Source organism: Helicoverpa armigera, chromosome 4, assembly GCF_030705265.1.
Source record: "Helicoverpa armigera isolate CAAS_96S chromosome 4, ASM3070526v1, whole genome shotgun sequence".
NCBI lineage: Eukaryota > Metazoa > Arthropoda > Insecta > Lepidoptera > Noctuidae > Helicoverpa > Helicoverpa armigera.
Genome location: NC_087123.1, coordinates 13,224,195 through 13,361,342, shown reverse-complemented (window position 1 = coordinate 13,361,342; position 137,148 = coordinate 13,224,195). Strand labels below are relative to the sequence as shown.

The 137,148-nt window shown below is 35.1% G+C and overlaps 12 protein-coding genes across 17 annotated transcripts; 5 read left to right on the top strand and 7 right to left on the bottom strand.

The window, feature by feature from the left end:
• Positions 1-36,648: 36,648 nt before the first annotated feature.
• LOC110374821 (cuticle protein 7) lies at positions 36,649-40,728 on the bottom strand. Its single transcript, XM_064034455.1, has 4 exons — positions 40,451-40,728; positions 39,676-39,772; positions 38,333-38,575; positions 36,649-37,111 (listed from the first exon to the last, which is right to left on the bottom strand). The coding sequence occupies exons 1-4, from the start codon at positions 40,559-40,561 to the stop codon at positions 37,023-37,025; spliced, it is 540 nt and encodes a 179-aa protein (XP_063890525.1). The 5' UTR covers positions 40,562-40,728; the 3' UTR covers positions 36,649-37,022.
• Positions 40,729-44,290: 3,562 nt separating this feature from the next.
• On the bottom strand, positions 44,291-51,651 carry LOC135116861 (cuticle protein 19-like). Its single transcript, XM_064034467.1, has 4 exons — positions 51,526-51,651; positions 49,795-49,971; positions 45,451-45,547; positions 44,291-45,178 (listed from the first exon to the last, which is right to left on the bottom strand). Exons 1-4 carry the CDS (start codon positions 51,535-51,537, stop codon positions 45,042-45,044), a joined length of 423 nt encoding a protein of 140 aa, XP_063890537.1. The 5' UTR covers positions 51,538-51,651; the 3' UTR covers positions 44,291-45,041.
• A 5,247-nt stretch (positions 51,652-56,898) lies between these two features.
• On the top strand, positions 56,899-57,944 carry LOC135116859 (uncharacterized). The gene is made up of 4 exons (XM_064034464.1): positions 56,899-57,087; positions 57,166-57,367; positions 57,476-57,604; positions 57,732-57,944. The coding sequence occupies exons 1-4, from the start codon at positions 56,927-56,929 to the stop codon at positions 57,918-57,920; spliced, it is 681 nt and encodes a 226-aa protein (XP_063890534.1). The 5' UTR covers positions 56,899-56,926; the 3' UTR covers positions 57,921-57,944.
• Positions 57,943-59,242, bottom strand: LOC135116858 (uncharacterized). The gene is made up of 3 exons (XM_064034463.1): positions 59,103-59,242; positions 58,734-58,887; positions 57,943-58,445 (listed from the first exon to the last, which is right to left on the bottom strand). The coding sequence occupies exons 1-3, from the start codon at positions 59,179-59,181 to the stop codon at positions 57,986-57,988; spliced, it is 693 nt and encodes a 230-aa protein (XP_063890533.1). The 5' UTR covers positions 59,182-59,242; the 3' UTR covers positions 57,943-57,985.
• A 464-nt stretch (positions 59,243-59,706) lies between these two features.
• Positions 59,707-65,984, bottom strand: LOC135116860 (larval cuticle protein 16/17-like). 2 transcript variants are annotated; one of them, XM_064034466.1, is made up of 4 exons: positions 65,867-65,984; positions 64,450-64,558; positions 60,398-60,572; positions 59,707-59,902 (listed from the first exon to the last, which is right to left on the bottom strand). In XM_064034466.1, exons 2-4 carry the CDS (start codon positions 64,547-64,549, stop codon positions 59,731-59,733), a joined length of 447 nt encoding a protein of 148 aa, XP_063890536.1. In that variant the 5' UTR covers positions 64,550-64,558; positions 65,867-65,984; the 3' UTR covers positions 59,707-59,730. The 2 variants fall into 2 exon arrangements, with proteins under 2 accessions (XP_063890536.1, XP_063890535.1); XM_064034465.1 differs by having other exon boundaries at positions 65,748-65,885.
• Positions 65,985-68,840: 2,856 nt separating this feature from the next.
• Positions 68,841-72,420, bottom strand: LOC110374848 (cuticle protein 8). Its single transcript, XM_021332741.3, has 5 exons — positions 72,381-72,420; positions 71,373-71,561; positions 70,811-70,907; positions 70,358-70,470; positions 68,841-68,930 (listed from the first exon to the last, which is right to left on the bottom strand). Exons 1-5 carry the CDS (start codon positions 72,384-72,386, stop codon positions 68,841-68,843), a joined length of 495 nt encoding a protein of 164 aa, XP_021188416.1. The 5' UTR covers positions 72,387-72,420.
• A 10,479-nt stretch (positions 72,421-82,899) lies between these two features.
• On the top strand, positions 82,900-91,308 carry LOC135116568 (band 7 protein AGAP004871-like). Of its 5 annotated transcripts, XM_064034500.1 has the most exons (9): positions 82,900-83,183; positions 83,430-83,503; positions 83,585-83,626; positions 83,840-83,940; positions 84,307-84,462; positions 89,961-90,058; positions 90,201-90,362; positions 90,858-91,023; positions 91,119-91,308. In XM_064034500.1, the coding sequence occupies exons 2-9, from the start codon at positions 83,452-83,454 to the stop codon at positions 91,251-91,253; spliced, it is 912 nt and encodes a 303-aa protein (XP_063890570.1). In that variant the 5' UTR covers positions 82,900-83,183; positions 83,430-83,451; the 3' UTR covers positions 91,254-91,308. The 5 variants fall into 5 exon arrangements, with proteins under 5 accessions (XP_063890570.1, XP_063890569.1, XP_063890571.1 ...); XM_064034499.1 differs by lacking the exon at positions 83,430-83,503; XM_064034502.1 differs by lacking the exon at positions 83,430-83,503 and having other exon boundaries at positions 82,926-82,976.
• Positions 91,309-91,388: 80 nt separating this feature from the next.
• Positions 91,389-95,000, top strand: LOC126053420 (stomatin). The gene is made up of 9 exons (XM_049846929.2): positions 91,389-91,489; positions 91,637-91,731; positions 92,061-92,216; positions 92,472-92,569; positions 92,654-92,815; positions 92,982-93,147; positions 93,365-93,457; positions 93,618-93,668; positions 94,866-95,000. The coding sequence occupies exons 1-8, from the start codon at positions 91,453-91,455 to the stop codon at positions 93,636-93,638; spliced, it is 828 nt and encodes a 275-aa protein (XP_049702886.1). The 5' UTR covers positions 91,389-91,452; the 3' UTR covers positions 93,639-93,668; positions 94,866-95,000.
• Positions 94,091-96,402, top strand: LOC135116850 (band 7 protein AGAP004871-like). The gene is made up of 7 exons (XM_064034446.1): positions 94,091-94,320; positions 94,467-94,558; positions 94,862-95,017; positions 95,299-95,396; positions 95,656-95,817; positions 96,000-96,165; positions 96,258-96,402. Exons 1-7 carry the CDS (start codon positions 94,182-94,184, stop codon positions 96,354-96,356), a joined length of 912 nt encoding a protein of 303 aa, XP_063890516.1. The 5' UTR covers positions 94,091-94,181; the 3' UTR covers positions 96,357-96,402.
• Positions 96,403-96,430: 28 nt separating this feature from the next.
• On the bottom strand, positions 96,431-98,435 carry LOC110374846 (cuticle protein 8). The gene is made up of 4 exons (XM_021332739.3): positions 98,195-98,435; positions 97,039-97,269; positions 96,788-96,961; positions 96,431-96,598 (listed from the first exon to the last, which is right to left on the bottom strand). Exons 1-4 carry the CDS (start codon positions 98,210-98,212, stop codon positions 96,503-96,505), a joined length of 519 nt encoding a protein of 172 aa, XP_021188414.2. The 5' UTR covers positions 98,213-98,435; the 3' UTR covers positions 96,431-96,502.
• Positions 98,436-99,333: 898 nt separating this feature from the next.
• LOC110374818 (uncharacterized) lies at positions 99,334-103,459 on the top strand. Its single transcript, XM_064034394.1, has 6 exons — positions 99,334-99,764; positions 100,132-100,290; positions 101,025-101,476; positions 101,573-101,753; positions 102,128-102,248; positions 102,455-103,459. The coding sequence occupies exons 1-6, from the start codon at positions 99,495-99,497 to the stop codon at positions 103,099-103,101; spliced, it is 1,830 nt and encodes a 609-aa protein (XP_063890464.1). The 5' UTR covers positions 99,334-99,494; the 3' UTR covers positions 103,102-103,459.
• Positions 103,460-103,525: 66 nt separating this feature from the next.
• LOC135116817 (large ribosomal subunit protein uL29m-like) lies at positions 103,526-104,375 on the bottom strand. Its single transcript, XM_064034395.1, has one exon. It carries the CDS (start codon positions 104,323-104,325, stop codon positions 103,555-103,557), a length of 771 nt encoding a protein of 256 aa, XP_063890465.1. The 5' UTR covers positions 104,326-104,375; the 3' UTR covers positions 103,526-103,554.
• Between the last annotated feature and the right edge of the window lie 32,773 nt (positions 104,376-137,148).

The following is a 137,148-nucleotide window of genomic DNA, read 5'->3' as shown; positions in this document are numbered from 1 at the left end:
TGTGGCCATAAACGTGTTGAAAGGGCTTATTGTTTTAGAAACACATAAAATCTACGTGAGAGCTTTAGGAAGGCTAGTAAAATAGTTGCATAAGTTAATGGGACATACAAATACCATTTAAATCCATCTTTCGAAATTATACGATTCATATAAATCTGAATTGCAATTTTATACAATACCGGTGATTTTTCAGGTAAATTGAAGCCAAGAACAATTTTGTTGCCTTCTTTCCATTTCAAAACTGAATGTGTCTTGAAAATAGAGCCAAATCAAGCATCTAAAATATTTTGCACAAAATGCCTAATTCTCACAATAATTTTGTCATACTAAATACACCGACTACATAATTGTCAGTTTTCTTTGCCATGAATTTCCATAATCAATTTTCCGAGTATAACCCGTTGTTTTAAGAAAAAATGAACGTTTATGTTCTCAGTGAACTTGGGCCTAAGTACAACAGCCAATATTCAATTTAAGGAAAGTCAGTAATTAAGGGAACGTACCTATACCTAATCCATACATTCATGATGATAGTAAAACCCTCAAGCTTATGACTATGACGCCGAGTGATTATAAAATCGTGTAGGTCAAACAGTGGAATGTAAGATTTTTTTTCATAATGTTTTTAGGCCTGTTGAATGAACTTTCGTAAGCATTAGATGTAAACCGATAGCGTTGTTTTAGCTTAAGTAATATATTTACTTTCACACTAATTTAGCTGTCAAACTGAGTAACTTGAGTTGTGATTTAATTTGGCCTCGTATAAAAAGCTTATAACCATTTATGTTGATAGTTTTAATTTTTATTAAAGACTCAGACTATAAAAATATTATGTGGCGCCTATTTTATGATTCGTATTATAATTCTGATTTTCCTTAATTATTTTGCATTTCTCGTTATTGCGAATGGAAAAATATGCTCTGTTTCATCATGTGTGGTGTTTTAAAAACGAAAAAAGATCTCTTCTGCTATATACATACAGTCCTTTGCAGGTAAACTTTTACTAGGTTAGAATGTGTTATCAACTATAAAATTAACATTATTACATATAATTCTAAATCTAATTACAAACTGAGGACCGAGTGTTAATTGAAAATAAAATATTAAACGGTTATAGGCCAACTTATTACAAACTACACGATTTCAGGTAGGTATAATAAAAACACTATTTCATAACAGACATCTTGATCTGTGTGGTCTATTCGATGTTCAACTGTCGCAATGTGAATCTATTTGAACACGGAATTAATGATGGTACCTTTCACTGCTTTTGCCCTATAGTTGACCTGTAACCTGCCACGTAGTGTGATGCTGTGGAGCAATAACGCACTCCTTACTAGGAGATGTTCCCGATTCTATTTTATTTACGCACTGAGGTGAGTGGCGTTTCAGTATACTGTCTCTCACGGCGGCAGTGTACTTCACAAAAGTCACTTCAGTAGTAGTAAGTCACTTTTTGAATACTGCTTAAACCTCAAACAAGTCACCTGTTTTTTTACCGATACTTAATTGAAGAGCTGCGGGATTGTTCGAAAGAGTTACCACGGCTCTCGAACATAAGGGCTTCAGAAGGAATGACGGGGTTTAATCAGTAAGAATCTGACACTTTCCAAGGAGCAGCCCATACGATGTAATAAAGAAGTATGATATACCGCTATTTGAAGTAAAAATAAATGTTTTCTTTCAATGGTACCAAATAGCTTTAAGTCTTGAATTCAATGCCGTACATATGCTCATAATAGGTAGGTGGGTAACGTTCGAACTGAATAATTTATGTTGTATTTTTTCATAAAACTGGATCCTTGTTTACGGAAATCGGTTCATTTTTATAAAAATAAGAAGATAAAGTATGCACCCAATCTTTATTTACTTTGTAGCATAAATATTACGTACTCCATAAAAAGTAAAAAACGACAACATATCAAGACCATTCGCTGCTTACGTAGGAATGTTATATTTATCAGGTATGACGTGCATTTACGCGAAATTAGTACGTACACACTCCATTTAACTAATACATATTAATCAGTATTAAAGTCACTGTAATTCAAGAGTTATAATAATGCCTGCTCTTTTTGATTCAGAGGTCATAAATGCATCTATAATTTAATACGAAAAAAAGACTAGTAATAGATATTGATTTACTTATCGAGTAATTTAAGCTCTAATTCTCTGCACAAAAAACTACTTTAAATTAGTTCAGGCAGTACGACAAAGATAATCTATCTATTTAGCCTAATCCCGTTTTCAATACGCTATTTACATTTGTAATTCAAAAGGTGACTGCACCACGAAATGGAATCAGCTTCAACAATATCAGAATGACGTCAAATTATTTCAATTATTAAATTCAATTCGAGGTTACGCCTACTCATTGTGTACTTACCTTTGTTTTGAAATCATCATCTCCTAAGAATAGGCCTAAGCCCTAAGCCTCTCCTAAGCCTTTTCCCAACTATGTTGAGGTCGGCTTCCAGTCTAACCAGATGCAGCTGAGTATCAGAGTTTTACAAGAAGCGACTGTACAACCTGACTATCTGTTCAACCCAGTTACCCGGTTCTATCAACGCAGTTTCTCGGTCAACCCAATACCCCTTAGTAAGACAGGATGTCAGATTTACTGGCTTCTGACTACCCGTAAAGGCTGCTAAAGATGAATATTACTTACATATTTATTTTCTACATGACTGACATCGGATCGAAATAATCTCTCCATTACTCCGTCTCATTGAATAAAAATTATACTCTTTGACCCAACCATTTCATTTAATCATAGGCACCAAACATTAGAAAGCATCTTTTAATTAGCTAGCAATTATTATATCATCGACCAATTAAAGACATGAAAAAAATAAACTAATTCGTGCACCAACATGTGCGTGAGTGCTTACAAGCGGCTTAATAACAGTTTACACGGGGAAACTATAAATCGTACTTAACATAGATTAAATAATGATTACGTGTAACCGCAGCCTTACCGGAAAACTAGTGCCCTATACGATGTTATGTAAATCGTTTATAATTATTGATAATGTTATCTAGGAACGAGTGGTTGATGCATGAGCTTCTGAGCACAGATTGATCGGTCCTGAACTTCCCTATACATCTCTCTTGCTTGTAGCTGATCCAATTATCTAAGAATAGTGTCCGTCATTATAGTAAATATTTGCAACTGGTGCAACTGCTTGGTAAAGGGAATATACAGGGTGCGCCACATTACATTATGCAAGCTTCATTTTGTTACTTTCTAACTTTCAACACTGACTATTTTTATTGAAATTAAACGTTTCTAGAAACAGTTATTTAAATAGGAAACCCGATGGCTGATGACTCATCTCAAGCAACCTTTTTTAATATTTTCAACCTAATATAACATGCTTAAACTAAAAAATACATTAATTTATCCACGGCCGTTGTACAGCCTTCGTTTTAATTACATAAGTGATAAAATATACAAGAGTATTCATACACATCATATACAGACTTTGAACATCGTACATAATATACTTCATATGTCTGTCATAATAATAACTATCTAGGTATGTATATTATTCTTGGAATACCTTTTTCGACTCGGTACAAAAACTAAACTGCCAATATTAGCATACAAAGCACATAAGTATGTAACAAAAATAATAATTAATAAGTTTTTGTGTGTGGACAAGCTTTGTCGATAACACATGTTCAATCTTCGGCCAAATAAAACAGCAGTAGGTATACATAGACAGGTGTATGTAAGTGTTGCTATATGCATGTATTAAATGCAAATGAAGGAAAATAATAATTAACGCCCCAGCTAAAGTGGTCCTACTGGTGGTGGAAATGTTATTCTACTGTTCTATCATCCTCCGAGCCTTTGAAGCGACTGCCTATCTGACCTCCTCAACCCAGTTACCCGGACAACCCGATATCCCTCGGTTTGACTGGTGTCAGACTTACTGGCTACCCATAACGACTGCCAAGGATGTTATTCTACTGTTCCAATTTGGACAAAATGTTATTTTTGCCGACAATATTTCCTACACGAATTATAACTCAGAGATTGTAGGAAAATTATAACTCATAGTCAGTATGGACTCCTCTGCACTTGAGAGTGTCAGGTGGTATGTATGAAAATGCTGATTAGCGACTGTTTCACATGGTTTTGTTACCAAAAAACGTATCATCCGTTGCAGCGCCCCATAACGTCTCAAATCAAGCCAGACGATGCAATTACTTCCACGTTACATAAAACTGCTTTCAGTTATTGGTTATGTACTGTAAGTACTATTTAGGAATTGGGAACTCATTATAAAGAATATAATATTATGGATAGTAAAACTATTTTGCGATAACGGTTAGGTATGTAGCTCCTGAAAGTACTATTAAGGAATTGTTACCCACTACAAGGGTATATAAGAATTAATATCAAGAAATTAAATAAGATCATTTTATAAATATGCAGTTATGGCTAGGAAAGTATAGAAATTAAGGGAGATAATTGTGGTTTCTTTAGAGCTGTGTGTTATTAGTTTTAACAGTCTTAAGGTGGACACACATTGATATTATCACACAAAATCGCGCCAAATCGAATTTGAAAATGATTAACTTACACGAATATTATGAAACCTTGCACACGTACGTCAAATCGTTCGATTTTGTACAACTGACAGTTACATTATGACAACACCTGTCACTGAAGGTAAAGAGGAACGATTCATTAGGTGCACCTATTACATTTTTTGTTTAATTATTGGTCCGTTTGTTGTATCATTACGTACATGTATATACACATGTTATGGCATTGCTGTAATGCCTTTTCAATTATGATGTGATATTAATCAATTAACCATATAAGTAAAGTCAGCTACGTATGCGACATTGAAAGATGTACTCCGGCCTTACTCTTAATACTCACCGATTATTATCTAAGAGTCTATAAATCACTTGATTTATTAATATTTATGAACTTAAATTAAATAAATCCAAACATGCTGAGAAATTAAGTGTTTAATTTTTATTGTCAATATTATGAAAGCTTGTCGTAGTAATTGCCATAATACACATATGTACATAATTTTGGATTTTAACTAGAAAGCAGAAAACTTTAATAAGTCAAGATTTTGTTCTGACTGATGTCCTTAACTGAGAATGCTCTGGCTATGACAAATTACAGCTACACCCATTTCCTATAACTCCCCAGTTTATTTAAGTTTGTTCTGAAATATACCCGAAATTAGGATTATCTACATCAAATGTAGATAATATCAAGTTGAAAAATGGTGTCAAGTCCTAATAATGATCTAACTGAAAAATAGACAGTTCCTGAAATTGCAAAAACGATGAAGGAAATGAACTTCTTTCAAACATAATATTGATGTATGATCTGTGATGTAAGATTTACTTATAGCTAAGTTAAGGGAAAGTAATTTGCAATAAACCTTACCTTCTGACAGCTTAAGATTTTGCGAAATAAATTATACAATTGCTTTCCTTCATTCGTCACTTATAATAGAAAGGAAACCTATATCTTCGATAAGCTAGTTTATACCAATACATTTTTTATCGTATAGGTATTAGTTTGACATATTTTCAAAGAGATGTATAGATTTATAATAGATAAATAAAAAAGTGATAGCCTGATTATGAAGAATACAACGAATAAATAAATTATTAACAAGAGAAAAAAGTTTTATAACAAAAGATGTTTTATTACAAACCACATTATCAGGCATCCAAAACCGAATAATATATCTGATATTATTTACATAACTTTACAGTCGATAATCGAAAACCAAAGTTATGTTGCAGCAAATGTAATTAACATTACTCAACGATTTTATCGATACGAAAAAATCGATTTTATTGTATTTAAAATGGCAATGCAATTAACATACTTGCAAACAAGCAAAATGGCAGCAGGAAATAAAAATATGTGAAGTCGTTAGATTATACTGATGATGATTATCTTTACTTCCGAATAATTTACTTTTTGCACTATTATTTATAAGTTAATAAATACTATAAATAAATAATATATTTATAAATATACCCGGCATAGATAGCTGGGTACCTATATTTATATTCCTAATGATCTTGCATTACTTTATTGGCATTTTTTTACTTCACTTACTCATATACTTTACTGTTGTGGTATCATATTGTACCAATGTAATTTTTACAGGGTTTTAGAAAAAATATGTGTAATTCTTATTAATAAAAATATAATTGGAATAAAACAAGGCTTTCGTAGTGGTAACTTTTTTTTCCTATCATAATCATGGCAATAAAAACATTTATTATGCGCTACGTTCACCCAGATACTTATTCAACTAATTTCTAAAGATTCAAATAAACTGAATAACCTGGTGACATATTACATCCATCAACACAGAAACTAATTTAACTAAATCATTAAAATACCTAAGTATGCAATTTACTTCTTATTCAGACCAAAGTATGTTCAAGTCAGTAACGCAAAGAGCAATTCATAATACACCTCTTAACTGACATAACCAATTGATTGAATGCATATTGCTGTATTGAAATCTTCGTTACCTAACGTAGGTGAAATTTTATCAAATTACCTCTGTATCCTTTCGAATTTTAATGCAATAAACAGTTATATTCAATCATAAAATTTCATGCAGGTTAGTTCCAAATCTTTCATGGATTGATAATGATTACAGTGTGCATCAGAACCGGGGATCGTCCTTGGGTACATTTCTATAGTGAATACAGGGGTAATCATCGGTTGTGTGTCACCATTTCATTATGGTTGTCTCAAAAGGGCTTCAACGTATTGGCTTCGGCTCCACGTTCGGTTCCCAAAAATCCGGGCTTTTATAATGCCATGGGTCTGGTAGAGAGAGACATATTTACAAAATAGTATGTAATATTGCTTATAGTATCACTTCATTTTAATTATTTTATTAAATCGTTATTTTCACTCAATCCATTATGGGCACAATGCATGAAATAAACAACTTTTTTTTTTAGTATGCTTATTAAGGAGGCTTGTTCATCCTTATCTGTAATTCTTAAGTAAGGTTATCCTATCCGGAACAATGTAAGGAAAATAGTTAACATTCCCATTTTTGGATTTAATTAACGCCTAGTATGGATTTGGTCTATTTCCGAGTATTACGGGGCTCACGCAAATCCGTATAGTGCATAACAAGCATGTAGTGCTTGATATCTTCTAGGAGATAATTCTGATTCAGGTAGCTAGTCGAACAGTTTACGTGAGATAACATGAAGTGGACTTGCAGTAACTGAAAAACAGTAAAAATGTATGAACATGAAATTTTGGTCATGCGAAAGGCATGGAATGGTTAACAAGTTTGACTATCGCAAAGTACTTGTTGCTATCATTAGATTACTAAAGTTATTTTATGTAACATTATACTATTTTCTACGTTCATACATTGCCAATATTCAATTCGATAAACTGAAGATAATTTTCAGACGAAAAAAATATACTAAGTACCACCTTAATAACTAACCTCTATCCTTACTTCGATAACATACGATACTTTAATAATGCTTAACTTATAATTAAGTTTGCATTTTAATCACCTCATTGGTCTAGTTGTAAGAAGCTAAAAGCCCCGTAACAGCCGGTATCAGACCTGTGAGATATCGGCGACGATAGGCCTGCTCAGTGTATGTTCGATTACATAAAGTTACAGAGAAATTGGAAGCTAATGGTGGGAAAATAAGCTTTCGGTGTTGTAGGATAATCATGAACATGTAGACGCCCAATTAACTCACAAAAGCAGGTTCTCATATAATATTTGTTACTGATTATAGAAGGCATCTGAACTTAAAAAATGACACTCCTTTATTCTCATTTGTAAATCATAATTGAAAAAGAAAACCGTCTATTTTTACCAATTTTTTTTTTATACTTACGTGTTTTAACTTCCTGGCTCCTGTAACACGGGTCTCACCTAGCACAGGAGCCATGGCTTCCAAAATAATTGTACCTTATTTTTATGCCAATAAAACATTTATTATTAACTTAAACAATTACAAAGAATGCTAACCTATTGAAATAATTTTTTATATGCCGAAATCTGTTAAATACACGGTTTTAATGTTAAACTGACAGTGATCATTATCATAAGATTTATGCCCTTGTTGGCACTTCAAAATTATGATCTGACTTGATTGATTGCATTACGTTTATGGGAAACATAAAATATTGGCCATCAGCGGATTAAACTGAATATGAACGTATATATACATTTTCACTGACAACATAAACGTACGTAAGTAAATCTTAAATTAAAAGAACTGTTTACTTTGAAAATCGAAAGTACAAATTCATCATAGTGAACTTTAAGGAAACCGACGTTTACACTGTTCTTTCATCAGAGATGTCCAGATGCCGTTCAAAATGAATATGAATCAGATTTTTTGACTTATTACGTCTATATGTTCACGATTGGGTACCCTATACAGCGAAAGCTTACTTTCCCACCATGGGTCACTTATTCCTCAGTAACTTTATGTAATCCCACTACTTGATGAACCTGGCACTAAAAAGCTAAACCTACTAACAAGTCATCAGCACTTAAAGTCTTGATCTCTTCGGTCGTGATCACCAAAGTCAACAATACAATTTATGCGTGACTTCGACCACTTACAATGTAACTGGACAGTGTGCTGTACAGTTTGACACGACTTGTAGCAGCACGTTGAAGGAATTTTTCTTAAATGTCAAATACAATTAACGGACACGCTCCACGTTCGGTCATTTCAACGACAAACTGAATATAGATATCGTAATAGTATTTTTTTATACAGAGTGTTGTTTGTAGCATTTATAGGATGTATTTTCTTTATTTTTCTATTCGTCCAAATTCAAAATATTATTTATTTCAGATCTCATATACCTGATATTCGGTTTTTGGTCACTAGTGAGTAATGGCTCAATGATATTCCATGTGCCGTATGCACCTAAATAATTTGTATGGCGTATTCTTTCTTAAACATAAATCATTATTTAGCCCCAACTCAGTTGAAAGGTTAAAATACTGAAAGTCGTATTGCTGTTTATGAAGGAAATCATTACTGCGTCTTGAGTATCTTATAATGATATCATGTCAGCAAAAGAATAAGTACATGCTTATAACAACCCCATCAATGAAGTTGTCCGCGTAAAATTTATATAAAAATCACCCCGTATTAACTGAAGGTGCAATTTTTTATAAATTTTCGTAACAAAAGCATTACAAATAAAATGTCGTCGTACTTAACATTTATGCTCGATATATCTCAAACCAGTTGATCGTGTTCGCGCTACTTCCTCGTTTATCTTTGTTAACTCGTCGTGTATATTATGTAGGTATGGCGACCACCATAAATGGATACATAGGCTGTGACTACAACTGTTTGTTAACTTGGAAACTGAGCTTGAAGCTCACCGGACAGTGCATACGTCACGTAAAGTATTCAGTTACCATCTCGAAGGACATGCGCGTTTGGGGCTAGTCCAGTGAGCAAAAGTTCAATGTAACTATTTTAGTTTGTAGTATTGAAAGGTAACTTTTATATATATAGAGTTAATATGTCCTAACCTAACTAAGAATAAGTCAAAATAAAATAGGTACCTATTTGAAGCAATTCTCTACAATCTCTACAATTTAATAGTTCATGAAATTAACAAAATTGCTTCAAATACGTCAGTTTAATAAAACCGATGATCAAAGCTCAACCACTGTACACGCGCCCCAACCGCAATCAAACCAGTTATCTCATAACACCGATGAACTAAAATCGAGCAAGAAGAACGGCAACTAATTCAAGGTGAATGTCAAACAATAAATAAATGTATGGAAGCGAATCACTTCCTACACTACCGCACATTGTCGATTTAGTACTGAGGACGATGTTCGTTTGTTCTATAAGTACTGCAACGAAAGGGTTAATGACCGTGCCTTTCCTTTGTTCTCGAGGTCTATGTTATTGCTGAACAAACAACATTAATGTCGAGATTAAGTGTACCTGTACAGTGAAATATGAACGTGTTTTATTTTCAGAATATAATGGAGCTGAATGTTCTGTTCGGCTCAGAAGCCTTTGCGGATGAAATATGCTATGAGAGGTTAATTATTATGTAGTAAATATCTAAATAAATTTTATGTTTCTGAAATCTTGGAGTCGTTTCACAAGTTTATGAACGAGACTGCAAGTCTGCGCAATAATGGGTTGGACCCACCGGAGTCCAAAATAAAGGACTTATTATTTCTTATCGAACCGATCCTTTCAGATGATTAAAGGCCTCTCAAGCTTTATGAAGTGTAATGAGAATCATTACAACATACAATGTAAGACATCAATTCATCTCCGCAACCATACCATTTATAGCTTCACCACAAGGAAATGCACATCACTTACACACTTAAATACGTTTAACAAATCACTCTTCATAAACCACACACCCACACAATGACAGCTTTATTCTTTCTCACAATTGTCACAAAGTATCTCCATCAAAGAAGCAATAAGCGTCGAAATGCTTTTGGCGCCCTCCCACAGAGCTGTCAATCAGGTTGACACCTACCGGATTTGTGCTACAACCAATCTGACTAGACCTATTGACGTCGCTTTAGTACCCCTTCTAGAGACCAATATGTAGGAACTTTGTCGGGATGAGGTAGGTCACGTTATACTGGTGGGTGAAACAATTTAGTACTGCATCCGTTCTCCGTTTCTTTATTGATAGTACTCTATGAGGAGCCAGTGATATTCATGTGAACTAGATTGTGCATTCACTGGCAGTAAAATGGTTATGGTTTTGTTTTGTACTTGGTTATTTTACTAAACATTTACTCGCTGAAGAATAATGTATAGTATGTCCCTGAGGTTTCTTGACAACAATTCGTTGTAAGAAGTAAAATATATCTTGTTGTAAGTCACTTCTTATTTTAATCCTCTTATAAATATGTACATTATTATAATCATGAATACATCATAGTAAATCATTCCGACCTTAAAATAAAAGAGTTTTAGGTAACTTAATTCTTAAGATATTTAAAACCACATGCAAAGATAAGAATCTATCTAACATTGTATACTTATTTACACGTGTTAGTGTTTAAACATTCATAATTACCAGTTGACCTGCAGCTGTTGTGATTTATCACACGAAAGAGGCCGCATTTGATAGCTTGATAATTCAATTAAGGGTAATAGGCCTACATGAATATAATGTTTTGATATGTATATTTAAATCGGTTTTTATTTATGTCATCTCGGCTAGCAACATTCATTAGCTGTGCTAAAATGTTTTGACATAATTTAGTTTTATAATCAGTTGCATTTATGTCATGGCACGAGAGATAAAGTGACATTAAAAAATACTTTGCATTATTTGTGGTTATGAATATAGACCCATAAGCGTAGTCAGGTACGATGCAACAATAATATTATCGGAGATTTCGATAAATCCAACATCCAGCAAGGGTGGTGGAAAAAAAGATAAGTAGTAACATGATGGTAAAATTGATAAACTGCTTTCCTGAATTACATAGGTGGTTCTAAATAATTTCAGAGACTAACGATACGCAATATTTATATAATTAATAAGATAGGCTCTTCACTTTTTAATACATTTGCCAAATCCATCGTAAAAATATATTTTGAAGTGACAAAAAGACAGGATTAAGCCAATACAATAAATAGCGCATGTCATTACATAGAACACAACATAGTGAGCATCAGAATCATTAATCAGAATCACGTATGGTTTTTCTGCTCATGCATCACATAAAACAATAACTGATAGTTTTTTCTATATAATACTAATAGATTAGTCATGTCATATCGTCAAGTTGAAAGATTATTGATGTCAGACGGAAGACGTTAACAGACAGTACTACAGACTGCAATATTTCATCATTGTGTCGTCCTGTGTCGGAAGGCAAGGTAGAATCATAGTTGTCATTTGATCATCCTAACAGATGTTTGTAAATGTTGTGTATATATTTATGACGCATAGGAATGGGAAACGCATTATAAAAAAAATCTTGAGCATCGTATGGGACAAAAACTAGGAGGACTGCCTAGTACCTAGAGGTATATGTTTAATGTTTCTGAGGATGACCAATTAAACGATATATGGATTGTGTGGAAAACGATATGGCAAAAAAATTATCACTGATGATATAACTCTAAAAAAGTAAAGGAAAAGAATGCGTAAAATGAGTTGAGGGCTGCAAATTACACGGGCTAAAACGGTTTACGCTGCTTAATTTGCACGTAGTATTTTTTTATCTCAATAATTAAGAATCTTTAAGCCTAAATACAGCACGAGCTTTGGACCCAGCACAAATAAAAAATATTTATAAAGTTTAATTCAAACTGTTAAGTGTATATTGTAATTGTTTTCTTGATTGTTGGCACGTGCAAAGATCTAGATAAAGTGAATGGAATTCGCTGGATGCGGGCAAAACCTGAATACTAAATTATATTGCGATGTTAGAGAGGCCTGGGTAAGAAGACGACTTTCCGATCGAATTGTAATGCTCTTTATATCTTTGTGAAAATATGTGTACCTAATGTGTAAAATTCATTTTCATAAAAACATGTAAGTAAAAAATAATACTTCTTAAATAAAAAAGATGAAATATACTATTGAATATTTAACAACAGCTGTTTTCAGCTTTAAAAATAAATCATATCTCGGTCTCGAACATTAATTTAAATTGTTCTTGATATGCACAGAACTTTTATATGCCATTAACACATCATAAATAACAGTCATACATCTGATCTTCATGATGTCGTAACTGCACTCCAAACACAGAAAAGCCATGGCCAAATGCCATCAAGATTGCTTTCAATATTATTTATCGAAGACAAAACTTTTTAATCGAATTGTTACGTGCGTGAATCACGAGATGTCGTTACAACCTTCGAGCTAACAATGTAGGTTAAGAGCCTATTTACTGCACATCTTTTAAGTCTATTTTATTGTTATTATTTAATACACTAAGTTGTCTGTCTTTAAGTCAAATTAATTCACTTCATCCATGCTTCCTCAGCTACTAATGTCTTTAGAAATTATATGCTCATAAACTTGGACCTTTTGAAACAATTTAGGTAAGAGTCCAGCCTTCCTCATCATCCTCATTAAGAGAATATAAGATTTCTTTACCATCAGTCTATGTCCTACATCATGTTAGTCTAATGCGATACTGAGTGCACCCAGTTGTTTTTATTGTGCCACAAAAAAATCCATGAAATGTCCACACAATAACACCCAAAACCTCTAACCTATCTCCTAGCCTAACCATGTATGGACCTCGTACAATTCCCCTGAACAGCGGCTCATTGTCATTGTATGATAATATAATACATGACGGCTTATAATGACAGACAAATTTGAGCCTCCCATTTCATGCTCGCCAGTTTACTTGGCACTTAGCACTGACAATGGCCTACCACCCGCCTACAAACCCAAGTATATTTAGAATTTAGATAAAGATGTTGTCATTATAATTCTCTATACCCTTTCAAGGCAAATTACTTTATTTTGATGAAGTGTGTAATTCAATTTAAGATGAATGGGCGCTTTAGAATAATCAATACAAGTTTATGATAGTTCGATTTGAGATGTTTTGATGTTTTTAATTGAACAAGTAGGTTATTAGATTGAAGCGTTAAATTGGTGTAACTGATTTAGAACGGTTTTGAGTTATTACCACATAACACCTGTCGTTGCTGAATGGATAAACCTTGAATGAATTTGCGTTGAATGACCCTTTATTCTGGACTAAATTAAAAAATCTTCTTTGCAATCTAGGAATAGTAACCTACCTCTTGTTCAAAGAAGATATTTTAATAAACATAATAACGCATCCATTACTAGTCATATCACGTGAGCCATAAAATAGTTGACCCTACCATAAACTAAGTTTACTTTATAATTCAACATAAAGTAGCAATTGTAAACAGTAGTTTCATAGCTCAAATGTCCCCTCGATAAGAACAAACTTATCTGCAAGTAATCTAAGACAGCATGAGCCACTGAAATGGCCCCATTCATCTAAAGGTTGCCTTGCGAAACATCGTTTCTTCACACCTAAATACTCTACAATGCAAGACAGAATTCAGACCAAATGTTATAGCAGTTCTTATAAGGAATAAAGAGATACATTTTGGTCAAAAAACGTGCGATAGACTGATTACAAACGTCTTTATTAAGTCGAAACACGTGTTATCTAGAATATGGATCGAATACAAATTGATTGTGTCACTCTAGTGGTTTATGGCTTAAGTTAGATGGTAAAACAAATGCACAGTGATTAAAATTTTGAAGTATTTTCCTTAAGGCGTGAAAACAACATGGCTATCGTTCTTTCCAAGTGCTCTATACCACTTTGTACACCACTTATCTTCAATGCATATGTCAGCTGTTGCTTCAGCTGTTTACAAAGAGATAGCTTTGAACTGAACTTATACGCTATTGAAATCGCATCTTTGCACATAAAACCTTCCAGCTACATCCACAGATCTATTAAACATTTACACTTGCAACACTAAGGTATGCCTCAAGCCTAGTGTTGCTTCGCGGATTCGTTTCCTAACATCAAATTCTGAAGCAGTACTACATATTTAACTCTTGAACAACAGTTGATCACGCCTCAGCCAGATACAAGGCACATTTATCTATCTATTATGAAGTAGAGCCCCCAACGTTCGTCTATCATTATTCAATCTAGAGAACGTCAAATACCAGATGTCTTGGGTCGATAAATCGCTGATTATTACTATCAAGTAAGTTGGTGCCACTAAAGATTGCTAGTTGCTATTGTGCGCAACACTAATAAACATACTTTCGGACTAACTATAGATATTAATTTACATTGATATTACGAAACTGTTTGGCATAACAAGGTTGGCATGCCAGAGGGTTACGGTGAGTTGGAAAACGAAAATATCGTACTTGAGTCTAAAACTATTTCTAAACAAATTGTTAAGTTTATGGTGAAATCTGTTTTAGTTTCTTTATGAAACTCTTCGGGCAAAGACTACCTTACTTGGAAGTTACATACTGCATCCATTGATGACTTGGCTCAATTGCGCTAAATACAAATAAGCTAACAGTTGCAAGATGATATGCAATCACATGCAGATAGAAGTAGGGTGCGAGGAGCCATACGTATCTATGGCATATCTAACTCTATTTTTCACATTTCTCTTAGAACTATAATTTAATATTATTTAGGCTGATGTTGATGATTATACACAAGATTCTAAATATTCAACCATCTTTAGCATATTATTTGGGTTATGAAAATCTACCAGCCTCTCGTTATCTGCTGTTACTAATTTGTGGATCGGTTCAACCTGCGCGAGCGCATAATCGTAGGCACATTACCTTATTACGTCATGTTGGTAATAGTTAAGTATGTGGTTGAATTTACCTTTCTATGGGTTTTATGAAATCATTAATTAAGGTCAGGTTTCAACTAAGAATTTTGGATTTAAGATTGGGCACATTCCACTTTCTGTAGGAGCTTTAGCCAATTTCGAAAAAAATCTTACTGGAAAAAGTCTGTAAGTATCTAAAGTTCTTTTGACCTTACGTCCTTTAAAATTCACGGAGATATTATGACGCAAATGCCAAATGAAATAAATAAAAAAGTACTACTGGCAATTCGAAATAAGCATATGCAACTTTTTTTTCAATTATCATTCCTCGACTTGCATAAATAGACCTTTTAAAGTTTCAAATGTCAAAGTGGTTTTTTCCTCAAGTGGTTTTGCGTTAACGTGCATAAAACTAATTGATTTTGATATCCTAATTATTTTTTTACTTAAAGAGTCGTGACTGAGAATAAATAGAGTAATATCATATTTTCTTTTTTTCAGTCAAATATAATTATTTTTGTAGTTCTTGGTACACCGTTTGTGTTTGGCAGATTAATGTTAAAGTGCGAGTAAGCTAATTTGAATTGATAGATTCGATCAATTAAAAAAAAAAGCTTTAACAATACTATATTTTCGTTTCAGTTTTTTTTTTTTTAATATGTATTTAAAGCTTCTTGGTTTGTTTTGCCCCACTTCATTTAATACTCGACCTCCCTTCAAAATTATCATTGACGTAGGTCAACGTTATCCAGTAATACTTTCCTGAACTTCAATATAGTGCAATAGTTAGGCACAAAACGGTACTCTGATACCCCTTAACAGAATTCATTCGACCTCACCAATACAAATGTAGTACTGACTTTATCTAATCGCTTGAACGCCAACGAAGGGAGAAAGGAAATAAAATATGCAAGTAAAGCTAGGAAGCAATTGTTTCATGAATGTATCGGTGTTCTGTTAGTATTTCCAGGTGAATGCTGAGCTCATATAACTAGGACAGTAGGCGAAGACTATCACGACTTCATAATAGGAAGTGCAAACGGTATAAGTTTAATAAATAAATAATACCTACAGCAAATAGATATAGGTGAGATTAGAGCTTCTGCAGTATTATTCATAAGATCCTAATCATTGAATCGCCCGGTAAAACGCATTCAATACTGTGGCTTCATAGTAATATACTGGTACTTAGCTGCATCTGGTTAGATACGAAGCCGACTCCAACATAGATGAGAGAAGGCTAGTCAGATGAAGGTGCTACAGGAACATCACGATATTGCGATAATCGAATTATGCATTTTATTCAATGAATTAACCATCTAATACATTTTAATTCAACCTTAAAAACGGCATTGTCTACCAATCAACATTTGAAAGACGTACACTTATTAAAGTATAATTGCAATTAAATGTACAAAGATTACATGTCAGTAATACACACGATTTGCATACCACATAATTACACAATTGTGCAGTGAATAATAATTATTAGAAATTATTGAAGCTACATGAAAAGGGTCATAGTATTATTTTCGCAACCGATGCATTCAAGGTAGCGTTTCGCCATAGTTAGGGCTTTGGTTCGGATGCGCTCCGTGTTGAAACTAGCGAGCAAAATCGTGACTTATTACACAAATACTGATTCTATGATGCCCATTAATAGTACACGATTTAATTATGATTATTTGTTTGTTGTTAATGTATTGCTGGTGGCACGTATGCTATATTCGCAATCAAGTAGTTTAATACAGTCTTGATTTTTGCACCGTTTAGCTAAACAGAAGTAAATTGCAAGAAAATAATGACTAACGGGATATCTTGTAGGCATATTCTTGCTATGTGTAGTTTGTGATCTTGTAGAGAACAAATCAACAAAACCAATTTCCTTATCTACATGATTTACTATTAATTTACTTATTCAATCAGAATGTTAACAAATATGTCTTCGAGATATTCAATCGCATTTGAATAGCAAAATCCACCAAAAACCCATTTAAAAAGTATTCATATCAAGTCTTAAAATCACACCTAATTGATTATCTTGCCACATTATTAGAATCCCTTATTTCTTATACCACACATTTAAGTAAAACTTCCTCGACATAATATGCAGTCGATCCTTATATAAGCTTTGCTAATTGGGCGTCACATATCTTACCCCCCATAAAGCTTATCTACAAAAACAATTTTGTAAGAATCTAATCTTTAATTAAAATGGCGTCTATGTGTTACTTTTTCCGCGTTCGATGTTACCAAAGATTTCCTTGCAGCCAGCATTAGTAATGAGTTTTTATTTCATGACTGTCTTATGCAAGTAGTTTTGCTTGCATTCCAAGATGTGCAGGACACTTTTTCGCGTCTTATTACCACTTTCAGATCTAGGTTGGCCATAAATTCTTAGAGAAACGGCTGGCGTTTACTAAGCAATAAAGTTTACTTTGTTATTATACATGCGTACAATAACCTGCATATTAAATTATAATTGCTTCAGAAATATGGATTATTTGATTTTAAAAAATGTGGTTTTTAATAAAACATTGCTGAGATGATTTCTTCGTTTATCAATCAGACTTCGAGCACCGCAATATTGAAAGTAGGTACAGCTGTTACGAAGACTGCAGATTTGTTATGATCCAAAACTAAGTACCTAATCAGAGAGTTGAACCACGACCGTACAGTACTCATCTTTCGCTCGCTAATCTTAGGTGTAAACGTGTTTCACACTCGAAACACAACTGCGATTCGTGAGGAAGCAATCTCAAACTGCACGTCCCTACATCGGCACGACACGAACGCCGTAAAAACATTGCCTACACGGAGGAATTAAAGATAACGGAGATGCCATAAGCATAGCCTACTACCTACTACTACCTACTAACTACTATTAGTATAAGTCTATGCCATAAGCAAGGTAGGTCAGGCCGTCCTGTAGGTCAAGCAACGTACGGTGGTAGTGATCAATTTCTAGAGAAAAGAGACATTTGACTTCCTTGTCAAATCAAAACCAATCTGTCAAAGATTGGACTTGATTGTAAGGTGATTTTATTTTGAAAATAATCCTTCCCCCCGAACTAATTTTAACACGCTAGTTTGTTACCAGATTTTGCGTTATGATCTCCGCTATTTATTTTGTTCTCCATGTTCGCCTAGAAATAAATTGAAAATCAATCCAATACGTTCCCATCTTGCATTGCGTCAACGATGCACACTCCCAAGAAATATTATAACTTCTATATTTTATCGGTGAAGCAACACTAGCAATTCAAACTTATTGAATATTACCTACATATCAAAGTATTTTACAAGCAGTTCTCATTTTATGGCATTCCAATTTGGACAACATTTTAGTGCTAATATGGCATTTCGCATATTTACGTCTGTGAACGGTTTTGTCTGTTAAGTTCGCGACGTTTTGATAGCATTCTTTAGATAACTGCATATCAAGTCGAGCTTTGGACAATGATAACGCCTAAAGGCATTGAAATGAGAAAATATTGAATACCTAATGGTTAATATTAAATCAAATGTTCAAATCATTTCAGTATAGTCGGTGTTGGTTAAATGATCAAATCATTGAGTGACTTTAAAGCAGTTTTTAAACTACCGAAGTAGGTACAGTGCATTTGGTAATTTTAATTTTAGATTGCCCCGTGAATAAAATGATATGGATGAAATGAGGTTGTAACATGGCACGAGTTTCAATTCACTCACTGAATTTATGGATAGAACCTTGGACGCTGTCGGACAGTCTTCTCTATCTTGTTTAAGGCTTTATCTTCACTTCTGTAGCTCAGTGAATGTATTTATTTTGAAAAGGTATTACTATCTCATAATTCACACAAAGGGAGAGAGATAAGTAACTTCTTTTAAAAATGTAGATGCTTACTAATAGTCCTTAAACGAATGAAACATAAGTAATGTAGATTTGGTCTGCTTTGTTTTCTTATTCAGTTCAAGCGAATTTGCGACCAACCAGAAGGAAAACAAATACGTACATCTGCAAACAATTTTCTGGTCTTGAAATTAATTGCAATCCATAAGTTACTAATTTCGAAGATCATAAATGAGACTTTATGTCTTACAAACACGGCTAATAGCGACACCAAATCTAGTAATTATCGATAAGGCCCCGCCCTATGTAAATTAATGGAGCAGGATAATATAAAATGCAGTTACTACTCCTAGCCTTAATGTCACGGTCCGAGAAAATACTACACTTTGAAGCGAGCCAGTAATTAATCAAGAACATTTTATTTGACGTAGTTACGTACATTCTAGTTACGCTTATTATCAATTTTATTTATAACTTTGGTCTGTTTTTGTGATTGTAACTAGTTGTTAGTGAGGTATGGTAAATGGTAGTTGTACGTGTTAGGCAGTCAACATTAAACCTATGGGCATTGCCATTATGTACTATCTTATGTTCCTACTCTCCTATTTACTCCTCTTATGTACTCTCTTACGAACTTCCCTTATGTGCTCCTCTTATATATACCTCTTATGTACTCCTCTTATGTACTCCTCTTATGTACTCCTCTTATATACTCCTCTTATGTACTCTCTTATGTACTCTCTTATGTACTCTCTTATGTACCCTCTTATGTCCACCATGAGGCGGGTTATTTCCTTTGAAGCCAAGAGCATGTAAGTACCTATGAAGACTCTCAGGGTATTTTTTCCTTAGGCATATTAAGTCCACATATCCTATCACCCAAAACTAGAAAACTCAATACTAGAAACTTATTATACCTACTGTTGTAACTTTTGATACATTTTCCACGTTTTTCTACTTTTTTGTAATGTTATTAATTTTTTTTTACCCTTCCAAATTTCGATAACTTAATTCATCGCCTAGCATAGTCATAATTTCACAAATTCGAAGAATTACTTCAACACATCATGGTTCATTCAACTTCATTTGTTTTTGATAATTGAGCTTTAATTGCTTAAAAAATCGTAGTTAATTTATCATTACCAGTGCAATCAGTCGTAATTGCTGGGCGTTGCTTGATTGAGCTACATTATAGGTCTTTGTACTTCAAACTATGGAATGTAGAATCTTCCGTTTCTTTCCTTCCTCCGTATAGCTACTTGCCAAATAAGTATGGCGAATGATTAAATGATATAATGTAAATGTTCACAAAAAGAAAGTCCAGTGCCGACTTCCAAAAAAAGGAGGAGGAAAGAATAATGTCAGGTTTCGGCCCACCCAATCAACTTTTAAAACTAAATTCTCACGGACACAAAGTTCTTTACTACAACAATTTAAATATAAAATACTAACTTCTTATAAAATATTTAATTGTTATCTAGAACATCTAGAAAAAAATATCATTTTAATAAGTCATTATTTTGTTTATCGAGTTCAGGTTTTTCGTTTGTATAATTTGGTTTTGAGAAGTTCAATGCAAAAGTGGAAAACATAGAAAAGCTTCTGACATTAAACTACACAAAAAACTGTAAGAATTTTCACTGTACATGAAATATTTTTATTGAGCCTAAGTTACTATGGATGTCTGACATTGTTCTTTTTTATCTTTTTTTTATTTTATAAATAAATACATTTAGTAGGTATACTACTATTCTAGTTCTAAGATATATATGTAGGTACCGGTAGCAGAATATTTTTTGCTTTGACAGGCAGCAATTTTAGATAACACATTGGTCATTATTCAAACATACAATATTATTCATAAGTTACAATTATTACAAATCGTGATCGATTGCTACAAAACTACCGATCAATAAATGGAACGTATTCAATATCTTATTTTTTGTGGTCATAAATTGTTATTAACAATGCTAAAAATAATAAAAAATATACTGACATTTATGACAATGTACTTTTGAATATTTATAGCCCATTATTGTATTAATATCCTGTCCTATTTAATAACCCTACATGAGCCTCCGGGTATAAGTTAAAACCTAGTTATTTTACAATTAACTTCTCCCTACACCTTTATATTAACATCCTAATAACAGTTTACCCGGTGAATTGTTCTTTGTGCACCCAGATAAAAGTTTCTTACAACGTATCTTCGTTCCTTGGGTCTATCAACCCTTTTACGTACTTCTTACGCTTGGGTACAAACCATCAGGCTATTTGCATAGATGTGGACATAGTACTCCAAACTTGGTTTAACATTTTGCTTCAATCATTCAGTAGCAATTTACGGTATACCTAGTGGAGATCCTGCAAATCGCAAAAAAGAGTTCCAATAAATATAGGTAGCTTATTGATGTCCCAATACCATTGACTGACCACATTAATTTTAAAGTCACAACAAAACATCCTTCGCGACAATGGAACGACAAAATAATTAATCTAAGCAGCCCAGATGTGCATAAAAACTCGTATTGCTGGAGGTCGGCCGTCACAATGCCGTTGTTATGTGCTAGCTTCATCAACATGCTTCGTGTAATGAGTTAATGTCATGGCAATATAATTACGCCTTAGATTGTCATGTAATAGATAGATAGGTAAGTAGGTTTTGTTATTGTATTTTTTTGAGCGATGTCTCTTAGAGAAGATTGCCCTACAACATACCTACATGTTGTAATGTAATCTTAAACGCAAAAAGAGGAGTGCTATAAGTTTATCGCTATGTTGTCTGTCTGTCCATATGTGAAACCCCATTTGGATACAGTTGCCTTCAGCTGAAAGCTAATTTACCAGGAATGGTTTACAGATACATTTCGTCAAAATAACTTCAGGCGTTTATAGAGTTATTAATCAGTACCTACATATATAAAGTTACGTAAATGAATGGTAATGTTGTCATTTTACCCCCTTACTTATAAAATCTCTAATCACCTTCTAAGCAGCATTTTAACTAATCACTACTTAAAGTCTTAAGTAGTGATTAAATGTTAGTTAAGACATGAATAAGCATTGTTTATAAGTAAGAATTTTCTTAAACAGCCCTTAAGTATTACTTATATTTAATTCACGTTTATAAGTAAGGGGGTTAGATTTTGATTAATCTCCGGTATGATAGTCAGTCAGTTTTGACAAAATAAGAATTTCTGTTGAAAGTACTAGACAAGATATTGAAAGAATAACTATCTGCCGATTTGTATTACATAAATGCATACATTTACACCTACATTCATACTTTTTGCTGGACAAAAAACACAAAGGATATTGAAGAAGGGAGAGGCTCATTAAAGTAGGTTTCTAGTGATGAGCTAATGACCTGCAAATACCTATTACGATAGGTTGCTTGGTCATGGTTTTCAATTGAATAAGTACTTAATTTAATCATTGTATCTATATCCGCATTATATAAAAGCGTGTGACCAAACGTAGAATATATTTTCAGCAATTTATTGTATTTCGGTTTTTTCTCGATCGAGTTCAAAATATTTGAGGATGATGACCCATCATCCTCCTGTCCTTATCCCAATTTTATTTGAGGTCGGTGCAACATGTGTTCTTCGATACTCTTCTATATGCCGTCTTCTCACAAGCAACAAAATAAGTATATGTATAACAATAAGTATATAAAATAATTTAGTGAGTAGCAGAATAAAATAATTGCAAATTATGGAAATGTAAGTGTTATGATAATTGTTTAACATTTATTTTTATATACTGCAGCTGTCGTTAAAGTTTACATAAATGTTTATTTACTAATTATTATTAAATAATTACCTTATGTTCAAAATGTCATGGCAGCTTTTGATTTGTGTTCTGGTGTGATGGTAGTTAATTATTTATTTATTTATATAAACACACATTTATTTATTTATTATCTAAAATAATATGCAAAATGCCATTTTATAATTATCTTTTTGACTTTTCTCACATAAATTAATAAACGATAGCTTATTTAGTTTGATTATTTTTGTCATTAAATAAGTGTTAAAATAAACGAATAAATGGTTACTCATTAGTATTACTAAAGACTAAATTATAATCCAGCTTACAAGGAAACTGCACCGGAACAAACTCTAAGAATTATATTGACAGATAAATAGCAAAAAATACATCAAATTAGCTTTGACCTATGGCTTTGACTGACACGATGAGTGAAAAAGTATAGTTTCTTAATTTAATAGAAGTGCATACTAACAAATCCTGTGGTTTAATATTTAAAACAAAAATATATTTTTAACATCAACCTTAGAAGTTATATTTCCTTACATATCAAACCCTAATCATTTAATCTCCACAAAAAGTAGGATGAGTCTGCACAGTGCAGTTCCTACAATATGTCGATATTGTGACGTCACTCGCGTGATGTAAGTGGACGTGACCTTTAAATTGCTGTACTTGATGCACCCGTTAAATCACCTAGCATGCATCATGCATCTAGGGAACATCTAAACATCTATTCTCTTCGAAGCTTAGTACAGATGATGGCAGATGATAGACAGACGTGTCAGTTTCAATAAAAAAACTATTAATTATTAAGTAACTAGCTTCTGCCTGCGGTTTCACCCGCATCCCATGAAAACCTCTGCACGAAACCGGATAAAAAGTAACCTATAGCCTTTCTCGATAAATTGGCTATCTAACACTGGAATATTTTTTCAAATCGGACCATTAGTTCCTAAGATTAGCGCGTTCAAACAAACAAACTCTTCATCTTTATAACATTAGTATAGAGGTAGATTATGTAGGTAAGTACCTTTTATAATCCCTTATATTCTAACTACATAATTTAAATGCATCTTTTTCCTAAGCAGACATGAACTTTGATTATATTACCTACGCTTGTTTGACATGGATTGAATTGAACGAATAAAATCGTGTAGTTCAAAGATGCGCAACTCGTGAACTTTTGAGAAAGATGAACATTTTCGATATAACCTTAAGTCGCATTCCATTGCTATGATTTACTAGGTGGTGCGTCTCGAAAATGTTTAAAATATCTTCCTACTAGAATAATTGTAAAGATACGATTTATGATCCAAAAATGAATTTGGGGATTTTTAACCAGTATTTATAATATGCTAACCCCAACGCAATGAAGAAAAATCACAAATATCTATTGGTCTAGTTCCCGAAAAGTTACTTTTCTACATGTCGCTATTCGATTCCCTGATCATGAAAAAAGCGCATAATGACATGAAATAAAGCAAGTTTTTAAGTACTATCAAAACCGATCTGACAATACACAAAACAACAATACAACATCATCCAATCGAAAGCATAAAACCACCATGATTGAACATGCAAGCAGTCACGGCGTAAATGCAATTATTAAATGATTTATGTTCGGTAGCCCTCACGCGGCGCGGGCGCAGGATAGCCGGCTAATTGAAGAGTCGTCTGCCGATCACGCTCACGGCCAATCTGTACACGACTGGGGCTTGGATGATCCAGTTCTTGTTGTGTAAAATGCTGCTTTATTTTATTTGAAACTAGCTGATTTCCCGCGGTTTCATCCGCGTCTCGTGGGAGCTACAGCCCGTACTGGGATAAAATATAGCCTAGTGTAACTCGGGAAGAGTGTAGATTTTCAACAGTGAAGGACTTTTTTAAATCAGTCTAGTTTCGGAACCTTTTAGGGTACAAAGAAAACAAATTTCCCTCTTTATTATATAGTATTTTACGCCTTTTCTTGTGTGTACATCAATCCTCGCCTCGGTTGTCATCTTTCTTTGGTAGTTGTGCATTCTAATTGAATTTGAATTTTCTATTTAAAATATCAATAAAAAATAAGACACAGAAAATAATATGATAAAAATATCGGCTAATAAGTTCGCTGTTAAAGCAGCCTTTTAGCAGCCATCCGCTTTTAGATCCGCACCGTACTAGCGGCCGTGATAGGATTTTTATTGATGAACACCTGCAGGTTGAGCAACTTACACGCTCATTGGACCCAGCTGGACTCATTTGTTTAAATAAATACGGCCTTTTAGCACTACTTACATACAGAATCAGACTTATCTTGTATATTATTGAAATAACGGGATAATTTCGTCATTAGACACCGATGTTTGAAACGATACTTCAAACTTAAAGGTTGATATCCTAATACTAGTTCTAGATCAACTTTAGTAATCATCATAAATTATAATATTTGTAGTTTCAGATTTCATAAAATCAAAGAGCATATAAAGTCAGTAAAATAAACAAGTTATTTCAAAACTAAAACATCTATTATCTAGCCAACTAATAGCATTGTAAATGTTTGTTTGTTGCACAATATGCAGAACAGCTGAATGGATTCAGCTAAACATAATGAAAATACCGCTTAAAATCGAGATAATCTTATAATATACTAGCCGTTTTAACACGGTTTCACCCGCGTCCCGTGGGAGCTACTGACCGCACCGGTTTAAAATATAGCCTATGTTACTCGCAAATAATATAGCTTTCTAATTTCATTACAACCAAACAAACAAAGTTTTCCTCTTTATAATATTATAGTGTAGATTAACTATTCTGATAAGCACTAATTATTTCAAATAATATGTATATATACGGGCTATCATCGTTTAGCTTTGACATTATGAAAGGTCTTCAATAACCTTTGTTAATTTGATGAAAGTTGTTTGTATGTTTAAATAAGATTGTTTTTTTGGCAATAGTTGGCATAAATATCAAAATCAAAATATTGAGATTGCAAAATTGATATTCTTTATTTTGAATAATTTACATAAAATATTAAGTAAATAAAAAAAACGCCACAGAAATTAAATTTATCGCACGAGCTGTATAAAACCTTACTAAATCTTAAAGTTTGAATTAGCAACAAAATCCATGATGAGGCTTAGGGTGTATTGCACGATTTAAACATAAGGATAACCAAACAATAACCCGCTATAAAATTGCCGTCCATTGGTTTAATCGGCGATTAGATTTTTGCTACTTTATGGTTATAGCTAAATGGTGCAAACCCACCATTAATATCACTGTAGGTATTGACTTTTCAATCAAATGGTAGGTCTTGTTTCACCATCATCGTAACAGACAGTTGCCGTCCACTGGTGAACGAGCCTTGGCTTTGTTTGATCTTCACAATACAAAATAATTTGCAAATGTCAAGATTCACCCCCACTTCAAACCACACAATTCAATGTGATTCAATATATTTGTCACAGCCTAAAAATGTAAGAACATCCGCTGAAAAAATCCCACAGCCGGACTTTAATCCGTATCTCTATACAACAAAAGCGCCATATTGTGTAGTCTATTGATCCTTATTCACATCCTATTATTGTAGTTAAAACCTTATTCGTGAATTAAATACTGCTTGGTGTAGGTTTATGAGTAAATTAATACTACGAACACGATTAACGTAGTTTTTCCTTTTTTTGAAGCTTTAAGATCAATAAGAAGGAAATAATATTTATCTGGGTATGTCCGGGTCAGTTTCAACTTGGAAGTTTCCTAAAGCCACCTTAATTCACACACACAAGTCACCTTATTTTTTGTAGTGAAGAGTCTTAACTATGTTTTTCTTTCTTGTATGGGAAACTACCACAACTCTTCAGGTGTGGTACTTTACGTTTTATTAAAATTAACAAGTATTTTCAAAAGCTTCTTAAGTTTTCCCGATGGCAAAGAATATTTTCTACCATTGGGAAATACCCACTGTCTAAATAATGCCCAGCTAAAAATTCTGTCCAAAATCAAACAGATTCATAAACATCATGAAAGTCAACTCAAATCTGACAGCGAAGAAGTGACCGAAGGTAACAATCGAATACTGAAGGACACAAAACAAGTTGCTCCAAATAGTTTCGACACCAAAGGCCGCATTTCCCAACTACCCGTTTCAGCTATTAACTTAAGGCTGCTCCCAATTTCCTGTCTATCTCCTCATTTGCTTACTGGAGATAGGAATGTAACATTATCCCTACTAATATTATAAATGCGAAAGTAACGCTGTCTGTCTGTCACGCTTTCAAGTCTAAACCACTGAACTGATTTTAATAAAATTTGGTACAGATATAGAGTTGACCTTGAGAAAGAACATAGAATAGTTTTTATCCCGGACTTTTGAAGAATTCTCTTGGAAACGCCATATAACCGAACTACAAGCGGGCGAAGCCGCGGGTGGAAGCGAGTAAATAAATAAAAAAAATTCTCATGTCAAAATTTATATATATCTATCTCTAGTCAGCAAATCTAAAGATAGATAGAATATTGGGATCGGCTATTGGTACACTCAGCTGGACCGTCGCATGTCATAATATAAGTCTATCATTGTCGTTTTCGGAAGCGTTGGGGAGCAGTCTTTAAAAGTCAAGGCCGACTCAGCTTATCGGACCAATGTAAACTTGTGTCATTTAAATATCAGCGCGCCAATACTTGCGGCGACGAATGTATTTGTCCCCTTTCGAAACGCCGTATGTTTTCCGTGAATGACAGTCGGTGGTCGCTTGAAATGTTTATGAGGTCTGAACAGCTTTACATTTTGAATTTTTGAATCAAGTTTAACATGCCCAGAGTTTTTTTTATCTTCATAAAATTTTAGACATGTCACTTACCTAATGCTGTGTGTGTTCTGTGTTATAGCCTTTTTATCGTCCCACTGCTGGGCACAGGTCTCCTCTCACACGGAGAAGGATTGAGCATTAATCGCCACGCTTGCTCAATGCGGGTTGGCGATTTCAGACTACCTACCTAATGGTATTTTGAAATTAATTTAAATTGGTCCACCGGATTTGCCGAGAATGCTCAAAAGACTGACATTTCACATTTCACAATCTGGTGTCCTGAAACACAGGCCTAGAGCCTAGCTTAGGCACCAGTCTCCTACAATATATAAGTACTTATCAGAATTATGTATGCTTATGAACCCATGTATCGCAAAAAAAAAACTAAAAAAAAAAAAATTACATTGTGTTGACTATTACATTATGTGACTATGATTTCAATTACAGCAATAAAATATGAAACCTAACATATCATTATAAATCATAATTATTGAGTGACATAGCACATCCTGACATTACACCAACATTTCATGTTAAGCAGGCAAACCACTTGTAAGAACTTAAATATCAGTAGCCCAAAATAATATTGGCGAAATTATGAATTACGAAATTCTGTAATATGATTTCCTAACCGTATCTAATGTCGCTTGAACCACTATCTACTATGAAATCAAGGATTATAATATAATCTTATTGGTCTATGAGATGAAATATGAATAATTTTAAGTAGGTATACTTCTGGTATGGGCAATATTTTAAGCCGATCATTCGGGTTAATAAGTCACTTACTGTATTACTTATAATAATTTTGTTGACGTATCAATCAACACAGAAATTCAGGTTATTTTGAAAGGAGCTCAAAACATATTGGACTACAGATTGGATGTTCAAAAATATTTTAACGAAACCGCTCTTAATAAAAAATCACTTTAACTTGTTTTTTCCCTCTGTCTCCTAAGTTATTTTTAAGCTTCAATAATTAAAATCTTATGCAATGCATCATTATCTCCCGAGGCTTTTTCCCAACTATGTTTAGGGTCGGTTTCCAGCCTAACTGGATGCCGCTCAGTATCAGTGCTTTGCTACTACTATGTATGAAATAATAGTTTTCTGATCTTTAAACCATATTGAGACGGATACAAAATCGCCTTCATCTTAAGCCTTACCAAAATTGGAACAAAATATCAAGCAATATCCGTTTTATAACAATGAATCACTTCTTAAAACAAGGGCCGTTGTACCTTCACCGGGAAATAATGCCCCTTCAGATCTCCAACAAAGAGTAATTGGTAGAAGGCACGTTTGATCGATCGGTATCATCGTAATTGGCTCGGTAAACTTGGGCTGTACTATAATTACTATCTGGATTATCTTAGGAAGTTTGTACAGTGAACGCTGTGCTAGCACTAGTCTATATTGTCAAACCAATGCTGCACTGGATCTGTGTACTCACGATGAATAAAAAATTGATAATTTTCATGCAGTTTTCACTATCTCATAATATCAATCTATTATCGTCCACGGCTGTACATAGACTTCCACCAGTGATCGCCAACCATACCAGTCTTGGGTAACCCGCACCAATCGTAATGGACTCATCCGTCAGGTACTAAAAACATAACCATTGCTTGTAGAATTAGCACGCTGAAGTAGAAGTAGTTAATCACCAACTCATATTGAGCAACCATGGGGATTAACGCTCAAGCCTTCTTTGAATGAGAATGGAACCTGTTCTGACCCAGCAGTGAAACAATAAAAAGGTGATGATGAAGTAGAAATGGGGCAGCCATGTCTGCAAACGGACGAATGGTTGATGGAATAGACAAGTTCTTCACTAAGTCAGAGGGGCTGATGGTTATGATATAGAAGAAGTGAGACGTCCATCAATGTCTGCAGATGGACAGTAGATGGAGCTGACAAGTCTTAAAGAGGAGACTATCCATATTATTTTAAATATTCGCTTGTGAAGCCGCGGCGGGTGGCCTAGTGGGCAAAGAACCGACCTCTCGAGTATGAGGGCGCGGGTTCGATTCCAGGTCAGGCAAGTACCAATGCAACTTTTCTAAGTTTGTATGTACTTTCTAAGTATATCTTAGACACCAATGACTGTGTTTCGGATGGCACATTAAACTGTAGGTCCCGGCTGTCATTGAACATCCTTGGCAGTCGTTACGGGTAGTCAGAAGCCAGTAAGTCTGACACCAGTCTAACCAAGGGGTATCGGGTTGCCCGGGTAACTGGGTTGAGGAGGTCAGATAGGCAGTCGCTTCTTGTAAAGCACTGGTACTCAGCTGAACCCGGTTAGACTGGAAGCCGACCCCAACATAGTTTGGGAAAAAGGCTCGGAGGATGATGAAGCCGCAGCGGGTTGCAAGTGGTTTCATAAATCATTGCGGAGCCCGCGGCATTTTGTTTAATACGGTTGCTGAATATAATGGATACCTGTTTGATTCACTGGTATTGTTAACATCAATATTCTACTGTTTAATGGGCACAGGTTTTAGAAGCCTACCTATTGTTTAAAGTTTAAATTCTTAGGTCTAGGGCAAACTATTGCATACCAACTAATAATTTAATTATTATTGTAGAGCTGCTGCTCAGAGCCGTTTCCTTGTTACTAAGTAATTTTGATTACTTCATGCACGACATCAATTCATTGTATTTAGACGAGCTCAAATCATTGATGATGAAAATGTAATAAACTAATAACTCCTTTCTGTCGAAAATATTAACAGAGTAAGCATGTATAAACTTACCTACACGGACCAATTATTACAAAATTCGTTTATTTATTTTGTAAAAAAATATTTTAGGTACCTGTTTTTGGTAGTAAAGCGTAGCATTTACTGCAAACAGTACTTTAATAATGTCCGACTAGGAAGTAAAAGAGAGAGAGGAAGCGTCTTCAAGTTACGTATGTTTGATTAAGTTATAATGTTACCTTTAGGACATACCGCAGATCATGGTGGAGACAATAATAACAGGCAATCAGTTTTACAACTATATCATTCTATTTTGAAAGTAGCTGAAATGATGATCTAAACATAGTAGTTTTTTATATGCATATAACTTCACTAGGAACTTCATATAGTTCGGGGGAAAATCTTTCCCCTCCCTATTTCACATGTCACTTTGGGATAGTGTAGCTTGGGAACAGTAAATTCTTCAAATATGTACGTTCAGTCGTTTTGGAGTCAATCCAATGCATATAAACATATTAAACATGATATAATACAGTGAAATTCGCCTCCGTATAATATTATAAATAAAAAGTATCTAGATTAATATTACATTGCCTAAAGCTACTACAGCTAGTATAAATCTTTCAATTTCGTAAAAACAAGCAATCGATCAATCAATCAACATAGATAAAAATCTAAAAATCACATTAGCAACAAACATTTTGAGTAACTCCGCTAGCGGGCCAATAAAATGTTTCGAATCAACAAATTCCCACGAATAATGTCAAGATAACGCAAGCAAACATCTCGATAATTTTGCAACAAACAAATTAAAAAAAACTAACGCAACATTCAAATGTAAGGTAGCGGTCCATCGACGGAATTCAATCGAGTCGCAATCGAACAATCGAGTCAATCGAGTAGCATCGATATAGATAAATTGTTATGACTAACCGATTAGCGAGATTGCACTCGAATCAATGGATGTCAAAGCAATAAAAGGTCTTGCTGTTCTCATACTTTTTAATCTGACTCACAAAATAATCTCTACTCTATACTAATATAACAAAAAGGATACATTTGTTTGTTTGTATCCTACCTCCGAAACTACAGAACCGATTTGAAAAATTCTTTCACTGTTCGAAAGCTACACTCATCCCAAGCAATACACGCTATATTTTATCCCAGTACGGATTTTAGTTCCCACGGGACTCGGGTAAAACCGCGGGAATTCGGCTAGTGCGGTGTAAAGAGGCTGGTTCTTACCAAATATACGAAGCGTGTGTGACGTAATTATTTTGACCGACAGTGTAAATGAGAGGAGGAGGTACCATATCTCACTAAAGAGAATGCATGCTATTATTTATAACCTTTCGTGTCTAATCATGAGAGAGAATTTGGTAAGGTGAAATGTTAAGCTAAGTAATCTTTTCTGATTACGTAATTGCTACAGCTCATTTGATCCTTTTGTATTTTGAAGCGGATTTTTCCTGTACAGCACTGAAGTAAGTAGGTAATTTTCACATATATATGGGAAAACCCCAGATACAATCTAGCATGAAGTACCTATTGCAACCGTGGAAAAAACTCGAAATTTATATTTTATGTAGTTATATAGTTAGGAATATTTTTTGTTCTAAATATAAATATCATATTCGCAAGGAGAAGGCCTGCATACGTGGATAATATGCTACTTCACCTATGTTACATATTTATCATCCCATCATTGAAATATACATGTAATCCTCCTCAATATGATCGAGAGTATCAGTAAATGATTTTGTCCTGATCCTCATATAAAACCTCACTTACCTATTTTGAATTGTAACATTTGTAACGATCGTCTAAAACACACCTGGATAGCGATTTACTTATCAATAAAAGTAAATCCAACTTAAATCTTATAAATAAAAGAATTTACCTAACGATAACCAAGTATTAAAGGCAATAAAATAAGTTGAAACTTAGATCGGTAACTGTATTCATTGTGATTCAAAGCTAGTGAGATGATTATCGCACTTTATACTCGCATCATTGAGCTTGGAGATCGTGAACTTATTGTATTGAATCGATTATTCATACTAATGTACACTTACTTGCATTAAAATCTGGTAACTTTGTGACATGCACTGTTACTGTTACAGCCTTTTTTATCGTCCCACTGCTGGGCATAGGCCTCCTGTCACGCGGAGAAGGATTGAGCGTTAATCACATGTATGACGTGCAAAATGTACAAAATGTAGGTACATGTAAAATTTGTTAGTTCGCAGCTACTTGATGATGTAATTAAGTTATTGTCACAATAGAAGACAAAAGATCATAGTTTTGCCTATGTATGTTTGGTCATAATTTTCCTATTTTTCGTGAAACAATGGACAAATTGCTATTCAATAAAACCTTTTGTTTTGAATGTGATGTAATGATTTCAATTCATGCGGTGAAAAGTAATTCATTAGCAAAAAGATATGTTTAGTTTCACATTTCTAGAACTAATTTACATGAAACTGAATAACAGAGCTCTGCTAGATTAGGACAGTAGGTAGTTACAACTATGAATATTCAAAAATTAAGTAACTTTGTTTTTCCATAGTGAACTCATAAATCTGAATTAATTAAGGAAACGAAAAGGCCATCTTTACATATAAATCTTCCGAAACCTCTATAATTCATTGAAACTGCCTACAAATCAAAAAGATAATAATTGCGTGATTATAATTGCATAATTTATTTTGATACACGTGTCTTGTCAATTTATCCAAACGTCGGAGGAAGCTATGAGTCGAGCTGCACGCATGCATAATATTATTTGTTTACCTTTTAATTCATGTTTTTGATTAGTTAAGTTTTTTATGATGTTGTCGTTAAAGCATTGCCATCCAACGTGGCAATGTCGCCAGGCACTGGCTAGTAACAGCGATGAAGACCAATTTTTCGACGCTCTTTATTAGTTTTAAAGTTATTTTAATGTAAATAACATAGTTTTGAGTACATTTCAGAAATTATTTCTTCGTTAGGTACGTCATTTTCGTACTCAAGGAAATCATACCTACTTCAACATCCAATCTCAATTCCAACCGGTTTAAGCGTTTCATCTGTCACTCACTCTATCAATCAAGCTATATTGTTTTATAGATTTTTGTCGACAGCAGCCGTCAGACGAGATTTTAATAATATTCATGAGGTCTCATTGTCTTAACGCCTCAGATTTATTCTGATTGGCCCCCACTTCTTTATTTTTGACATTTTAACATTTGTGGCGTTGTTGGATCCTACAAATAATTATTTTGTGTCTTCGTTGGCTCTCACATTTAATAATCAAGTAAAGAGTCGTTTTATCCCGGAAACTTTTATTGGTGGATACCAAATGCAACGTTCAACAATAAAATGGTTGATGATAAACTACAGGCATTATAGTATGTCTGTAGTTTTTCCATTATATTTAGTCATACATAAAAAAATGATGTCCTGTCTTGATAAAACCCTACAAAATCAATAGGAGCGTAGGTCAAACAGGAGCTTTCCACCCAAAAATATAATTAAATTCTTAAAATTGCTTGGCAGCAGACATTATTCTGACTGACCCAGTATAAATGCATTGCAGTGTACGGCCATAAAAATGAAGACGACATTGTGATCGCATACCGGATCCTTTGCTCGACTGTCACGATTCGTTCTTGAAAACTAAATTCTTAGCATAGGTAACACTAAATTAAATCGTGCTTATCTCTTCCTATTTGATTGGTATTATGTTTAATGCGATATCTTTATTGAGTTTAATTTATTTGTAAGCGTTGTTTTTCCAAATGAGTGAATCAGCCTTCCATGTCATGGTGTTAACCCATTAGAGGTCAAACAAAAAGTACTTATATTATTTTGGATTTTTTTTTATTTTCATATAGAATTGGGAACAGAAAAACACAAAATACAAGAAAAATTTGAAAATTCATAGTTTTCATGAAATTACAGGGGTGTACTCAACTGAGTACAATGACCTCCTGTGTATCAAGAAGTTAGAATAATAATTTTTCGACACAAAGTGTTTTTAGATACGTCATACACTGCCAAAGAACTCTCGAATGACAAGTTACACGTCGTAGCTGTTTTTCTATTTTGACGGGATAGTGTTCAACTCCAACTTGATGAAGGCCATCGACTATTGATGCAGCATGGCGCGATTTTATTCGTTCGTTGTATAAGCCGAAAGAGGCCCACAGCTGGACAAAGGCCTCCCCTCACGTTTACCACATTGCTCGATCTTCAGCAACCCGCATCCAGTGCTTCCCGATGACCCTGGCCAGATCTTTCGACCTTTTAGTCGAGGGCCTGCCCATGCTGCGCCTTCCAGGTTGTGGTTACCACTAAAGAACAGCCCCATCGGCCATCTGTTCTGCAAGCTACATGCCTTGCCCATTACCACTTCAGCCCGATATCACTATGGCTACCTTCTCCTTCTTTATTCACACCACACTATTACACCATCTTTTGATTGTCCTCTGTGGTTCAATAGTGTCATAGTTGATTGCCATGGTACCCAGATGATATCAATAGTACCAGCTACGTCTCACGGTTGTCGATATGCTGCTGTATCCTTATTAGAACTCTCCTCTTCATCAGGCAATGCACACGTGTACAATATAAAACGGCTTCAATAACTTCTTCGAACCCCTTAGTAGCTTTTTATTCAGGAAAATGTTGCTTCTACACAGTAAGGAATTTGAAAAAATAATAGTTATTTTACTTACCTATGTTGTCATTGTACTCAATCGAGTACAGTCGTTTTTATATGAACCTAGTTTCATTTGAGGTACGAATTACTCATTATATTGTTATTTATATATTTCTTTTATATGTATTTTGAAATAATCTTACGAAAAAAACAACTAAAAAACAGCAATAATAAAAAAAAAACTAAAAATGACAACATACCTCAACAACATTTCGGAAGCACAACTTCAACTGGATTTTTTTGTGAAAAAAAATCACGCTACGCACATAATATTTTTCATATAATAAAAGGGTGTTATAATCAAGTAAAATAACAAGGTTAACTACATTAACTTTACGAGATCTGTTATTTACACTTAGGAATATGACTGTACTCAATCGAGTACAGTGACTTCTAATGGGTTATCCGGAAAACCCATATCCACCAAGAAAAAAAACAATTCAATTTGTGTTTACGTGTAAAAGGTTTCCTTTTTAAAAAATTATTATGATTATAGAAATATAATCATAATAATTTTAATGAATATGTCTTTTACTGTTAATTACCATCTGTTTAGTTAGATTCGGTTTAGTTAGATAGAAATAGAAGAATATTTCTTTTGTCCATCCATCTCAAGATTATGTAAAAAAAATTCATCATTCTCTACTGAACATTTTGTTGGGTTAACATTCTGTTAGTTACTACAAATCTTTATTACTTTACAAAAATCGCATTTTTTATATTAAAACCATAGTAAAGACCAGAGCCATAAGCACTCCCACTTTAAACCACTGGGTACATAAACCAAAACACATGCTGAATGTATACGATAACACCTTACAGTTTTAACACAGCTCGTTATTTTACCAACATTGCTTTCATCTTTTAAAAGGCGTTATTTAGTGTAGCATAAAATAATAGCGCCTAGTTAAAATTTAACACTAGAACAATGAACTCGTACATACATACAGCTTCGATATTTCATGCAGGAGCACAGGTTTGGAAATATATAGTGTAGAGAGGAAAATCTTCGTCAGTCGTCATCGTCGTTTATCTCAGAATACAAAATTAGTTTTACTTAACGTGTAACTATTTTTTTTAAGTTGCTATGTGTATACTTATATTTATTCTAAAGCTGAAAAGTTTTTGTGTTTGTGTGTCTGATCTGAAGTCTCTAATCTCGGTCTATTACAGTAGAACACCGATTAATTGCAGCCAAGTCAGTCCTATGCTAAGCTACTATCAACCTCTATTTATTGTAATGAATTTTAGTATTTTCGTTAATGTCTGATGGGGCTGCAACTTACTCTGATCGAGATGTTAGAATGAACTTTAGTGTAGATCTGTGTACAGTACATTTTTCTTTATAACTGGTCTTTGTCTGATTTTCCGAATTTTCGGTTATCCGCTTTGACCATTGTCCCAATTAATTCAATTAATTGGCGTTCTGCTCTACTTAACTGCTTCCACCACTACTTAAAAATAAATAACACAAATGCATACAGGGTTCATGAATTTATTTATTTACAACTGTTTTCCTTTTGGTATCTACAAGATAAGACCTATCATAACTAATATACATTTTACAATACACATCTCAAGTCGGTAAGCGGCTCAAATTTTCCTTTACAAAAAATAATAACTGAAGTGACACATGGGTAATGACGAATATACACAGAAATTATGTTGTGTATGTATTATGTTTAAAAAATTAACATTGAATAATTAATTATGCATTTTATCGCTCCTAATCCAACTTGACTTACTAATACTGGCCATTATTAAACTAAATTCTCATGTAATCTGTGGCACTAACAATACACATTCTTACTTTTAAAATTATTTAAACTAAAAATAAATAAATAGATTAAACTCTAAATTATCAAATTATGTGGCTGAGGGTAAGGTCCGTCGAATTCAAATCCACCGTAGTCAAACTGTGGCTCTCCTGCTTTGGAAAACACTGAAACAAAACGGAGAATTTGATTAAAACATGAAGTAATAACTACGGATTTGAAAAAAGTCTTTAATTCTTTTAATGAAAGGAGGCCTGTGCCCAGCTATGCGACGGTAAAAAAATATTTTCTGTCAAATGGAGGACACTCTTCTTCACAGCGGAGTCCACCAAGGCCTACCGGGGCTGCGGGATTGTTCGAAAGAGTACCGCGGCCCTGGTGCATAAAGGGCTCATGAAGGAACATAATGTGTTTTAGTCAGTACGAGTCTGACACTCCCTCACTCTGCTAACCCACAGTGGGAAGGGTCATTTCATGATTTCCTATTAAAAAAGGAATTCCCTTCTTTTCGGGAAGCCGTTGAACAAGACACACGTATGAGAATTTGCATTATAGCAACTTAACCTTAGTATGTACAATTAGCCGATATGTAAAAAAACGACAATAATTCATAGTTCTCAACTATTCAGAGGTGATTGTCTGCAGTTTGACGCAATCCATATAAAGTAAGGGACTGCATTCAAACAACAGTTTTTTTTCTTTATCACACAATAGACTGCCGCACAATGCGATTACATATCGTGTACTGGTACTAATTAGACATAATAGCAACTTGTGCGTTTGTACGTATCCGGTACTTAGAAGCACTGCGATATTTTTTATTTGATATGTTAATACTATAGTCACCGACAAACATAAAGAATAAATCGATGTGATCTACGATCATTATCAATGACAATGACCCATTGAAATGCCATTAATGATTGCATTTGCAAATGTAATGAGTTATTGTTAATTATTGGGCCAACGTGTGAAGGTTATTCTTTAGCATATCTACTTCCTGAGAACTGACAAGTGACACATGTGTGTTATCCTCAATTTGGACGATGGTGCTCTATTATAATAGTCAGTCAAAGTAGTATGCAATTGTTACGTTACAAATACAGCCGTTAAGGTCAGCGAATCCTGAACATTTACTGATATGCAAACTGTATCTAATAGGTATGTAAACACATTTTCACCATATTTCTTTTTCCAAAGTTAATCTATAGGTAGTCTAATTCGTTGTCTGGAGTGTTTGTTGAACCACTTCTTCTTCCCAGCAAAAGTACATAAGAACTGTTATAGCTAGTCTCTCTTTAGTTGACGTTTGAGTGCTTCTTGATCAGCCTATTTTCAATATAGAATATTTGATTTTGATGACCTTTGAATAACACAAGTACACTTACAAAATGGTGCAGCCGAAGGGTATATCGGCTGTGCATAATACTCAGGAACTTCAACAGGTACTTCAACGGGCACAGGCACAGGCTTCGGGTAGTATACCGGCTGTATCTGCTGCCGAGGTGGTGCGGGGGCTGCATGGAAGTTCGGTCCGGTCTTAGAGACGACCGCGTTGAACCCATGGACCGGGTCCGCTGTGTAGTCTACGGTGCGGATTGAACCGTCGGGTTCTACTAATGAGTATTGCCCTGCAAAATGGTGATGGTAATATCAGTAGTGAATTTGGGATTTGCAATAAAAAAAATAAATCATTTTGTTTAGAATGACCAGGCAAATCCTTTTATTTGAGGTACATCGAAAATTCATAAACATAAATTTTACGGAAGTTGATGTAGACGGAAAACTTTGGTATTTAAATTGTGAGGAACCTCAGTTTCTAAAGCTCATAATCTTATATGTGTTTCTTAATCAATAAGTTCTCTTTTTCCTCTGCGATACTAAAAAATAAACTGAGATGCGCAAACAGCGATCTAAACAAGCTTGTAACGAGATGCTCGCTAATGAGTATCATCAAAGAGCCATTCTCATGTCAGTATCACAACATCTTACAGTTATTAACGAAAGCGTAAGCTACACGACAATTATATCAATTACACTATAATACACCGTATTATATCAACTGGAGGTCATTAACCTCAAAACAAAGATGCGAATTTGGAAATCGCTTGAGAAAAGGCGCGTTTTTCACTTGTTTTTGTGGATTTCACATGGTTGAATGTGCTAACGTATCGTTAATGGTGTCATAGATTTGAGAACAATGCATCATGGAGATTTATCAGCTGTTATTCGTTGCATTGTATGGACATGATCTACGTACTATACTACCGAAAAGGGTTGACCCCAATGGGGTATGGGATTGTTCGTTGAATATTAATCTGCGATAATGAGGTTTTATGATAACATTTGTTTATTTCTTCCGTGGTACCGTTATCGGTTTTCAATTGATTTAATATGATCGATAAAGCGTGTAGCATTATCATGTGAAATAGTTCAGGCAAACTTCAAACGTAAAGATGAACTTTTGTCCTATCTTTTAGCCAAATATAGGATAACTACTTCAATAACAGTATTATGTAGTAGGAAAAATACGAGTAAACACCGGAAATCTGAAAGACATACACATAGAATTGTTTAGGTATTGGTGCTGACCTACCTACTATACATATAAATAAACAAACATAGCTTATAAATGGCAGGAAAATAAACAATACCAAATAACCAATAGCAATAGCCAAATAACAAATAATATATACCAAATAACAATAGAAAAGGGTAATAATATCCGTACCTTTAACCACATCCCCGTCTCTGGTTTCATGTTGTGATTTCACATCACCGGTCGTGTGATCTGCTACGCCGTAGTTGAAAGCATATCTTGGCGTATCCTGAAGAAGAAATGTTTAGCATTTAATATATACTAGCTGACCCAACAAACTTTGTACTTATCGTTTAAACCTTCCCTAGGCAACTTCAAACATTTTAAAACCCAAAAAGCCAACTCGGTCCAGCCGTTCTCGAGTTTGAGTCAGACTAACGAACAGCAATTAATTTATATATATTCGATAATATATTCGAACATTTGGTTGTGGCAACCCAATGCGCCAATACCTCATAACAAGGGGTATTGGGTTGCCCGGGTAACTGGGTTGAGGAGGTCAGATAGGCAGTTGCTCCTTGTAAAACACTGGTACTTAGCCGCATACTGTTTGACTGGAAGCCAAACCCAACATAGTTGGGAAAAGGCTAGGCAGATGATGATGATGATCGTGGCAGCTGCCACGATAAATTAATATGACTCAATAAGATAGTTCTATCAGTCTGCATTACACACAAGTAGGTAAGTATGTGTATGAGTTATGTTCAGGTATAGGCACAACGAATCCATGATTAAGAAGCATAAGTATTATTCCTCGTTATTTGTATAGTTTGCATAAATAACAAGAATAGCATAACATTCCTCAATAAACATTTTTTTTTAATATTTAGCTGGTAAGTACAACTTTTTCAGAAGCTTCCAAACTTCATCTTTTTCAATAACGATTACAAAAAGGTACAATACTCACATAATAATCATAACCAGGACCAATATACACGCGCCCCGACGCCGGAATTTTCGGCGCAGCCACCGACACTCCTACGCATACCGCCAAAATCAAGCACAAACAACGACACATTTTACCAAACACTGATACTGAACAAATGAACAAACACTAGGAACAACCGTCTTCACCAACGTCTACTCCTTGAATACCACAATGGTGGGTTCGCAAGCATTTATATGTGGCCTTATTTGAGTGCCAGCCTTGGTACGCGTTCCTTACTGCCGAAAGCCTTCCGAAAATGAAGTTTCCTCCAACGTTTCGCGGCGGCTAATTGAGAAAATTTTCGCACGCCACAATAGGGCTCGTGTAGCTTAGATTGCTAAACGAGAACAGACTTCTTGTTGAGTTTTGTTTGTTTAAGATATTTTCGTAAGCTGTGTGTTTATTGGGTTCAATTACGTCGATGACTGCAATAATTATTCTGAGATTTGCAGCTATCGTAGCACGTAAAATTATAAATAAATGAGAAACATTTTAATAGAGATTTCATGAAATTTCCACAGCTGATAATTTACAGTGTCTGTGCTATTAATGAAATTTAGTATTTTATTCATAAGATGCAACTGCACGTTTACGATTGTATTCCCAGAAAGTAATTATGCATACTCACGTATCGTTCTGCCAAATTGCATGGAGAAGTATTAAAATTGTCAATTGTGCATCGTTTGCCAAAATTGTGTAAATAACCAGGTAAACAAACTATTATATTATTTATTTGAATCGTTACTAGATTTTACAATACTATCAATTATTTTTAGCAGGGCAATTTTCTAATAATATCTGTCTCGACTTGAACTTAATTCTCGTCCCTGAATTAAGTAGATACTTACAAGACCGAACCACAGAGACTCTGAATATGGCAACTAAATTAACATAGAACTACCATAAACAAGGCTATGCGACAGGTACAATACAGCCTCTTTGGTCATACAATAAAGGTAAGTTTCAAAAACAAATGACTAACAGCAAATATAGTACCATTCGTCCACCTAACTGTGCACTTAAGTTTTTAAATAAATTGTATTTTCAAAATACAGAACTTGTTACAACTTCGGTCACAGCAGTTTATGTTTCTCGCAATATTGTTATGGTGTTCCCCTGATTAGTGTGGGAACTATGAGCGTCATATGAAGATAAATACTGGTTATAGGCTTATGTTGTGCATACGTGATGGAGATAAGGTGCGAAGCTAACTAAACCTTGGTTATTGATCTCGTGTGAAACTGTGTATTTCTAGATAAGGTGTTGTATATTTTGTGTGCTGAAATCGTTTGGAGTAAGTACATTTTTCCTTTTAACGCCTTTACTTCTAAAGGCAATAATATATTCCGATAAAACTCCCTATCCGAATAATTAAAATTAAATGGCCAAATAAAAACAATTTTGAATTTTACATCGAGTCATCGTCGTTTTCATTTTAATTTTACAAGTATACCTTTTTTTGAGGTGAGAAATCATCAGATGACCCCCCTGCATCCTCAGTGGAAGGGAGTGTCAGACTTAACTGATTAAATCCCACCTATTTTTTCTGGCGTTTTATGTTCCACGGTAATTGTTCCAACAATGTCATTGGCTAGCAGGCTTTGGCCGTGATGGACCCTGTTCTTTGTGTAGCACGGATACTAATTTACTGGTAGGCACCTAACAAACATCTAAAAAATGTAGGCAATCCAAATTTTTATAACGTTAGTCACGATATCTATATTTAGAACATCGTAAAATCTCGTCTTCCGATACACAGCAAATATTTTTTTACTACAAACACCGTGTCTAATCATACAAACCCAAACAAAGAATGGTAGACTGTGACCAATTTCTGTCTTTGTTTCTAAGTAGACTTGGATTATCACCATCCACTATCCAAAGGTTGACACTTCCTCAAGTTCCTTATCTGAACAATGGGAGAGTCCTTTCATCGAGTGTATACCTTCGCATTTGATTCGCTTGGTATAACTACAAAGATTTGGACAACCCTGTCTTTCACTCTTTTCTTAAATGGAAGTAAATAGGACTTTACCGACGATCGTTCACATTGGAATCACCAGCCTGCACATTCTATTGCTCATATACCTATATACATATAGGCTTCTCCAAGCTTAAATGCTATGTCATTTATCTTCACTTTGTCAATTTGTTTTGTCTTTATAAGTAGTTTTCAGACAGTAAGGCTATTCGGGGTACAAGCTGTTTTGGTGTACGTTTTGCTATTTGCCTGTTTCTGATCAGTGAGGGAATGGGACTATAAATATTTATTGGATTAAATATTCCCAACATAACCGAATCCAAATTATAACAAATACTTATTATATACTTACGTATATGAAGTTAAACACCTTACCTCAAGCAATACTGCAAATAAGGAAAGAGCAGCTAATAAAATAAAAGAACAATTTGTAAAACTAAACGTTTCTGCTAATAGATGAGCCATTGAACTTTTGATTATCGTCACGATAAAAAACATCGGATTAGCATAATGTCCATTTGTTTAGTTTTCCCAAGTGGCTAACAACAAAGGGCTAATGAAGTAATTACGAACACCCTGAATTTCGACAAAGATTCAGATAACTCGTGAGTTAAGGTCTTATTCGTTAGCTTAAGAAATACTGTTGAACACATCACCTAAATATTTTTTCGAAGTCCTGTATGTATATTTTACACGCCTGTTTTTTCCCCCGAATCTATATCATCCTCCGAGCCTTTTCCCAATCATGTTGGGGTCGGCTTCCAGTCTAACCGGATTCAGCTGAGTACCAGTGCTTTACAAGAAGCGACTGCCTATCTGACCTCCTCAACCCAGTTACCCGGGCAACCCGATACCCCTTGGTTAGACTGGTCCCCCGAATCTATACTAATATTATAAAGCTGCAGAGTTTGTTTACTTGAACGCGCTAATCTCAGGAACTACTGGTTCGATTTGAAAAATTATTTCCGTGTTAGATATAGCCCATTTATCGAGGAAGGCTATAGGCAACTTTTTATCCGGGTTCGTGCAGAGGTTCCCACGGGATGTGGGTGAAACCGCTGGCAGAAGCAGTCGACTCATATTTTCAACCCTCGATAAAAATGATGGGTCTTAAATACCTCTTTGCAATTTCAACATTTTTAATGGCTATGGAAGTCAGTAATCATAGTAAACTTAACGCTTTCTACCTGAGTAGAATACAATTTTCCTCTTTACCTAATTTAATTTTTGAACTTATAAATAACTTACCAAAGTATATTAAAATAGTGCATTACCATACCAACACATACAGCACTACTTAATAGCTCTAGACACAAATATATTTAGTTACTACTAAATCTATTTACGGCATTGTTTACGAGAAATTAAAATCTACGGGGACAGCCGTACCGCCATTGTTATCACGCACGTCTTTATATCTCATTGTTCCTATTCACATAGAACTACGAACAAACGATTTTTCCTTACAAATTATGTTCTACGGTATGTATCTTATTCTGGCATTGATAAAAGTCCTTCAGGTGTTCTTACGCAATAGAATTTATTATGAATTTGAATGATATGAATATTACAGTTTAAGGTTTTTAATTATAGGGTTTTGGTATGCTGGTTAAATGGTACCTATTTGGGATTTGTTTTTGTTTTGAAAAATACAATTACAGAAGCGAATAGAAGCACCTACTTACTTTTTTCTAAGATATAGGTGTTGGTAGGAAATAAATGTACAAAAAAGGACTCAAAATGTACCTACTCCTTAAATATTTCTGGGCATTACCCACCTTCAAAAAAGGAAGTTTGATGTTTAGAACGGCCGCAATTCCAAATAACAACAAACGATGTAAAGAATTTGTCGTTTTATTGACAAAATAGTTGCTACTTAACATCAATAAAAACAGTAAATACACAATACATAACAAACGAAGGACATTCTATGACATACAGTACAAAATCAACCTACAATTACTCAGGTACTTTTCGTAGAAATATTTAACAATAATAATAAATAAACGAAGGGTTCAAACAATCAAATTACTGGAGATCGATACACTTGACTCACCCTTTCGTAAAACAATTTCAAAAAATATTTCACACTACAAAATATAATATTAAATAAACATTTAATCTACACAGTAATCGTATAAAATCGAAAATTGGCCTCGATTGAACTCGCAATCATTTTTTGTATCCAAAATTTACTTAACTACGGCATGAAGACAACTCCGACATGAATTTCAGAGCAATTTAAACGCCCAAAATATTAAATTGAAAATGTTTTGATCGTCGCGCTACATGAACTAGATCTAGAATATGTTTTCTCTTTCCAATTAATATTTTTGATCGGATTGAGAAAATCTGGGACTAAATAAAATTCATCGAACTAGTAATCGAACTGAAGCTGCATTGCAAATTCTTAAAACCATAATAGATTCATCTGCAGTCCTTATCATTCATCATTGAAACTATTATGGTCATGAAACGTCACAGCAGGAACATTGATTATAATCTTTAAAACCATTTTCAATCATAAATACTTTGGGCTGCAAAGAAATTCAATCGGAGTATCCAACAGGTCTCTTAATCAGTAGTGGCTTAGTGGTGAAGATGGGCAGCCTCATGGGGCGAAATAGGGGCGGTTTTGTGGACCACGGCGTTGAAACCATTGTGCTTGTCGGCTGTGTAGTCCACTGTGCGGATGGAGCCGTCGGGTTCAACCACTGTGTATTGACCTGGAAGCAAGAAAGTTGAGTATGGTAAGATATGAATGTTGTTGTAGGTGGTATTATCTTAATGTAAGGTGAATAAAATTATGATCTTATATGGTCATGGTTGATAAATTGATGGTTTTAGTTCATGATGATAGATAGTTCATAGCTTTCGGGAGACTTCAAATGAAGTCTAAAATCCGAAGAAAAAAAACAATCTTATGTCACAACTAATTAAACTATTATGAACACTATGTTATTATGAACATTTAACAGTGTTACGAAAAAAAGTTTACCTTTGACAACGTCGCCGTCCCGACTTTCATGGTGAGTCTTAATGTCGCCACTGTGGAAGTCATTCACGCCATATTTGAAGACGTATTTTGGATACGCCTGAAATTAAAATAAATAAATTCAATTAGCATCAACAAGTTTTAGAACTTGATACAAGAAGACCAGACTCATATTGATTGCGATACATAGCAAAAGTTTGTCAAATTAAGATTACATAGTCAACTATTTGACCCTTATTACGAAAGACCGAATATAAAATATGCAAAAACACATAACCCAAAAGAAATCGGATACACAATAAATCAAAGGAACATGACATCCAATCAACTAAAACAGGCAGGTCAAAGCAATTTCCCTCACAATGAGGTTACCACGGCTTCGGATTATGTCATGAATGTCAGATCTCGTCCGCATGCAAATCGTGAACTCGGAAGTGTCATGCGAGTAGAGTAGTGATAGTGAAACCGTTTGAACTCACCACGTGTTAGTGCGCAACTGTGCTATAGATAGAATATTGTGGAGTTAATTTATAGGCGGTACGATTTCTTCACCTATCTATGGATTTTTTATTTAATATCGGGGATGATCTATGACTTTATTTTTGTTACTAGATCATAACTTATGACACACACACAGTTCGTCACACAGTTCGTGAAATTATGTTAGGTATAGCTATGAGGTCTAAAGTAAATAGAAAATTTAATGGCGATGTCAAACACGCACCCCCGCGCGTAGATGCGGGGCGAAACGCAAGGTATGGCACACTGAATCCCGCATTGCCGCGCGTGATTTTGAATGGGCGTGACGTGTATATTTGAAAATGGAAGCCGCCGTGCGTGAATTTACAAAACGCACCTACGCGCGTGAGTGCGCGAAAAACCCGCACGATGATGCAGATCTGCACTCCCGCAGGAACGCGCGTAGGTGCGTCGACACGCAAGATGCAGCGTGATGCGGGGCAGTGTGAAGATCACCTTAGTGATTTTGGTACAAGGTACTCGTATTTATTTTCAGTTAAAATATTACTTTTAACTATACAGACTGATTATTCAATAGATATACCAAGAAGATATTGAAAATCGCTTTCCTTTTCCAGTTTGTACCAAACCCGTATAACTTGCGCACGGGCACAGTTCATCAACAAGCGGAACGTCACACAGGAAACGCGATCTTGTCGCAATTCCTGTTCATTCGAGATACAGACGTAAGTACTAATAATTATGTGACTTTTTTACATATACTGTCATCAGAATTGGCTTTCCAAGGCATTGTTGTTCGCAATTGAAATAGGAAGTTAGGAATGACGTTTACAGCTGGTTTACGTTTAACTTTTACTCTTATTGTTTATTCGTTTTACTGTTCTTAATAAACATTATTATTGGACATGTTGGTAATAGTTTATGATATGTTCATGTAACATTTATAAAAGATAATTAATAAGTTAACTCGTGTTGGCATTTTATGTACCTACGACGGAATTCTTCTTTCAACTTGATAAAACGTTGTAATAATTGAATGTTTTGCCTTAGAATCACAGTAAAGACATATAAGAGAAAACGTATAAAAATAACGTTATATTTTTCGTTATATGTACTTGGATATTACGTGATTAATGGCATAAAACCATAAGTTGAATTTATTAATAACTCCCTATTTGAATTTCCCTTTGTCGGTATCTTACGCAACATCTCAGATCCTGCTTCGAATCTGTGTTTATATCTTGGTAAATTACGCAAATTTAATTATACTTGATCACACAGAATTTCTCGGTCTATACCTACTTAATTTTTTATTGATTTACATATTGCTTTTTATTTACATTAACTAAATACGTGTATTAAACAAATTAATTTTCATCCAATGTGGTAACTAGTAAAAATAATTATCTCACTATTTTTAATACGGAGTCATCTAGATATAAGCATTTTTTTGAATAAGTAATTAATTAGAATCTATGTCATTTTCGTAAGGACTTTCTATGCATTTCCTTATTTTAACCTACCGTTCTAATCACAAAGGCACCCGTTTACTTTACATAACAAAACATAGGACAACTTAAACGTACATAAACGTTTCAAATAATTAAACAAAATAATAACTCGTATGGAACGGTTCTGTCAATGGAAACCAAAGTAACCGATGAAAGCGTAGAAAATTGTGGTGTGTAACATAAACCATTGCTTTAAGTATGGGATTACGTTGTATAACATTTAAGAACCGCATAGTATATGTACCTATGTATATTTTTCCATGTTGTAACATAATAACTGTTCCCCACAGTTTTATACACGTCCCAACAGAACTACTGTTCGCAATACGGTAAAAAGTAGAACATGCCCTTTGTTAGGCGAAGGGCTTTCTTTAAATCGGTTCACTAATTTTGGCGGAAAACCCCGATAGATAGACGAACAGACAGAATTACTTTCACAGTTATAATAATAATAAATATGAAATTATTAAAATTGTTACCAATACCAGATGGAGGGATGTAGTGGCAAGAGATATGAAAGTGCTAAGTGTTCGAGAGCGATGTCGTTGATAGAACGAAGTGGAGAAGAAAAATTAGGAAAACTGACCCCACCACCATATGAGATACATACCAGGAAAGATGGACTGGAATTTTGAAGGGACTTGAAAATTACTATTATTACTATTACATAGTGATGATATGTACTGTCTTTAGGAGATCAGACCTTACCTTTTTGAATGGATTGGCATCAAAAGGTATAAATGTTCCGTACGATACAAATAAAGCCATTACACGGTCACGCAATGAATATAAGCAAAGTATTGTTTTGTATTACTTATCCACATTACTCGTGTAATACTAATTGATTACAACAGGTATCAGTCATAAATCGATACATTTTACGCAATACCCAATAATAACGTTTTGTAACGTTACGTTCCGTTTTTTATTTACTTTTACCCATATTTGATGTTGAGTGGTTATAATTAAACTGTTATTCACTTAGACGTAACGGTTACTGCATGTGCACTTGTAACCGTTTTCGTAATAATGATTAACTTTTTTGCTGTCGTTTTTTGGATTTGTTCACAGTGAACTCGGATTTGACAAAAAATTGAAAATAAAATATTTTCTAAATCCGTCCGATACTGGTGTATCTGACCGACCACCATTTTTTTGGGGTTGGAGATAGTAATTGCGCTCGAACCCTAATTGTTTTTTGTGCATTTAACTTTCAGCTACTAATTAGCTTCCAGTTAATACTCAATTTAATATAAGTCAAAATATGTATAATGTATAAGAAAGTCAAAGTCAAAGTCTTTTATTTGCCAGAATAAAAGAAGAAGCAAAAGAATTTCCGTGTAAGAATTTTAATTACTTTATTATGACCATATCACACATTCTTCGTAATCTTTACCTTCATGGTTAGTTAACGGCATCCAAACTATAAAAGTACAGACGACAGCATATCAAGCTATCTCAATCTGTCAAATTTCTTTAAAAGATTTTCAGCCTTATCACAATAGTGGAAGGTTAATGTTCGATTGGTAAAATTTAACAGATACGGTTGGGTTTGTTTACTGGCGTCTATGATATATCGGGTGGGTCGTTCATAATCACATTAAATTAAATGCGTTAATATACTGGTTAATATATGTCGATTAACACAAAGATAAAAGAAAAATACGTAAAAATAAAAAAATGTTTTTTTCAAACAAAGTAAATGGAATAAAAATGTGCAAAAATTAGAACACCATATAAAAGTCAGTCATTACAAACAACTGAAATTCTCCCTTGAAAACTGACAGCTGTCAACTGATCAAAACATGCGATACTCCTAACTTTATCTCTGCTTTACACATGATGTTGTAAATTATAAAAACGAAAAATGACTCCTGTGGCTAAACCACTGAATGGATTAGGTTATTTTTTTTACAATTCGCCATAGAATATCATAAAGTATATGTGATATGATTTAATGTGATTGTGAACGACACACCCGATATGACACATAATGATGATGTCCTCCTAGCCGATTATCGGCTACGGCGGCTGTTCTCATGTAAGGAGATTAGCCAACTGCGCAGGACATAATATTATAGTGCACAAGCATTTGCGCACACACAGGTCCAGTCACTATTCCTTCTCGTAACCCGATGGGACGGCAATCCGACACGACTGGAAAGTGATCAGGCGCAGGACCGACATTTACGTGCTCTCTGATGCACGCGTGTATCAAACACCAACTTCCACGCTCCGGGCTGCTTTTTAAAAGTCTTCTAAAACCCACAAAGTGATTTCGGCCCACTCGGGAATCGAACCCGAGACCTCGTGCTCAGCAGCAACACTACATAATATGATTAAAATGTATACTTACATAATAATCTACGTGTTCGTCTTCCGAGATATGGTGATGTTCGTAGCTGAGTTTAGGCTCTTGGTGCACGATAGTGGCGGCTGGCTGCAGGTCGGAGTGGACCACCCTGATCGGTCGTAAGTTGTAGAACACTTTGCCGTGTGTGCACGCCATTAGGGTCAGAGCTACGATCACCAACTGAAAATTATAGATTTTATTTTTTTAGAAATAATAGAAGGATTTTCATGTTAATGGATTGTGAATTATTGAAGTAAATTATTTATTAATTGTTTCTCTTAGGCAAATTATCATTACCAGTTAGGTATTGGCTAACCAAGGATAGGGTAGTTCGGGTTACTGGGTTGAGGAGGTAAGATCGGCAGTCGCTTCTTTTAAAACACTGTTACTCAGAACAAAGTTGGGAAATGGTTAGGTAGATGATGAGTTATGTAGTGGCTAGTTGATTTTGGTTGAGTTCAAATTGGGAGTAAAAAAACTAATTATTCAGTGGTATTACGCTCAATTATTTTATCCATGTTTTATATGTTGAATCTTCGTGCATGTGTTACACATTATCTTTAATCTAATGTGTCTAAGTAATTGACTTCCTACTTGATTAATCAAATAACCACAGGTGTTATTAAACTTATCTTAATTACACTCTTTGGATATTGGATTTTGTAAAAATTGCTGGAAATACAGTGTTGCATAAACGTATAAGTTTTCTTTATACGGTATCAACATTCATTGTGTCTTATGATCTTTGAAAATTATTTTCAAAAAGAACGGTTTTAGGATCGGAATTAAAACTATTTGTATTTCCTGTAAAATTCCGGAGGTTATAGTTCAGACCCTAATTTAGGGTTAAGTGTAACATCAGGTCACCACTTATAAATTAAAATCACCAATGACTTAAGTCAATGGATGTTCATTACGAAGTACTTCATTATGCCATTATGTAAGCACAGAAAATCAACAAAAACAAATCTAGAATCCATTAGTTTTTCAGAGTCATTACCCATTATTTTGAACTTGAACACAATGTATCTTAACGTATCTATCTCCCATCAAACAATGGTATAGTTTTTCCAATATTCTCATAGACTTTCAAGATACCATTGATGCTTACGTAGAATAAGTTTTTGCGCCTCGGGAATGTTAAGTGTTACTCTTGTTTTCACTTGAAGATCGTATTAATGACCTTTTGAGAAGTGGCTTTTGTTTATGTTATATTTTTAACAGCAAGAATGACATCGACTTCTGATCAGAACATGATGTTTTTAACAGTAGAGTTCAAAGCTTATCAATGTGATCTGGCAAACGATCGTAATTTTGGTGAATCAGTATTGGTCTTTCTGTACCTCAGTGCCTAGGTAGAAGGGACATTTCACTTTTGGATTAGGGTTATGTCAATAGATATTGCCAAAATTTTCTTTTTGAAGTTCAGGTAAAAACTAACTTGCCTAGATACAAAGTTTCGTTATGTGACGTCATAGAAATGAAAAATATGATGTGCATGAATTCAAGTCATTTAAAAATTCCTAGTTTTGTAATACCTATGTTTAACGAAGAATGTTAGTTAATTCCTTTATAACATTTTGTATAATTTACGTTAACATTAATTTAAAAATAAGCTTATTTTTATTTTTGGTTTAATTAGACAATTAGTTATAATAGTAATGGAAATGAAAATGGAAAATGTTCGAAATATTAAGTTACTATATTTTTTAAATTTATAGCAAGGCATCTTACCTTAAAGGCCATTTTCGATTCTTCAAATTAACACCACTACTTCTAATTAAGGCACCAGCACACGATTCGTAATCGATTTAAAAACTAAAAAAAAATCGAATGATACACTCGTTTCGAAAGCTGAGTATCGAATGTGGTGAGTGAAACTACTCGCTAGATTTATATGTGGGTACCTAGGGTGGTGGGTATGCCGCATGTTGGGGCGATACCTAATATTAAAACTGTAGCTAAAGTAATCTATACTAATATTATAAAGCTGAAGAGTTTGTTTGTTTGATTGTTTGTTTGTTTGAACGCGCTAATCTCAGGAAGTCCGATTTGAAAAATTCTTTCAGTGTTAGATAGCCCATTTATCGAGGAAGGCTATACTTTTTATCCGGGTTCGTGCAGAGGTTTCCACGGGATGCGGGTGAAACCGCTGGCAGAAGCTAGTTGTTAATAAAATTGTTTTATTGATTATATTTGATTGATAATCGTGTGAGTAAAAAAGCTTTTAGTTAAAGTTTATGTCATTGAGAAATTAAGTTAGGTGCCAAGTCATAATTTCTTTGTATACCATATCAAAAGTAATTGTAATCACAATTTTATTAAGTTGTAATCTTTCATGAAAATCAAATCCATTGACTAATCTCCGACTTGACTTAATGACTGAATTGACTTAATTTCGCTGAGAAAATTTTGTAAAACTCTATAAATACTCAGAATCATTTCAGGTTAATTCGAAACTATCGTAAACAAAACACATAAAAACTTTTCGAAATTATTCTTCGCTTAAACAATGTATCTTTAGATCGTTTAAAGCCCTATCTGATAAGTATATCCAACTGTGTGTTAATTTTACCATACTTCACAAATATTGACTAAAATTAACCTTAATAAGGCGCCACCTTACAACAAGTACAAGTTATATCATAGTTGCACGCCTATCAGTTAGTAAACAATCTCATTACATTCAACTACGTCCAGCGGTTATCAACACTGCATGCAATCATCAAACGCTCCGGTATTTACTCAGCCATAAAAACACCTACTAACACTCACCACAAACAAAACAACATCGACTTAAAATTAACCTCTCAATCATCACTCATAGTAACGAAGAAGACAGCTACATAAACATCGACGTCGATTGATAAGTATTGAATAATACATAATAGGTACGATAGATGACTGCTACACTTACGTCAGTTTACGTACAAAAATACAACCGCAGATACTTACATTAAAAGATAGCTTCCTGCTGTGAAGAAATTGTATTGTTAAGTCGGTAATATCAGAACAATATATGTCATTAATCGAAGCTGAATTATGTTTAATTACTGTTAATTTATTTGTCACTATCGTAATAGGATCGTCACCTACTTATAACTCTGTAAAAGACTGCCTTATTGGTTCTAATTTCAAGTATCGATTTGAACCAAAAAGAGTATCATACTAATGAGGTTTTAAATCTAATTCCATGCATGATGATGAGCTACAGTTATTACAAAACTATTTGGATTTGTGAACATTCGGTTCGGTTAGTTTACTACCGCTCCCTTGCTCAAGAGAAACAAAACAAATTAAGTAGGTTTTGCATGTTTTTCTATTACAATATGTCACTAATACGCGACCAGTTACATAAGTTGCGCGCAATTGCTAGCCCACTTTCCTTGCACCACCTAATTATGTGACAATGGAGTAATGTACTGGTTGTTATGTATCCAGAAAATTATATTATGTATGACGTAAATCAATGATGTTGATATTGTGTTGTAGATAATGCGGTGGAGGTTCCAATTAGTCATGGTGGATTGATTCCCTACAGTAGGAAGCGACTGGGTTTGTTTTGAACTAGTTTTGTCAGGTGATGCTATGGTCGTTGGAGCATAAAGCACCTTTTTACTAGGTCTTGACTTCGAATGGGAATATAGAGAAGGTTAATTGTAAAAAGACTCTTAAACACATCCTCTGAGCAGCTGTTAGTCAGTTTAATCAGATTCGATCATCGAATGGTAAACTGTTGAATAGTAGGCATCGATAAAAGTGTCTCTACAGGTTCTGGTATGTATCAATTTTAATTTCATACTTATCAAAAGTGCAGAAACAATAAGTTTTATTATTGTATACAATGGGTAATCAAATTAAAGATTTCGTATAAAAAATTGACATTGCAAAAATACTTAAATGTATTACCTCTATACTTTTTCATTGATTATTATTTTTGACCTAGTTACGCAAATTTTGCACCACTATGGGTAGGCAATATTGTTTTAAAATAATTTCTAAATAGTAATACATGAAAAATGGTAAAAGGTGCTTTTGGATACTGGCAGTTTAATTCAATAAATCTTCTATTACTGAAATTCAAACCCAAGTTAGAGCCAAGGCATCATATATAAACAAAGAGAAATAGATTAGAATTAAACATGATTGCTGCAAAAAATAATTAGAATTAAACATTAAAAGACCGCTTATCAAATTGAAACCTGAACAATATTTTCGCTTAATTAAGCTCAATAATAAGATTGACATACATCTAAAGTCTTACAAAATTAGTAGCTATAAAAGACAGCTGGGAAAACGAGTAAAACTGGGTGCATATATAACATTATTAACACGGATGCCGCACAAGTTCGTCAAAAATAATTGTGACAGCTTTATCGGTTGATCTGATTAGGAAATTTTAATTATAATTGGGTTATTAATTATGCTGAAAAGACAATAAAAATATGATTGGACTACAATAAAGTGTCGTAACACAATTTTTTAGGGAGTAAGTTTTATGTGTCTTCGTTGTTCGTTGGAGGAAAGAAAAAATACAAGTTCTTTCTTATTCACGTACGAAAAAAAATTACTTTATTTTTATTTAATTCGTGCAAGTAGTATTTACAGGTTATTGCATTGTCTATTATTCTTTACCTTATGGTATATTTTTAAGTTTTTTTTCTTATTAACGATGGTACTGTCAACGTCATTGTATGTCAGAATTTTTGAATATTTTAGAACGCTTTATTTATATTATAATTCTTTCGTCTATTTTATTATGTTGAAGAAGGTAAAGTAATGTTTTTGTCGCTATATAGACTAATCAGATCACTTATTGTAGTTGTATTCGTTTTGTACGAGTAATTACGTCATGGAGTAGTCCGGATGCAAAACCAATACATGGCATTACTATTAAGGGGAATAGAGTACACTTTCGCTACATATCAATAAATAGCGATGTTCAAAACATAAAGAGAGGTGACGTAAAGAATCCTATTAGCATAAGAGGCAAGCGGAATATTAAGCCTGATGGTTTGGTTTTTACTGCTTTGTAAAGTATCTAAGCCAGTAGACAACTACAAATTAAGGGACCGTGGTCTACATTTTTATTCGTTTTGCATTCGTAAGAAGTAAGCTCTATACTTCGGAAATATATAAGTAGTAGATAATCGAAGCAGGTTTGTAGATTTAAATAGGTAAGTTCAATTTAAATTATAATACATCATGCTTAATAAAATGAAAAAGTGAAGGGATTCAGAATTGCAGATTCACTAGCAGTTTCCCGCAGTTCTATCTGTGTTAAAGGAACTTCCTCTCATAGCCAGATAAAAAGCCTATGTCCTTTCTCAGGCTGTAGACTTTCTGTGTGCCAAATATCATTTAAATTGGTTCAGTAGGTTCGGCGTGAAAGCGCGACAGATTGACGGACAGACAGAGTTACTTCCGTATCTATAATATTAGGTAAGAATTAAATGTCCATTAATACTAAGCCTCGGTATGTATCTGTTAAATAACATTCAAAGTGGCAATGTTCAACTCATCTATAGTTACAGCTCGTAGCATCTGGATCTTATGGAACTTGTAGTAGAACTACCGCATGCTAAGTAACGTTATATCATCTGATGTAGAGCAAATTCTATACCATCCATGCACTGTAGATAAAACAAGTCTCGTGGTTAATTCAAAGCCGCACGGAACCATCAATCATAAGGTTAAGCATCGCTCGACGCGGTCAATCCGTAAATGGGTCATCTTGTCATGACGAGTAATTCCCGGTCGTCTTTTCGACATCTATGGCTGTCGTTACGGGTAGTCAGAAGCCAGAAAGTGTAAGGGGTATCGGGTTACCCGGGTAACTGGATTGAGGAAATCAGATTTGCAGTCGCTTTTTGTTAAACACTGGTACTCAGCTGCATCTCACTAGCGTTAGACTGGAAGTCGACTCCAACATACAGGGGAAAAGAATTTAGGAGATGATGAGGTAAGAGAGAAGAGGTTTAGAGTACTCAACTAGTAGAAGATTGGACGATGTAAAATATATACCTATACCTTATAAAATTACATAAACAAATCTCTTCAAGGTTCACATTTCCAATTCTTCCGATACATTGAGCGCGGAGAAGAAACTGATTCAATGCTCAGTTTGTTGTAAGACTGTGGCAAAGTCAGTACTTTATGTATGCAATTCGGGCCACGTCATCTGCAAGAGCTGTCAACGTTGTGGTATGCAATTTTTACAGTTAGTTAAAATCTCAAATATCAATTTGTTTTCTACCTAATCACTAAAGATAGAATAAAGTAGATAGCTGTAACAACACAAACTAAATACATTGACTACCAATATTTTTTGCGACAGATTCTAAAATGGAAGACAGAAATGAATGTGGGGACTTTAATCCTGAAGAAGATTTCAATACCGATAATGATATGAAACAAGTCAAAAGTTGTGATGGAAAAGCAGATTTAGCTAGCGGCGATCATGATGAAGCACTCATATCCCAGGGTAAGAGATTAGCTAAAAGGAATAGCAATAGTTCAAATACCAAACGTAAGGTTTTGCTAACACAGACAACTCTTTTGAACTAAAAACAAACATTGCTAACATATACTTACTCTTTTAAACAGGACTAGATAATGAGATGAAGGATTTCTGCGAAGACGAAGATGCTTGCAAGGTAAATTCATTCTTACTTTATCATTATTAATTTCAAAGTAACTCTGTTTCTCTGACTGGTTTTGATGCCGAAACTATTGAGCCGATTTAGTTGAATGGTATACATCCTGAAATTTATTTTTTTATGTGAGTTCGGGATGCTACTTCGGGATACAGTTGACACTGCGGGGAATAGTTAGGAACTAAAGTTGAGAATAAATTATTTTGATATAAATATTTGAATAAATTTTAGGAAAATTCTTCGAAGCACACAATTGAAACAACAATTGAATACAAGAATCCTTACTACCAAGAAAGCAAATCAAGTGGAACACCTAATCATGACTCCATCAAAACTTCTGAAACAATACAAGAAGAAACACCCAACTGCAATTCAGTGCAAAGGTATAACAAAATAATATTTATCATACCATTATCAAAATATTCCAATATCAATTTTTTTTCAGGCCTGTGTTATGTCCTGTATCCAACTGCTCAAAAATGGTCACAATTGACTCCATAATGCTGCATTTTCATTTTGACCATTCCAAAGTACCAAGAACGACCATAGATGACATCACCCCTCAAGAAGTTTCCCTTAAATGTTCGAACTTCTCAACAGACGTTCAATGCGTAGCAACATTTATAATAGAGACCCAAAGGTATGGATAAATATTACATTGATGATATGAGATTATCTGTGCCGATAATAAATTATTGCTTCCAATGAATTATTTCAGGCAGGGCCAGACTAACAAGAAGAGAACAGAGTCAGTACAGACTGGTCGCAGTTCTATAAAAGACTCCAAGTTACTGCTTTTGATGGCAGTGAGAATGCCAACGAATTATATAAAACTGCCGAATGTGAAATGTGATGCATCACGAATCTTCACCAGGACCATCCATACACAGACTGAGAAAATTTACGAAAGCGATTTAGAAGTACCCATTTTATATACCTATACATTTTTAGATTTTGGAAATTGGAGGACCGAATTGAAATAACATGCGAAGCATGTTATATACCTTTGATTTTTTCGTCTTTTTCAGACTAATACAGATAGTTTTAGCAAGGACAGCAGTGACTACAAGTCATGCATTAACAAATACATACATGATGACGATGAAGTTATTCTTCTGTGGCTCTGTAAATTAGATGACGCAGAAAAGGTGTTTAGTGTAAGTAAACATCAAATTATAATCTTCCCGTAGACTAGCTAAGCAGTGTAACGTATTATCACTCCCAACCAAGGCTTAGGCTGATTCTTATTTAAAGTTAATCAATAATGATGAATTAATTCTTCAGGTAACACTTTTGGGTGAAGACAAGAGACGTGGCTATTGTTACATTGGCGATGCTGTCCATGTTAGGGACAAGCAAGATCCTTCATTACTCTACGACAGGTCTGAGTGCCTCATAGTCAAGTCATCTGCCGTCAGTGACCTCTACGATGAACGCGGACGTATTACCGCTATTGTTAGCATGATAGGATAATTATTTAAAAAATATATTATTAAACATAAACCTCTTTTATTACTAAACATACATTAAATAGCTAATTAGAATTGCTCACAAAACTTGTCAGCTTCGAAACTGTTGACTGAAACACTACGAATGTTCCTATTTTCTTTATCGAAATAAACGCGAACTTTATCCTTGTTGCACTTCTTAGGACCTTTCAGTTCATTTTGATAGAATATCTCATAATCAGGATTGGGTTTCTCAACTTTATAGCGATTCGTTTTGGTTCCTTCTCTGTTTGGGAAATTGTATATTGGTTCATTGATTCTGTATTTGGCGCCAGATTGCCCAGCTTCGATCATAGGCATGTTGGTATTAGCATGTAGCATGTTTGTAGACGATATCTTTGCATCAGATTCGACATTCCTCATCAAATTGAAGTCCAATTTATTAGGTTGGCTATTCGGACTAATCTGACTATTTGTATTTGCACTAACTGCTGACACTAGTGATGAATCGCCTGTTGAATCCACAACTTTAATGCTCTTTAACTCCACTCTGCAATAAAAAGTCTTGATAAAACAATAATATTAGGATTCAGGAACTGATTTTGATAGATTATTTCACTGTAACTGACTTTAGCCTTTCTCATCGGTAAAACAAGAACGTGGGTTCTCTTTTAACTTTCTAATCATAATATGAACAACAATAAATTCAATAATGCTTGATATAACTTTATGGTATGCAAATAAATATGAATATGAATATGAATATCATTTTTTTTTTCACCTGACTAATGCAATAATACCGGTGTTCTTAAAATTCAATAAATATTTGGTATTTTACCCATAGCTTGCATCGTCTGCGTAATACTTCACTTGTATTGGATTTCCTTCATTGTCCATATACGTATATCTACCAACTACTGTGCCATTAGGAAAGTGCTTCTCATCTCTTATCTCAGGCTGCGCCTCCAGATCTGGTCTGCTAGTTGGAAAACCTACAGAATTTTATATAGGTACTAATTATCAATCTTTGAATAATGTCTTGAAAGTCTTATGTTTAATTTCTTCGTTTTTTTCTTTAACAAGAACTTTAATGTCTTTGCTATCTCGTGCCTCAATGATGGCTATTATTTGTTTTCTAACTTTCCTCAACTCTGATTCAAATGCCCAAAATTTACATTTATTTATCGTTGTTAAAATGTATACTTACATGCCACAGTTGTAAAGAACATCAAAGGAAACACATAGAAATTCCACAAATGCCTGTTATTCACCTTGATACGGTTCATTGCAATAAAATATCAAAAACAGATCCTTGCTAGAAATATATCACATTTCAAGCTGTCACGGTGACTCAGTCAACTGATATTTGCTTTTCGGTGATGACTTTGCCGTCAATCCATAAGACACCAGCATTCAACCTTTCTTGCTACTCGACTCATGATACTGCGTAAAAACTTCTTTTACCTATCTGTTTCCAGAGGTTAAACTCGTGTCCCGTGGATTTCACCATTCATTACTGGGGATAGTGCATGAAATATTTTATCAAATCAGATCAGTTGCTTCGGAGCCTTTAGGATATAAACAACAACAACAAACAAGCGAAATAATTTTTGTATTACACTTGGCGTGTATAAAAGTCGCTAACGTATATTATTTACCTTTATTTCTAGATTGCTCAGACAAAAAATATAATTTAGGTATTTCCAGTGAAATGAAAATCCAATTTAAAATGTTAATATAAAACTTTATTAATAGCACAATAAATTACATAGTTACTTAATTAATAAATGCTTCACAATTGTATAAATTATATTATTTACTAGATGTATTTATGTCTAGACAAAATTATTGTCAGTTAAGAGATTTCCAATTTGTGACACTAGATGGGTGATAACATTGTTCTTATGTGGTTTCGGTGGTCGAGTCCATGTGACCGAGGGTTCTGTTGGTTCATTTAAAACGAGGGGCAATGGCAACGGTCTGTTTGTTATCACGTCTGAATATACCCTGAAAACAAAGCGAACGATTAGGTACATTGCAATTTATTTACCTACATATAATAATCAATCGGTAATAATAAGGTGTAATCCTTTTGTAGCCTTCTTTAGTTCTATGAAACTACTAAGTCTAAGTAACTAATTTGAAGGAAATTACCATACAATTAAAAAAAATATCGTACAGAACTACACAGTGAAAGCGCCTTCGATAACTTTCAGACAGGTATAGAAATCTGCTTGCGATAATCTTTCACTAGGCGTTGAGTCTATTTGATAAAGTCCTAACCGATTTCTAGTTTGTCAACTACTACATTTTTAATGAATAAAATAATCTTCGTCATCATCATATCTGGCTTAAATCACTCTACTATTAAACTAAGACCTTCCCAATTGATTTCCAAAAATACGAAGCGGCTATGCTGATATGCTGGTAAAATAATCCTCTATATATTATATATCAGTCGAAATAATTCCTTTATTTTTCATAGTAGATTGGAAAGCTTACCTGTAACCCAAGCTATCAGCAATGTACCTGTACTTCACAGGTTTGCCATAAGGATCTATGTAGCCATATGTGCCAGTGACCGTTCCATTGGCATGCCTTTCTTCAGAACGGTACTGAGCATTGCCAGTCTCAGGATCCATTACGTCGTAACCGAAGGAATACATGCCAGGATTTCCTGAAATTAACAAAAAATATTGGTCAGTTCATATTGAAGAACTTGTGTAAATAGGTGCAACAATACAATTTGGACATGAACTTTACAAATTCCCCCTCCGCGTCTGTCTGTCTGTTCGCGATATACATTATGATGTGTTGTTTGTGATGCATTTTTTATAGCTGGCAACATGTGAAACAAGGACTTACTTAGTACTACTATTGTCCATCTCACGTGGACCGGTATACTACTTCGGCATATTACAGACTAAAATAAACTCTAACATGAAAGTATAAGGTATGTATTTGTAACGATGACATAAAATATGATGCATCCACGGGTTACTATAAGCTCGCCGTCACCCCTCCGTCGCTGTCGGCTTTGTATTGATTTTGTATTGACAATATAAAACATTCTTTATAACGTACAGGTTAAGGGTCAAATTCAAATGACAAGTTAATCCCTAGGTTCTAGCTGCGCGCGCAGTGCCATGTAGATAGATCGCATTCGTCTGAGTGAATGACTAGCGTGTTCATTGAACGACGACATTTAATTGAATGACAAGGCCGAGCGTTGATTGAACGAGCGTCACTAAACGTCAAACAGCTCGCACTGACAGCACTGTGTTGATATTTACGCTATTTTTCGATTAAACATACTTTAAAGTAGGTTATTTGTAGTATACTATAGTGCCACAGCATGGATTTACCTGTCGATACGCCGCCGCAAGCTTCTTTCAAAGAAAAGTTTTATTCGAAACTGAGTGAATACGAACAACAAAATCAAGGTAAGTACATTGTTATTGTTTAGCTCACTTGAGAATTAAAGCTGAGTTGTGACTTTAACGAGACCTATGTTTTTTTTATGTTTTGCCGAATCGCACTCGCTGTAAATAGTGATAAACACAATAACAATGTCTTCTAGTTATATGTAGGTAACATAATCACTTTATGTGGTAGAAGCACGGTCACAAACCTCCTTTTAATTTTTGTCATTTTCTATTGTTTTTAAAAATAACAGTCATTTTTGGATCATTCTTGGCTTGTAATTTTTCCAAGAATTATAACCAACACCCGCACAAAAGTTTATTTATTTTATTCCACCTAAAAGATTGCACCTAAATAAGCACGTACGCTTAACTGGTGTTACTGTTTCAGGTTCCCAAAGAAAACCATGGTCTGCCGAAAGAATTGTAGAGGTTATAAACAATGTCCGAAAGGCAAGGGTGGCCATAAAATCTAAGGAAGCCAGGACATCGATGGATTATTACTGGATATCAAAGTACGATATTATGACTGTAGAAAACGAAGATTATCTGATATTTAAAAATAAATCTTCGGATTTTCCGACGGTGCGTGTTATAGCTAGAAACGAGTATTTTGACACATTGGAAGACATACATAAAGCGTGTGGTCATGGTGGGCGAGACAAAATGTTACATGCTATCAAGTCAAAATATTATATACCTAGAAAAGCAATAGAAATATTCCTTGCTCTCTGTCCTACATGTGAAACGAAAAAGGTGTTACCCAAAAAAGCTACAGTAACAAAGCCAATTGCATCTGGATACTTTAATATTCGAGGACAGGTAGAATTGATGGACTTTCAGTCTTGTCCCGATGGCGAATATAAGTGGTTATTAAATTATCAAGACAATGCTACACAATTCGTTAGCCTTCGGCCGCTTACAACTGATAGTGCACAGGAGGTAGCAATGGAATTAATGAAAATATTTATGATTTTTGGACCACCGTATATCCTGCAATCTGATAAAGGACGTGAATTCACGACAGAGATTATCGCAAAAATTACTTCAATGTGGCCTGAGTGTAAAATAGTTAATAGGAGCCCTAATCATCCCCAAGCCCAAAACAGTGTAGAAAAAAACAACCAGGATATCGAAACTATGTTGAGGACATGGATGAAAGACAACAACTCCACAAATTGGTCCATAGGATGCCATCATGTTCAATATGAAAGAAATGCATCATTAAATGACATAATTGGAAAATCTCCATACAAAGCTTTATTTGGTCGTGATCCCAAAGCTGGATTAAGTGGTACAGTTATACCCAATTCAGAAGAACAAATACAAAACCACTCACAGCAAGAATCCAGTAACGAAAGCAATCTTGTGACTTCAGCTACAAAGCCTATAAAATCAGAGACTGAAATTGACGAACTGAGTAGTAATATCGAAATTCCTGATAAAACTGAATCTGATCCAAATTTTAAATTAGTGCCCTGTTGTTCAAAAAATTTAAGGGATGAATCTACTAATGACAATAAAACTAAACCAGTTGACAGCAAAGACTATATTCAAACTGAGGAGTTACAGAACTTAGAGATAAACTCGGGGGCACATACATGCAGGTCATCTGAAAATACCGTGGACGCTGTTCGTGACTTATCTGATGAGGAACATGAAGGCCATGATTTAAATGCCATATGCAAAAGTGAACAAGATACACAGCCTCAACCAAATAAAGTTTTTAAAGGTACAAAGCGAGCTGCCGCGAAAATGGAAAATGATACGGCAAAAAAATTGCCACCTTTGAGTATTGGTGAAACGGTGATTATTAGCATTCCTAAAGCAGACCGCGGTCCTTTAGATATACAAAATATAAGAGGAAAAATTGTTGACTTCCAAAATGGAGTGTACAGAGTAGGAACTAAATCAGGAATCATAAAAAATTGGTTTGAACGGCATGAAATGCAAATTTCATCTGATGATTATGATGATGATATACTTGATACACCGATATCTTTAAGAGAAACTGTGTTACGCGAATCTTTATTTGGAAGCAAGGGTTTTCAAAAATGTGTTTGTAGACCAGCAAAAAAACAGTGCCGCACAAAACGGTGTGCTTGTTTTAAGAAAAATATGCTCTGCAGTCCAAAATGCCACAACCATTTGACCTGCGTTAATAAATAAGTGCTAAATTAAAAGCGCCTTCAATTATTTTTTTATGTAGAATTAAGATATGTATGTATACAGATTGCTTAACTTATTTGTAATACTTTCTCATTGTCATAATAAGAAACTAAAATGTTTAGAATAAGCGATGTGACTGATACTAATTATCAAAAACCGTATACTTTCAAAGATGTCAAGGTTAAAAAATAAAATATTAGACTAGTTCCAACTACATCAGAGTGGCTGCCCTTTTCTTTGATTCTTTGAATTAAATAGTATGTATTGCCTATCTTAAATAAAACTTAATATAAAATCTAGTGTCTCCTATCATTTCCTTACTTTTGCTGTCTAAAGTAAGATTACTTTTTAAGTGGCAAATATATGGTCACAGTACTCAAAAAAAATATCCTATTTAACTAAACTACTAACTAAACTGAACTAATTATTTGATTATATTTAGGTAACGAGACATTTTAGAATTTTATTTATTTTTATTTAAAGCAAGGTTAACTTTAAAGTGGCGATCCCATGGACACCCTAAGCAAACATTATAAAGCCGTCTATTATCCCATTCAACGACTCCATGTGACTATAATGATGTTGAATGTTACATTCAACTACTTGACGAGTTGTCCTTTAGTGATTCAATTAACTGGTGTATAATCATCGGCACGAATCTTGAGCGCTGACCTTCACATGCGCAGAAGTAATTTATTGGATCCCTTTTGTGGTATGAAGTGAGGCGCGGGGGCGGGCTAAAGCGGTGATTGGCCCGCAGCGCATCGTGTCATAGCCGCCACTCGAGATTGGGTCTTTGCTAATAAATCACTTCTGCGTAGGTGAAGGTCAGCGCTCAAGATTCGTGCCGATGATTCTATGCCGATATGCGCAGATATACGCGAGACACAATTGATTTTCTATTGTTCTATAATTAGCGGCATACAAGCCGATAGACTAGATACACAATTGATATTGACATACCATCAATGTTATTGTATGAATAGCTTGGTCCAACGTATTCTGCTAACGAAAGCCGAGGTTGCCTGGGAGCTGTGTGCACGAAGACCACCATTGATATCATCAGAAAAACCTGAAAATAAAACCAGATTATTTATTAATCATCTTATTAAACAAAGCTGTTAACTTGGGCACTGAAATTAATTTTATTTTTGCAAACTCGGAGATAGAAAATTATTAACGACGTTTTTATTAATTGAGTCACAATTAAGCTTGAAGTACAAATACAAATTAAATACGTGGAGCGGAGGATGTGCTCAAAACCGGATTAAAATCCTGTTAAGAAATTACCATATCCTGTAAGTAAACAAGTACTCCAGGGCAACGTCTATGAACCCATGTGTGACTGTTTAAGGAATAATATGAGATAAGATTTGAGGCATGAATGTATCTATATCTACTTATCTCTTAAAGAAATTCACTGCACGAAAAACGCAATATGTATCTAAGTACATAGGTAATTTATTCTCTCGTTTTGACATTCTTGATAGAAGCTTGAGTGTAAAGTACCTAGATACCATGAGAAATTGCTTTTGACATAAATTGCAAGATAATCCAAACTTCCTCATATAAATCTGCCGATATGATCAATATTTGAGGTGCGCAAGAGTTTATTTGCCGACACATGAAGCAAAGCCGCGTGTAATTTGTCTACATTTAAGTCAGTTTGAGTAATGTTCCACATTAGTTTACTGTCAGTTTATACGCAAGACGCAGAAAAAAAAGGAAGTTTAATTATAGTTTTTAGTATATAAAAGTAAATAAAGTAATTAATCTTATTTTTCTCATTAATAATTTCTTATGGATAATGCTAGTAAAAAAAGCCTCAACACTGATACAATATCGTTTGAATCCACGTGGAGGCTTCTTCTTAAAAACATTTCGTTTTGATAGACAATTTGAGAGCAATTATTGTGTAAGGGTAGATTGCCATACTCTTGGGATAAAATTGTTCCAGAGTTATTTCAAAATAACTGGTTATGTAAACTCGTTTTCGTTATTTTATGTTAATTCAGTGATATTTTTATGCAGCATAATGTGTGAAGTATAATTTTATGTTAAACATAACATAAAGTATTAATTATTTTGCAGTTTTATTTGTATTCTATTCCAAATAATATTATCTACAATGGTTAAGAAAACAAAGGTATGTTATTTATATTAAAACATAATTTAAAGAAGTGGCAAAAAATATTTCCACGTTAATTCAAAACAACAACCAAATAATTGAAACATTTGCCATCAAAACCTCATGCCCTTACCTTAATAAATCCTTCCATATTTCTGTATACTTAATTCACAATTTCACACATAAAATCCGCACAGTGTGCACAGTATTACAACCGTCGTCCACATGAATGAATATATTTATCCAGCTCACCTTTTAGTATGGTTTTCTTCGTAAAAAACAACGGCCACGCACAATATCCGCTAAGTTAGTGGGTGAAGGCAATTTCGCCCGTATTCACTAAGTGATGTCACTATACGTACAATCAGCGATCAGCAAAATTTAGATTTGTTCAGTCACTTTTGAAGATGACTGTACCACAAGATATGACAGTTTGCCTTTTACGTGATAAAGCAGATATATGAGAGCCAATGATGGGAATTAGAATTCAATTAGGAAGTCCTAAATATGAGTGATGGCGCCTATAAAAATGATAGGTATTAGATTTTAATAAGAAATGTTCATAATAGGTTAGCCGATTTTTATGTGAAATTATTGTCATCATTATGATTTTAGACGGATGCATTTAAAGAGAATTCCCAAAAGGAAATCGAATAACTGATTCAATTTATTTTGTATAATTTATAACTCTGTCGTTAGTTATTTTTAATAGGTTGGTACTGTGGGATCAATAACTTTTATAAATATGAATAGACATAAATAGAGAAAGACCAGAGCCAGCATCATATACCTACATAGGTATATTTATAGTATTTATCAAATATGATAGAAGGCTATATCAACAAAAAAAATAAGGAGCAAGAGTGTAGCCTGATGACAACGCAAATTAACATTAACAGCTTTCGCATTTTAGCACCAATAATTCATTTTAACACACGCTAATAAAGTCGTTATCAAACCAACTTATCTCAAGTTAGCGGCACTTTTATTGTTCACCAGTTAAAAATAAACTTAAGGGGTCAATAAAAAGACAATTTTACTTAAAAGGCTTGATACCGTAAAATGACTGTTTTGGATAGCTCCGTAGAAGGTATCACCCACGTAGTTCCACAAATTCTTTGGAGACAGTTCTTTTAAAATAATATATTATGTTTTTATGAAAACTACATCATCGACTACCATGTACAACGTTACTCGAAATGGGTTTTATGACTTCATGAGGTGAATAAATGTTATAATATAAGTAAAGTTTGAGAACCGATACGAAAAAAAAACAATAACTGACCAGGTACGGTAAGGTAAGCCCTGTTGCTGCTGACTGCAGTATTTTTTGCAATTTTCCTATAAGAAACCTCCATGGTCACCATAGAGGTTTTGTTCCTGGGAATATCATTACATCAGTTACATTGTCTCAAGCACTTTTCTGACAAAAATAATAATGGATAGTTAAGAAGTGCATCTGACTGATCTAAAAAAAAAACTGCTTCAATTTTTTTCCATATCGGTGATCATTTTTGAAATATAACTAAATTATGATGGCAATAAAATTAGATAAATGATTTCAGCTTTTATGTTGTGCCAAAAAAAGATAAATAAATTAATTTTGCTTTAGATTAATTAACTGTCCTCGCCAAATTAGGATGTCACATCAATATACCAGTATAATTGGTTTTCTATTAAAACTGGCTTTTATCGTTAACGATCACATAAATTAAAATTGTAGCTTAATAAATTAAATTATGACTATCGGAATCATTGGAGGTTATTGAACTTGCCATATATCTGTCGATATGCATTGACATATCCTATTAATGCAACTGTGGAGTATCAGTGCAGATTTCAAAAAAGGTGATATAAATACTTGTTCTGAATGTAAGAATGCTACAATCATCATCATCATCCTCCGAGCCTTTTTCCCAACTTTTTTGGGGTCGGCATCTAGTCTAACTGGATGTAGCTGAGAATAGAATGGGAATAGAATTGAATATGCTACAATATAGGATGATAACGAAGTGATTTAATTGCCACTGTTTTTGCTATCTACTTATACTTCAAACGTCAAAAAAATCTTAACTTTTACGAAGTAGTATGATTGTCTTCATACATTGAATTTATTGTACAATATCAGGAATATATTTGTATTTAAATAAATACCATAAAGATTATATACGCCATTACGTGCCTATGAAGATGATTCGTGTATCTTAATGGGCCATTTGTTCACTCGGTTATTAGCGTTGTATGAAATATTGACCAATTTATATCATGACTCAGCCTTTATAGGTACTATATGTACGTAGTAGAGTATCTCAATGCGTTAATAGTTTCTTATAATTAATATTCGGTCATTACTGCACAAAACTGTACGGGACCATACTTTTTGATAGTCACTGTTTGAATGATTTTCTCTCATCGCTACAGCCTTTTTATCGTCCCATTGCTGAGCACAGGCCTCCTCCCACATGGAGAAGGATTGAGGTTGAGCTCTCATCAGTAATGATATTTTTTCACAGGTTACACAAAAACAACAATAGTTTTATAAAGTGATTCTTATAATAGTAGTTAAAAAATTATACATTTTATTAGTCTGTAAACACTTTTGACAGATTTTTAGTAAAAAACAAAATACAATGTCAAAATATTGAGATCATGGCAAATGAAACTGAAATGAAAAGTTTTAGAAACGCGATCTATATCTAGTAAAAACTTAAACACAATATTATGAATGGTACAAAAGACTCATTTATTTATTTATAAATAAATTATAGGTGATGTCTAAACTCTATGATGAAAGCATTTAAAGCGATTTAAATACATAAATATATCGATAATTGTACTTCAGATGCTTCATATACAATGGCAAGTTATTCACTTATGTGAATAAATATCCACAAACTCTTATTACTCAAATAATCCTCCCACACAAATATTTATCATAATCATACACATTTTTGAAGCAATTCATTTAAAAAATCGAACATGTCACAATAAAAAACCTTATTTTTAATCATTCCAAATAAAAACTAAACATGTTGAAGTCCAAAATAAAAGAGTAAAAAATTCGAAGTTCAAAAAAAAATTCTTCGAATTTCAAAATTCGAAAACTCCGTTCTTAACCCTGTGCTTGCATACCCTGACCCCGTCCTTAAACTAATGAACGATATAAACAAATGAACATAACTAGAGAGTATTGTGTCGTAAACATAAAGTAGTAATATTTAGGTGGCTAGTGGCCGTAGCCATGGCCGTAGGAAGCCACTGCGATGGGTGCAGCCGCGTAGTGAATAGGAGCCGCATGCGCTACTGCCACTTGTTGCTGGAAAGAAAAAAATACAAATAAATATTTGAGCACAAAAGAAAATAAAGAGCCCGTTAGGCTCATAGGGAATGCATAAGTAATGTAACCAAGACTATCAACTTTTTTTTGTATTCCATTTTTTAATTCACGAGCAACTTGATAAAATAAATTGACACAACATTTTCCTTCTAACGTGATGAATTTATTTATTAAAGGACAAATATAAAGAATATACCTAGGTAACTTCATTCACAACCAGAACAGAAAAATTATTAAAGCCGGGAACTTATGAAACTTGAAATTCCGAATCTGTAACGGAGCAAATAATTTCTCTGCGCATGAGTCGTGTCGCGTCGGTTCAAGGTTGCGTCTACTCAACCGTTACATTTCACCCGTAATCTATTGTTATTAAAGATACTTTTTTACTATTTTCAATACCAAGTGGTACCTATTCTTTTCTTTCGACACTTAGGCATTGTAATGCGATTTTAGACTTAGAACTTCCTAAGTATAACTTCCTCTTATCGATAAAAGAATGTCATCTTATATCAAAAAATTTGAAGAATACTGTACTTAACTGGTTTAACATACGAGTAACTCACGTGTCAATTACAAATTCCTTCCACGTACTATTCTAAGGTACAGCTAAAAACTGCTGCATAAACTTAACCTGTATGATAATTTGATACAAACGCCATCAATCCCATTTACCCGCAAAGGGCATACCGGAACGCGCGAGCAAAAAATATCTCACCAAACAGACAGATAATCGGATTTAGGTAAAAAACTGGGCACGAAATAGCCATATAGAGCAATGGTAATAAGGCATGCCACACATTTACAGTCCTAGGCAGTTTTATCAATGAGCAAAACACTCAACTACTTATCAGGTATTTTTCTAGGAACGCCCAAAGGCTGTTATCTGGGAATTTCGGAGTAGTTTGACCAAGAATCGCGAGTTCACAGCGTTTCCTTATAAGCGCACGCGCCATTAGTATTTGCGCAAGAGACGCCGTCGGCTCGCAATCGCAGAGAAATCGGGTTTGTGTAATGTTGGCCCATGACAAGTTATCAGTGAAAAATCATACTTCTAAATGAGAGGATAATAGTTTTATTTTAGTCTTTGACTTCCTTGAGGACTCCACAGGTTAAACTCTTGGCATGTGTATTGTGAGAAGTCTTATCAATGATGTATGATGTACCAATTTTCTAAGATTTTCATCTTAGGTTGATATTGCTGATGGTGTAAAAAAATCTTAACACCATGCCAGAACATGAGCCATGAGACGGTCCTACTCCTAACTTAGAGGTCCCATTAGCTGTCATTCTTGAACATTAACAGTAAATACACATTACGTTGCAGTATTCAAATATTAACATCCTCTCCTCCGATTCGCCAGGATAGAAGCACATATCATAATTAAAGATTAAGATATAAAACTTACCGGATGAACCGCATGTCCAGACTTGTGTACGACTGCGTTGAAACCGGTGTGGTCGTCAGCGGAGTACGCAACCGTTCGAGTAGAACCGTCGGGCTCAACTAGCGAGTAGCTTCCTGAGGAAATAAGTTAGTAAATCTTAGCACTTTAATAATTAAAAACCTAAGGAGAATCACAATTTTGACCTATTTGCTGCGTGTCACACACTTTTTGTGAAAATGTTTTTTGAACTACGCTTGGGCCTTTTTGCCCTCAGTGTTAATAAGCAGAATTAAATAACCAAGTCAAAACCTTTTTTGGGTGGTAGGAAATTATCAAATTGACCCCCCTACTACCTGTAGGAGGAACTCTTTGGCTTGTTTTGATTTCGTTGTAACGAGTTAAATCAATTTAATATGAATCACATTCACTATGTTCTAGTTGGTTAGCAAAGTTCAAAAGCCGTTTAACACTAACCTTTAACGACGTCTCCGTCACGCTCTTCTTGCTGTGACTTTATGTCGCCGGTGTGCGGGTCCTTCACTCCGTAGTTGAACGCGTACTTTGGATAAGACTGCAAAAATAAATACCAAGATGAAAGTACAAGTTAAAATAGGTGTTTAATTTTATATGGCCAGGTACTGTATCTATGAAACCATCATCCGTAAATTGATAAATAAAGAATTAAATTAAATTAGCTTAATACCGGGTTTGACACAGAACTCTAAGTACAGAAGACAAGTCAAAGTAACGTGCTCGTAGGAAGCATAACATATAGTTTCTTGTTTATTAAAAAAAATGTGCCATTAAACATAACACATGACAAAACTTAAGCTAAAGATGTCTAGCATTCAAAGCTTGCATCAACTAGTACTTAAGCATAAACAACAACACTACAACAACATTTATAAAAAAAAAAAAACTAAGTAATCAAAGAGGGTGATTCAGAAAAAGCTTTACAGGGAAATCATTCCGAGGACTTCTAGACAGAAATTGTATCACACTTTCAAAATAAAACTTATTTTCACAGTATACTCACAATAGGCTCAGCTTGTACCGCATGTACCAATGGGGCAGCGTGTACCACTGGCGCTGCATGGATTACAGGGGCGGCGTGTACCACTGGGGCGGCGTGTACCGCGACCGGCGCGTGCCCGTAGTACCCGCCGTACTCGACTGGTACAGCCACCGCCACCGCTGCGCTCACGCATGCTAGCACCAAAAACATCTACAAGGAATTATATCATTAGAGAATTATTTTTTATTCATTTAAGAAATCACGTGTATTTCATCCCCTTTAGACCCGTGGAGATTCGTAAAATCTGTCCATAGTGGATGCCTACAGCCTGTATGAAACAAAACCTGCCAAAAAAGCTGCTGACTGTATAGTTTCTGAGATTTCGTGATGAATCAGTGAGTACTACATATTTCACTTTTATAAATGTGCTATTTGCGATATTATAGAAGATTTAAACACTAAGTACAAAATAAATGAATCTGAAGAAAGTACAGCTTTATATTTTATTCCTTTTATAAAAGTCCATAAAGTAAAAAGTTGCTAGATTTAAATTGATATAATGACTTCAAAGGAGGTTTATAGCTGAGATACGAACCTGTTTGTTGCCTACGGACATGATTTATATCTCCCGGCTGTTTCCGTGTTTGCTTCAAAAGGAGAGATGCTAAAGTATTGCATTATGAAAGCTTTCGTTTAAGAGACCGTGGGTAGAAATTGGAAGTTAGCAGTTTATGCCTGATTTAAATGTTTCAGGCTGTTAAATTAATTAGTTTGATTATGCCAGCAACGTTATGTAACAATCAAATAATAATTTATTTATGGTTCTTTAATTTGTACATTGAGAAAATTACGCTTAACTACATTACCGAATTTACTTTTTTCGGTAGGAACTGGTAATTTACGAAATTCAATTTTCCTTTGAAACTTTTTAAAACTATTTTGCACTAAACGAATCCTTAAAAAAGAAAACCTTATAACCAAATAGAAATAATGTATCCTTTTTAATGTTATCTTAATTACGCAACTCACCCGCATGTTAGTATCTGAGGTGCACAACGACACAACACACTCCCGGCAGCCTGCGTACGCGCAACCGCCTTATAAATATAGGACCCCACTCTAAGCACCTGCCTTAGATGCACCTACAGGCTACATTCATAGATACACTTGATACCATTCGATTGTTTTGACGTGAAAACAAATGAATTACGAGGTACTTTAATTTATAGAGAGAATATGACTAGTTTAGTTAATTGGATAACAATAGGATTAGAGTTATGTACTTATAATTATTGAAACCATGCTGTTGCATATACTTAGGTTGCATGTCAATTAAATTGTTGAAAACTCATATATGTATGAGTATGTACATTCCTTCTTCCAGGAAAGTTGTATAAATCAGAGGCATGATGCGTATAAAGTAAGTCATCTACAAAACAGTAAAACGCCCAAATGGCTTCTGGCTGGTAAAACTGAACTGATCGCGAATACCTTGCAAAAGGCAAACGTGCCTTCTCATTATATCAACAAACAGGCAAATATCTAACAGTAAAGGTATGTACAATAAATGAGTAATTTCAGTATGACTCACACTCATATGATAGTAAACTACCGATTGAAGAATTGGAGTAACATTCGGATAACACTTGATATATTGATCATGCATTTTCACGTGCAGAATAAACAGTGATGCATCATAACATCTAAATGAAGTTCATAAATAATACTTGAAATTCCTGTGGTAAACCTTGCTTTATTTATGGTGTTAGTCACTAAATATTTTGTGAGCAACAGCAAGTTATATTAACAGTATCCTTCTTGAAGATTGTCTGTTCAATCGATGTCCGGGCTTTAAGCTGTGAAGGAAAAGTCGTGTCATTATTTTAAAAAAATTAAGAGCTCTCTTATGGTATGATCATGATCATGTGGTACGAGGAGAGGATCATTGTGTGAGGAAGGTGTAGAGCATGAACTTGGATATACATATGTAGAGCAAGGGGTCGACCAAAGAAACGATGAATTGATTGTGTGAAAGTGAATATGAGTAATAAAGAATGTTACTTGTGACGGCAGATGCAATTTGGATTAGGCACAAATAAAATTGGATAAGAGCAGATGCAGATGAATACTCTCTAGCAATCTTTATAACACAATTAAATTGTCTGTAAATAAAATATAAAAACTTGATACAGTTATCAAGTTTTTCACACAGTTCTGATGTTGGTTAACCTAGTGAATAGAAATATTTGAAAGCTGTTCATATGTGTAGGCACCTAGGTGCGAAGAAAAATTTACACACACGCTAAGAAAAAATCAGATACAAGAAGGATATTGCAGAATCTAGTCCAATAGTTGTTCTACATCTTGACCGATATATAACTGTCATTGCTTAGTGTAAATATTTCATTACGAAATAGATATAGTCCCACGGCAGTTGGACTGATTTTATATACTTTAATCATTTAGAAAGTGTGTTTCAGCTAATTGCTACATATTAAACCTTATATAATGTATAGCTTGCATGTGTGTGAACGACACGTTTAAGCCTTAAGTTACTGATAACGAGACCTAGAGTAATTATCTAGTAAATTGACCAGCCCACCTAGATTTTGAAAGTGCTTTTCTATAAAAGGGGTGCATTTCGAAATGTTCAGCCTAAATTAGTAGATAGTAGCGATGGTTGGCTAGCGTCAGTTTGTCTAGTCTAGTAGGTTAACCCATCATTTTTGGACCGCATATGATGATTTGGACTTTATAGCCATTCATACAAAAGTTTCCGAGATAACTAACAAAAGCCAATAAAATAAAGAAAATAATTTCAATATTAAGAAATGCTTTTGGTCAAAGAACCTCTTCTTTTTTTTTCATTACAGAAGGGTAAACATATAACAACCATCAAGTTCTACTAACAATTCGTACTAAGCAGTGCCATGTTACAATCAGTATTCTATGCTCTCATTACCATGAGAATAAACAAGAGATTATTTATCGACTTAGTTCAGTTCAATACGAAATCAAACGTTTTATGCCAATAATCCCATACAAAAAGCTGTATTGAAGATATCATAAAACATACGTGACATAATGGATTCACTATCCTGGACTCGGCTATTTATTACTAACTAGCAACTAGCCTGCTTTGAAGTTGACAAGAACCAGAGTGTCTAAAATGCCACTTTCTTCAAAGCGAACTAAGCATCAAAGACTGGTGGCATGTGTTTAATTTTCAATCAAAGCATACATTTTATTTTATTTATTTATTATTATCTACTTACGACTATTATTACAGGAACTTATCCTAATGCAATAGCGTAGACAAATTAAACATTCTAAACAACAACTAACTAACATTCCAAAAAAAATACTAATTAAAATATAATCATATCTTAAAACTAATCATAGTCACATAATACACATAAAGTAGCCCTTGTGAATTCAGTCAGGTATATTAAGTGAAATTATATATATTAGGTGAATAATACTTTAGGTGAGCAGGTATATTAAGTGGGATGAACCATGGTAATTCAATTTGCGAATCAAATGAAGTTCACTACCCTATCATATTTTGTTACCTTATTTGGCAATAGTATACTTACTGAAATAAGCTAGTTACTAAATGCAAATCGCATACAGCTGATATATAAATCCCTTTATTACGATAGTGAAGTTCAAGGTCAAACATAATAGTTCATCTTTACGTTTGTTTCAAATGCAGCATTTTAGCCGTCTCCACCGGGGCTACGCTGTCTAGGCCACTTCTTATGCAAAGTGTATCTTTGTCCGCACTAACTCTGTTTTACGTCATTTCTGTACTGCATAGAATTTCTTAAAAGGAAGCTGTCTGTCACATTCCTAGCGAACATTAAAATTCTCTACAAACGGTATCTTAGCGACGGATGCTGACAACAGAATACTGTCCCTAGTTTTATATGAAATAGGGAATATTTATTCAATTATCGAACGGAAATGAATCTTGCGCAAGCTGTGAATTAAATCACAGATACCGTCAGTATCGTAGTAGTGGTAAACAAAATACAGCATAATCTTCCTTGCCTCGCATTGCCACGAAAAATCTATGCCGAAGTAATAAAACAAATACTATTGAAAATGAGACCTATATTCCTAAATAGAATTAAAGTAATAAAACATGCTATTCCGGCATAGTATTTCATGTTGAAATTCGCTCTAGATTGCGCCTAGGTACGCACTTGAGATGCGTGGCCGTGTAGCAAGTTGAATTTGTGGCTGCGCCGGCGCATTAGACAGGTGTAGGGATTCTGATTTAATGGCTAATTGCCTGTTTACTCGTTAAGTGTTTGCCTTTTTGGGAGTTCACCGACAAAAGCCGAACGGCTTGGTTGTAAGCTGTGATGATGGAGTCGTAAAAACAAATGACTTTCTACGTCATGTATTTTTTTCCAGCTTTATTTTTCACACAATTACAGTCTATCCTTCATATATTCGATTCATCAATCGAGTCAAATCGATTAATTCTACATTCTTGGAAACTAGAATTTAAGTGGACTAAGCACGTTCCTTTGAATGGACCCTTTCTATTATTATACAATAACAATCGATTCTCCGTTACCTAATGTTTGTAAGAAATAATATCAGGTTATATCATATACTTGTGGTATACTTAAGTACACTCCCTGAACTTACCTAACTTGAGACCGATAGTTACTTGACGTGATGAAATATCTTGAAGTTAGTGTTTGCTATTTTGCAGGTGATACAGTTTCACATATATTTTGTTGAGCTGGTTCTAGTAATGATTTATGACGGTAATTAAGAAGTGCTTGATGACAAACATTCACTATTAGGTAGCATACACTTACCTTTATTTGATTAATCATGTATTTCAGCATAGCTAGGGAAAAGACGAAAGTACTGCGCCATCTTCCCATGGTAGCTTAGAAGGTGAAGTTGGTTTGACAATACATAGGAAGTCATTTATTCCAGTAGAAAAAAAAAGGTTGATATAATATAAGATCTAAAAAAGTGTCGGTACAGTAAAATTCGTCCATCAAACGTTATGATTATGAAGGCCCAATTTTGTAATGAATAGGATGCTTCGGCGTACTTATAATTCGCACAAACCAAACAAGAAGGATTAACGAGCTACTTACTTTGCCTTTTAAGACAAGAGAAGTATGTCCGTAATTTATATTATAACCAATCATCAGTAATTAAGAATTCAGCATTTGATGGCAGCAATTAGACTCTTAATTAGTTCTTAAAAATCGTTAAAGATATCATGTCCCACAGTGTTTAAATCTATACAGTTTATACTAACTTAATAAAGCGGAAACATTTTTTGTTTGTTTGTTTGTACCCTAAACTACTGAATCAATTTAAAGAATTCATTCACTGTTGGAAAACTACACTCTTCCCGAGTAACATAAGCTACACTTTATCTTGGTGCGGGCAGTAGTTCCCACGGGATGCAGGTGAAACCGCGGAAAAACGGCTAGCCTCAAATAATTTTCTTTGCTAAACTATACTAAATATATCGCCTGAGGCCGTGGTAATATATCTAGTACTTAAATACTTGTACATAGAAAATTGAAGGATTGCAATAGTAAATAACTGGTGCAAGCCTTTTCCATATGAAGCAATTGCTATCGGACACATTTATTTAGCAAATTCTATGAAATTCTGGGTTTGTGTGATATGGTGCATAAACTCGGTTTAGTTCAGGTTTTAGTTTAGAGTAAGATAGCAGGTTTAATATACCTACCTATCCACCTCTATACATTCAACTTAACATATGAAGTGTTGTGCACAAGTAGTATGACTTGTATATTAGCTGTACAATATAGTATTTATATTTAGCTTAACATTTTGTCAGCTACGTCCAGTTAGACTGGAAGCTGACCCCAACATAGTTGGGAAAAAGGTTCAGGAGATGATAATGATGAGATAGTTTTTTTCCGTTATCAATTAGGTAAATAGCATAACTTTATTTCGGACGTTGTCGGATAAAAAATTACATGAGATATTCTTATAACAGTAGATAGATAAGTAACGCTTATAAGAAAGAAAGAGTTTGCAATCCTCCGCAAAAAAAGGTTTCCTAATCCATTGATTTTCCCATGTTCGATTCCGATTTCATACTTGTCTAGCTTCCTTGAAGTGTTCAAATATTAGAACACCTAGGTATGCCTTAAAAGGTACACAATTAGTAACTCCACATAACTCTTTAGCAATATAACGTAACAAAGTCTGATAAAAATGCGAACAAAAAATGTTATCAATCAATATTATTTCAAGAATGTTATATCTATCGGCAATAATAACGAAGCCTAAATATCTCACTCATAATGAAAGAAAAACACTTGACAACCGTTCAGTTACTAAATTAAAAACATTTGAACTAAATATTTTAATTGAAACTGCACCGTTTGCTTACTTGTTTTATATTTACTTAAACTATGGAAACTATGAAATTGGCGTGATCGATTTATACATGCTGCTGCATGCTGGAAAACTGTATTTGAATAAAAAATACTTATAGCTTCACCGGGCTACTGATAGCCTATCAGGAACTTATTTAGCAAATTAACTATTTATTTACTTTTGGTTTCGCAGATCTCTGATGGAAATACATAGATAGCTTTATCTAGCAGATAGCATTAACTAGCACATACAACAGACTCTGTATCGGGAAACACTGAAACCGAGCCTTAGGGCTTAATTTTTTATTTTAAAATAAACAAAGAATTATAGTAGCTTTATTGTAGCAAAACAAATGTGTGTGTGACGTAAGCTTCGAAGTAAATTAGGACGCTACATCTTGGCACGCTAAAATCACACTAAATGAGAATCAAAAGCGACTGAATAATACACGACTCAGTATGATTCAACTTTATTACGACCAATGAATGGATGCACGTTTAATGATAGACGTTCAATTGAATCAGATGGTACTATACTTTTTGAAAATTAATCTGGTTTCAGGTAAAAATAAGTAACCCTTTTTTCTTGCTTGTTCAGCCATTCCTAAAGATAGGTACCTAGTTGCAATTACTACAATGATAAAAGATATGTCAATAAAAAAAATAGGATCAAATTGACCGCTTCTTTGGTGGCATTTCTTGAAACACTTAGATCAGAAAAAGACTTGAAAATCCTAAAAAGTACCGAAGTATAAAGATCTGATAGTAATAAAGTATTTATAAAACAAGTAAAGTTGTAGAAGTAATCAAACAGGCTCACAGCTCGCCGTCGGTGACTAAATATCAAAACATATCCTGTAATACATCTGGTTAACTCGTTACGCATCCTGAATCACGTGTGTATGATACAAATGAAAATTAAGAAGATCCAATTCGAGATACTTTTAAAATAAGAAACATGCAAAATATTAAATGGAACATGTCGTAAATGGTATGGAATCCAGTACTAAATGAAAACTGCTAATTTTTCCCAGCAGCTGGTAAAAAAAAATACTTTCGCTTTACGGCTGAAGTACAGTCAACGGCTTAAACGACATGAAGCCCACGTTATATTTGGATGCGGATTTGCCCTTTTGTCAGATGTCCATGCCGGTCTCGTCCGATCCGATCAACCTTGATATCAAGAGATGTTGTTCCACATAAAATAGAGGCACTTAAGGAAAATTTTGCCATTGTGATTTTTGCCGCATGTGGGCTTTAGCTATCAACATAATAAGTATTTACCTTCTGTCTACCACTCCTCATGATCATATCAGTATGCCAGACTAGTGTACAGCAAGCAATTTAGAAATCCCAGTTACACATGCAACTAGAGTGTATGAACTGCTTATCATGCATTACAACCAGGGGACTGACGGAAATAGGTTAGTAGCGTGCCTACCTACGTGATGAAATGGCTTCATGTTCGCCAATTATGTTAAAAGCCCGACAAGCTATGTGGAGATAAGATAAACTAGACTTTGTGTGTGATTGAGACATTATTGTGTCATATACCTAAGGTTGTCCTGTTCGGCATTTGGAGCTTTGCTGGTAATAATGTCGCCAACATTTTTTGATACACCACATCTCAATGTCAAAACTTTTTGATGTGGTTTTCAGTATAAGTAATCTTTATTTATATACGTCAAGCATACTTATTGTATAGCCTCGTCATGTCATAGGTACATGTTGCAACTTTTCTTCACTATCTTGCAATCATTTTATTGTTGTGGTGCCGAATTTTATAGTTTTTATCCCTCACTTCATTGATATTACTGTAGGTATACTCACCAAACAAATTGCTTATAATAGTCATTGTTGCTATCAAAAAGCTTAATTTTACAAAGATTATTCAACTACTCTAACAATAGAAGTGAAAAATTAACAATAGTCGATTGATCCCCACGATTCTCGATTCTATGGCTGACTGTTTTGTAACGTAGTATGTACCTTTACTGGTTTGTCTCGGTATGCTAGTATGTGTGTGTGTGTGTGTGTGTTTTATGTCTGATTACATAGTTGCTGATCAAAGATATGTTGCTATAGGGGAGAGTGGGGGAATTACGGACGCGGGGTAAATACGGACTAGCAAGTATCTACTCATTCAATCCCCCCCGCGGCAGCCTGGTGCTGTCATCTGTTTCTTTCCACCATTTTAGTGCCACGCAAAAACTTACGACAGGCGGCTGCGCACTGTTTCAAAGGTAGACAAAATTTAAAAAAAAAGTGTATATTGATCTAATTTTTAGTGTTTTACAATTCGAGGGACAGGTCTGCGTATGAAGTGATGGTAAAAAGTGATATTTTCTATGGATAGCTTTGTCAATGGAGTTTGAATCGCCAATGTTGTTTTTTATGAAATGTTTTCATAATCTACAAATTTCTCTCTTTGATTTAGAAATACCCAGTTGGGTTAATTGCGGACAAGCCTCGCGGGGTAAATACGTACGTCCGCAATTACCCCTAATTCGAAAACTATTATGAAATTAATCAATAACTACTCAATACTCATTTTTAAGATGCCTCGGAAATATATAAGAAAAAAATCTAATCATTACAAAAAGCTGTGCAAGAAATAAAAGACCAGTAGATAACTTTGCGTCAGGCGGAAGAAAAATATGGTATTCCCAGAGCTACTTTGTTTGACATGTTGATTACTTTTACATTTATTGTCAGGAAAAGCAGTGATCCACCCGCCGAAGACTGGCTTATGTGTTCAAAGTGTAGGTAACAAGTGGGCTCATGAGAACTGCACTGCAGGAAGTTCTTCTAAAGGCTTTACTTGTGATTTTCGTCAGTGATGTGGACCTAGTCCGTAAATACCCCATGCTGTCCGTAATTAACCCAGGATCAGTCCGAATTTACCCCGAGCGCTACGGGTAAATACGGACTGACAAGGTTTTGTTTTTGCTAAAAATATTATACTTATTGATTGATCTCGTATAATAAGTATAATTGTGTTGGTAGACAAATAACTAAAGATTGATAATTAATAAAGACAGACTGATAATTACTAATAGTACGAATGTTGTGCGTTATTTCCCTTCAGCGTCCGCAATTCCCCCACTCTCCCCTACCTATGGTAAATCTTCTGAATTTATTGGATGTGTTTTGTTTTTCCTATGTATGTGGAAATTAGTATAAACGTTGGTTAATGTTACCCAAGAATGGGCATTTCTTTATGACTAGCCATTTTCTTAAATAAACTTATGGTATAATAAGATTGAACTTAGGCTTGATTCATACGAGTGGATGTGATTTTAAGATTTAATTAAGCGCGGCAGCATCATGCTGAGAAGATACTACTAAGGATCGCGTACCTATCACTAGTTCGATGAAATTACAAACCATTCGTTGAAAACTCGCGGTATCACTGTAAAATATTAATCTAAAGAAAAACGTGAAACTAAAACCCGTTACTAATCGAGTAGTAGATGAGTTGGCAGGGCGCCATACTACAATATCGTTGTTGACTTTTCTATCTCACAAGATAATAAACAAATGGACCAGAATTTGGTATTTTTCAACCTTTCCCATTTAGAACTGACCCCGTTTTATTTTACTCTTGATGACAGCTGCTGCAGATGGCTGAATATATTATTCATGGCTAGCAGCCATCAAATTATGTGAAAATAATATGCTCAAATAGAGTACCTATTAATTTTATACTCAAGAGATAATAATATATTCGATCCGGTTAGTTTCTGATTATGAGTTATTTTATTTATTTATATTAATAATATTCATTAATATTCCTTCGGACACAATAATTGATAAGATTTTGACGAAGTAATTCGATTTGATCTTCATTTTCATAGCAGTATGTTTCACGTAGAAGATCGAACTGACGACCTTTTCCTCAACGCTCAACGATTAACTGTCGAGCTACTGAGCTCAAACTAAAAAGATTTATTTTAGGAGCCGACGTATAGTACGCTAACCTAATTAATTAGGTCGGTAAATTCTAGGCTAATGCCTAAAGTTCGGGGAACTTTCACGTTAATATGGATAAAAAACTTTTAGGCCAAAATTGTCTTCTTCTGCAGGTTTCTCAAGTTCTGGAGAAAGTTTGAAGACACATGTCTATGAAAATATCACGCAACGTAACTTATGAACTGTTAAGAGCTTCTAAAATGACTAAGTACATTCGGATTGTTCTTCGTCGAGAACAATATGGGCACTGCACACTTTAAGCCTATAAATAACGCTATGAAATTCTCAATTAATAATATTAGACAACAATTTGAAAATATAGTTTTACAGAAATCGTAGGTTGACGTGAGACTGCAGTATTTTAAGAACTAAAAATAACTTGAATAGGTACCTAGCTCTATAAACCAGGGGACGTCAAACGGAGATCAAAGATAGCTTTGTGAGTTGGACATCGACCGACTTGGGTAAGTCTGTGACCTATTTAAGGTTGAGTAAAAAATGTTTCTCCTGAAATATTTAGATTTATAGGTATGACGCCTAAATGGAGAAATAATTGATAAGGTGTCATATCATAGTAGGTTATTTTAAGGTACAATATAAGGTACAAGTAAGTAGGTAAGTAAGTACCTTTGCGGAACATTTTGTTCAACATAAATTCAGAAGCCATTTTTTTGTAAACCATACCATACTTATAAAACAACAAGTTTTTAGTGTTTGTTAAGCAGGGAAAAATATACTTTTTACCTGAAACATACATTCATGAAAGGTTCGCTACTTCTGTGTTATAAAATATTTCTCTAGCAGCCATAAATGTTTAAAATGAAAGCTTGGTCTTTCAATCATTTATTTAATGAGATTAGTAAACAAATTATTATTACAGCTGCTACAATATTTAGACAACAAATTGATTTGTGATGTAAATATTTTATAGTTTATTCACCGGCTACATTACATAACACAGCTGTTCAAACCAAACGGCATTGTACACATGATGAATACTGAAAATAGACATTCCACATCATTTTTATATGCGAAACGTAAATTCAGTTGGTACTTGTCATAATGACTGCTCTTTAGATCCGGCGCTCCCGCGCTATCGTAAAACAATCTGATATTCGCGCAGTTATTATCCAAACATCCTGTTATAATTTATGTAGTGCAGCGGCGCATGGAACGCCCCAATATACCTAATTCTCACAATTTGGAGCACCGCGGCCCGGTGTGCGCCCGCGCCCGCCCATCGTTATGGCTCAAAGTGCGTTATTTATTTATTTTTATCAACAACCTGATCTTCCGCGCGTCTCACCTTAGTATCAATATAGACAGCGGTTTGAAGACACGACCACTTTACCGCGATTGACAAAACGGTCAATGCATTTAACATTTTGCGATCTCACGTACCACATGGATTTCGGTTGCTACGACAAGGATTCGGGGGAAGTGGAGTGCTACCTCGAAATACGTAAATACATTTTCACTAAACGCTATCAACGGTGATTTATAGCTTTCTTATTGTTGTGGAACATCGCATTGTAATTGATATTTTTAGTTGGAATCAGTGTAGTTTTTGGGTCGTGTAAACAGCTGGACTCTTCTGACAGTAAGTTAGACTGTATGTCAGCGCAGTCCGCGATTGTTAGCCGAGTAATACGCTGTTATTGCGAATTTATTGCTCCTCCTCCGATATAACAATAACATAATAACACAGTAAGGTACGGCGGGCTCTCAAAATGCGCACGGAGCTAAGAACGATAAGCACTAGGCGTGACAACGTGCCCAGTCGTGAGTAAACACTCAACTTAGTGCGCTTGCGTCTCAACACAAATTAAATAAGCTCTAATTTTGAACATTTGAATATTTTAGATTGCGATACGGGTACTTCTTGCGCTATCACGATACAAATGCGTAAGTACCTTGACAATAAGAGTGAAAGCTTGCAGGCGGCTTAACTAAATAATTCGCGCTTTCGTCGCACTTATTAACCGATGTTCGAGTTTTGCGATAAATATTGTGTTTGTGATAAAGTTACGAATCGTGATATGGGCCAAAGTGTTGTAGGTTCCGCAGACTTTTAGTTGTCCTTTCAAAATTAACCGAAAAATGTTTTGTGTGTGGCAGCGAATCCAGAGGCGGTGGGATGTATAGAGCGATTTGCAACATTCCTATCGTTCCTGCTCGTGATCATCACCTTTCCATTTTCGCTCTTCGAATGTTTCAAGGTACCTTGTTTTACTTTAATTTATTGACCCACCCAATTTACTGATGGATTACAATCAATCTTAAAGCGGATGTTTGAAGAACCTAATTCGGAGTTGTATGGAAATATTTAAGTCTGTTCTACTAGTTTGGAATTTGATTAAAGTAGTATATATTACTCGCTGAAGTTCTATCAACAAAACAATAACGAGGAACATCGATGCACGCTGTTAGATGCTGATCATTGATTTGAATCAGATATTTTCAGGAGTAAATTAATACAGTAGCATTTTGCTCTTTTATCTGTCGATTACTCTTCTTAATATCAGGAAAAAGCACTATATTTTATATCTCAATTCTTTAACAGTACTTACTGACTAATCTTCCAGGTCGTGCAAGAGTTTGAACGAGCCGTCATATTCCGTCTCGGTCGAGTGAGGAAGGGAGGTGCAAGAGGTCCCGGTCTGTTCTTTGTGCTTCCCTGCATCGATACATATAGAAAAGTCGACTTGCGAACTGTCTCCTTTGACGTCCCTCCTCAAGAGGTAAGCACTTGTAGACTTCAACAGTTATTCCGAATTTATATGTAGTTCAAAGCCACTAGACAAAAGTAGTTTCCTTTGGCAGTATTCAGAGGTCTTAAGTTAGAAGGCCTGTTTAAGTAGTAGGTTCTTTCTTGTTTTTTTTTTTATAGTAGTTAAATGTATACTTACCTTGACTGTTCATTCATAGCGTAACAATGTATTTTTGTTCGGCAGTTAATGAAGATAATTAACTAGCACTATTTATCTAATAGTTTCTAGCAGATACCTATACAGATTTGATAGGAGCTAAAATATTAGCTTTTAGAAATTCTGATTTAGGTGAATTAGAGATTATTAGGTATGAATTGAGTTATTCGTCGTTTGAAATAGTTAAGTTAGATAACAACAAAATGAAATACATACTACAGGCTTTAATCAGCTTGTCAATCATAGTATCATTATTCAGTTTTCCACTTAGACCACGATCGATTGATTGCGATTTATATTTTATCAATCAATTGGTCTTATACTGTGTGCAAAGCGAAATTATATAATGATACATTATTTATTCCCAGCTTTACTTCCAATTATGTAACCTCAATGGTAATCGAATCATTTTATGTTTTCCGTATGTCTGAATTATAAGCATTAGTTATTTTGTTATGGCTACTTATTACAGTAATAATATTTTCAATCAACTGTTATGTGTATCTCGCTAATTATAAGGGTTTATAGTTAAGGGTTCATCTTGTAAAACCATCTTGCTGGCTATCTTGTTGATAGATTGATAGATTGATAGATAATGGGTTTCTCATCGCAACATAACCATATTCTTCAATCGGTTTCTTTTGATCTTCATTTTTTTATGATATAAATAGGTATAGCATATTGCATTTAAATTCAGGAGTCTTTACACCATCGTCTCCCGTGAATTACTGCACCTTCTCTCTACCTAGATATGAATGACCTTCTATCTAGATTTAATGCATCACCCTGGATTTAAAAAAAAACATCAAATGACCTATAAGACAAGTCTGTTTTCAGACGTTATGATATGTCTGAAAACAGATTTTTATGACGTCCATTACGAGTCTGGCAGTTCCGCCGTGCGATCTCAACTGCACGTTACCGGTATACTGCAGACTTTTAGTCGGCCGATATTTTGTTGTGACTCATCAATCAGTATGAAGGTGTACCCACATTACCAAGATACCAAGTCAGTCTGATACCTGCTGATACTTGGTATACTTGGTATCAGACTGACTGAAAGCATTGATTGGAATCAAAGTTCTCTTTAAAAATTGCCAACCAGTCGAGTTACTGGTTGGCAATTGACTGTTTAGTGTGCAGTGTGCGGGGTTCCTACTCTAAACCAAGCCATGACCAACTCGGGTCAGTGGCTTTCAGTGCAAAATAAACACGCGAATAATTTAAATAAACATATACACATACCCACGCATTTATTTGGTACTACTTAGGTAAATCTTTCAGTAATATTTATGTTATTACCTCAGCTTTGTAATAAAAGTGTTTCGCGTATAGATGTAGTGGCATTCTTTGCGATTTTTGAGCGTTTATGTTTTGTGGAAGTCATTCAGTTTTACGGTTTGTATAGCCGTAATTCATTGAAAAACTACAAACTTTATACTTTCTAGAAATGTTTAACCAACATTTTCCATTCCCAACTTTTGAATGTTGTTTCAAGACCTATCTTTCTTCTGCGGGTTGTTCAAAAGAGATACCGCAGCCCTGGTACATAGAAAGCCTAGGACGGAACACGACAGTTTTTAATCAGTAGGTAAGAGTCTGACACTCCCTCACCGCTGCTAACCCACAGCGGGAGGATGATCAGTTGTTGTTGTATGATTTTTGACGTCGTTAAAAAAAAGACCTAACTTTCTTATCGCATCTTCCTGAGTTGAAATCATGCGTAATGTTTATTTTTTATTCTACAAAATCGTGTTTCAATAAGTCAATCTGTACCTCGCCCTTGTCTACAAATAGTATCTGATTACTGGGTCGATTTCCAGACAATTGGTTTACAAGAAACGTTTGTTTTACATGTCGTAAAACTTTGATTGATAGTTTACAGCCACATCAATTAATCGTTAGCCAGCTGAATGGCGGGAACAACTGGGTTAACGGTTTTCAATACCAATGCCATGTTTCAGCCGTTTTGTTGTAGCCACGTGGTGCCAACATTATTTACTTTATTATTGAAGCTAGATTTAAAACATGTGCTGAAATATTTGAAGCGTAAATACAAAAGGTATGGTCGGTGCCACTTATAAAATTGCAACTGAATACATACCTAGACATAGAATACATATACATGCATAGCTAACTGAACTCTAAAAGTTGAAAATAACCGAAAAATCACCTTAAAGACAAACATCTTTGCAATCAAAACAGCACAGTTGTTATTCAAACAAAAACTCATAAACCAATTTCTAAAAAGTGGGTTATTTCTGCTAGTAAAACGTCATAGCAAGAGAGACTATGTTAACGGTTACTATTCGTAGTCTAGACACACGGCAGTGTGTCCGCCAAGTTCGAGCAAAAAAGGCGACACACCGGCCGTGGGTTATATTACACGAACCATTTCGGGCCAAATTCGACCCCCCTGTAACTCAAAATCTATTTTATTTACGCATATCAAATTTCTAGTATCTGTTGAGACCCCCTCACTTATCTAAAATACAAAATTTCATTAATATACCTATTGTAGGTCTTGAGATATTGACGTCAGAAAATCGCTATTTTTACTATACACTTATTCACTTATTCACTTATTCACTGATTCACTGATTCACTGATTCACTGACTCACTCATCAAAAACCTAGACCACTTCCAATGGTCGTATTGACTTGAAATTTGGCATGGAGGTAGGTCTTTATGTCAAGGTAAAGGGAAAAATCTGAAAATGGCCAAGTGTGAGTCGGTTTCAAAATAATGAAGGTGTTTTATACCCGGTGTAAATTTATACCCCTAAGGAACTAAAACGAACTAAATTTATCTATATTTATATAATATATCTTCGAATGGTACAAAGGTTTGTATTTAGTCAAAGTAAAGTAAAATCTGAAAACGGCCAAGTGTGAATCACTTTCGAAAATAACGAATGTAACTTTGATCCACGAACATAATATATGATAACATGTCATGTTAGTCAGTTGGTAAATCTAGTCCATTTAGTTAATCTAGTTCATTTCTTTGTAAGAAACATAGTGCATATTAAAAAATCTAAAAGATAGTATAAATGAGATATTTCTTTAACTAACTTCATCATAAGAAAAAAATAAAATAAACAACCTTACAAAAATAAATGAAATCCCACCCAAAACAAAAATGTGAAAGACTGCCAAGTTCGATAATATGGGAATGCTTCGCCTATAAAAGAAGTGAGATCTGAATAAGTACCAAGTTCCATACACATACCTCAGTTAAAAATAGTTACTTTTTAATGATGATTACTTGGCAAGTTTTAATAGAAAATTAAATACTTGATTCATTTAGTAGGTTTATAACAAGGTGTATGAAAACTTGCCAAGTAACATCATTAAAAAGTAACTATTTTTAACTGAGGTATGTATATGGAACTTGGTACTTATTCAGATCTCACTTCTTTTATAGGCGAAGCATTCCCATATTATCGAACTTGGCAGTCTTTCACATTTTTGTTTTAGTTCCTACTCACAAGAAGAAAATGAACTTCATGATGAATTAGGTGATTAATTTCCTATCAAACTATAGCCGCTAGGTACATGCACATTAGTACCTTTATAAGTATGTGATCCCCAAGATTTGTCGGTCTGGTTTATTTCAGTCACCATCATAATTCTCTCACGTTATGAAATTCTGGTATCAACATTGTTAGTTTTGCACTTAATATATCGAGTAAACTAGCTTCCATGTGTAAGTTCTCATAATGATCGTTTATTTATAAGAGGCCAGTTCAAGTCGCTCCACTTATCGTTGCTCAAAAAATTACTTGAGCCGTTCATATGTAAATATATGGTGAATATCATGAAGGATGCAAGACAGTTTATTTTAACATGCCCATTGTTCTGTCGAGAACAGACGGCCCGTTTGACCTGGATACGTTTTGTTTGCCGGATGAATTAACGACGATTACACCGTGTAATGATAGAATTAGGGCGTCGAACATACTGCAGTAACGTGTTAATAAGCTGCTGGTACATAGTGGCTCTGTTCTCTAGTATGCTCCACAAAAAACGTGAAAATTGATTAAAACATTCCTTAAAATGTAAGATCGACAAAAAATGTATCTCTATCAAGCAACTAACATTGGCCAGTTTTTGTTACAGTTGCAACTATTTGATCACTGTATAACCTAAGTTTTTGTTACCTACACTTACGTTATCGTTAAGTAAGCTTAGTTTTCATAAGAGTTTAAAAGTAATGGGTACACTCGAGTGCACCGTTGAATGCGCCTGCACCGAGGTATACTTGCTTACACAAATTGCATAAGATTTATTACTTGCCTTGCTCTGGAGATTGCACAGTACATTGTGATTCATCTTCAATTAACCATTTTGGATCAGCATTTGTGTTCGGTGTTTGTGGTTGTGCATCATTATAATTAGATACTGTGTGAATTGTAGCATCTTTAAGCCATACCAAGGCCTCACAAATCAGTACAATCGGCTCAGTAATCTTTATGATATAACCGCTAATTGGCGATAATGATACTATCAGAGAACGGTACCTACTTCATATGACTGTAATGTAGTGAGTATACCTAAAACATGTCCGCATTAAGTAGTCATTCCACTTGCTGAAAGTGCAATCGTTATTACGAGTGATACATTATTAATTTATGACTAACTCTGCCATCAAACGGAGCTAGAAAAGAAGCAAGTAGGTACTGATGATGTCCCAATAAACTAGTAGCTTACGTGATGCCAGCTGATGATTCCCAAATAAGCATAGCCCCTATAGAGAAAGGAGTACAAAACATTGATAAAAAACCATGTGTTCTAACGAAATTAATCAGGCGTCGCGTCGTGATGTCGCTAGGAGAGCGGCATCTTCCCACGACATTTGAACTTGGCAAATGCCATCCAGTAAACTGCCACACAGTTACAATTACATCCTTTCGGTTTGTTTAAACACATCCATTAAATTAGCCAGTTTAAAAAAATATACCTTTGTGACTTTTCGACATTTTGTCGAAATACTTAGGTCTCCCTAAGAATTAGAATTAAATTTTTGTTAAACATGAGTATATGAAAACAAATGAGTTTGCCCAGAAGGGTCTGTTAAAAGTTTGTAGTGAAACAATATTGAACAACATTTTTTGTTTGGTTCAATATTGAGGTCACTGGCCCAAGAAAAGTAATGCGTAATACGTACACCTAGTTCTAATCGTAGATAAGAAGATAAAACTTAGTTTAGCAACATGTAGCCGGCTACACCCAGACTTAGCTGGCTAGAACTAGGTGTAGCTGCACTTCGGGCTTTAGCTGTTAATTATACATTATGTACGTCTTTACAGGTTTTAACGAGAGATTCAGTGACAGTCGCGGTGGATGCTGTGGTCTACTACCGCATCAAGGAACCTTTGAATGCGGTTGTCCGTGTTGCAGATTACAGGTATATGTAAACATTTTAGAATTCCAATATGTTACATTCACTAACTTGCTGAAGTAAAACTTCAACAATATTAAACAACTAGTTTTTAAATGAGCTCCCAAAAAATGCACACACATACATTGTATTTTGTTTCATTTTCCAGTGCATCAACGCGTCTTCTAGCAGCGACAACTCTTCGGAATGTTCTGGGCATGCGCGATTTGGCACAGCTGCTATCGGACAGAGAAGCGATAAGTCACATGATGCAAGCCAGCCTCGATGAAGCGACTGAACCTTGGGGAGTTGAAGTGGAGAGGGTCGAAATGTAAGCCAGTATTTGAATACCTTATTGAATCACTCAACGCCATATGTATTTTTCTTCTTTAAATGAGAATGTAAATATATCCTTTTAATGTCCAGCACTTTTTCCTGCACATCATTCATTCACGCCGTCATCCACAGCACTAGCAACCGCCACCTTCCAGTCTACTACTCCTTGTGTACCATATTCAAATGTTCTCTTTTCAAGAAGCAATACATATGTCTCAAATACTGACTTCCATTTCCAGTCTCTCCATTTTATCTCTCCAAGGGGCTATTCTCAGTGTAGCGGTGATGTTTTTCACTCCTAGCTAAGTGGACCCTTTACCGTGCTTGACTGAGAATCGCAGGTCGACTCAAGGTTTGCTTTTCTGTAGTAATGACTGTGATGGTAATGTATTGTATTTAGAAGTAGACTAGATGTGACCCCTAAAAGCACAAAGCATGATTTTCGAAGTAACGCTTATTCTTAAGCAATAACTGACTTGAACGTTTGCAGAAAGGACGTGAGGCTGCCCGTGCAGCTGCAAAGGGCGATGGCTGCAGAAGCAGAAGCTGATCGAGAAGCGAGAGCCAAGATTATTGCGGCAGAGGGAGAAATTAAAGCGTCCAAAGCTTTAAAGGAGGCTTCCCTTGTTATGATAGACAATCCTATGGCATTACAGGTAAAATACTCTCACATATGATGACCTCCTTAGAAATTAGTTGGAGATTTCACTTGAATAGTTTTACAACAAATCATAATGCTCTTCTTTTTCAGTTGCGGTACCTCCAGTCACTTAGCTCGATATCAGCTGAAAAGAACTCCACAATCATCTTTCCGTTCCCAATGGACTTCCTAAAAACATTCATGGGCGGACCTGGCCCGAGCTCTCAGCACCAAGTCAACTTATAAATACAGATTCAAATGACGCCAATTATATTAATTCTAGTCAAAAAATATTTTTAATTAAATTCTGTTAATTTTATTCAGTTTTTACTTTCTTGAATGCAGATATTCAAAACATCAACATAATGAGTGACGTTACATGTCATAACTTTGTAAATAGTGTTCACATTAAGCAATACTATGTTTGGTTAAAAAATTTCATATAATGGAACAAAGAGCAAAAACAGATACTACAAATACAAGTAAATAGTACAACCCTTAATTACCATTTGTAATTTAACAATTAAGAAATTAGACTTAGCCGAAAGATCTTCATGAATATCAATGTGGTAAACGTACACTGTGTAACCCTTTTATCGAAAAACATTAAAATAATATTTTCATTATAGGATATTACAAAGAATCACGTAAAGAAAAAGTTTTTCGGATATTGGCTATTATAGGAATAATATTATTTCCACTAATTTTGCTGATCTGCTTTCGGGTAAGTTTGTATTACAATTATTCATGTCCAGAGGGTTCGAGGTTCGACCACATAAACATATTGTCACCAAGAAGCTGGTATGTCAGAATGATTTAATAACTTACAGGTAAATAGTAGCTGGACGTAAGCCCAGTGAGCACCCATTACAAAACGTATTTTTAAGAACCACTGCAATTCCATTTTCCTATCCAAAACTCACAACGATAGCTCATTCCATTCCTACTGATCATGCTCATACCACTTATGAAACTGCTGAATTCCATTCAAATGACATTGACCATTACCAACTCACTATCACGCTAGTACCAGAACTCTTAATATTATTCTAGGTAGTAAAACAATACAAAAGAGCGATAATCATGCGCTTCGGGCGGGTTCGGAAAGATTCACCAGCTGGACCGGGAATAATATGGGTGATACCGTGCACCGACAGTATTCATATGGTTGATCTGAGGACTCAGTCCTTTAACTTACCACCACAAGAGGTAAGTAAATTTTCTTGTATAATTGTTTCTTGTGTATGTAACTAAACAATGGAATCGAGTTTAATGTGAAAGTGGTCGTTACTATCTTTTTTTTTTGTCTTAGGCCTTATTGTCCCACTGCTGGGCAAAGGCCTCCCCATTTAGTCTCCACACCTCTCGATACTTAGAGTGTTCCCACCAGTTATCTAACATGAAATTATTTATATCCAAGATAGAATAACGTTTTTTTGGCATTTTCAAATCTTTATGTTTCAGGTTCTCACAAAAGACTCAGTGACGGTTACTGTAGATGCAGTGGTATACTTCCACATAGACAAGCCACTTCATTGCCTCTTGAACATCCAATCAAACAAGTAAGAGAATCACAACATATTACCTACATGATATTTCATTTCAGACTTTATTAAAAAGGAATTAATGTCCATTTTCAATTGCAGGTATGCAAACGAACTGATAACAATAGCGACAATCAGGAATATACTTGGCCAGCACTCGTTATACACTCTACTAACCAGTCGAGAAACAATAAGTCAGAAGTCCAGGGCTGAAATAGATAAGACCACTCAATTGTGGGGCGTTAAAATAGAGCGAGTTGAAATGTAAATAATATTAAATTATATACCTACAATTCAACAATTCACACACTATTTCAATATTGTCATCAGTGCACAAGTCATCTATCAAATAAGCACAGTTGTGTCAGCGTTTCCGTATGCGTTCTACATCATATTTTCCCTCAATTACCCTCCCTCCTTTAATTTCTAGAAAAGACGTATTCCTGCCATTTGAGCTCCAAAAAGCAATGGCGGCCGAAGCTGAGGGTACTCGCATAGCTAAAGCCAAAGTTATTGAAGCGGCAGGTGAAATAAAAGCAGCAGAAAATCTTAAAGAAGCTTCTCTCATAATGATGGAGAATCCACATATTATGCTGGTAAAAATCTTGTCAATCTACCTTGCCATCGACAGGTCTACAAAATTTACAATTTCTCATAACATTCAAATAAAAGTACTTGTTATAAACTTATACTCATTAAAAAGTCTCACTTGGTCTGTCTTGTAACGTGACTCGACACTACCTATTTGTTTCAATGGTTTATCATTTCGAGTACAAGGCCTATCTTTCTGATTCGTACACCATATTATTTCAGCTAAGATACCTGCAAACTTTGAATTATATTGCTGCAGACCAGTCTACAACTGTACTGTTTCCATTCCCTATAGAACTTCCAGGAGCACGTCCAGTAAGTATTTAAATACACGAATAAAAACTATTCAATACATATTTTTTCAATGAGCAACCAAACCACGCCTTCGCGAACGTGTCTCAAAATCGTTGGTTTGGCTGCATCTTTAATAGAACTTTTACAGCGAAGGTGCGAATGTTTCTGTTTATTTTTTCAGCAATGCCATAAATGCAACTAAATCCACAACTCAAGAGATAAATAAAAGTAGGTATCTTCTTTTCCTTATCTTCTTGCATAGTTTTGTTAGGCAAAGTATGTGGAATATTCACTTATAATACCACAAGAGGTTGACGACTTGACGACTTTATTTGTTTGCAGGGAACCTTGAGGGAAATGCCAGATAATTATGAAGCTCGTGTGGTATTCGGGAGATTATTTTTCCGTCCCAAATGTCGGCCACAACCTGTCAGTTTGACGTAGCAACGACCAGAGAAAATATTCAAAAAATTTTCAGTATAATACCATGTAGGTTGTACCACGTGACGTCGAATGGTGCAATTCTATTGGTCGATATTTGGGTCGGAAAAATAATCACAGAAAAAGTAGTTTTCATGACATTGCGATCGACAAAAATAGTCAATTTGTACGTTTCAGAACTGTTTCTGATACTATGACAATTAAATAGTTTTCGATTGTCATCAACCGTCAAATTGGTAACCTCACTTTTCGTAACATTAATATTCCAAATTTCCGTATTTTAAACAAATAAATTGAAAAAAAAATGTCCTATACAAAAAGCAGCACAAAAATACAAGATGATGGCATCTCAATGGCAGCCAAAAGTACAGATATGGATTTAGAAAGAGCATCAAAAGTGATGTCACATGGCTTCAATTTAAATCAAGTTGCTGGTTCAAATGGTTATATCTTTTTAAATAGTTGAACTTTAATGTTTTACCATTCCAAATCCAATAGAATCCAATAAATTTTCTAATAAGTTACTCCAGTGAGTGCTCATAGCTGCGCACTCCATTATAAGTGGTTTGACTAACACATTCTTTTTCAGATCAAAATAAGTGCATAGAATCATGCCTCGTGTTCCTATCTTTGCTTCTAGTTATAATAACGTTTCCATTTTCTTTGTTTACCATTTATGTGGTGAGTGAGATTTCCAATATTCGTTCAGATAAGGTCAGACTGGAAGCCGACCCCAACATAGAGGTTATAAAAAGGCTGGGCAGGCAGATAGGTGCTACTTCTATAGCACAAAATCGGCGCTGGAACTTTGTTCCGCAAAGGGTCAAAGCATTATGTTCACTGAATATTTTTTCATTGGTTATTGGATAATGTTCCTCTGCCTTTCTTTCTCTTTACTTGCAATTTCTACTGTTTCAAGTTTCACGTAAGAGTTTCATTGACTTAATAAATTTTTGCCTCCCAATTTTTCTAATGTTCAAACAGGTAGTTAGACAGTTCGAACGAGCAATCATTTTGCGTAATGGAAAATTACGAAAAAACAAAGCGTATGGACCTGGTCTCGTCTACGTGCTACCATGCGTCGATACCGTCAAGTATACCGACCTCAGAATCATTAGTTATGCTGTACCGCCACAAGAGGTAATTGGTTAATGATTTAGTATAGAGTACTTAACTCATAGGATCCTCCTTACAAGACTGCAACGAACTTGAGGCTTACGTTTCCACATCGATGCATTACGATCCTTTCATTACTTACTTAAATGTATGGACACGTAATTTTAGGTAAAACACAATAATTTGCTAGCATGTAACACCTAAATGCACTTGGAGAGGCCTATGTCCAGCAGTGGACTGCGATAGGCTGATGATGATGCTGATGAACACCTAAATAGATTACTTAGGTATCACTTTATAAACAGGCTTTGACGAAAGATGCTCTAACTATTGCTGTGGATGCAGTTGTCTTCTACAAAATAAACGATCCGGTTTGGGCTGTTGTGAACGTTGCTGATTATAAGTAAGTAAAAACACAAGCATAAAATAGAATTACATCAATCAGTCAACTGTAAAATTGAACTTGATTAAAAATCGAAGAGTATTTTTGACACTAATGATGGCTAATAATGAAAGAAAATATCGTTCCGGAAACTTGAAGCGTGGTAAGGCTGATATAGGTGGTGGTGATGGATTACGATGATATTATTACTACCTCTTTCAATGCTGTAGATTATTATGATCTATAAAAGTTCAAGTTCTCTATTTGTCTGTCCATACAGGATAGCCACTCAATTCTTAGCAGCTACAACACTCCGCAATGCTCTCGGGACTCGAAAACTAGCTGAAATCCTCGTTGACCGCCCCGCAGTGAGCTATCAGGTGTTTGAAAATATGAAAACGCTCACCCTTAACTGGGGGGTTGAGATCGTGAGATTTGAATTGTAAGCAATGACAGAGCCATTTTTTTTTTCATGTGTTAATTATTCTCTTGTGATACTTAAATTCGCGAGCATGCATCATGCGACTCCCATAAAACACGTCGATAACCAAGGGAAAAATCTATTTACACTGTATTCTGTTAAGATATAAAATATGTAGGTATTCTCGTTTTTCTATATCACAGAAAGGACATAAGTCTGCCTCTGCAGCTGCAAAAAGCAATGGCTACGGAAGCCGAGTCATCAAGGTTGGCGAACGCTAAAATAATAGTAGCCAACGCTGAAATAGAATCTACCAAGAACCTTCAAAAGGCTACTAAATTGCTCATGGATAATCCTTATTGCATGCAGGTTAGTAGCATCATCGTTTAAAAAAATTCAAAGAGGTGGAGCTTCTGGGATACGTGCCTATCGTTCCCTGATCTGTTTTTGTAAATTTTCAGCTAAGATATTTGCAAGCACTTCAAATGATTGCCGGAGATAAAACCCATACCGTAGTGCTACCGTTCTCGAAAGACACGATCAAATCATTATTGAGATGAACTATGCAACAAGTTACAAGTGTAAAATTGTGTTTGGATTTGTAAATTAAATGACTAGTGATTGTATTATTCTTTTGTTTTATTAATCAAGCTTTAATAAATATTCAACAACGTACAAAACACTAAACTAAAGTAATGTAACAGGACTAGTACTCTCCGGAATCGTCTTCTCGTTCTTGTTTCGCATGGCCGTAATGGACAAGCTTCTGTGGTTGTCCTCCTGCTTTTTTGTGGACGGTGGCCTGAAGTAACGGAAAAAAAGGAACGATTAGATACACTTATCTACTAACAAAATACTGTTGCAAATAACTGCCTTGAAAATGTCACATTTTTCTGATCTCTAGATCATCAATAACTTTCAAATGTAACTTGCTAGTGATTTGTATTACCACATGTACCCTGAAATATTGCGAGCCATCAAATAATATTACCTGGAAACCATTTTTGGGGTCAGCGGTGTATCTCACAAGACGGATGGAGCCATCAGGTTCGACAAGCGAATACTCTCCCTGGACAACATCACCATCGCGATGTTCCTTGTGGTTTTGAAGGTTGCCGGTGTGAGGGTCTTCGACGCCATATGAGTAAGCGTAGTCAGGCTTGGCCTAGAATAGAAGTCGTATGCTTTATTCACCATTCGTCCGAAAACCAAAGGTTTATCTGGTCTCAAAAAAAAACTTACCACGTAATCAACAGTCTTCAAATGCGCGTATTTAGCAGTGTCCGGATGAATTTGACCTGTTTGGTGATCGTAACCGTAGTCAGCGTGTTGTTGAGCCGGGATACCTTCAGCAGCTGGTACCTGTACTTCCACGATTTGGCCGCTGACTGGCCCACTGAAGCGGCTATACGAGTAGCCACCAGGAGCTTTGCCTGATAGCACCACTGTTGCTAACATTACCGGTGTGAGGAACTGCAAGTAGAGAACTCAGATTAGGCTTAGCTACCTGCACTAACCGTGTAGATTCAAATGCAACGACTTTAACTGTGGTAAGGTGGTGCACTGAGGTAAATTAATTCGAGAAATCAAAATCTTCCCAAATCTCGTTTGTTCCGTAATATGCAAGGTGCATTAGTGCATGAAGCAAATATGGAAAATTCCACGCTAATACCGCAAATGGCGATGAAATTCGATGGTGTGTCTTATTTTCTTTTATTTCTTACCAATACTTCCAGTTAGAGGCGACAAAAAGTCACGGCCTTCACGGTCAGCAGTTATTAACTCGTTACTCAATAGCGACAATGAAAAATAATCGGCCACGAAGAAAGTGAGACCCAGGGTTTTTTTATAATAAGCTGACGAGACTAATTTAACGATTGAAATTCATTGTTATTTTTATTCGAAAATAGGGTCGAGCTAATTTGGTTAAGGTTGTGTTTAGTTAAGAAAAATATTAGATGTCATTGATAAGATGGACTGATGTTAATTATCTCACAGGGGCTCAATACAGTCTTTTGTATGGGTACATCATATAGATGGAAGTTGCGTGGGTCATGAAGTTAAAATTCAAATTTTAGCTTTCCAGTCAAAGTCAAGCAAGGGTTAACACAGCAAACAAAACGTCTAGTATTAATCAGCAATTATCATTTAGCATGCACTTGTAGTTGCCTATGCAGGTATGTCACATTGTCAGCGAAACCAGAAAAGTACAAATAAACTGCAAAATCTCCCTAATTTAGATATTTAAAATTAACCATTAGATATTAATTAAAAAAATATAAGGATACCTACATAACGTTAATAAAACATAAGATCTCTTTCTCAATACTTAATTAATTGTAATTAAAAAAATAATTTACGAAATGAAATTAATAAGTAAACAAAAAATTTTATCTACCTTGAATACGAAAGCCATTTTTCGGGAGGTACTGTCGTGGTGGTCTCCAATGATCCCTGCGGAACTGATACCCGTGCTGGCAGTGTTGTGGTTTTATACCTCTGTCACCTCGACTAGAATAAAGTGCAATCGTGAACTTGTACAGGTTGCGGCAAACTATGAATCAATAATTTTCAATATTTGGCACTGGGTACGCAGCCGAACGTTACAATGAAGTTGCGTAGATTTGTTTCAACTATCAATAGTTTGTTTATAACGATAACCTTGAATATTTTTTAATCAGTTTGTTGCATATACCCAACCTACCTTAGGTTAACAAGTTCGTACCTTCAGCAGCTTTGAATTCAATTTAGATATCTGCCATAGTAGGTACCCCTATGGAAACCCTAAAAAGGATCAACGGGCTTAATTGGCAACTACTTTTCGTTTATTACCAGATTTGTTATATTACCAGATTTATATTGACGTCACGCTTTTTTGGGCATTTCTGAAAACAAAATCATCTAAATCGGTCGTACCTAGGTGCAAAACATGTAACACTTTTGGCAAGTAGGTAATGAGGAGAGACTATACGCATGCAACAAAATGTGTGCTAAGGAATGTAGATGGATGGAGAGGAAAAGGAAGACCTAAAAAAGATGGATGGATTGCCTGAAAGATGACATGAATAAGAAGGGAGTGTCAGTATGACGAGTGACCGGGAAGAATGGAAGCGGAAGACATATTGCGCTGACCCCAAATAAAATTGGGAACATGGCAGGAGGAAGAAGAAGAACGTAGGTGCGAAGCATTAAGTTTTGTCAACATACCTATCTAATGTTAAGTAGGCAAATCAAATCAATAAAAAAAAAAGTTAACATTAATTCATAAAAAGCTGATTTCCTAGAAAATAAAAGGATGGTTAACATGAACACACATATGACACAAATCCACCTCAATTAAAATTCATGATAAATCTACTTGGCCCAAAATATAGACACCCCATAGACACCCTAACTGCTTCACTATTATTTTTTGAAAATAGTTAAATGTCCAGTTTTTATCCATTCTTGTTGTAATAAAGTATTTTTAAACGAAACGATTGCAACGGTTGCTCCCAACGTCAAAGTGAAATTGACATTGACAAGACAATATTTGTCATTTTGCCAGCAACTAGCGGTTCTTGTGAATGTGAATTAGATAGAAAACAACGGATTTTCAATTTAGACAACGATTTTCTAATTATTTTTTCCAAAGCTATAACATAAGGTGGCCTCAAAGTTAAAATTTGCATTTTTTGTATATAAAACAGTGCAAAATAATGAGTCCTAGGAAGAAACGGCCTAAACTGTCTCCAAATAATAAAAAAAGTTTAAAGCGGGAAAATGGTCCCGATGAGACGTCCCGCAAACGTGCCAAAGCTGTGAAGAACGCAGACGTGGAACTCCAGACCAAGAAAAAGAAGAACTTCATCCAGGCTTGCAGACAGGTTTCATGTAGCGCCTATTTTGATCATCGTGCAAGACTACTGTTATTGTATCTGCCATCATGTACCAAAACAAGTGTTTGCAAACACCATGACAAGAACGGTGTAAGTTAAATGAGTCACTATTATTTTATACTAGCTAGGTACTTAATTATCTGTACTAATATTATAAAGAGCAAAACTTTGGTTGTAATAAATAGGCTCAAAAACTACTGGACCGATTTTAAATATTATTTCACCATTAGAAAGCTATATTATCCACGAGTAACATAGGGTATATTTTATCCCGGTACGCGCAGTAGTTACCACAGGACGCAGGCAAACCCGCAGGAAAACAGCTAGTTATATATATAGATATATAGTATATAGTATTTGTATCAATTATCTGCAGTTTAAAACAAAATGTAAGAAATTCTCTGGTAATCATCAATAAAATGTATAAAGTAAATTGTTTAATTGATTATGTTTTCAGAAAGAGATCAAGCAAATGCCGTCATATGCACAGGAGTCATTCTCAATAGAAATTAAGAGTAAAATTTGGTATGAAGCTTTAGAAGTTTGCCAATTTTGCATAACACCTGTTCAATATTTATCTGCTAATGTACTCAAAGACGTTGTGGAGATCATTTTGGTATGTATATAGAAAATTATTTTTGAAACTTGAATCATAAAATGATAACTAAACTATAGATTAACAGCCTTACTTATAAAATAATAAGTTATACTTAAGAGATGTTTAAGAAAAAATCTTACTTATAAACGTGGCTGAAATAAATCAGTTTCTTAGCAATGTCTTAAATGAGCTGTCAAATTAAGTAGCCTCACACCCTTGTTTAACCCGCTAATTATCAAAATGGCTGGATTCTTACCAGCTGATTTTTCATTTCCGGTTTATTGACAGCTCAACTTTTTAATTTTATATTTTACGGATGCCATTGTTGCCATTACACAACGTTTTGATGACAAATATTTTTTTAAGCTACCAACATTCCGGTAGTGTTGAGAAATTAGTATGTTTTTATGTCATTATCTGTTCATTACTTAAGACATGCTTAAGCAACGTTTATAGGTCAAAATAATTTAATCACTACTTAAGGCTTTAAGTAGTAATTACTTAAAACAATGCTTAGAAGATGATTTGTTGATTTTTATAAGTAAGGCTGTTAATAAACCAAACTTTCCTGCTTGTAGGTACTCCTAGATAACCATTAAAATCTTGATTTCACTTCTTCATAAGGAAGTACTTAAATCTCTTTGTCTGTCCCATTTCACCAGTTGAAATAAAACTCTACAGTCTTAATTGAACCCTGTTAACAATATTATCATCCAATTAAAGTATTTAATACAAACTTTATAACATTTCAGAATGCTCATGAAGATGAATATGCAGACTATTCAGTGTCTCAGATTATAAACAAAAGCCAACAGATCCTGGCTCTCAACTTCAGCACACACCCACCATGCCTTGTCAAAGACTTAAGAACCTGCTATATAGACTTCCTAACTTCCCCTATGGAATTAAAAGAGGACACATTCACAAACAGAGCTGAGTTCGAACACAGAAAAGGAATAGTAAAGTACTGCATGAATAGAGTTGAGTATGAAATGAGTGCCAGCAGCCAAGATGGCCCTTTAGTGGACAAAGAGGAGAATACACCAGAAGATATGAAACAAAGCCTGAGAGGCACACATTTTCAGAAAGAGAAATTTGAAATATTTGAACTTCTAGATAGGCCAAACAGGATAGAACGCTTGTTTATAGTTCTAGAGAGTGTTGTAGAATTATTGCAGTTTGATTTGGCTATTTGGCTATTAAGGTATTGTTCAAGCCCTATTAACAATTTAATTATTTACATCAAAGTCATAATTTCATTGACATACATATTGCTAATGTATTAAAATGATATTTCCAGGCACTCCAATAATATAACACGCCACATTATGAGGTCAACCAAACCTTTAATGGCAGTTGTTCTGTGGTCAGACAATGTACTGTACACTGGTGCTGTCACTGCCAACTCCAGGCAAATAATGAGAATTTTTGCACATGTAATTCATCTGCAGTACCCAGATTCTATGCAAAGAACTATGATAGTAAGTAAACAAATAATACTAAAAGTACTAACAGAATTCTGGGTTATAATTTTACATTACTAGCTTTTTCCTGCCCTTGGGGCAGTGTTTCGCTAGTGCCCTAGGCAAACTGCTTCTGTACCCTGGCAAAATATAGCCTTGTTGCTCAAGGATATTGTCCCATCATTGAAATAATTTTGTAGGGTACAAACGAAAAAATATTTCCTCTTTATTATAATAGTGTAGATAGATAAAGGATACTTACTTCCACACAGTGCTGGATTACATTTTACTTTCCATGTTAGGCCATGGCAAGTAAATTACTGAACCTATCAAGAAGTGTTTAATTTAATAATAAAAATGTATGTATTGTAATACGTATCTTTGATTTTCAGATATGGCTGAACACAATGGTCCAGACATATTATCTATGTGAGAGTTATGCAAACGTTGACTATCCAAATACTGCCAAATTCTGCAATACATTTGCAAATGAATTCTATAAACTAATCTCAGGTTTGTATCAATATTTTTCTGTTTATATGTTTTTATTCACAGCGTATGCACAAGATCATATCAGTTTTTAATTTTCATTAGTGTTTATTAATTTCATTTTAGCCTTTGTTGAAGCCCTGTAAATTCCTACACTGTTCCAATAAAAACTATCAGTGCCTACATAATAGACACTAATGCAGGTTTCACTAATTGTTAGTGTTTTTCAGGTATGCCACATGATTCTATTGTCAGGATTTTGGAAAAAATTGAACCAACATTTATGAGGCACATGATGGGCATGTTACACATAAAAAAACTGCTTGGAATAAATAGTGATTGCATTATTAGTATTTTGATAAAGTTTTTCAAAGAATCACAGTGGCAGAATTATCCACCAGAAGATTCTGAAATTAAAATCTGTCCAAAGTTATTTGAGAAACCTAAAAAGGTAAAGAAAACAATACAATTTTTGCTAAAACAATGTGAGAAGTGGTCTCTTGAGGATGAGCCTGAGGAGAAGATAGTTCAATATGATAAACTTGACAATAAGGCCCTTAAACCTGAAACAGAATGTAGCTTGAACAATGTTGTTCATACTCTGTTTATAACATTAGAAGCATATTTGGACACATACAATGTGCAAGATGTGCAAGAAACATGGAACAAATTAAATGAGAATCCAGAAGATGGTGAAAATAAATCTCAAACTTTACTTGAACAGGGTTATGTTGTAACAGAAGATTTTATTAAAAAATATAAGCACATTATGAAAACAAGCCAGGAATTGCGAATTGTTTACCATAATCTTAGTAATAGTGGAGATATGCCGGATATTTTGGAAGTTTTTAAAACTATTAGCCTTTTAGAACCATGAGCTCTTGATGTCCTGGTAACACAGCAGGATGAAAGCAAAGGCTGAAAGGAAAGAATTATGGGACCAAATCTTAGAATGTGAAATAAGAATTTTGATTCCTGTGCCATAAATTGTTTTTTTTTTTAATTTTATTATGTCTACTGCAGCAATTTTAAACCAAGAATAGCCAACCTAAATGTACTTGAGCAAAGTATTTGTTTCTGTACACATTTATTATAACTTATTAATAGTTAATTAGTATTGTTGATTATGCTTAATGTTCATACTTCTGATCCCACCAATAAATGATTAATGTATTAAGGTAGCAAACTTGAAATACATGATGTGATTAAGTTACCTTATATTAACTACCTACATTTTTTATCACAATTACAGAAACTGATGTTTCTTATAATAATTTTAAGGAGCAATGAATAAAACGATATTATTACTACACTATTATTGTTTAATTAATTAGTATTTTGGCATAAAATGTCCTCTAGCTTTTTTGGATCTTTTAGCTTTTTCAATATCCACATCGGGGTATTCAGCTTTTAGTTTCTCCATATCCAGGTCAGGGAACCGCTTCAGCAAATGTTGTACATGGTTAAAGTCCCGGTTGCGAGCTTTTCTTGCAGTGTTATACTCTTTTTCTTTATACAATCTATAAAACTTTTTGACTGCTGCACTGGTTATGAAACCATTTTCAAGGTAAGGTCTAACCCAGCGTTTGTTCATAAACTGAGGGATGTGATACTCTGATTTCTCATGCTTGTCTGGTAAGCCAAAGAGGTTAACAACATCCTCAACAGGCCTTTCACCTGTCTCTCCCGTCTCCAGCTTGTAGTAAGCAACATTCCTTTCCCTTATTACTGTCTCTATATGGTCCATAGATTCTTGAACTTTGTCAATTCTCTCAGGATTGGGGAACAATCTCATCTTGTTCTTACATTCATGTTCCATTGTGTACAGCATGTTTCGTTCTTTTAACAGTACATACCATAGTTTATGTAAATCCGTATTCGATTTTATTCGCAATTCATCCAATTTCCATGCTCTGCCAACTCTGATATTAGTTTCATTCCAATTTTTCTTGTCATCAAAGAATTCCATTAAATCATATGAGGGGTTTGTAGTATGCACTTCGCGTCTGATGATTGGAGCAGCAGCAACTTTGACTACATTTTGTGAGCGAAAGCAACGGGTTATAGTAGTTCTTAGCAAATTACCAAACATCGTATTCATAGCAATAAATCGTTCGTTAGTTAAATTAGAAACTGCACTTTTAGGTTATCTTAATACTATATTTTTGTTTGACAAAAACCATTCAGTTCTGAAGTAATGATATTATGGGGATGAATTATTAAATAGCCATGGTAATAATTTTAATTTTATCTTGACTTATGACAGTAGTTTATTAAACGAGTTACCTAATAAGGCAACTTAATAAAATTTTAAGGATAATTCATGTATTTTAATTTGCCTATTAGCATCTGAGCACCTGAGTCATTATTTTTGAACGAAAATCTTTACGTCATATTTTCGCGTTTAGTTTGTTGGTGTCGAATGGCATTTCAAAACCCAGTTCACGTTATGAAGATTTTAAAAGGCACAAAGGCTTTACAAAATACACTTAGAAGCTCTTTCAAAGAACTAATGTGAATTTTATGATATTTAAGATTCGCAGTCTATCATATAGAAATATATACTCTAATCAACTCCCAAAAAATTTGTTCTAAAACAGCTTGACATTGAAAAGGGACAACTAAACGTATGAGTTGAATAATGTCGTGGTTGGAGTGAGTGGTTGAAAGGACGCATTTTCCTCGAAATACTGGAAATGATAATGAAAACAAATTCAAATGATCGATTAATTCACGTCAATTTTGATGTGCTCCCAGTGTTTATATGACTGAAGTACTGTTTGAATTGTGTAGTGTATGTTATTTACAAAGACTCCATCATCGTAGAGGAAGCATCAAAGGTACAAACATCATTCACCTCTTTTATTTTTATGAAACTTTTGTTTAGTTGTAAACATTTTTATCTGGCCTCGTTTTATTATTGAGTTGTATTGATTTAAGATAACATTTAAAGTATTATTTTCATTATAAAATCGAATAAGAATACTTTTGAGAAAATGGGTATAAGTAAAAAAAACGTTTTACTTAGGTATTTTTATTGCACTTGCCTACAATTTCATCACTTCTGCATGATCTTCCAACCCATCACTATTATAAATAAATAAAAACCGGAAGTAACTAATAGGATATTATGTAGGTGCTTTACCAAACAAACAATTAATTAATAACTTAATCAATAGTAGTAATTTTATATTTTGATCTTTAGATAGGTAATAGGAAGTAATAGTACTTCCCGTAACAACTTGCTAGGCTGTAAACAATGAGTAATTAGCAACAATTTAGCTTTTCAATTTCTTCAAAAGCTATCGAAAGACTTAATGTTTAGTACTTTGGTGTGCTTGCAAGTTGTTGATTTTATATCCAATGAGTCTTAATATTATGTTACTATTTACTTAATGTGTTTTTCTCTCTGAACATTTACCTATCTAATGTGTGGGTTAACAATATGTGACAGAACAGTCAATTTCTGTTCCTGATTCAACTAAAGAGGATATAAATAAGTTTCAGGAAATATGTTTATTGTGATGACTGTAACAACAAAATCACAGAATACATAAAAAATAGTTTCCTCCTAGGATCGGTCATTAAGAGATTTTATATTCATATTCTTTAACCCTAGAAGCCCAATCATATTTAACTAGTTATAAAGCCCAATCATACGTAAAAATGACGTGTAAAAATAAAACTTCAGAGTTTTTCAATTTTTTTCTGTTAATGAACTATATTTTTGCATGAGTTATCATAATTGAAGTTTTAATTAATAAATAAAATAGATTTTAAGTTAAAAAATGCTCTTTATTAATACTATTATGGCATTTCAATCAAATCTTAGAAAAAAAACAACAAAAAATCAAGCCTCTAACACTTTTTCTTAAAATTATGTAATTATAAAAAAAATCAACTAGTTTTAAATTTTTTCATAAAATTAAATCAACTTGTAATAATATTTTATAAGTCTCTTAGAAAAAAACTGTCTTTATATACAGTCTTGACAAACATCAATGTTGTGTTCTCCACATATAGCATTTGCAACACTGCGCTTTGGTCATCCACCTTTTTTTATATGAGCAAAATCCACAATAGCGTCGTTTTTTTGGTTCTGGCTCATCACTAATATTTTCTGATGATGGTGGTACCACTCCATTATCACTCCAGACATCATCTTCAACTACACAACCTTCTTTCTCGGATTCCGAATCCAGCGGAGAATAACCGTCATCATTTTCTAAAATTGTAGCTATATCGTCCTGGTTTAGCCGTTGACGGGACGCCATTTTGTATTCAACCTGAAAATATTAATATTATATGTAAAATGTAACGAAACAATACGATTAACTCAAATAAATCACAAATTTCAAAAATTTGAACCAATTTCAAAAGTTACACAAAGCCCAATTATACGTCAAAATGACGTGCAACCTCTCTATTACAACAAAATGGCGGCACTTACCGAGATGATGCAACTGTGTCCTGCGAGGTCCCAATGGCTACTGAGTTGGTTCAGAAGTTAGCGGCGATCCGACGGTAAACGTGAAAGATGCAGAGACATTTCGCCGCGGTATAAGTCAAATTTACGTAGATTGGGCTTCTAGGGTTAATTACACTATTTATACTGAATGCATTGAAACAAATTTGGTAAACAGATATTGTAGAGCCTGAGATAGAATATAGGTCTGTTTGCTGAAAGCGGATCTCTCAGGAGTCAAATCACCGGGAACAGTTAATATAAATAATAATAATTAATATAAAGTTAATATAAAATATTCCAATATGACCCTAAAGGCTCAGAAACTATTGAACCAATTAATTAAAAAATATCTTTCACCATTGGAAAGCTACACTCTTCCTGAGTAACATCGGATATACATATTTTGTCCCGTTAGGATCAGTAGTTCCCAGGATAGGATTTGGGAAAACTGCTAGTACAAATTATATAAAAATTAGAAGTTATATCAGTGTTATGGTAAACTGAATATCATGAATAATTTTGGACTGTTTTATCTAAATATAGCATTACCATAGGCACTTTCACATTTTTAGCATTGTAGGAATGCAGTATGGAAAGTTAAATCTTGATTCTGTGGGTAAAACACCCAAAAAAAATTGAGCAAATGATTCAATTATGACTTTGTTCATAACTTTTGTTCAATTTTAAAAGTTGAATTCATCACCAGAAGTATGATTGACATTACTAATAAATTAGAGATAGTTTCTGACACTTTTGTCATTGTTCTAGTTTCAGGTAATGTATTTTGTTGTATTTTTTTTTTAAGAATTGTTAACTAGGTTGTGTGTGGCACTGTTTGCTTTTTCTTAACATTTTAATCAACAATAGAGTTAAATAGTATGTGCAACTAGTAAACACATGGGTGTAGGTGCTTGAATATGTAGATAGCTGCCCAAAATACACAATTATCACACATAACATCTGCATGAATATGAGGCACCAAATTCTCAGAAGGCATGTCGCCACTATTTGCCATCTGTTTGTAAATTAACTAGGAGTGCCACAATTCCGTTTCCCGTACAATTTATAAGGTGACAAAATACGTTAATTAAGATGGGGGCCCATCCTCTCGGCGTGTGTTGCGGGGGGTAATTTGTCGCGTGCATTAAGCAAGTTGTGCGCGCTCGTTACGGGCCCCACGGAACCGCACGCTAAACAACGTAACGTCTCAATTGCGCGCCTCTGCCGGCTCTCCGCCTGCCGACGATGTCATAAACATTTTACATGATGGCAAGCTTATGACACCAACTGACGCAGAGATGCTACTTAAAAGAAATCACCCAACTTTCAACTCATAACACTCACTGACTCGTTCAGACCTCAAATTTTGCCATTACAATCAAAATCTACTTTGTGCCATAAGTAATAATGAAATGTCTTCATAATCGCTTCCTACCTAATCAATAAAAATATATTCGACTAGCATTGCTGCATGCTGCATAAATAACGTTACGATCCTTACCATAGAAATGTAAAAAGAAATGTCGAATCAAATTAGGATTCGACACTCAAGCCATGTTCGATTTATTACTCGTATACATAATTTATTACGTCGGAATTATATTAGGAATTACCGTCACGTCCCACTTACTATATCTGTCACCGGCCGAATAGGTGCTTACATAGGATCTTCGTATAGAATCGTTGATTAAATCAGGCGCCGTCGCTTTGTTTAGGCAGCGATCGCATTATCTCGCATGCTTGTCAGTCACACTCGACCCGCTTGTGACGTCGGACATCTCACAGCTCTAGACCATGAGCCCGGAACGGACAGGGATGATTGTATTGCGTAACACAATAGGACATCGAAATTAATGCAACATTCGCAAAGATGTCGCATACACCCGGGTTCAATGAAAACAGAATTGCAGTTGAATTAGATGCAGTGAATAGAGCGCTCAGTCTTTGTGGGGCTTGTATTTTTTTTGTCTACTTTCAGCCACAACAAAATGTACAGAGGTGTCCAGCGACACTTATCTCAAATATGAGTAAAATAATTTGAATCGCTTATTTTTTACCCTGGAAACAAACCTCTATCATAGTCATACCAAATATCTATCAGCATTCATTTGTCCTACAGAGTCTGATGACTGGTCGACCTTGCTACATATTTTTAGCATGATTCAGCTATCTCGTAGTGTGATTTAATAATATTCTTATTGTATCTGTATCTTAAGGTCCAAGACGAACTAGCCTGATATTTCAAAAATAATATTGAAATCGCCTATTATCCGTTAAATAATAGGATGATTTTAGTTAAATTTCTACGATACCAAAATTTTCTACGAAACCAGTAATATGCTGAGTATCGAAAAAAAATATGGGAAAAAAAGGAAATGGATTTAAACTGCATCCTATAGAATGCTACTTAATTTAAAAATATTTATTTCATCCGCTTCATTAATTTTAATCGATATTTCAACAGGTATTTTATCCTTAAATCTGGCCAATCGAACTTGTTATATTGTCGGACAATACCTTTGGTGGTGTTTCCGCCCGCATTTAATGATGGGTTCCTAAAACATTTTGCCCTTTTTTGGAATACCATTTAAATCGGCTGTGTCGCCGGCTTTTAAATGGCATACAAATCGAATGCGATCATTTATTTTTGATTCCAACCATAGTTTTTCAATGTGGTACTTACGCTCTAATATTAAACCATTTATTTAACGTATTTTGTGAATCTTAAAAGACGTTTTCAAAGGACTAAAGATCAAAAGCGAATAAATAAAAGATGGTACTTTTTTCTTTCTTTATATTCGTTAGGGGCCACATTCCATTTTGTTTGCTCGCAAGTAGCTGATATGGTTAAAACGATTTGTTGAACGATATCAGGACTCGACATTGAAAATGCAATAGATAAGTTTGCTAGTAAGTGAGAATTTGATTAAGTCATCAGTATCTCATCATCTGAATACTACGCTGGGCTCCCATAATGTAAGCCATTTCTAACGCTTTCAGTCGATCGAGACTCCGACTGAGAATACTTCCATTTGCATAGTTATTTGAAGGCAATTCAGGTGTTCGGTCTGTTCATCAACTGCCTACAGTAGATTTAGTAACTTGGCACGTAGCCGTTTTGAAATCGAATTACTTTTTAGGGTTCCGTAGCCAAAATGGCAAAAACGGAACCCTTATAGTTTCGTCATGTCCGTCTGTCCGTCTGTCCGTCTGTCCGTCTGTCCGTCTGTCCGTCTGTCACAGCCGATTTACTCGGAAACTATAAGTACTACAGTGATGAAATTTGATGGGAATATGTGTTGTATGAACCGCTACAAAAATATGACACTAAATAGTAAAAGAATTGGGGTGGGGCCCCCCATACATGTAACTGAGGGATGAAATTTTTTTTTTCGATGTACATACCCGTGTGGGGTATCAATGGAAAGGTCTTTTAAAATGATATAAAGTTTTCTAAAAAATATTTTTCTTAAAGTGAACGGTTTTTGAGATATCAGCTCTCAAAGTCGTAAAAAGTATGTCCCCCCCCCTCTATTTTTATAACTACGGGGTATAAAATTCTAAAAAAAATAGAGGTGATGCATGCTAATTAACTCTTTCAACGATTTTTGGTTTGATCAAAGTATCTCTTATAGTTTTTGAGATAGGTTGATTTAACTGTAATTTACGGAACCCTTCGTGCACGAGTCCGACTCGCACTTGGCCGGTTTTTAGATTAAGTATCCACATATTTCCATGTAAAAGTCTCCATGAAAAAACAAACAATCTGTTCAAACATATTAGATATTTATTACGGGATCCGATGAAAACCTGAAGAAAAGAGAGACGTGCAGTAACCTTAGTGATTAATAACTTTAATTAGTGATTTGAAAGAAAGGAAACATGACTCATCAAACCGGCACCCCCATGCATGTTAAACACCCATTACAATCTGGACACTAAAGGCTGCGAGAGTGAAAATGCAAATCGATGCAATGAGTCAACCAAAACAAACCAAACACACAATCGCATGAATCGAATATGGACGCTTACGTTAGAGACTGTTATTTCACTGATCAATGATCAACACGTTTTTCTTGTAACTTTCAGTTTACGCTTACGATGCTTGCACATTTATTGTTGGTGTAATCGTTCGTGAAACGCTTTATTCTAGAGAGGTCACACGTTATCTAAAACAGCTGTCGGACGCACACGGCCTACAATGGACTCGTTTGTATCCCTGCCGTGTAATATTGTTTGTAATTTAAAATATCGGATGTGTTGGCACGGGTGGTGGCCGGTTTATTTTCCAGCTCAATTGTGGAGTTATCCGAGGTGTATTGTTGCGTTGATTAGATCAGGGGAGCTTTGTTCAGAGGAGAATGGCCGGCTTCGCGCCGCTATCGTCTGTCGGCCGCACGCGACCTGTTCATGAGTTTGCGGCTACACAGGTATACCTACGTACCTGTTTCAGCCGTCTAGCTCACCACAGCATACATTTGTACAAGAATACTCAGAATTAGGTTGTTTAATTTTCTGGTCGGCATAATTCTCCTTATATTTATTGTCAACCTATAGTAGTGAAATAATATGGGTGTACTAGGGTAAACTCACCAGTAACTGGCCACTTAAGGACAGCGAGTTGTTCATTTAAGTGCCATGGCGAAATGTGTCAAGAAATTAATATTCTTGTATTAACTTTAGTTAAAGCAAGTATCCATTTATCGTTATTAGTGAGTAAAAAATGAAACAACATAGAATTATGTAGTAATATTTTAACAGAATGAAAAAGTAGTATTTTTTACTAGTAACTGGCCATTTAAAATTAGATATTAGCCACCATAATACCAATAACTGGCCATGCAAAAATAATATTTAAAATCAATTAAAATATATAGATTAAAGCAACTATATTAGAAATTAAAAACTTAAAAAACATAATAAAACAAATTCTAACAAGGTGGTTCTTAATTCGTAAAAAAAACTACAACTTAACTTAATTTAATGAGATCAGTATACCACAGTTCGTTTGCACTTGTCATTTGTAGTTATTGACGTGCTTAAATGAATTAATTACATCATCACCATCGTCAGATGTAGAGTAATCTCTCTCTTTGTAACAATTATGGCACAAAAAAGAATCACATTCAGCCTCAGGAATATGAATCCTGTGAGATAATGGTATTCTCATGAAATTGTTTTTTACAGAGCCTACATAGGATCACCCTTCTTGTTATTAGATTCAAACAATAGTCACAACAAGTAACACATCGGTTTTTCTTATTTTCCAACAGTTTCTTGGACGTTTCTTGACTATTTATAATTTTGTTAGTAGCAGTCTTTTTTGTTTTATTCTTTAGTTTTTTATTTGGTACATCATTCTCTTTTTGACTTTTTTTCTCTTCTCGTAATCTCTTCCTTTCTTCTTTTGCGGCATGTGATGCGGAGGAATGAGAATCATGTTGTGAGGAACATGATGAGTATGAATGTGGACGGATATAGTGGAAGAGGAAGACCAAAGAAACGATGGATGGATTGTGTGAAAGTAGAAAGAATGTTACTTGTGAGATGACGGCAGATAGAAGAGGGATAAGGGCAGGAGGATGATGATTTTGTTTCAGGTATTCCGAGAAAGGTATATTTGAGACAACAGAAATTGTTTTATTTGGATTGGGTACCTTCATTGTTTTCAATAAATTTGATAGCATTTTCTATTGCCTCTTTAGAGTTTTGGCGTTTTTTTAAAGACATTTCAGAAAATCTGTCCAACAAAAAAAAATCCGTCAGTAACTGGCCATACAACTATCAGTAATTGGCCACCCATGCCAGTTACTGATAAACATGTATATTTTTATCTGGATTTTTTTTACACGATAGTGTGCCTTATACTCATTCTAAATATGTTAATTTTTTCGTAAAATTCGGACATTAGCGTATAATTCAGTAACTGGCATGAGTGGCCAATAAATGAAAATACACAAAAATGAAAATCAATAACTGGCCACCCAACTAATCTCGCTTTATTATAGATACTGACAGAATAAAACTTTAAAAAACGATCGTTTACCATCTATACAATACCACAAACACAATCAACTCACGTTTACTACACGAAGTATTACAAAATTCACTTCTAAATTCGATCATTACCTTAAAAAAAAATTAAGGATTTACCGTTCACGTCGGAACTCGTACGCGTGCTGTCACAAAATGACCGATATTTTTGGCGCTAGTGTTCATAGAGGAAAAAAATGTCACTATAATGAAAGCTAGTTGAGTAGGTAATACTAAAAATAAATAATAGATGGCGTTCTATGAGAATAGTTCTTAATTTATGCAGTCAAAGTGAATAGTGGCTAATAATTGAAAGTGGCCAGTTATACCTCGGTTTACCCTACGCCGAATCGAATAACAAATAATCGAATATCAATTGATCGACCACTATAAATCGAAATTCTAAATACTCGAACATTCATAATATCGAATGGTTATTAAATCGAACATTCAATACATCGCGCAGTCAATACATCGAGTGTTCAAAATATCGAATGTTTGTTTGATCGAGCGTTAAATGCATCGCATATTCATCCTATCGAAAAATCTGTATTTTTTATGAATACAAGAAAAACTCAAAATTTTATAATAAAACACATTTTAATATAGTTTTTATTAATATTTAATATTTTTTCAATCGCATTATCATCCCTTTTGCCTCTTCTTTGTAAAGTAGGTCTTCCCAATCCCGCGTTTGCCTTTTCAATTCATACAAAAATTTAAAATGTACCGTTAAAAAATAAGAATTAAAGATTAAAATGTGATTTATTATAAAATTTTGAGTTTTTCTTGTATTCATAAAAACAAATTTTCGATAGGATGGTATGCATTTAACGCTCGATCAAACATTCGATTCCACTCGATGTATTGACTGCGCATAATTGATTTATTTTCATTCGATATTATGAATGTTCAATATTAAATTTCGATTTAATGGTATCAATGATATTCGATTATTTGTTATTCGATTCGGCGTAGTACACCCAAATAATATTACTTTACCATTTTTGCTGCTTTTGTGTTTTGTTTACTTTCTAATATCAGATTTCTGTTGTGACAAATGTAATTTATTTTGATATAGATACTCGAAGATACTCAACAAAAACGTCGAAAATGGAGGGTACAGTTGAAAAGACGCTAACAATACGCTAATGGCTTATGTTTGCGATGACTGTCCCTCCCAGCCAACAGGCTCTATTATCACGGTCGGTCCCTGTGCGCTGAATTGGCTAAATGTTTTGTGCCTCTGAAAAGATTCAAGATGACGGTGAAATTGTTGAGAAAATTGATCACTTCCACTTGAACAACCCGCCCTTGTTATTGCAGAACTCGTTATCAGCTTTATTTGTTTCCCATGCCAAATGTATCCTTCGCTTAACCAACCCAGACAATGAAATGAAAAAGAACTTAACACTAGTAATTTTAAAAACATTTATTTTAATTCGATTCCTATACACATAGCTATATGTATGCTGAAGTATATTCCTAAAATGCTTTTAGATTAAATAAATTTCATCGGGGCCATAAAGTCACAATGCAAAATGTATTTTATCCCCGTGTAGTTAAAGCGGAAAAGTTTACTAATAAAATCCAAATTTAGTCTGTACTTTTCTCACTAAAATACGAGATCGCCGTCTTAATACTTGTTCGAACATTATCCAGATATGGACTTTATGGAACATTTTTACTTTAGAAGTTAGCATTTGTTCAGCATATAATTTTAGCTAAGTAAATACGACTTTTTCCTGCAGATATTTTAAAAGTCATCTATCTGTTTTATTGTTACTAATTGCTCAGAAATAAACTGAATGACATCGTTATTTTTAGTATCTGACAACATACGCAGTTTTGACTTTTGAACTCCCATTTATGGCACAAATTTGGAATTTGTGATGGATTACGCGCGATATCGTGGAGGCGATGTAAGCGATGTGTGTGCACACGTCACAGGGTGTGTCGATCAATCACGGACGCGGATGGACGAGCGACAGGCCATTAGGGGCGCTTCGTCGCCGGCTGGACTCAGGTGCCGTTGGTCCGTCCGTCACCTCGCCGCCGCCCGAGCCGCTCGACAACAGCCAAGCCCTTGTCGTCTTCAATCACCTCACCAACCGACCGCATGATTCATACTACTCTACACTACGGCTTTATTATTTGTTGCCTTACCTCGCTCTGCTGCCAATGAAAATTAATGCTGTGGCTTTCTTAGTTCATTTCTGTAACGAACCTTTTGTTACAGCAATCAAGATTACGAATTTCTACCTGAAGTATCCAACGTTTATTGAAGTGATAACTTGTAGAATTCTTGTTATTGCAAGCGCTCCAATTTCCGAGTCTTGTTATTTCTCCATCTTTAGCACCAGATGAACAGCTTGGTAATAAACCGAGTTCTGGTGTAGTAGTGGGCCACGGTTGTGTGCGACATGTGCCATCCTTAACCAGGCGCTAGATGGCTCAGCTAGACGGCATGCGGAATGAACTGCACTTCTTGTGTCTTATAACGTAATAACAACTGTGTTTTATGGCTCTGGTGCTTACCAGGGTGAACTGTATTAATATTGTAGCTCCTATCCGCTGTATGTCACTGGTTTCCATTTTGAATACTTGCAATTTCTGGTTATTAGTTAAAATTGTACATATTTAACCTTAACGACCAAAGATCGGCGATGGCATTATCTAAACTTAGGTTAATGGCACTATTACCAAGGGGATGCTCGGCTCAACTTTTCAAATTTCTATTTAATTCCAGTTAACTGGCACTTAATTAATTCTTTCAAGCACGCCAGAGACATTGAAAGTTTTCTTAGTAGCCATTTATTACGGAATACGGTCAAGCCAAGCCTACTCTGTGGTTCCACGAATTATAAAATAGAGATATTGTTATACAAAGGTCGCGATACATAAGTAAGCTCGGCACGTGGCTTCCGCACAATAATAGACTGTGTCCATTAATTAGACCAACATGTTTCATCGTAAATGGACATCAGTGACGCGTACTGTACGGTAGCGAGCGCCCGTTATAACATGAACGTAATTGATGGTCGCACCTCTAATGCTTTTTGCTTTGCTTATGCATTACTCGACCCGTTTTTGTAGAGCTTCCGATTTCATCTAAAATGGTCACGTATATTCTCGTGTTTAACCATTTACTGTTCCCTAATGTTATTGTAGTGTTTTCGCACGGTATCACGGCATAAAGATTAGATAACTTAATAAATCGCCATCTATCCTCGTCTGTAAGTAGCTTATCCCTCGTTCCGCGTGAGGATGGAGCTATTCACCTTTCACATGTAGGCCATTAGTAGAAAGATAGGCTCGATATTGTAGCACGTGCCTCTTCCCGCGCCCGCGCCCTGCCTCGTTTGAGATAAGCCTCGAGCATTAAATATGTGCCTCTCGTGGCTTGTGGTCGGCGATAGCGCTCACTAAACGTAGATACACCAGTTTGTTTATAATCTTTTTATGTTTTGATCATAATTCTGGCAATTATTTCTTTTGCATCTCATTGTCATTTTTCTCTTTGCAGGTATGGCGCCGACAGTTTTTAAATTCTTATTAAATATCCTTATCGTAAGTTTTAGTTAACTTAATTAAGTTAATGCATGAACTGCCTTTAGTACCTACCTGGCAAAATAAATGTAACAAAACCACTACTTCCTTATGCGTAGTGGATGGAACCCTGGGCAGTAGGAATAGATATGGAATTGATAGACAACATATATAATGCTATGTATAAAATTATGTGGTTCATACCTAATACTGTCCCTGTCTTAGCTCGTATTTCGCCAGTTATTTAATCGCTTTAAGTTTAGTGACAGATAGTCTCCTGACGATCCCTTTCGCAGTGAGCTCCGACTGTCAGCTGGCTTGACACTTGGAATACCGCGATACACCGAGTTTGTCGGCAAGGAATGTTGTGACGAAGCTGCGGAGGCGAATATCTTCGGACCAAATACCTTCAAGTCAAATACAATACAGAATTGATTTTAGTTAATCGTGAACGTTATTGCGATTTGCGTTGCGACCTACTTGCGTTCGGATTTTAGCACAATCGTGGATACCCGCTGAAATTTTAATGGCACTCGACCCATGGGATTCAGCAGTACTAATCGAATTGGCAACATTTTCGCTATGGAAACGGAAATTCGTGTTTATTTCGAATCCTCTTGTTTCCTATGAACGGGAAATGGTTTTTGAAGCCTTTTAAAGTTTGATGCTGTATTACTGTACCATAAAATGTAGTAGGTATATTATTTTGCAATTTTTCGTTGCTTACAATAAGTACCAAAAATCATGTTATAAGTTTTATTTCACAAAATCGACTGATCCATACTTGTGTGCCAATTACAATATATACATGCACATTGGCTTTGCATGCATTAGCTCGGAAAGCGTAACATTTACACACACACACGTATAGCTCACCTGCTTTCGTGAGATAAAACTTACTAAAATCTTCACCGCAAACGATTTTACGGTACACATAAAACGTTCTGTGTTCAACTGTTGGAATTGAAATTCCAAAAACTGCGTCCCTCCTGTCGATTTGGTAATGAACTGTAATTAGGGATTCGGCAGAAATTCTTATTGTCAATTTGTATTGTTGGTATAAAGTGAGAGCTCTAATTTATATCCATATTTATTAAGGTCGGGGTTCTCATTGACCCGAGGCGGCATGCCAAACCAGCCGTTATTCGTACAGTGATTAAGGTTTAATTTACAATTGATGGTTCCGCTGATATTTTATTCCGATGCTTAAAACGTAGACGTCATCTAAATAAATATTTGAAATGAATCCCCTGAGAGTTTGGATTTCAGTTAAGTTGTGGGGCAAAAAGAGGCTTACCTATTGATAAAGTTAGATGAAAGTTAATTCTTTGGCTCATTTCAGTAGGTTTATTCCGTGGAAAGTATGAATTAACGGAAAGTGATAGTAGATGGATTATTTTGTTCGTTAATTACCTATTCATATCTTATAACTCTGCTAGAATGACTGAACTGATTGCCTTTTTACCTTTTGTTGCTCTTATAAAAACATAGCTGTTCATTCATAAGATCGTACTGATGTTATTATTACAACTGGATCATCTGTTTCTGCCCATGACATCATTTTAGGCGTTATGTAACATGCGTTCGACATATAGTTTAATTCTGTAAGGAAAGCTACTAATACCTACGCCTACTCCTTAGTATTTATGCCTGACAGGGCGTTACTCCTACGCACCCTATGCCCACGTCAATTCATAATTTACATTGAAAGATTACTGAAAGAAAATGATTTTGTTAAAATACTATTTTTGTGGGCTAAATGGTTAAATCTAAAACAAAAGGTCACGTTTTTTAACCAATCCATAAACTAAAGTGATATCTTGATGGACGAAACATCCAGCAAGCAAATTAAGCACAATAAGGTAAAGAGTTGTTTTTTTGGCTAACCCATTCAATAAGTAATGATTCTAACTAACGTCATATTCATCAAGATATTGCGTAACGGGGCCCCATAATGCTACATGCGTATACAAGCAGGACAGTATGATGAACATGTTACGGGCATTGTTAGCGGCGACGCCACGTCGGAACACCTTTGTTCTACCGGGGCACGGACGCGTGTTACTTTATCTTATTAAACACGTCGCTGGCGATCTCACGAACCTCCTCGCCACAATTGGCCCACGTCGCCGTCGTCAATTAATGCGCCTCACCTCGCAATAACCACCAAATACCAACACAATATGGCAGTACACATAACACTATTACTGAGGGTAACAGTCCCGAAATAATGTCGCCCAATCAATTTATGCTCGACAAGACCACAGCAATTTACCCCTATACCTTCGTAATTAACTGGAATTCATCTTTCAAGCGAGTTAATCAAGAAACGGATAACATTATCGCAATCTGTTATACACACCAACGGTCACATTGCTGAGTTTGGAGGAAAATGCAAAAGCTTGGAACCAGGAAACGTGCTAATTGGAAACATAAAATACAATTAAGTCTTGCAATATTCAGCACCCAAATCTTGGGGAAATACAGGGATAATGTCGTACTGGGTCTATTTATCACTGACACAAGTAACTAGATAACTTATTAAGGTGACAATGCGTGCGTAAAAAGAATATTTGTCTTATTTAAGATAGGAGACAACGGTGACGCAATTGTGTTAGTGGTGTACACCTGTATTATTATGTCGCTTGATTACCACAAAGTAACAAGATTCAACCTACAACTTCGCTTCTTTCCTCTAATCTATCCCATCGGCTTTTTATGAACTCTTCAGAGTTGCCTCAAAATGCATGTAAAACACATGGATTGCATGGAGCATTATGACAGTAAACCCCAAAGTAAAATTGTACTACAGGTAATTTAACAACCGAACTCAAACTCGTTCCCATGTACCTGAATGAAGCTGAATCTGTATCAAACATAGGCCTGCCGTCGTTTTTCATATAATGTGCTCCATAAAAGCGATACAGTGGTGGTAGCCGGCCACAAATGGCAGATGGTAAATTACCTTCCGTTAAGACCTGGATTGCGGCAGTTAGCTCGCTGCGCTGCGACTATGGCGCGTTAATGAGTTCATGCCATGTGTGGCTATAACACAATGTCCTCGCAATTGTTACCGCAGATAATATCCATATTTTGTGTTTTGTTTTTGTGTGTTGCCACATTTATTCGTTGTTTTCTCTTTGTTTTCCACAGGTTTCATGCATTTTAGAAATTTTTAATTATTATATCCGTATTTTACTTCAAAATCAAATAGTAATTCTAGTTAAATGTACACCTGAAAAACCAACCCTTCATATGCGAAAAATCTATTTCCTTTCCCTTTCTTTCATAAGAGTAATGGCAATAGGTATCCTAATGGCATAGAACATAACTTACCTATTCAACTATTAAACATTACTCCCACAGTGGTAGACATACCTACCTACTACCTTATAATTATCTAACTGAATATCTAATTGATTAAGCTAATCGGATTCTCCTTAACATCATTGTATATTCACATAAATGCCTAATTAGGTTAATATTCATGGACTTAGGGAGAAATGGAAGCCTTCATAAACGTGCCGAGACATCACGTCCTACATAAAGCGACCTATTTATTGAAGTACATATACGTATTTAATTAGTTCTGAAAATAAAGCATTTATTTGGAGTTTCCATGAAAGGGTTCCTTAATTTAATGATTACAATTTTCCCATTCACCTTTGAATCTCATTGACAGGATTGTAAGGAAATGTTCTTAAAGACTGGTTTTGTGTTGTGATCGAATTTATCATGAATGATGTCTGTTTCAGTCGTGACACTGGGACTGTGAATTAAGATTATGATCAACTGTAGTAGCTCTTACGAAATAAATCAATATCTATCTATAATTAGCATATTGCTTGTTGTCACGTACAAATTTATGTAAACCAAGATTTTACTTTAGGCAGGTATTCGATCCTGGTATGTACCCACACATTGAGGTAGTCTTCAAGGCGTCACCAACACCGCTCATATAGCCAAACGATCAAACCATTAATTAGTTTAATTATGATCATTACGCAGATAATTCAATAAGGGTGACCAACGGATTCATGTTCCTATTTACTTGCTAATTCACTATTTATGTTGAGGATGTTCCGTGACGAGTGGCAACCCCGGTCCGTCTATTTGTCTTCTATGAAGTTGACGGCCTCAACTTTGTGATCAATAGCACTTGTCCAACTTTATTTATATCCAAATAACAACTTGTAACAGGTTTTCTCTTAAGATGAACGTTCAATGTTTGATAGTGTTCCTTGTTCTGCTAGTTTCTATACATTCTTAATATCTTTGTGCACGTAAACAAACATCCTTTACACTGCCTTGTAGGAGACATCTGGTACAAAGGTAGTAAATTATTTACTCTTAATTAGCCTAGATTGCAAGTGCTTTTCTGTCTTTATCGCAATCTTCGTTGTCATTGTCTTACCTCTTAACATGACGCGTTTATTTTATGTCATTAGTCAAGTATTAGAACTTTTGTCTCTGTTGGTTGACCTTACAGAACTAAAGTTTGAATTTTGTCTGAAAAAGTGTACTATCAGTATATTTTAACATTAATAGTAGCTACAGACACCGCCATGATTCCGCGAATGTTGCTTTTGATGTCTTTATTGCAAAAAGTATGTCTACGTTGTACAACCAATATAGAATTAAGTAAATAAAACCTTTTGTTCTCTCAGTATTAAAAAGCCACATTAAAAACGAGATAACAATACTTTTAACTTATGTAGAGACAGCATTTTGCAGCGTTCCATTGTTTGGTTTCTGTTATAATTACGGAAGTAACTAACAACATGGCTACAACCTGTTGGAAACGGTGCCTACAATACAAATAGAAAAGTTAAATTCTGCTAAAGTTTTACGGGCGAACATAAAAGGTATAATATAACCGTTGGCGAGAAAAACAACACTGAATATATTAACTGTCCTCTTTATTGACATTAGATAACGATTATAAAAAAAGTTTCGTTAGTCGGAGCCCACTAACTAAATCATGAGGTTCTACATGCATGCAATCAAATGAAAATCTTCAAGTTTATTTTGCGGACAGTTTTCACGGATAACGTTGAGTAAAATGCCCCAGGAAAAATTAATCTAGTGTCTGGGGCCAACAAATATTGTTGTTTGGTCTGGTCCGGAGGCTATAAGTAATCTCGGCACGTTATGCACTCAGTCGGGTGGTTTATTGGGAAAGTGGATGCCTCGCCACTACGCCACTACGCTAACTAATGCCTCACAAATGTTTGTTGATGTAACGCTCGTGTAATTGGGTCCCACCCGCTGTTGTACAACAGTTGTATCTGAAACTAATTTCGTGTTTTGAAGATACAGCACTACTTTTTATCTGATTTTGTTATTTTTGTTACGCTTCGTATTGCATTGTGTCCATTATTTCATTCCTTTGTTCATTGTTGCTGGCTAAAGAATTTTATTTGAAAATGTGTACAAAACTGTGTAAAAGCGGGTTAGGTTAGAACTTCACACATTTATATTCTACATACAAAACTAATACGGCTGAAGTGGTGTCTAAATAAAATAATGCTCCTCCAATGTTTTAGTTGTCATTCTGCCACAGTTCATTCAATATTCGAGCAGTTATGTTCGTTTTGGTTCAATTAATAAATTTAATAAATTCGTAGAGGCCCCAGCGTACCGTCTGTCTCCGGTTCGTTGCGAAGTTATGAATTTATATAGCCGGACGTGTTCAGAATTTATGCGCAGATGTGTTTTCTTAGTTTGCGCCCTTGCAACCGTAAGAAATTCATCGTTCGGTGCCATCACCAGATGTCTCCTCACCCGATCTCTCCTCTAAACTTAAAATTTTCGCTAATTACTTTTTAATTAACACAATGAATGAGCTCGTTTGTTCGTATTTATGTACGAGTCAGTAACAGGTAGCAATTTCTCTATTAATACAAATATTCATATTATGTGCAACATTCGACACCATTAACCCTAATGTAATTTAGAACCCAAACAAGATATCCACTATACAAACAGTGGCGCCTACGATAGCGGCTGCATGTAATCTGCAAATATTTAATTTTGTTTGTAGATTACCTGCTGAAGAAAGACAGTAGAAATTATATACTCTGTAACTCATCTTACCGAGCTCAATTGCGTAGAGTTCGATACAGACCCTTCCCAGTTCTCCATCCAGCCTCGTCGTGTTGAACTCATTGAAAAGTAATTTAAGATCCTATTTAGTGGTTGCAGTTGACAGCAGTTATGATGGTTTCCATTGCTTTGTTGTCCCGCACACCCATTGTCCCCTGAGGCATGCGGTTAGTTTTAATTAAGTTGCTTTGACTGTCTATTTCCGATTGTACGATCCCAGCGAATGCACGTAAAGGTTCAATTCTTGCCTCTTTATTGTAAGTGGGTCTCCACTCTCCAGCTCATTATGAGGTAGTCATATTACGATAACTCCCAAAGGAACCTCTTCATCGATGGTCCGCGCTGATAACTATTTCTTAGCGGTGTTCCATTTTCTTTATAGTACATTTAACAAATGTTTATTCAAGTGGTCTTTGAAACTCTACCAGTTTTCTTTACAGTGAATGAGCATTTCCTCTCGCTGCGTTATGTAAATAGCAGCAAATAGATAACTGACTGTTACATAAACAGTAAACAAAACTCGGCAACACTAAAATGAGAGAAATGTTAAATGCTTAAATTAATTTTGAAATATTGGCGTAGAAGGTGGTAGAGACATTTAACTTGGGCTTTGAAGGAACCGAGATGTAATTAAAATAAATATTTGGCACGAAATCCGGGTCGCGGCGGTTAAGCGGAGACATTTCCACCCTTTGAACAAGTTCTTGTTTATGTTTGCTCATTAAACAAATAAAAGTGGAAATTCTGTCTTAATCTGGGAAAACTTTTACGTTACCTACTGTGCCGAGTTGAAATTATTTTGCGTAAATAATTCACAATTTCAAAAGTTGGAATTGGTTACTATTTAAATATTTAAACTTGGAGCCGTTTGCGTTTAGTTAATCTGTTAAAGGTGTTTGGGGAAAATTTCAGAAAATAAAATTTTTGAATCTGAGCCTTGTCGTAGCATATGACGAGATTTAGGTTAAAAGATAAGAGAAACAAGACATTGTTGTAATAATTACTCGGTCGATTTGAATTCATAGAGCGTACGCATAATTAAGTGGCAGTCAGCGGCGCTATTTGATTGCACATTAGCAAGCTAACTCGATGCCAAGTCACGACTAATGGTACAACAACGCTCTCATCTAATGGACTCGGCAGCTCTGCGCAGAGCACTGCCATCTAAAGGAAATAACAGCCTTGCAAATATACTCGTAGATTAAAATAGATGGTGCAACTAAATCACCGCATTTGGTATCTATTTTAAAAGTTTCCAGCATTTAAAAAGTTAATTGCATTGTTGGCGACATTCCATTTTACTCGATAATGTGGAAATGCACAAACGCCGTTATCTAACAGTATTTATTCGATTCCCTCGCTCCATGCCCAATGCACCTGCCCTCGCTATTTCTTTGCCAGTTTGTTTTTTATGAGAATTTTGCTCTTGCATTTATAGAAATGTCTATTTATCTTAAGCAAAAAGTATTTTTAGTATCTAGGGGTCCACTATAACTTTTTGCCAGTCATCAAATGTAAAATAACTTATTTAATTTACCCATCTTTATTTAAAAGAAAAAAAATCTAGGTCGTCTGTTTTAAACCATTGCTATTCAGACTGGGTACGGCTTTAGTAAAATATTTATTGCACTGTGTAAATAAAAATATTGTTTATCAAAAATAGCACACTCTATTTTCTTCCAGTGACGTTATTCTTTCGCCTCGTCGCTGGTAACAGGCACATGTTTTCTGATAAACATAAATACTGGGTGTACCTCCCCATCAAAATATGATTCCTTACGTCTGCTTGTATTACCTCAGCGCTTTTCCCCGAATATGTTTATAAGCCAGGAAATGTATTTTCCGAGCTCAAGCCTTACATGTCTACGTTGATAGTTCATAAGCGAAAACGAGATATCATTAAATTCGTAGTGTTTCGCTATATTTGCTTTTATGATTCGTTCCGCTAACTGCAGATTGCTGAGGGCTTTACGTGTGTTTATTTTATGACCATTTTATTTTAAGAGAACTAGTACCTACTTTCGTTTTGTGGCACGTTTTATAAAACCGTAGGTTCGTGTACATTAACAGTGTTCTACAAAGAGCGGTAAAATTACAACAAACCCACACGAAGCGATCGAATAAAGGAGCAGAAACACAAATAAGGACACTAGCAAAAAGTGTTAAAATTTTAGAACTCTATCGGAAGCGAGGAAGTCTCGTGATTGGATTTTATTTCCTTCTTATTTTGATCGTCAGTCTCCTCAAAGGTCGCACTGTCATTAATCGCTTTATAAGAGAGGAAGTGCGAAGTGGAGCGTACAAGCACGCTGTAGCACCGCCTGCCCCGCCCCGCGCCCCTCGCCACCTCGGGCCTGAATTCATTATTGTCCTCCAAGTGAGGATGCGCTTCAAAGAAACTGCTGACTTCCACTCTATGTCGACCCGTGAGAGGGTTTAGCGGTTTATTGCACTTTCGGGAACTCCGTTTATTGATATCGAACTAGCTTAAGTGTAGAAGTTACTCTATCCATCCAAGTTAAATTAACTATTTCTACAGTTTTCATTACAACCCCAGTGATAATGACAATCTTCTTAAGTATATGATCTTAAACATGTTGACAAAAAAGTGCAAGCTTAACCCTTCCAGGAACCTGCTTATTATAAAGTATAATTCATTCAAGCGTGCGAATACAGAACCACAAGATTTATTAATGCAAAACCGCGCTACATTAGTTTTAAGAATCTGATATTTTATTAATAAGATGAGGCTGACTTCGTCGAGACTTTAATTAAAATTCGTCCTTATTCTAGTGGAAGGTACACGCGACTTGAAATTTATGACAAAGTAACACTTGACTGTTCTTAAGATGATTTACTCAAATTATACAGAAGCCAAGCTGTTTCTACAACGTTCGTTAGTAGGACGACGGTACACAAAAGGAGAAAGGGATAGGACTAAAGGGTAGATACGTGTTTTTCCTTTATGGAAAGCATGGTTGGTTCGATGCTGTATAACATAACAATCACCCTGTCAGACATGTCGGGCAGAGTTTGAATATGATACATTAACAAATAGTAGAAATGTGTAAAATGATTGCGTTATGGGGTGCTAGCAGTTTACAGCGACGGTGCACCCCGCCTGACAGTTCCTCGTCTTGGCACCAGCAGGACACTTGAGACGCTCTGGCTGCCGCCCAACGCGCTTTATCTTAATGCACTCGCCTGTCCTCTCCCTTCACTGTGTCCATAACTCGCTTTTCCACTTCACGATTGTTTTAGCTATAGCACAACGCGTCGTTAGCGCGAAATTTGATACGACCGCTCCTTTACGAGTCGTGCCGTGGCGCCACAGTTAAATAATGTACCTAATTTTAGAAATCTCTCCACGGTTTTGTTAAACTTCTAGCGAAATTTGTGCTAGGGAGCCGCAACATGCGCATTGGCGACGAGGACAGGAATTTAATTCGGGTGTTTCTTCTCCCATGCAGAGAGTGACGGCTCGTGACATGGTGCGACGTCCACCCAGCGATTCTCGCAACATTTTATGTAACCGAGAAAGGATTTTATTGTGTCCTAGAAATTCTGAATGTAAAGTATATTGTTGTGGGTTTCACTTATTTTAGTTTAAACGATGTGACATTTTGTTAGATAATTTCAACTGAGAGACTAACCCGCTTGAATTTCTCTTAACGCTATGGACATTTGCATTACCAAGATCGTTTCATCACAGTCCACAATAATATTTGTATCTTAAGCGGCAGAAGGGAAATGTCGGGTCTGTCAACCATAATAGTCTCTATAAAAAATACGGCAGCTTAAATCTGCATCAAGTTGCTAGAGAACGTAGTCTTTATATGTATTTTAAAGGTTTGATTGTACACGTAACGTTTGAATTTAAACACAACGAGAGACTGCTTATTTAACCAGTACTAGTTTCAACCGTTACACAATTTTTCATAAAAATGTGAACAAAGATCGATCACATCGCTGCTCCCGAAGAATTATTTTAGATGAAAACTTAAAACTAAAGTTTCTCGAGAGAAACATCTGTCGCCTTTTCAACTGGACTCATTGAACACAACGCTCAATTCTTTTACAATTACCATCATTTGAAACATCTTTCTTTACGACACAAAATAATTTTAATTTAATATTACAGGCTGTTGAGGTTGTTTTTCTTGACGAACGGTTGATCTTATATTGCATTATCCTTCGTTAACATAATTACTTCTGTTATTATTGTCACAGTAAATAACAGACTGCATGCACTGAAATCAAAATTGTGCATCGTTTTACTTATAGCAATCTAATCGGCTATCGAAATCATCTGAAATGTCAAATAAAAAATATGAAACATAATGCCATCAAATTAGCATCCGCTGCGCATCGCGTAATGTCTATAAACTATGTCGCGTTCACTGCTAATGAGACCATATCTTGCATGTGTTCTAGGTCACAGCTTAGCACTAAACATGAACTCTAGCAGCGATTAGCACGGCGTGTATCATGCGTGATGTCAGCTGTTTGCCCATTATTCCACTAGGTGCCACTAAACCACTGTCATACCCTATTACTCTATCTATTATATTAACGACCATTATGCATTCACATTCAGAAAATCTATTACAGACACTTCCAGATCAATTTCTCATAAATCATGAAAACTATTTATCATTTTCATGAGTGTTTTCATATTATTGCTCTTTAACATATTCGATATTGTTATATGGTATACATTTATGAAGGAAAATTTATTTAAATGTCCCTGAAATAAATCAAACTTGTCTATTTATGCCACACCCTTTGAATCTTTGTTTACCCAAACCCCGCAAAGGTGGATCCAATAAATCACAAACTTAGTTTCGCGCGATCTCATATCTTGGCTATCGATTATGTTTGAAAGACCTATCGACATTATAATTCGATAGAAGTATTTGAGAACTATATGATTTATGCGCTATTCAAATAATGTTTTACGTAGTATGTATAGATACTATATGTATATTATATGACTATTTACATAGAAAAGTACGTCATAGAATTGTTGAAATGTTGGTCATAGCAGTAAAATACATTGTGAGCCGAATGTTTTAAAGATTGTCAATTTCACATCGCACAAATCTTGGTGTGTATCTGTAGGGCTGCATCCCACTATATTGGAAGTGGAATCACGTTCCATTTCGCGGCGGATATAGGGCCCCGCGTTACGGGCCAATCCGACGACACGATGATGGTTCGTCGACGACTACGATTTCCGGCTCGCACGCGCCTATATGCCAGTTCATTTCGTGTTCACTCCCAAAGTAAACGCAGTTTAGCTTCAAACGAGATATCAGACAAGCGATTGGCGTTCTTCGATCCTGTCGGCAATCACAGTTCCTATCCAGAATTATAAAAGGCGGACATTCGCTTACGCTGTGCCATGGCTGTGACATGTTGCTGAGGCTAACTGACAGTTAGAATTACATTTCCGTTTTCAAAATACATATCACAGTCGCAGACTTCTTCGGTTACATTGGGGGCTACAAAACGAAGCAATTTATTGACTTTGTGCCGTCCACTCAGGAAATAGTTTGTTGGAACATTAAACAACTTAGTGACGCATGCATAACAACATTACCATGAGTGGAACCGTTTAGAACCGTGAACGAAAACTCGTTTCGAGTATGAGATAAATTCAAAGAACAACAGGTTAGAGAAGCGGCAGGGCCGACAAAGCCTGTTGGGCAAACACAAAAGTAACGCTGAGTAAACATTCGGTTCCTGCGCGCTAATGCACGAGGACCTTTGCACCACAGTTCTCCGGTCGTGTCGAGGGATCTCATTAAACATATATTTTTAAGTAGGTACTTATGTATTCAATTCCTACCCACTCAAAGAAAAAAGCCTTTTTCGACTTTTTGTAATTTTTACTACTATGACCCAGAAAACTTTAAAAATATATTTTCAAGACAATGCAGTGAATAGGTCATGCGATCACTTTCGCAGACTTATCTAGATGCAAATGTTATTCACCGAAATGCCCGTGGGTAACTGAATATTCAGTCGTTCACAACAATGAACTGATTTACTACTTTGCGATTCCGCGTGCATCCGCTCTTTTCGGATAAGTCGCTCTTTCGCTACCACGTGCAGAGGTGCCTGTTCATGATTAAGCTCAGGATTATTTAGAAAATATTTATTTAGCATTTTTATTTATAGATGATAATAAATTGAATCGTAAGACGTGTACTGCTGGACAGAGGCTCACCCAAAGTTCGCCACTTTGCTCTATCTTGAGCAACCCGCATCCACTGCTTTCCCAAGCAATTATTCTCGATAAGCAATAATAAACTTTATTAATATTACAGTCAAAGACTCGTAAGACATTTGACTGCGTTGCCAGTGATTCACTCTAAGACCAAAATCGAAAAATGTCATCTGCTTATCCCATTAGATCTACTTACTAAGTGATTAACAAGTTAAGAAGCTTCCGAAAACCTAAATACCGTGTCATAAGGTCAACTTATTATTCCTTTGTGCATCGGAAGTTAGGCGCATCGAGTCTAATTATCGCAACGTGTGAGTCATCAAAACTTAACACTTTGTTTTTGAGTGTCACTATTCCAAATCAAGTGTTTACGTATGGTGACAGTAGCGGTCAAGACCAAGGTATGTACTTCTATTATCAACTACTTTTTTATTTTTTTTAATGCGTTTAATATTTTATTTTATTTTTATTGAAGGTAGCGTTTTTGTAGATTTGTTTGGTACGCTTTGATTTCATTTGGACCTATAACTTTTGCTGCTTAGTGCTGCACGAGGCAAATGTTTTCGAATAAAGAGGATGTTCTTATAAAACCATATAAGTTCCATCTGCATCTTTCTGCCTTCTTGGGTTAAAAGGAGTGTCAAAGTATGCATGTCCATAGTAAAGAAAAAACTTTTATATTTTAAGTTCAGCTTTCATGTTGTTTTAGGTAAAAGTTTTCAATGTTCTGTTTCGAGGACGACTATTTTTGACATTTGGCACTCTAAAGAGGTAGTCCAAATGAAAATGCAACATGTCTGAATACTTTTACAGAAACATCGTGCCTTTCGGATGACATCGAAAATATCAAACTAGAGACTTTAAGTAATAAAATTATGAATATGTAAACAATTTCTCATGTGGACACTATCAAATCGTAGTAGGTCTAAGTTTATAGAAATATTCAGATTGGCTGAATGTAGTTGAAAATATTGATGTCGAGCGAATTGAGTTACATGTATCTCAGAAGTCTGACAAAGTTGAACCATCAACTTCTTCATTCAGATCCTTCCTAACAGGTTTACGAAAGTTTCTGTATCAAAACAAAAGGTGTACTATCAAGAATTGTATAGATTTGTTATCTGTTTATTCAATCTTTTGAGCTTGAATGTATTCTGATTTATATTTTGTGTTTTGTGTGTATTTACAAAAAGGTTGTTCGTATATTTTGTTGTTTTATTTTATTCCTTTATGGTTGTTTTTTAATATAAATAACCATTATTATTGTTCATATTAAAAGTCGAGATATGACATGTTCGGTTTATCTGTTAAAACAGGGATCAAGACATTTTATCTAAATAGTAATGATAATTTTGAGCAATGACCATGGATATGTATAATTTTCATCGATACACTTCATAAACTTTTAAGTAATAAAAGTAAGTGAGTTATCAAACTCGGCCGTCATTGGTGAGTTGGTGCGTTGATCCCAACATAAGGACTATATTCAAACCATAAAAATTATAATTCAGTAGAGTAAACATCAAAGGTTGCTCAAGACGAGACCGTGAAATTTGCATGCGGAATGAGATTTGTCATCCCGGGTTTGGTTTTGGGGCGGGTAAGACGGGCCAGCTTACTGGAACGTATTTTATTTACCGAGAGCACGTGACGGACTCGCCTGAAGACGCACAGCCGGTGTTCAACCGCTCGTTTGTCACTCACAACTACCTAGCCGGACGTTTACTCATTTCAAACATTTTTAATAAAATCGAACCTGAGAAAGCTCTGTCACCTGAAGCAATTAGGAACGTATCTAGTGAGTAAATATGCTAGAAAGTTAATTGACCTGGAATTAACTCGTGTTTATTTCACTGAATCGTTTCAAATCCAATTTGAGTTTCGTCCAGCATTCGCGTGCATGTTACAGAAAATCACTTGCTAAATATCCCTGTTGATTAACTCGCCTATTAAAAACTTCGTCCAATCAAGAATTTTTCTCTCCATTGATTCGTTCCGGGACAACTTCCACGTTTAATTTCCGGGCTTAATTAAACCGGCGGGAAATCAGCTTTTTAATGAGCTTTTACCAAACGTGTTGTGTTTCATCAAATCTAAAGATCAAGATATAATGCGTAAAGTATGACCCACTTTCGATTCGAAAAATATAGTTAGTTAGTTAGTTACAGCTATTTATCGTCACTGACAGGCCTCCTACAAGATTGAGCATTAATCACCGCTTGCTAATGCGATTTCAGACTATATAGTCAGGTCTCAAGATCCTTCACTTTATCAGCCATTGGTGTCTAAGATATAAGAATACATACAAACTTAGAAAAGTTGCATTGGTACTTGCCTGAATGGATTCGAACTCATACTCGAGAGGTTGGTTCTTACTAGGCCACCACGGCTAGGCACGGAAAAATATACCATTACTTTATGTTTTAAAACAGGAAACCTGCCTCGAAAATGACAATCTATGATCTGAAAAGATACAGGTTATCCTAAGAGAGTATGTTCTTCACAAGACAAGCGCAAGTAGGTAGGTACATAACCTTTCTTGGCGTCGGATCAAAACCTCGTCATGAATGTTTTTGTTCTTCATTCAATTTCCTCATTAAGTTATTAAAATCAACACTGGTTGTTTTGTTTGTATACAGCTAATAGCGTATTATGAGGTAGTTGAAATGTGTAAATAGCCTTTTAGAACGAGGCCGAAATCCCATTAGAAGAGACGTCGCGTCCGGAGCCACAAATTGGATTCACGAGGGATAGACCGGCCGAAATAATGCGGCTTCGAAGCTACAACCTTTTAATTTGTGTGAAAATTTAGTACACGTCCATACTCGAGTCCCTTCTGCACTAAAATCATGAAAATTAACAAAAGCCCAGTCTGGCTTCATTGTTTAGTTTGGATTTTTGTGCTATTACGTCCATGGCAGTGTTTTGCAGGATACCGTTGCAGGATCGTTTGATCGCAAAAGATATTATATGTTAGCGTTCACACGAGCAAACCGCATGGATCCTGCAAAATGCTATATTTGTGCGATTCGGTTTTGTCACTTTAAACTATCTTAAAAAGCAATCCTGCAAACCGTAACTATTCATTTGCATACAGTAAAATGCCGGTCAAAACTACTAAATGTTACATACTATGCGTGTTATTCAAACAAAAATATTTATTATGATTTCATACAAAACCATAACTTTATCCGCAACTACTTAAAATTGCATAATATATTACAATCGACTAAAATACAATGCAGCATATCGTGCGTCATAAAACATCGACTTTATGCCTTCGGGTTGCAATATTAGAACAAAACAAATTGGAGTATCGAATTTATCGTGAAAACGTGACATTCGACGAAAGGTAAATGTCACGCAACTCATCGAGCGAGTATTGTTCGCTGCACTGGTTCTTGCTGTCTCGTAAAGCTTTATAAATTAATCATGAATAATGGAAAAATAAACTAATCTTTAATTTATTTTTACACGAGCAACCGTTAATTGAAATACAATTCAGTTTTATCATTGCTTGCTTCACAAATGATTTCCTATTTGTATAACATACATAAAGATTCACAACGAAAAAACAAGATCGTTGAACTTTCTCATATTTACATTGCTAGGTTGATTCGGTTTTCCGTCGATTAGGTTGATTGATGAAAAAGTAAATATGCTTAAAGCAATAAATTCTACTTGAATCAAAAGTCACAGAAGTCGTATTAAATAGTTGAAGCGCGTGCACGGCTGACGTACCAAAAGCAAAACGTATTGCTACGAGTCAATTGGCTGTTCAAACAGGCAGGCGTAGGCGGAATAGCAAATATGTGCGCCTATTTGTGACTATTATATGGAGTAAAAGTCGTGGGTGACATCTAGCTGTATCCAATAGATTTTCCAATGTGCTGCTATGATATTTTTGATCTAGACTTTATTTTGACATCAATCTCCATTTAGTTGAACATCAACCTGATCTCGCAGTAAATACATGAGGTCTTGGTTTTGATAGGATTCCTCAGGACTTAAGCAGTTTATCTGCTTGTTTTGCTACCGTTCATGTGTGATCATGATATATTGAAATTACGAACCCGTGTGTTACGGCCTTTACCAATCTACAACTTTACCTGAAAACCTTTCAATAATCCAATTATTCGTTAAAACAAAAGACAAAATCTTACCAAAATATGTACACTAAATAATTCCGTATCAAAACGTACCATGTATGATTTTTTACATTCACCTTAGTGTCATTACCTACGGGTATAAGTATGTCAATTGGGTGTCAATATTTGGTGAACGTACTCTCAACCAAACAGCAGGAGTCTTAACAACATCAAAGTCTGAGCCTGCATCATAACAATTTCGTTTGTTATCTCGGCAAAGCGGCATCGTTAACTCCAAAATGGTTTCACTTGTTGAAACAGTTGCCTGTTTGAATGCTAATTTCCGTACCCGTTAAATGCGTACGGTATAATGCCACTTAAACCTACAGTTCTATCCAAGAAATAGTAGCTTGAATTAATTTAGTTGTCTTCGAGAACAGGAAGATATCGGACAGGGATTTAGTTACCTACGTTTGAGAAATTAAATAAACTTACAAACTTGCAACTTCCGTACTTGCTAGTGTTGGTAGACATGCACTACAAAGCTTTCAAGAATCTGCAAGATTATTACGAGAAATTATTAAATGTCGTAACTATCACTGTACCTCTTTTATTACCATTACTTCACGTAGATTCGATTTCAGACACTATTCAATGAAAGGCGCAGCAATTCTATTACCAAGTAATGACATCACATTACTATAGAAAACCTTATTGTAAGACTCAAATTTAATAATCGCGGCAATTTTCTAGATAATCTGCCGTCAAAGGCTTCGCAAGTAAATAGATTAAGTTTTTTAATTAGTACACCTAACACAATTTGCTAGCGCGAAAGTTGTGAAGTCTGCAGTAATAATCAATTTTACCTTCTTGAGATCGAAAAGTTGCAATTTAAGAAGGTTCAAACTCGAAAAAGGCTGCTTTATCTCCACTTTAGTCAATCTACATGTTAATTATTTCATTAGTTTGAGAACATGATGCGATTATACCCAGCTTTGTCGATTATGGTAGGTGTGTCACGTGCCTAAAATATTCACGGGTCAAGTAATTTTTTAATCAGTGTCATTGTGGATGTGTTTCCTGACAACGATGAAGGTTTTATAATCATAAGCTATGTATAAAAGTTTTGGATATAGGTCATGATAATCCGTTTGCAAACGTGTCAGTTGAATGGGCAGCTCAATTTCGGCCCTGTAATTAAGGAGTCACCTGCGTGAACAACTCAGTCCACGTAATTAAAGCTTTCAACTTGGGTCGAGTTATGTCGACCCACTACCACTAGGAGACTGCGGTTTGTGAGTCAAATTTCATGCAGATAATAGTACCTCTATAACTGCGCAACTTGCGAGCTTAGCCACGATTTAATTGAAGCCGAGAATAAACTGGGCAAGTTTACAATATAAATAGGCAACCTCTTTGCGGATTAATTTTATAATTTAATTGTTTGACGTTGGAAATAGAGACAAGGGCACCTCCAGCTCTATTGCATTTTGGGATTATGTCTTCAGTCTTTATTTGTATTCTGAATTTAATTATGACGAAATTTTAATTTTAAACAGACAAAGGGACGTTACGGATTACTGAATTAAACTAGGATAAAATATAAGATATAAAACTACTTTCATTCATTAGCCGCAGATCTTAATATCAACTATGCGATAGAGCAATAGGTGTATCTGAAACGGGACGCAGTTCTAACGTAACGGTAGCGCCGGCGCCCAGCCCAGTTGGACCATGGCCAACATCTACTGTTTGTTTATAACATTAAAACGTTTAATGTCGTCGAACCTCCCCAAGCGTGGCCACTGTGAATTTTTATAAGCATTCCGAAGATCGTCTCTTACGAAATCGGCAGGCTACAACCCTCTGAAACAATTTCCGATTTCAATGTTTCGGCTTCGTGGATTACACTCATTTTTTACAATGTAATCATGTCGATCGGAAAATAATAAAGCTGCCAAGGTAATAACCTTTTATTACATCGTTCCTCCTTTGTGATGGATTGATAAAATTGTTTCATGATTTTTCATAACTGTTGAACTGATCAGGGTAAGCAACTCGGATCCAGTAAGGATAAGGATACAAGGAAATGATAACCAAATCTTTAGATATCAGAGACAGGACCCATATGTTGATCAACTATGTTGTAGGCTGATATTGTAACTAGGATGTCTTGTTGACGCTCTATGTAAGTTTTCAAACAAAACAAGTGTTCGTTAGGAACATTCGATTATAATTCAATTTGATTCGCTCCTGGCACGCGATAAACTTTGTATTTACAGAAACAACTGTATGGGTTACTGCCGATACTAAAATGTTGGTGTTTAATAAGTAAACAGTTTTGTAAACACTCATTATAGGATAGTGTTTAATCATACTTGCCTTGTAAAATTCGTGTTTACATAGGACTCGGAAACATCTGGTTTTGATGAACTGATACTTCGCATTCAGGTTGGCGGCACTCGAAATCGTGCCAGCTTATTTTAAGTGGCGACGTCTGTTCAAGATTTGTGTCTAATGCCCAACGCTATAATATTTTACGATTCTATTGAAATAATCATTTACCTATATTGTGTTTTAATATTTGAAAAGAAAAAACATTTGCTCAGAGCATCGAAAATTAACGTATCGTAACGTTTGAGTAACCCGAAGATATGAAATATAGCGTTTCTTTCCGTCATTCACTCTCTCCATCAGCGTAGCTACACCGATGTGCATGGATGACTACGATACGTACATGTATTATTCATTAATTGTGCGGCTCATTTTTGCAATATAATTAATTCGGACATGTCGCATTGACAATGCGGAAGCATTTCATTACACTTCTTTGAATTTTTAATTCATTCATTACATCGAAATTTTAAATCGATTGGAACCACATACTTACTAGTTTTTGTATCTTAGTATGCGAACTGATAGGCACCCTCTTCATTACAGTGCGTTAAACTTTTAACGAGGCTTGAACTATTCATATCTTGTCTCTGTTGCGCAAATTTAAGCGCTCCTTCCGTAGCTTCGACTGTTGGTAGCAGCAATATGATAATGAACTAAAATGGGTTATAGTTTGTTCCCAATATCTCCTGTAACGACGGCAACGCGACGGCAACTCGACGGTGACTCCGGCGGAAACAAAGTTTGATTTAGTTTAGACACGACAATCCGTTTTGTTGTAAGGCGAATTCCGTGGGTCGCGGCTGACGCAGCCTTGCGGCGACAGTCGTCGGCCGCGCGCGACAACAATCAACTTATGAAAATGTATGGCGCCGCTGCGAGGCTCGCGACAGTCGCGCGCGGCCGACAATTTCGTGAGCCGCGCATTGTGTTGAAATTAGTAGATTTTGTTCGTCCGTTCCTCTAGTCGAAGTGCTAATTGATATCCTTGAAGAAGAAGAGGATGACGTGTTGCTGTGGCTGTATTATGAAAATAGATTACCAATCTACCCTATCTTTAAAAGTAGAAATGATGAAGGATACCAAATACTGATTCAAAGCATTTGTATTGTAATGAAACAAAAGGAAGTTTTGCCGACTAAATAAAAACAATTCAATTCTGGTTTACTAAAATTCTATAGATGTTATTAAGCGCTAGACCATGTTGAGATGCATACGGCCGCGCGCGGCTCACGAAATTAAATCGGCCGCGCGCGACATCGCGAAACCTCGGCAGCGGCGCCATACATTTTCATATGTTGACATTGTCGCGCGCGGCCGACGACTGTCGTAAGCCGCGCGCGTCGTATACTATCTCGGAATTCTACCTTAATGGTAAGGAATCAATTATAGGTAGTTTATAGTTACCTAAGTTTAGAACTGAATGTTGCTCGTATGCTTTGTGAAAACATTGAACTTATTGTTCATAGAAATATGAACATTCTGTAGTATATATTTTAGAATAATCATTATAATTGTGCATATAGACTCTTGGTGAACAATAAATGCTTTTGTTATTCAAAAGCCATGAAACCTGTTTTATGTCAAAACACGATTGCCTCTGCGCCTCATTATTATTGTTGTTTTTGCCATCCATCATCGAATCATTTTACAGTGCGTAACATAGGTTGCGTCATCAATCAAAGTCAATTCTGTTACTGTTGTCTAGCCGTTTCCACCGTACAATTTTGAATATAAACTGAAGCTTTGATAAGCATCGCCCTTGATGCCGCGGATTTAACTTCCATTACGAAAAATTTTAAAGCAGGTTGAACGTTAATATAGAAAACTTCCCTTTGAAGATGTTGCTTTCATGAAATCGTTTCGACTTCCGAACGGAACATTTAACAGTTTTTCCGTAATACGTATTGTCCTCGGGCTAAGGATAGAATTCTCGAGATACTTTCCCGTTTTAACACATTTGCCAGAAAGTCGGGTACAGTGAGACAGAGCGCCGGAGCCAGTCGTCAGCTGTTCGCTCCTTGCACATTTATGAAAAACTTTCCTCTACATTCT

Bases quoted from the DNA above. Each gene is read 5' to 3' on its own strand.
- LOC110374821 (XM_064034455.1), bottom strand. From the start codon at position 40,561: ATGTGTCGTTGTTTGTGCTTGATTTTGGCGGTATGCGTAGGAGTGTCG. The intron at 38,576-39,675 runs GTACGGATATTA...ACCATTTTGCAG, and splicing joins AGACGGGGATGTGGTTAAAG to GGCAATACTCATTAGTAGAA. The intron at 37,112-38,332 runs GTAAGTGTACTT...GTTTTGTTTCAG, and splicing joins CCCTTCGGCTGCACCATTTT to TGTTTTCCAAAGCAGGAGAG.
- LOC135116861 (XM_064034467.1), bottom strand. The intron at 45,548-49,794 runs GTAAGTATACAT...TTTTAATTTCAG, and splicing joins ACGAACACGTAGATTATTAT to GCGTATCCAAAATACGTCTT. The intron at 45,179-45,450 runs GTAAACTTTTTT...TCTTGCTTCCAG, and splicing joins GGACGGCGACGTTGTCAAAG to GTCAATACACAGTGGTTGAA.
- LOC135116859 (XM_064034464.1), top strand. From the start codon at position 56,927: ATGGTCACAATTGACTCCATAATGCTGCATTTTCATTTTGACCATTCC. The intron at 57,088-57,165 runs GTATGGATAAAT...GAATTATTTCAG, and splicing joins TTTATAATAGAGACCCAAAG to GCAGGGCCAGACTAACAAGA. The intron at 57,605-57,731 runs GTAAGTAAACAT...TTAATTCTTCAG, and splicing joins ACGCAGAAAAGGTGTTTAGT to GTAACACTTTTGGGTGAAGA.
- LOC135116858 (XM_064034463.1), bottom strand. From the start codon at position 59,181: ATGAACCGTATCAAGGTGAATAACAGGCATTTGTGGAATTTCTATGTG. The intron at 58,888-59,102 runs GTAAGTATACAT...AAAATTCTGTAG, and splicing joins GTTCTTTACAACTGTGGCAT to GTTTTCCAACTAGCAGACCA. The intron at 58,446-58,733 runs GTAAAATACCAA...TTTTTATTGCAG, and splicing joins GCAGACGATGCAAGCTATGG to AGTGGAGTTAAAGAGCATTA.
- LOC135116860 (XM_064034465.1), bottom strand. The intron at 60,573-64,449 runs GTATGTCAATAT...TGTTAATTTCAG, and splicing joins TTCATACAATAACATTGATG to GAAATCCTGGCATGTATTCC. The intron at 59,903-60,397 runs GTAAGCTTTCCA...CTTTGTTTTCAG, and splicing joins GCTGATAGCTTGGGTTACAG to GGTATATTCAGACGTGATAA.
- LOC110374848 (XM_021332741.3), bottom strand. The intron at 70,471-70,810 runs GTTAGTGTTAAA...TTATTTCCTCAG, and splicing joins TGACGGAGACGTCGTTAAAG to GAAGCTACTCGCTAGTTGAG. The intron at 68,931-70,357 runs GTAAGTTTTATA...TTTTCTTTCCAG, and splicing joins CTGGACATGCGGTTCATCCG to CAACAAGTGGCAGTAGCGCA.
- LOC135116568 (XM_064034499.1), top strand. From the start codon at position 83,093: ATGCATTTAACATTTTGCGATCTCACGTACCACATGGATTTCGGTTGC. The intron at 83,941-84,306 runs GTACCTTGTTTT...CTAATCTTCCAG, and splicing joins CGCTCTTCGAATGTTTCAAG to GTCGTGCAAGAGTTTGAACG. The intron at 90,059-90,200 runs GTATATGTAAAC...TTCATTTTCCAG, and splicing joins GTCCGTGTTGCAGATTACAG to TGCATCAACGCGTCTTCTAG.
- LOC126053420 (XM_049846929.2), top strand. From the start codon at position 91,453: ATGGAACAAAGAGCAAAAACAGATACTACAAATACAA. The intron at 91,490-91,636 runs GTAAATAGTACA...TTTTCATTATAG, and splicing joins AACAGATACTACAAATACAA to GATATTACAAAGAATCACGT. The intron at 92,570-92,653 runs GTAAGAGAATCA...TTTCAATTGCAG, and splicing joins TTGAACATCCAATCAAACAA to GTATGCAAACGAACTGATAA.
- LOC135116850 (XM_064034446.1), top strand. From the start codon at position 94,182: ATGTCCTATACAAAAAGCAGCACAAAAATACAAGATGATGGCATCTCA. The intron at 95,397-95,655 runs GTAAGTAAAAAC...CTGTCCATACAG, and splicing joins GTGAACGTTGCTGATTATAA to GATAGCCACTCAATTCTTAG. The intron at 96,166-96,257 runs GTTAGTAGCATC...GTAAATTTTCAG, and splicing joins ATAATCCTTATTGCATGCAG to CTAAGATATTTGCAAGCACT.
- LOC110374846 (XM_021332739.3), bottom strand. The intron at 96,962-97,038 runs GTAAGTTTTTTT...CTTCTATTCTAG, and splicing joins TGAAGACTGTTGATTACGTG to GCCAAGCCTGACTACGCTTA. The intron at 96,599-96,787 runs GTAATATTATTT...CCGTTACTTCAG, and splicing joins ACCCCAAAAATGGTTTCCAG to GCCACCGTCCACAAAAAAGC.
- LOC110374818 (XM_064034394.1), top strand. From the start codon at position 99,495: ATGAGTCCTAGGAAGAAACGGCCTAAACTGTCTCCAAATAATAAAAAA. The intron at 101,477-101,572 runs GTATTGTTCAAG...TGATATTTCCAG, and splicing joins TTGGCTATTTGGCTATTAAG to GCACTCCAATAATATAACAC. The intron at 102,249-102,454 runs GTTTGTATCAAT...AGTGTTTTTCAG, and splicing joins ATTCTATAAACTAATCTCAG to GTATGCCACATGATTCTATT.
- LOC135116817 (XM_064034395.1), bottom strand. From the start codon at position 104,325: ATGAATACGATGTTTGGTAATTTGCTAAGAACTACTATAACCCGTTGC.